General features: G+C 40.5%; 1 protein-coding gene across 1 annotated transcript; it reads left to right on the forward strand.

The window, feature by feature from the left end:
* Positions 1-17,724: 17,724 nt before the first annotated feature.
* Positions 17,725-93,661, forward strand: vstm2a (V-set and transmembrane domain containing 2A; the record flags this gene model as incomplete). Its single annotated transcript, XM_079181009.1, has 5 exons — positions 17,725-17,803; positions 18,904-19,070; positions 75,691-75,741; positions 78,204-78,540; positions 93,585-93,661. 5 exons carry the CDS (start codon positions 17,725-17,727, stop codon positions 93,659-93,661), a joined length of 711 nt encoding a protein of 236 aa, XP_079037135.1.
* Positions 93,662-144,179: the final 50,518 nt, after the last annotated feature.

Raw genomic sequence — 144,179 nt, forward strand, 5'->3', positions numbered from 1 at the left:
TTCAATTATAGTAGCTCGGTCAATGGTTCTTCTACGCTTTAAACTGTGACACTTTACATTGTTGTAGTTTGGCATGAGTAATAGAACAGGTGCAAAAATATATGACTATCACCCAGGAGACCACAGTTCGTGTCCAGCGGTAAACCAAAAGTCAACGTTTTTTCAAGTAAAGTTAGTTCAAGTAAAGTTAGTTCAAGTTACGTTAAGTATTGTAACATACTTAAGCGCAGAAAGTATTCTAGCATATAGGGCAACCTTTATGGCTCTGCAGCATCATGTTTTTTACATTTAAGGGCACCCAGCAACACAGCAAGTAGTTTTGTTGGCTAAACCAAACCAAGTTGTTTCCTGCGAAGAAGGAAGTTTGATTTCAAAAAGACAGTGTATGCATGGAACTAATAATATAACTTTGATACTACTTAAATAACTTTGTTGTCGTCTCCTGCTACATGTCACTCCATATTATTTGATTAAACACACAGAGGGTTTACAGCACTACATTGACAAAAACATAGTGGGCTTGCTGAAATCCACCATGGATAGACAGGTAATTAGCATTAACTAAGAAACTGTGTCATGATTATCATGCTGCTATTAATTACCTCATCACATGCACTGGCTGGGAGAAACATAATGCCTGAATGTGTCCCTCTAACTTTGCTGAAGAGATTATTTATCATCATGGGTTGTAATTATGCCTGAGGCTTGGCACATTCAAATGGCTTTGCTGCGGAGCTGATATCGTAAATGTTTGATGAGATGTTTTCATTGATGTGTGACTGGCTTTGCATTATAGCCACAGAGAGTCTCACAGGTTTCTCCGTCATCACTGATAGTGTTTGCCTCAATCATTGTTGATAAGATCGAGGACTGTGGGAGAGGGCTTTTCACTACATACTGATTCCACACAAATATCTCATTTGTCAAAGGTCAGCGCCGTGACACAAGTAGAGTGCAATTACCGTCTACAACCCTGAATTCAATAGAACAGGCCTCATGGGTCATTAAAATGCTGCTATGACAATGTGTCCGTCTATGTCCTCAGATTCATCTCAAGTCAAGTCAATTCAATTTATATAGGATGGATCACAAATTTGCAACATAAAACACCCTTCATGCTACGGCCCTTCATTTGGATAAGAAAGGGTCACACTTCAGAAAGAGCTCTCGTCCTTGACAGACAGAAGTACTGTGTATGTATATATATATATATATATATATATATATATATATATATATATATATATATATATATACACACACACACACACACACACACACACACACACACATATAGTAGACAGGGGCGGCAGCAGTCAAATTACAAAAAGGGGAACACAGGGACATTGGGTCTAATGCAGAAAGCACTCATATGAATAGATTTGTGGTGATTTATCACATTCATCAGAATTTTCCTTTGGAACAAACTGAATCCATGATTGGTCCAGACCTGTCGTAAGAGTCTTATACATATAGTCCCAACAGCATAAACACTTGACCAACAATGATAAAGTAAAATTAATTGATTAACATTGATTTTACTTTCTCGTTGTTTAGGGCCCAACTGGAACAATGTTTCTTTTATTTTTATCTCAACGGAAACCTAATATTTAGTAAAAATGTGACATTGTGAAGTATCAAGGTGATAAGAAAGGTTATGTCTATTGTTTTGAACCATTAAAGCGGACCCGCGGTATCCAGGGCCCCCAACAGAAGATGTGATTAAGGAATACAATGTCTTACTTTGAATACATTTGGATGATAACATTTTTCCAAAATAAACAAATGACGAATGATTGTCTTTCTTTTTTCTTAGATTTGGATTAATTTTTAGTTGACAGGTCATTCATAGTTGCTGGAAATTGTTTGCACAGCTTCAGATAGATCAGTCATTGTCCTGGGGAACATCCTCCATTAGAACGCTGAACAGTGTAACAGCACCTATAATGGAACATATTCTGTCACATCTCCTTAACCAGCTAAGTCAAGGACCAGCTCTAGTGCCATTTTCTCATTTTTGTGGGCCCCTTAACACCACTACTCTCCCTCCTCTTATTCCTTGGTGACTTTGGAAGAATGAAACTTGCTCACAAATGGAGCAGAACAGGAAGCCCTTTTCTAGCGAGGGCTATGAGGACGGTGATTCAGCGACTGATCAAACTCATGAATTCTAACTTACTTATGTACCAGTGGTCAGCTTAAGCAAGCAGTTTAAGAATCTGCTTTTAGACACTCATACGAGCATGTCTCAACCTAAAAAGTGAGAAAAAATAGTTTAGGATAACAATTTCTTTTTTTAAGTTCCGATGATTGGTAAATAAAATTAAGTCTTCCATGTGCCGCCAAGTTCTGGAAGGAACTGGACCAGAAACTCTGTACCGAGAAAACACATGCAAGACATACGAGCCACAGATATCCTTCACACAGAGGGAGAAGAGACGAGAGAGCACGTTGTAAGAACACCTATGAACAAGGACAGAATCTCTTGTTTCCAATAAGATCGTAAAAGGATCGCTGAGACATGGGCAAAGCTCTACAGCCATGTCGGACAGGGCAAGGAAAGAAAGGTCAGACGGTCCGACAGGATATAAACCACAGTAAACAACAGTCTAGCCAGATTATATAAACCATTGACCTTGAAGGTAAAACTGTTTGAATAATATCTTTTACTGTTTGTCTTGTGTGTATTGGCCAGAATTACTTATTTTTAGTCACATCTGTTCTCAGCAATAACCCTGGTGAGCACAGTGCTATTACCAATGGTTGCTGATAGTAAAGAAAACAAAAAAGGCAAAAGTAACAAGGCACAATTATCCTTTAATTCTTTGAAACAGTGTAGATAGCAGCAAAAGAAAAAGAGTCAGTAGTGATTAGAGGTGTGAATCTTTACTGGCCTCACGATGCCATTACAATTCACCGGTCATGATTTGAATGTACAGCGATTGTCAATGCCTCGCAATATAGCGCACCCTCATTTTTCAAAAGTCAGACAGCAACAGCCTATAATATGTAAAGCTCCCTCACATTTCTGCAAGAGCACCCCTTCACGCCTTGAGTTGAAAAAAAAAATCCAATCAAGAAAGTTGCCTTAATTTGCACTGTCTCTACATTGTCCAATAGATGAATTGTGAAGACTGATTATGATTTGGTGGTTGCCTAGAATAAACTCTTTAAAATGTAGACTTTGGTCCTGATCAGAAAGAGCAGCTTGGTGCAGCTTTTTGTAATTGTTTTTAATGAGAGTGAAGTGTTTTGCGCGCTGCTTTTGCGTTTATGAGCGCTTCGCGTTTTTACAGCAGCGCCTTTAAAAACAACTCTAAGCGTAAAAGCGTGCGACGGCATTTGTGTTTTAATGTCATTGCAGTGACTTTTGCTGGATGCCTGGAGCTATGTGACTTTATAAACCGTAGTTACCGTGATCCCAACAGAAATCAGCAGGAGGCAACTTAATCCAATTGATATTTTGGGTAAATTGTTTTTATTCATTTAAACTGTACTATTGACTGTTAGATAGCGTACAGTTCATGGTTTGTGTCAAGCTAACATTAGCAGTTGCCTAGCGACAATGACAAAAAGACCAGCAGTCTGATCGGGCAACAAAAAGGCAGTGTGGTACGCCACGCATTTTCCACCCGCAAAACACGCTCTGTCTGAACAGGGACTTCTATAAATAGACCGTGGGGCAGGGGGCGAAGAAGGCCCATGAGGTTTTCATGCAGTGCTCTGTGGTCCTTTATACCTAAACACATTGCTCAGAGCAGACATGCCTTGTTCCCTTGATAATGATGATGACCCACATGATAATTTCTCTGTGACTGCTTTGCAGCTGGGCCATAGATCTGAGGAAACATTCTACATGCAATAAAAACCTGTCATTGTAAAGGTCATCCTGCTTTGCTACCACACTGATTGCTTGCGTGATGTTAGTTGTTATGCCAAAGCTGAGGCAAACATGCTGAGAAGGTATTCACTTGAAAGAAATATGTACAAGCATTTTGTATTTAGTTAGAAAAAACAACGGTTAGTCAGTGTGGAGTTGCTCAGTTATATGTGGGTTAGTTCATAGCTAAGCATTCTATACATGAATATAGTAAAGGTGGCGAGGGGGTAACATTTTAAATCAACTCGCACCTGTTTGGATTCCAGTTCTTTCTCTTCCATTTAGTGCCATTTCAAGCCTGAATTGTTGTTTTCATTACAATAACTTTTATTTAGTCATACAAAAGGCTGTGTGCAAACATTCCATTGAATATTTGCCTTTGGAATCCCAAATGGAGCTTTGTAATCTCTGGGTTGGTTTTCAAGAGACATTGTTGCTGGACTAGCTGCTTTGTGACCACAATTACAGTTGCACTCATCCTTATTTTTTTAAATGGGTCAAAAGTCACTATGCAGCTCCCCTCAGCGGTAACAAGCATTCTAGTGTCTTTTAGCTCATGTTGGGGGGTTTTACTGTCCACAACTTGAATGTGTTCCAGTCTCATTAACCTGGTGTTTGCTTGTGAAATAGCTCTGATAAACACCTACACTATGCCCAGCAGCAAACAGCAGACAGATAGAGTTAGAGACTAAAACAGAGAGTGAAGACTTGCTAACACGTTGCTACGTAGCACATAACACATACCTGTTGTAACGGTAGTAGCGCAGAACAGACTCAAACCCAGATGCACGACCCACAGACAATCAAGAGTAGCGTAAGAGTTTGTGTTGGCTTCAATTGAAAAATAGGCAAAGGTCAAAACCAGGAGATCAGGCGAGGGTTCAGGCAGGTAGGATTCAGCAAACAGGAAAATAATGCTGGAAAGCAGCTGCAAACTAGACAATGTGCTGAGAACTGAATGGATGTGAGCTGGTGTATATTCAGCAGGACTAATTTGGTAATGAGGAGCAGGTGAGTATATCGGCAGGGAAAGGGTTACTGCATTACAGGATTGTTAGTATATGGCAGAGTAAACAACAGGCTGAACAACTAGAGCTAGATGGAGTTATGGCAGCTGCTAAGTTTGATTGCCATGATACCACCTCATGTGATGTAAGGCAGCAGCGTTGTGCAGTGGAGCAACTGAACTGATGAAGTATTTTGTTGCCTGCAAGCACTGACTATCAAAGTTACTTCTACCAATTTCCAGTTTGCTCCAGAGATAGACAGACAGGTTTTAAGCTCTTCTAAAAGGAATACTTACCTTTTGTGTCAGATAGTTTGTTACAAAAAAACATTGGAAACTCTTAAAAACATTTTGCACTTTAAAAACATATGTGAACCCTCTGAACCCCACCGTATCACCAAAGCCAGTCATTTGAAAAGCGGAAACAGCTTTTCCATCTTCAGTGTCGTTCTTTGCTCTTCTTTCAATGAAGAAATACCATCCATGTCCTGATAGCTGATGCTTTGGCAGCATCTACGCTAACCTCTTTAAGAGCCTCCATTGTTGATTAAAACAGTCGACTCTACGTGTTGCGTAACACACATGGCCATACTGTCCATTGAGTTCACCGCGATCGAGACCTCTGTGTTTTTTGAGTAAAAATAACTTGGCTTTGGTGCGACAAATATGTAGTATATCTTGTATAACTTGCTCATCTGATCTTGTGACTGGCTGTTCTCATCCAGCATTCGTGGTTATACTTAGAATAATCAATGCAGAGAAATCCCACAAAAATAATTTGGTACGTTATCCACAAAATCATGAATGAGGAAGTATAAAGTCTGCAAAAAGCCCACACAGGGCGGGCAGAAGGGAAGGTGGATGGGTCCAACAAACACCAAATTTCAGTCAGTCTGCTATTTGTTCCCCATGTGAAACAAGAAGTCAACGCTGATTTAATTGTCATGTAACGTGCAGACAGCATTATCTGCACTTTCGTAGTTATTTGAACCCAAACGACGATCTTTTCCTAAACCTAAGCAAGAGGTTAAGTTCCTGTGAGGATGATCTTGTCGCTACTTAAACATATTTACTCAACATGGTGGTTCTTTCATTATGTCAATAACTTGAGGAAACCAGACAGGCAGCAATATCTATGTGAAGCGTGATTCAAGTAGTGGACTGCTTGTATTTCAATGTCAAACATTAATGCAACGTTTAAAGATGCCAGTGCTGCCGGCTAATCAGTATCACTTTTGACCCTTTATAGCCTTCATGAGTCTACTTTCTACACTGAGACAGACACAAATGAAATGACTGTCATTCAAAGCTTAGCTTTGGGAAGAAAAGATTAACGGGACAAGATGAGAAGACTGAGAGAAAGAGAAGGTGATGGAGATGAGAGAGGAAGAACAGGAATGCCTATGGTGCCCAGGATAAGATCAGCATTATATCCCTGTGCTGATTCTATCCAAACTACATCATTACCACAGAGATATACTCTATATGTTCTTTGGTTTTTATAGTAGAACCTCTAATACACACCGGACATAAGTGTAGTATAATAATTTTGCATTATTTTGTAAACACCTTATTTAAAACACACATGTTGCTTACCTGTATGTTGTTTGAGACAATTATGCAAACTCAAACACAAAGATGAAATAAAGAAGGTGTATATCATTTTATAATTTGTTTTAATACAAGCTTGCAGGGAAGACAAGTGAGGAGTCAGAGAGAAAGGGACAGACAGTGAATACAGAGAGTGAGGGAAAACAGTCGTGGGAATTTACTTTTACAATTACATTAAACACTATCAAAAGAATTAGATTTGCAGATGTTTTGTGATCATTTTATCCTCTGTGTTTCTTTTTGTAGTGTGGGTTGCAACAACCTAATTCTCATGTATACACTAACATGGTTTAAAAGCTATTGACATTTTACTCTGAAAACATCTTAAAATGCACATATTTAGATCAGGGTAATCACACGTCTTTCACTAAGCCTGAGCTCAGTGTTGGACCTCTGTATTTCTAAAACCCAGCGTATGGCCATGGTCACGAACACCTAAACCACACACGTAGCAGCCAGTAGCTCCTCACAGGAGGCTGATTTCTTCGGACACAAACGCATTACTTGAAGCCTTACAAGATGAATGTTTGTGTGATCTTGTGATATTGCGAGAATCCAGCTGCTATGCAAGGTAACTGAAAACCTTTATTGAGTATCAAACACTCACTCCCTGGAGGCTAGAGATGTTTGGAGGACTGGATCCGTGTGGTGTTGCAGTTACATTTATTATTGTTAAAAATAGCAATCTATCTTTTTGGGCAAAATGCAGTTCTGCTTCTGAACCAGCCGTAAAGCTAACTCCTATGATGAAAACCAGAACTCACTCTGAGCATACTTTAGGTTATGAGAGTTGTTTTGGGAGGTAGTGAAGCAGATGATAAGAATACGTTTTGAAATACAGTCATAATGAAGATGCCCTAATGTATTCATTTGACCCATTAGTGTTCTTTGTTCCACTAACAGATGTCAACCCACAGTTTGGAAAAGTGAAGCCGATGTGAAACTGATTTAAACTTGCATTCTTTCTAATAACCAGCAGTAGGCGACTCCTCTGGTTGAATATAAAAAAACAACAGAAATTTAAAAAAAAACTCCTTGGAGGCTTTAGTCGAACCAGATGTTGACACCAGGCGGCAGCCTCTGGTTCTGATGGATGAAGCCGAAAATGCTTTAAACTTGCATTCTCTCTAATGTCCACCAGGGGGCGACTCCTCTGATTGTATAGAAGTCTATGAGAAAATGACTCTACTTCTCTCTTGATTTATTACCTCAGTAAACATTGTAAACATGAGTTTATGGTCTCAATCTCTAGTTTCAAGTCTTCTTCAATACAGCATGATGTTCATTTAGTACATGATGGTCCATTTAGAGTCAAACAGACCATAAAGCAGGGGATGCTTTAGGGCGTGGCCACCTTATGATTGACAGGTCGTCTATGAGTTAGCCATGGTTTCTTCTTAGAACTGTAGGTTTTCAGTTTATGGAAGTTTATTGTAACATTTCCGTTTCATAACAATGTCTTTTCAGTGGTATAACAGCTCCACCCTTGTCTCAGATTCGTATTCCAAAAAGCAAATATGGCACCGGCCATGATGCCGAACCATATGGGTGACATCAAAGTGAAAAAGGTCCACTTCTTATATACAGTCTATGTACACAACAGAGCCACGAAGTGTCAACGATAAGTCTAGTGATATTCTATATTCTTCTTATTGTCAACATTCCCATGTGTAGACCCAAACCAACAGTGAAGGTATCTGCTAGCAAGTATTGTGCGTGTATCAAAGCCTGATTCTTTTGTCTTCCTCTGTGTCATAGAGTTCCATTTTTATCCAGAAACTATTATTAAACACAAATCAATAAGCTACACTGTTGCACTGTTCCTTCATTACTATGAACAAACACACTCTAGATTATTGTGACTCGATTCCACATAGATTGTTGTCCTGCTGCCCCAAATACTCACTAGAGAACCAAATGTGGATTAATCCACTGCTTCATCCTTCATCCTTTTTGAGAAACTTTTGATAAAAAACTACAGCGCCCAGTTGAGACTACCAAGTCTTTTTAAAAAATGAAACTCGATGAAAGCCTGCTTTGTTGTTTGATTGACAGGTGTCAGCCTGTTGCTGTCAGCCCTGATGGTAGTTCATCCCACCTACTTCCTCTCTCCACAACACTGTGGCATCCTGTGGAACCAAATTCATAGTTTTTCACTGTCTAAGAGTTTACACACCGGGGGCGTGACGAATAAACAACACAAAAGTGAGAAATACTCGCCTGCAAACATTATGGGTCTGGGGCTTTTATTGTGAAATGTCCAATGCAAAGAGGGGATCTGGTACAAGCTGTATTTGTCAAGGTTGAAAAGATTAAAAAAGATTGCCATCTTTCACGGCATAATAAATGTGTTCTTTGTGAAAGTGTTCATGACAAAATTAGTGTGAAAAAATATGATGTACAAATTAATCGCAAAAAAGAAAAAGACAAACCTGGAGTGTGAAGGCTTATTTCTTGAATAAAGCCAACCACAGGTCGAATCGGTTGTGCCTCAGTGGTGGTGTTCTGTAGCTGACCCTGACCTACCTGTTAAAAAGCTCAAGAGTAGATCCCTACCAATAAAGTAAAACATTCCAGTAACAGTTCATTGGCTTTTATCTTGTATTACTCACAGAGTCAGCTCAACTAGTTCTTTCATGGATGACATTCTCCCGGCAAAGTTAAAAAGACACTACCGGCTCGTCTCACACACTGCTCACACACTGCTCAAACACCACAGATGCATCGCTCTGACATCAGGTTGCTTAAGGAAGGATGTGACGCTGAGCTCGGAGGTTGATGATTATAAGAAGAACTGAGAGCCACCAACTTAAAAAAAAAGAAAGAGCAGTGACGCTCAAATGAAGCAGTTCAGGTGAATTCAGAAGCACTACGTATGCACTTTTAAATGTTAAACGTATGTTAATACCCTCCTTGTGTACACCATACACACACTAATATTGTAGATATTGCTTGCTTTATTGGGAGCTTATTGATATGCCAGTTGTTCCCCACAACCAGATATTATAACCATGAAACCTTGGGAAGCAAGATAACGAGAGATGAGACAGTTCGGTAGAAAGCATTATTATTGTGGCAGTCACATTATGAACATTACTGAATGCACAGGCAATTAATTACTGCTTGCATCATCACCCTGGAAAAAGTGTTTAATTATTTTTTGATGCACTCTGTTGCACTCAGCGAGCATCGTGGAGTGTGCTCAGGCTGACAAAATGGATGCTGGCAGGGAACCAGCTAAACTGTGGTTTCACTGCCTAATGGCTATTGTACTGGCAGGGCAGATGGTATTTCTTGACAGTGGAGATGCACCGAGGACTGCTGCAGCAGAGGTGACACTGCTTCGTTTTAAAGGATTCTATTTTCCCACCTAATGATCAATGTCTGCAGCAGCTGAACAGGGCACATAACACTGCAGATACAGAGGTTCTGTCTCCAAACGATTAAAAGCTGCTCCAAAGCAAAAAAAACACCTCTAAACAAGACCGGAGCCAGGATTTTAGAACCACTGAAGACAAGTTCCCTCTACTTACAGGAAGGCACAAAAAGTGTGTCCTTTATTTATTTTGTGAATTCGTTTTACTGTCTGTACATTTTATTTTTGCAGAAACAACCAGCAAGGATGACAGGAAAACATCTGGTGGTAAAATGCTGAATCTTTTCAAATGTATTCCTGCGATCACAAAGTGTAATTTCTTTTATATGATTTGTTGTTGTCGGTATAACAGCTTTATTTTTATAGTGAAAGAGAAACAGTAGAGAGGAGACGTCATGCAACAAAGAGACCCGGGCCGGACTTGGATCCAGTCCATTGTGGCCAGGACTCAATGGTATGTGCTCTAGCCAGTGAGCTATAGGCCATTTCTTATTGCCTTTACAATTCATGTGATATCCTATCCTCCTCTTTTTTCATGCGTTTTCCTACAAAAACCTCCAACATGTGTCAGTTTTTCTCTCTCTCTTCAAAATAAACTTCTGTCTACACAGGAAACTCAGGTTTAGAAAATGAACATTGTTTGGGTCTGTTCGGATTAGGTATAAAGGCTACTTTGATAGGAAAGTATCAGTAAGATAATACTGTAGTCTGGGTCGGGAAAGATCATGGTTATGGATAACGGAAACCAACCATTGACTGTGGGTAAAATAAAATGATAGTCTTGTGTCACAATTACAACATTTTTTTAACCACAAGCCACCTTGACCTCCCTCCCAGTAGATAAAGGGGACCTCCACTTGTAACATCAAACTCTGGGTGTGTGGGAGTTCTATTGAAAATATTGCTCGAGACTCAAGGCTACATTAGCTGCTACTAGCATAACACCGCAGGATAATAATCATCTCTGCTTCTGTGGCATGAAATGTGATCCTTTTTATCAATACTGTCCAACATTGTTTCAGAGGTCAATGCTAATCTGTTATTATTATAACTCTCAGGGGCCCCAAATGCTCCAGGTACGCTGTGTGGAGATACCTGCATTATTAACTTGTATTTTTTTTTACATACCTGCATTATAACTTTTTCATTTACCGGTATTCCAGCATGTTTTTATCCCAACTCGTCACATACTGACGCTTAGTCAGGACCCTTGGTCACTTTGTAACACACCCTGGCCCTGCGCCTTCAACTTCATCACTCACAGTAAACCTGTGGTGAACGTTGTGAATTAAACCCAAAACACTTGCTTAGGTTTAGACAACAAAACCATTAGGTTTAGGAAAGAATATTGTGTTTACTAAGTGAAAACTTAACATTGCAAACACAAAGACACAAAGACATTGTCTCCTGGTTGAGAGTCATTGACCCGTCCACCTGTCCTCCCGTGCACCCTGTGTGTTGTTTTTTCTGTATTTATACCACTACATCAAGTTCCTGGAGCTCCTTCTCCAAGTGTCTAATAGCGACACACAACGGTTACTTGAAACACTGTTACATGTCATACAGACACTAAAGCGTGCCATGTGCATTGGTATCAGACACTGGACACACACACACACACACACACACACACACACACACACACACACACACACACACACACACACACACACACACACACACACACACACACACACAAAGTGCCTGTAATTGACATGGAAATGAAAACAGGCTGAGTCTAAAATCTAGTTTTCAGTTTTGTGCTTACACGGTGTATATGGGCTTTAATTACAACAGAAAATGACCTTACTTATCCTTATGTAACAGTGTTTCCTGTAGTGTTTAATTACAGAGGTGGGCTACCATGCCTGAAAAAAACAATAACACCTAAAGTTAAACATATTGAAATTATTTTTGTATGACTTCAGGTTTAATGAATTTCAAATATAAAGCAAAACAAACCCATATCATAGTAAAAACATCCCTTAAACAACATGCCAGAAAGAGGAAAGAACAAATATAACACAATTAAATTAAAAACAAGTGAGTATTGACGAATACTAATAGATAAAAAAAGAAAATAGACAATACCAAAATAAGCAATCATTCGTTAATATGTTAATTGTCCTCTTGACAATCATGACAGTGTCTACAGAGAGAGTATACACTACAGAAAAAATGTCTCTTTATGTTTACAAGAAGACATAAAGACATACTGTACAAACTAATATCAATATAAGCACACCCTGTGTTTTATGAGCCCGGCCATTTCATTGGATCGTGGTGGCTTCACGCCGTGAGAGCGAACTCTCTCTCCTCTGTCCTGATTCTCCTGGACCTATCTGCGGCGTTTGACACGGTGAACCACCAGATCCTCCTCTCCACCCTCGAGGGGATGGGCGTCTCAGGCTCTGCACTCTCCCTGTTTGCATCCTACCTGACAGGTCGATCCTACCAGGTGACATGGAGGGGGGCCATGTCGGAACCACGCTTGCTGACTACGGGGGTTCCGCAAGGTTCAGTTCTGGGCCCCCTTCTCTTCTCGCTCTACACAACATCTCTGGGTTCTGTTATTCGCTCACATGACTTCTCTTACCATTGTTATGCCGATGACACCCAGCTGGTCTTGTCATTTCCCCGTGACACTCAAGAGGAGGAACGCATCGCTGCGTGCTTGGCTGACATCTCAAAGTGGATGGCGACACACCACCTGAAGCTCAACCTGGACAAAACCGAGGTACTGTTCCTCCCGGGGAAGGGTTGCCTGCACTGAGACCTGTCCATCACCATGGACGATACCGTGGTGACGCCAACTCGGACTGCGAGGAACTTGGGTGTCTGCTAAATGACTGTAATGTAATGTAATGTAATATAATGTAATGTAATGTAATATAATGTTCTTTCCACTAATCTGAAAAATGACATGTTATGGAAAGAAAATCCATGTTTTTGCCTGTAATGCCTCGTCTTAATTCAGCTTTGGGTTTTGTTTTGGTACTAGAGTCATAGTTCACAGCAGCTGCTAGAGGTCCTTGTCAGCTAAACATCAATATCTGTCATATTAATGCATTTGAACAACCAACACACGCATTTGTTTTTCTTCTTGAGTTCGACAAACAAACAGTGAAGAAACAGAAGGATTGAAGCAGGGAAACAGAAACTAAAGCCAGTGTTTGAGCCGTAATCTGACACACAGTGGCTCTACTGTGGTGTAATGGTTTGTTTGCTCATAACCCAACACTGAGTCAACGCTTTAATCAAACAAGTACGACACGCTTTATCACAGCACTGGGATACAAATCAGATTAACATGTGATGGTCTAGAGGCTCTCTCTTGGTTTCACAGCGGGGCTCCCAAATCTGTCAAGGAGTTCTTTCATCTTTTCTAGATCATGAAATATTTTTGTTTGGAATGATATTTGATGGTTCCCAGAGAGGAGATTTACAACTACAGAAACATGCACAATTATAATTAATTTTTTATTGAAATGTATTCAGAATTTAGTATTATCAGACAAACCAGCATACTGTTCACATTCCATTTACTGATGATTACTGTGAGACATTGGTTTCCTCTCATTTTATACTGTCATGTTTTTTTCGGGACTTCAGTTTTCACTTCCTGTTTTATTTTGTAATCCAAGCCTGACATGTCCTGTATTTGTTTGACTTCCTGTCCTTAGTGTTTTCCCTCCTATTTTCTGTGTATCACCTGTGTTTAATTAGCTTCTTGAGCCTCGCTCTGCTCCCATTGTTTCAACCACCAATCAGCTTTCAGCCTGCCCTCGTCTCCTCCCAGCTGCGTCTTGTTGATTATTGTCCTGTGTATTTACAGTCTTTGGTCTGTTGGTGGACTGATTGTCTGCTATGTTCCTGGCTGTATCGCTCGTGTGAGAACCCGATCCGTGTTACTTGTCACATTGATCTTTTTTTCAGTTGCTCACTTTTGGATTCCAGCTGTTTACTGGGCTTTTTGTTTCATTGTTTCATTCGTGTATCTTCTGATTGCTTTTGAACTCACCAGACTTCACTTCCTGTGTAAGTTTTCTTTGGACGTTTTCTTAATTAAAACCACCTTTGCTTCCTGTGTGTCTGCGTTCGGGCCCCACTCCTTTTCCTATCTGCTGCTTTGTGCAGATGTGACGACATCTGGATGTTTAGATGGATTATAGATATTTATATATATGCTGAAACGAAGAAAACACATTGATGGAAGCATTTGAACTCAAACTGGATATTTCATTACACACGTAGAAAAACTTCATAATCAGTTTTGTGTTGAATTAGGAAACTACTGTAAATTGTTTTTATTAACAAGAACCGTGTATACAATAAATATGCATTTGCAATTATTTTCTCTAGAACTGATATTTCTCCTTTAAAAATGATAATCTGATGATTCTGTGTTTAACGATATCTGCTGGTTTGAAAATGTGAAACAAAATCCGCTACAGTATAGCAGAGTTTGAGCCCGCCCTCATGTCCTGCTGTCTGATAAGTTTCTTGTGTATTCACACTCCTGTCTTTACAGGTTTTACATGTGTTCTCTTCTGGAGTGTGATCCCCTGGCTGCTTCTCATTGGTCCAAACCACAAAGGAAACATTTACATTTCATTATGTTTAGGTTTGTAATTGAAGGTCAGGTTCACAAGCTTGTTCTGCATGGTAGCCAATCATATGTAGTCATACAACCAAATTAAATCGTTGTACAATCCAAATCCAAATTATCTTGAAAATGACCCTATCACTGTGCATTTCCTGCCTACATGTTGAAGGAGTCACCGGATTCCAAGGTGACTCTCTGAGTGCCCTCCCTGCACTGTGACATGCACCAGGAACCACTGGCTGTCACATGTCTGCTCACATGTCATGACAAGAGGCAGAATCTGACCCCAGCACGCTTCATGTATACACAGATCACAACTGGACAGAGATTTAAGGGGTCAGTGTATGGCGTGTAAATAGTATGAGGTTGTTTTAATTGTTTTAGGATTTTCTGTAGAGTTTATGCCAAAAACCCTTAAAACTGACCAAATATAGCCTTTGCCTTGCATCTATTGAAAAACAACAAACAGCATTATTGGCTCACATGTGACTATTGCTTAGCTGTGTAACACACACACACACACACACACACTCTGGGGCCAGTGTGTGTGTGTGTGTGTGTGTGTGTGTGTGTGTGTGTAGGTGTGTGTGTGTGTGTTTCGCCCAGCACATGTGGCCGTTCGGATTTATGCCTTTTTTTTCTTTTTCTTTTAGATGAAAATTCAGATGTTGCCATTTAATATTTGGCTTAATTCATTGATAACATTTTTATTGAATTCATAGTTAATTAACTAATATGACATTAATAAACTTCCAGGATTGTGGATTTTGTCCCCATCATTTACATTAAAATCACTTTCGAAAGGGATATTGTTGCAGCCAGTTTGGAAAAGAGGAACAATTCCATCAAACAATAAGGCTTTAAATGTACAGACGGAGACGTGAGTATTAGTGAAAAACTGTGAACCTAATCTTTAATATGCTGATCATGTGATCTAAACATCCTGGTTTGAGTCTATAAGGGAATCTTTCTTGCATGCCTTATCACTTTATCCTTATTTCCTGTCACTTCTCTAAAGTCTCCTTTCAAAATAAAGGCTGTAAATGTCCTCCCTAAGAAAACTTAAATATGATTCCCTATGATAGCAGAGGTTCCAATAAGAGTGGTGCAGGGATGACATATTTCTATAGAAAACCCAGGAGTTAGCATCCCACTGGTTCCCTTGCTAAAAAGCCAATGGGATCATTGGACTTAAAGCAAAAGCAGAAAATAAGCTCTGTGGCAAACAACCATGTTGATAATACTTACACGTTTTGTTCAGAAGACAGTCTTCACTAATGAACATCACTTTGATGCGTTTTGAAGCGTTAACACATTAAAAAGCTAACGTGATGCTATTAACGAACTACACTACGGTCACATGACTTCAGTCACCACCACAAAACTGAATGCGGCCCATAGTCTCAGTATTTACTGACATATTTGAGTACAAAACCGTCAAATCTTTTAAGCCTAACCCCAGACCGTTTTAATAACATGTTGGACTGGTGGTGCAACTATGGCAACAACTGAAAGTATAGAAAGTAAAGTATAAATGAAGTATTATACAAAATACATACAATATATAAATGAAGTCTATGGTCATGTTTTCCACTTTGAAATTGTCGATAGCACTTTGAAATCCTGGCTCGGTTCATACATTAGTGCATCATTAATACATTCTTGCATATTTACAAAAAAAACACGACATCAGGTTGAAGGCTTGTGGTTCATTTCGGCCGATGAAATTGCTTAATTTATTTAAGCGTTATAGGTGTAAAGAAAACATAGTTTCTTCTTTCAGACTAGTGGAAAGAAAACATCCAAAATACAAATGTAGATGTTTATTTTTCTACTTTGTGTATTTGCGTTTGTAGATTTCTCCCAAAAGTTACAGTTAGATAATGCCTCATGTCACAAGACATCACATTTCAGAAATCCTGGAATACAAAGAAAAGGAAGTTTCATGGTGTATCTATCTTTAAAATGTGTATACTTGTACAATACATATCTTTGGCGTTTTTAAAGAAGGGTTTGTGCATTATTAATTTCATGGTCTCATTTGTATAATATCTTATGACTAAAAACATGGTGAAAATGTTTTTTATGGTTGACAGTGTTTTCTCATTTATGGAGTGATCCAACAAGATGTCCAAAGTTCCCTCTGTAAACACCTTTGACTGCAATATGTGAACAAAATGAAATAAGAATATTGAACTGAATCCAATGTTCACATTTTGTTCTGGAAATGTATGCAAACCAGCCCATATTTAATACGATTTGCATCACTTTCAAATTTTAACAGAGTATTCCAGTAAAAAATGTGCCTCAGTGTAATTAAACAGTGTGCGATTCTTACCCTATTCACCTGAAGAGTCTCCTCTTAAGAGTAGATATTAGTGGCAACAAGGGGCACCGTGTACTCAGTCTGCCCAGAAGACTCGTGCATATATAATAATCCAGCAGCATCTCTTCTATCTTAAGGACATGCCATCCTGGCGGGCCGCTGCTCCACCCCTCCCTGTTTGCTCCCATCTAATGCTACAATATTGTTTTATAGCCCTAAGACGGGTTAGACTGCAAAAGCACTCAAGAGTTGGACACAACCTCAGTAAATACGCACACTTGTTATCATCTAGAATGTTAAGGCTTTGAGAGGGGACAATTCAGCTCGTCTCTGTTTAGTGGAGTTTTGCTGGGGGGGGGGGGGGGGGGGGGGGGCTTTAACGCATCAGTCATTGAGAAAGTACAGCACAGGAAACAAACTCCATATCTTGTTTTTTTTATTCATATCATTTTATAAATAAAGATCCCCTCATGAACGCAATCATTTACTTTTTCACGCTGCAATGCGCGGCGCATTATTTTTGTAATCAAGCGGTCAAGGTGACAGCGAGGAGCCGGATGAGCACTAGAATCGCAGAGGTGCGCGGAGCGTGAGGATGCCACAGTGATCCACTAGACTGACGTCTCTCCGGTAGCGCAGACGAACACCGCAGCCCGGTTATTTTTTACAGACTTAAGCACAGCCGAGCAGTCGACAGTCTCTCCTGCAGAGAGAGAGAGAGAGGGGCTGAAAAAAAGAACTTCATCAACGACAAGCTGTAGTTTTGCAGCATGTTCCACCTTCGGCAATCTCCGTTTAAACCCACTCGCCCAGCAACTGTTTGATTTTGCTGGTGTGTTGGCATTTTGTATTTTTGGGGAAACATTCGCCTTTTTCGTCCTTTCGGCTGATGTAAAAAAAGCAACCTCTCTAAATTGGAATGATGTGGACCTCTCACGATTCTGTTGGATTTGTTTTCTTAGCCGGATTCTGTGTGCAATTGGGATTCTCCTTCGAAGGTAAGAAAATGCATATTTTTCCTAACAAGACAGTGGCATCATGTCGAGCTTGCGGCTCGGGAGGTAGAAAGTGTTCAAAGTGCGCAGTGTTTCTAGAAAAGCAGAGGATGCTATTTGGAGGAAGATGTTTGAAGTGAGATGGATTGTAATAAAACCAGAGAGGGGGCGAAACAAAGCTCATAATGAAAGCTGAAGAAGGTTGCGGGTTTTTTTACCCGGTGATGACGAAAAAATGCAACTGGTGATTGTTTGAAATCAAGTCGTTTCACATCGAAGGAGGAGAGCGGGCGGCTGTGCTTTCTCTCGCATTATTTGGTTTTCATCCCAGACGATAGATTAAAGAAATCGAACTTATTTGAAGAGGCTCCGTGCATGAAAAGTGAGCGACCAGCCGGTGATTTCAGCACCGTGGACAGCTGCTGCATGCGGCGGTCCGCGCTGTTGAAAGCCTTCATCACCCTGAGATTACCACTTTTAAAACGCCTCTGTGCACTCCTTCCCCCCTAACAGCTGAAATCCCCCAAATGTCTGATAAGTGCGCACAAACCTGTAGATAATCTGGACCTGGAGTGATGGTTTGGAATGGAAGTTTGCATGCGCGAATATCCTCGCTCCTTTTTCTATCGTCGCCACGACTCTCCTTTGGGCCACATTCCCGCTTATTAGTATCCTCCAAACCAAACTCCTTTATTTTTTCTTATGTTTCCCCTTTTATGCTTTCTTTTGTTGACCCCCAATTCTCGAACAGTCAAGTTATTTTTCGTATTTAATCTCGGGCACAGAGAGCGCGACAACGGCCACAGAATGACTTTAAAAAACCCGATGAATTATCATCCTGCTCGGAATTAAGTGAATAATGTATCCATGGGGCGACTGTGCGTTATGCAAATTCCCAATGAAGAAGCTTTGGCAGGCTTCGGCAAGAACGCACCTTTATCAAGGCTTGGCTTCAGTAACACACAGTTAACCCGCCACATGTATGTCTACATTCACTAGCAGACCATTTAAGTAATTAATTCATGGGCATAAATCACACACAATTGTCCCCGTCATAAACCCCCCCCCCCCCCCCTTTTTTTTTCTCCGTCTCTCATCTGCAGGTCGCTTCACAGATCTGCCCTCCAACATGACGGTTAAAGAGGGGCAAAACATAGAAATGGCGTGCGCTTTCCAGAGCGGAACCACGTCCGTATATTTGGAGATCCAGTGGTGGTTCGTGAAAGCGCCGGAACCCACTGACAGCGAGGAGGAGGTCGATGCTGAAGAGGTACAAGGGACCTTTTCTCTCCCTCTCTCTCTCTCCCCCCTCTATCGCCCTCCCCCCTTCCTTTTCCATCATAAACTGTGAGAGTTCTGTTGAAAGCACATCCAAAGGGAATAAGGGCATCCAACAAGTATCTGCGCTATTACGCGCCTTATGTCATCATTGTCGTGCGTGTGCAGCAGCGCTGAAGACAATGTCGGGCACTCATGGTAGAACTTTTTACTGACGTGCTTTCTGACGAGGCACAATGTAATGACCTTTACATATCTTAAGGGGAAGACAGTTATGATTTGTATTACACGTTTTCTGAAATTTCATGTTTAAATATGCAAATTAGGCATTGTCGTATTAAATATGTGTTCATTTGAATAAATCTATTGAACAGAACTGTCAGCATTGGATAAAGCCAGGTTCAAAAGTCATTTGTTTCATTTTGTTAACAAATTAGAGTGAACAGTTTTTACTGAGGGAATTTTAGATATCTCTTTTTATCACCCCATCAATTAGAGAATACTGTCAACCATAAAAACATGTTTTTAGTAATAAATGTTGTTTAAATCAGGCTCTGAAAGATATATGAACAAAGCCTTTTGTAAAAACCTTCGGAATATAGAGAGGAATAAAACTGTTTGGAGTTTGAAGTGGAGATTTCTGGCTTAGAGATTTAGAGAAAACAGACATTAAATACATGTTTTGGAAAATGACATATTTTGAAGACACTACAGGTGAAAAAAAAAATAACTAATAGATAGCACCATGAAAACTTCCCCAGTTTATTACTCATTTGAGACAATTGCTTTTCCTTTTCCGATAACAAGTTTTCTAATGCTATGTTTAAATATACAAATGAGGTATTATCTAATGGTAACTGTATGTTGGATGTATTCTTTTCACTAGAAGCAAAACAGACCAACATCTTAATTGACGTGTGGATAAAAACAGGTTTTAGCCTGCAGTGTCTCGTCTTGAGCTGCTCCCTTTAGGTGATCACAAACTGCCTCGTATGTTTGGGAAGCACTGTTGGATTAGACATTATTATCCAGGCTTTCCTCCCTATAATCTGTTTTTTGTGATTTTTTTTCTCCCCCATATTTGATTTTGGCTTCTTTCCCTCTAACAGTTAAAATAATCCTTCTCCACACTGAGCAGGAAACAGTCCCATTAAGAAAAAAAATATCATTAATCAAGGACTACTGAGATAAAAAATGAGCTCGTTCTGGACATTAATTACATGATAAATGGAGTAAATGAGCCTGACTATTCATGAATGGATACAAAAAAATTGTCTGAATCAATACAGCTAAAGCATATTCTTGTATATTGCCTCATTAAACAGTACATTGGAAGTGCTTTGGCATTTTGTTATGTATTGCTCTTGCATTACTGCTGGCTATGACAGCTCCCTTTGCCCAGAATAATGATCTCCTGCTTAGTGGATGAGAGCGTCTAAATGTGTTTACAGCATTCACAATGGACGGAAATGACTTGCTTACATATTGTGTGGCAGGTATCTGCACTTCACGATTTGGATGGGTTGGTGTATTGTCACGGCAGACATCAAACGGTGCTTTTTTCTATTTCTATGACAACGAGGAAGAGAGATGTGTGTGTGACAGGGGGATAGTTCCATATCCATGTGGCTTTAATTATTGTCCCATTGTTACTGGGCTTTCATAGTGGCGCCGGCCCGGCTTTGATGTGGGTTTGATCCCACGTGACTCTTGGATGTTGGGCTGAAGTGGGGCTATTGATGCAGACATCTCATTGTTACCCACATTTCTTATCATGGAAGGCTGTTTGAAAATGAAAGCTGGCTGTGTGTGTGTGTGTGTGTGTGTGTGTGTGTGTGTGTGTGTGTGTGTGTGTGTGTGTGTGTGTGTGTGTTTGTCCTGCAGTGCTGCAGTTTGAATGGGAGGCTGTGTCAGCGATGCGGCTTGGGAATCAGCTGGTCTCCTGGAAACTTAGAGGAAATGAGCACAATTTCTTGGAATTTATTCAAATGTGTTTGCAAATATAAGCTGCATGCATGAAGAAGTAAAAGAGTTGTTGGATCTGTTGGATGAAAATAAGAATGCCAAGTGAACAGATCGCTGTTTTAATTTAAAAATAACGTTGCAGAAGCAGGCGGTAACCTCCGAGTCTGAACATGAAGCCAATGGGGAAGTGCCTTAAACTTGCATTCTTCCAAATGTCCGGCCTCTGGTTGATGTGTTCCCTCAGTAAACACTGTAAACATGAGTTTATGGTCTCAATCTCTAGTTTCAAGTCTTCAATACAGCATGATGTTCATTTAGTAAATGATGGTCCATTTAGAGTCAAACAGACCATAAAGCAGGGGATGCTTTAGGGCGGGGCTACACGATGATTGACAGGTCAACTACCACGGTGTTGTCCAGTCTGGGAGTCCATGTTTTCGTCTTCAAACTTTAACCCTTTCACAATGTTTTTTCAGTGAACGTAATTTAAATGTAACATTTTGTAATAATGGTTGCCCTAGCATTGTGTTAGTCGGCGCCTCGTGTTGTAAAATTCCGCAGAGCTATGGTAGTGTATCCTTTATTGTAAAATGTATTTTAAAATAAATGCTGATAATCCCCTTAATAATAATCTTTTGTAAATCCACCAACAATGTGATTGTCTTGTTTTGTTCTCTACGGAATAGTTACTAAGTTAATAGGTAAATTAAGTTAATAGTTATTTTAATTACACTATTCAATGTATTGTGTTAATCCCCCAATCTGATCATGTCTATTCTAATCTACTTAATTCAGCCACTATTCATATTGTGATATTCTGACATATTCTATTCCAAAGCATCATAAATCATTTCTCAGCTACAACCTTCATTTGGGGACCAACCCAGGGTTACACTTTCTGGATCTGGGTCGACAGATTGGGATTGAGTTTAGTTTATTTACACCAAAAATGAAGGTACAAAATACAAACAATAGGATCATTTTTGTATTATTCATCAAAGATGAAACAAAACAAGCAAAATGTCTGAATTAATTTGGTAAGATGTGATTGATGTGTAGCAGCCCTATCGATATTGCAGTAGTTATTACGGAGAAATGAGACTATAATAAAACAGTAATGTATAGTTAGCTAAAGAACTTAAGAGAATAGCCTGATCAATCTGATGTTTTCATCAAATCTAATTTGATTAGGAAGAAAATCATTTTCATCTTGTTACATGTGTGCTCATTGCAGCACAGGAGATGGATTAGAGAGAGAAACAAAAGAAGAAACACGGCAGTAGAGAGTCCACAACAAGTGGTAAATGATTCTCCTCTCAGATTATAAATGACGCGCTGCCAAGTCATAATTATGCACAAACACAGAGACGGAAACAAAATATGCACACCTCTCCGTGACAAAAAGAATGCGTGTTGCTGATGGGATTTGCTGCACTTGTGATGTTGTTGATTCGAGTCGTAGAGTGAAGATACACAGAGAGGAGGAGAGTGATGGTGGAGCATGAGCGTGAGCTAAACATTTGCTGTGGAAGCAACGGGTCATCGCTCTGTACGGCATTTTGGCTGCAGTTTTTTTAAATGCAAAATGAGTCAGCGTGGGACATAATAACACATGATTATCTAGTGATATTTAATATTCTTTTGCATATTCTTGGTCTGATTTCGGTATTTTGGATTGTGATCCACAAAGGCTCTGAAAAAAACCTGAAGAAAATAATTTTTCGGATGAGATTTTAAGATATGAGCAGCAGAAGTAATTTGTTGTATAGCCCTTCTGTCATTTAAAAAGCATCTTTGAGGTTTATTGCAATACAATGTCCCAGCAAAGCCATTCCTCTTTCATTTGAACGGCAGGGTACGTTTTTAGAATCACCTCTCCTGGGTTGGATGAGGACTGAGCTGAAGGGTTCCATGCTGATCCAGAGTCATGGCCGTACCGTTGAGGTATTTTCTACCTTTGCGCGGCAAAGATACTGCACTACGCCTTTAGCGACGTGCTCATCTGATCCCCGTCGCTGCTTGTGTTTGCGTGTGTGTGGGTGGTGATGTAGTGAAGACGGAGATCTTGTTGTTACCACAAATTGCCTCCTCAACACAGTGATTATGTCAACAACTTGAGTAAACCGGACAGGCAGCTGAATCCATGCGAAGCGAGATTCAGGTAACTAGATAGTTTAACTAGTGGACTGATTTTAGTTCAATGCCACTGATCCCCAGACAGATATCATCTGACCAATAGCTCTTGTGTACTCGTGTGTAGTTATTTTCACGTTCAACCCTGTGTGACCTACATGTGTTCACCTTCTTCACTGAGACAGGACTGTCCCCTCTGGATAACCCAAACTAACATCAAAATCAATCGAAGTTATGCAATATAATAATGGTTCCAATAGGTCAAGTATAGATATCTGAATATAGAATATGTACATATAGAATATTCCTTTGTATCATCTTGACTGTAAGGGAGCCGGGAGAACAACTGAGTGAGATTCAACTCTTCTTTGTTTGGGAGGGAGATGGAGACGCACCTGGTAGAGCAGAACTGCACTCCACTGAGTCTTCCGTGTTTCATTCTCTGTCAAGAGAATTAAATGGTAAGACCATTTAATAGCTGAGCCCGTAACTATAAACTGAATCGTTATGATGATGTAAATCAGCAATGCTTCACATCAAACATCCAGATCAGCACCACCTCCTGATCTGACCACCCATCAATCCAATCTGTAGATACTCACAGGAAAACCACACAAACAAGTCAGAGGTGAAAACATAATGTGCTTTCGCTGGTGGAAGTCATTTATGCAGCAACATTAAAAAAGCATACCCTGAGGCTGCTTTGAACTCCATAGAATCAGAAAGCATAGAAACGGAACACAGCCTCCTATTGTAGTAACTGAAGGCTATGTCACACATGGAGGACAAAGAGCCTCATTTCCATGTTTTTCAATTTTGAAATACATTAGTGATTTCCCCTTTTGGGTTCAAACCCCAAATCCCCATTGTTCTGGAGAGGTGGATTCACTTCTTCCCGGTGTTTGATCTCTTTTTTCATCCAGCTAATCCGACCACTATTGTTTGCCATAAGTCTTTACAGCCCTGTCCACTGGTAATTCTGTTTGGTGTGGGATTATGTTTGAATATACGGAAACAACGGAGAAAAGGTAACTGTTGTGATCCTCTCAGACAGTGCCCAGTGAGTTTGCAATCATGTATTTGAATCAATTTAATTCCGTCTGTGAGTGGAAAGAAATATTTGCAAATCTGGAATATCAGAAAGCAACACCTTGACAATATAAATGCTGGTGGATCGGGCAAAAAAATAAAAGGCACACAGAATCAGAGATGCAGTTGGCGACTCGACGCATGTGTGTGCTGTTTAAAAATTCATATCTGCATTTCATTCCTCAAATACCGCCCGGAGTGCATAAATGGCTAGGCTGCTGGATTTATATGACCTGGGATATATTACAAAGACGGCATGACGTGTCTGTAAAAGTGAGATGAATTAAGAACAGGTAAGCTGACATGATGCGAGGCTGCCCTCGACCAAGCCTGGCAGCAAAAACAGGGATCAGCTGAGGCCTGCGGTCAGAATACAAATGACCATTACATAAAACATCTAGCCGGCGCACTTTGACCAAAAATGCACTCAAGCCACTGTGAGCTTTACCTCTCTTAACAAGTGAGTTTATAAATCCAGCAGGTATAACAGTAAGGGAGCATAAAATCCATTGGCTGCCGTGCTCTCTGAGTGACCTTACTGTCTGCCTCTCCGCCCCTCCATCACTGCCTGGCCGCGGCCTCCTCCGACACTCTTGCTGAGATAACCGCATCTGGAGTCAATATGATGCACCAGGCGTAGTACCGGTAACTGCTCTCATCAGCCCCGCTGGCCCCGCGTGTGCACACACACACGCCGGCATGATTGTAATGGTTTCCAAATGGTTTGCGGTGAACACAAGTTCACAGCAGGAGGCTGCCATTTGTGTGCAAGCATGCGCCGACTCGTGAAAGAGTTTTCGACCAGTGGACTGTGGAGCGCTCGCTGTCGGACTCCACTACAGACATCAGTCATGTTAGGCAGGCTTCCTTTAATCACTAAAAGCTGCTGCATTACTGCATTGTGCTGCCGGAACACTGGCCTCGTGTTGCACCGCACCGGTGTCACATTCTCAACATTTCTCTTCTAAAAAAAGTCAAATACTGTGCGACTATACTAATGTGTGGCTTTATTTCCATCAGCTTTGTGATTGCTCAAAGTCCAACTTACACCTCCAGACCAGCCAATTAGCTGAAAGTATTTCTCAGTACTAATAATATTTTCTAATTGTCTAACAATCCTTATGGATGATAGGATGGAATTAGTCTTCCCTTCTTGCCGTCAAAAACGATTTTCAAATGATGTTGAATTATTCATTAATTTTAGGAAGGAAAAAAAAAAAGGTTGAAGATATAGGAAACTCATCAGAAAAGTTCCTTTATCCTTTTAACCTGGTGTCGGCAGGCTGGTGACAGCTGACAAAAGCATGACGAGCAAATGAAGACAAACAGCTGCTGCTGGGAAATATAGCTTACAACCCAAGGACAGACAGTGTTTTTATTAGCAGTGGCACTGAACAAGAAGAAGAAGTCAGTGTTTCCCATTAATTTCCTTGGCTGTGGCGGCCCGCCAAAGTCTATTTTGTATCACCACAGTCTTATAATGGACAGAAAATATTCCGACACTCAAATGGTGAGCAGGCTGGCTGGTGAAAGTGGCTTGTGGCTCCAGCAGTGACGGAGCCCCGTTCCCAGCACGACGGTTAACATTCCTCAGTGCGGAACCTGGGACGATGGCAACCCACCTGACCTGAAACCTGGAGCCCGTCTCGTTTGCCATTTTTTGTGAGTGTCATGAGTGAGTGAAATGGGTTTATGATTTAACTATAATATCTTTAATAAACTTAAAAGTATCAAAGTATAGTCATTAGGAGAATGGCCTATTTCATATAAAATATTTATGCTATGCCTATATCAATGGTTTATTATTATTGATGCATTCATGTGTTGATGGGTAAAGGTGGAGGAATAAGATGTACCAGGCTTTTGATAGACACACACACACACACACACACACACACATTTATTGTTGGTTTTCCTTGAAAACTAAAAGCGCTGAGATGACTCATTGGGTTATGATGATGACTCAACATGAAATACAGACATAATGCGTTTTGAAATGTGAAGGTCACATAGACGATTTTCACTCTTTCAAAGATGTGATTTGTGTTTGGATTTGCACAATTTTAATTTGGTTCGCCTTTTGTGCTATTATGACACTCCTCCAACTCTATCATTGCTGTGCTTTTTGGTCTGCACCATGGCCTGATTTCATATGTGTGAATTATACAATGTGGTGGCACTGATTCCCCAGTTTACAGATGATCAGGAAGAAGCCTGAGAACTGGTTCCAAACCACATAACAAACCAATGTTTACTTGGAGAAACAAATCAACAAAGTGCCCTAACAATGAAAAAAATGCCTTAAGTAAAGTCTACACTCTGCAATAATAGACAACTGCCTCTTTGATGAGGACATGTGTTATAATGAGGGTTTCAATGGAAATAAACCAATGAATAAGATAACAAAATAAAGCCTTTGTGGATTAGGTTATCATATAGCAAGCACAAACTGTTGCACAAATAGCACTAACTTCTTTAATATTCACTCCAGCTAGGTTTCAGGACACCTAAAATCACCCTCAATTAGAAAAGTTAAGACAGAGGAGAATTCTCAAAAGGGCCTAGAGAGACTTTATGTTTGACAATATCTGCTGAAATGAGGTCTGCATTAAGTGAAGGAAGGATCAGAACACCCAGGGTGTGCAATTCTCTTCCCGCTAAAGCCCGAAAGACAGGACGTCGTCACACCTTGATTGGCCAAGAGGGGAAATGCACCAAGCTGCTTTAATTGTTAATTAGGAGCCAGTCCTCGCACCCTGCACACCACAGGCACATCAGTGAAATTAACATTATGTAATGTAATGTCTGCAGTCTTTAGATGATGACAAATCAAATTCATTATACCAGCCACAGGTCAATTTCCGCTCGTTCCAAGCTTACGTTCTTTTCAAAATAAACTTCCGTCTTCACAGGAAACTGGTTTATGCTACGTTGACCGCGGAAGTGTTGTAACTAATTATGAAAGTTACATGACAAAAAATCAACGTTGACTTCTTGTTGTCTTCTAAGTTTGCTGTTTGTTGGACCCATCCACCTGGCCTCCAGCCCGCCCTGTTGAGCTTCAGCGGTCTTTATACTTCCTCGTTCATGATGACGTGGATAACGTACAAAACTATTTTTTGGGGATATCTACAAATCAAGGCGAGGTACTTCTTCGTAGGGATTGCTACGAATGCAAGATGTGACCAGCCTCACTTTTATAGTTAACCAGGCAGACGAGACGTTCTTAACGAAGGTTAACAACTGTTAACTGTAATATGGTTACAGGTAAGAAGTGAATGTAAAAGAGTGGACCCCACGAGCTGTTGTTTTTATCTCTTTTTAGGAGGTCCAATTCTTCTTTAAGAAGTCAGAACCCCCCGACCCCCTCTGTAATTTGAACTCTGCATGATCATGATTTCAAATAGGTTCAGTCAGTAAAACATATTTAGAAAAGCACATGTGCACATATTCAAACCAATATAAATCTGAACAGATGAAGCTGCTTTTTGTCTTTTCTCCATTTCTTCAAACCGTACCGCTCCTTTCCTCTGAATTCTCCTTTCTAACATGCCAGAAAAACCCTGATGCGGACCTTTTAAATGCCACTGTTTATCGGATCCAGCACATGTTCAGCCCATTCATGTGCCACAGAGGAATGAGATGACGGAGGGAGGGACGAAGGGACGAGCAGATGGAAAAAACATATGGGAGATGTGATGCAATAAGGATACGGGGAGGGGAGCCTTTGGGGAAATATCTGGAAGAAATTCATACATGCATGCAGAACAAATCCTCTCTTACTGTCCCATGTGGATCTCCACAGCTCCGTACTGTATGTTGGCCCGACTGTAGGACATGAACACAGGCGACTCACAAAGCTGGGAAGTGCTTGCATTCAAAAAAGGGGAAGGAGAGCTAACAGCTAAGAGTTAGCTTAGTGACTCATTTCAGTGATACTGAGAGCTCACATGAATATACACAAGTCAGATTATTGGCACCATACTCTAAAACGTCTTCTTGTGTTTCAGGAGTAAGTATTGTTTCCTTAGTTATTGTTTTTACACATTGAAATCTGCAATGAGAGACGATATGGTCCAACGTGCTGTGCTGCTCTTTACACTTCTGCTACGAGCATCCAGTTCCCTCTGATCAGCCTCCACACAGTGACTGGACTGTTCTCTCAACATACATCTACCCTCCAGTCCTAAAGGACGTCTTACATTGTCATGATATCATCTTATTTGTCTGGCTGCCAATATCTCCTGCTATCCAACATTTTAGACAAAATATTGTTCTTGTTGTGTTCAGAATTAAACATGTCAGAGAGAAAATGGAGCAACAGCCTGACAATGCCGAGCAACAAACCTCCACCCAACAAAAAAAAGCAGGCCTAGTACAAGCAGTTATGAAATTCATCCTGCTGATGCTCTGGTGCTGTAGGGCAATGCGTTGAATAGGCTTGTTTTGCTGAGGGAGGTTCCTAACTGAGTGAAATGACCTGGAAATATCTAAGTGGCAGCTGTGATAAAAGCTCTAAATGCTAAGGAAAGATGCTTCAATGCTTCCTTTCTTATCTCCTTTAGCATAGGCTACACTGGACCTTTGCCAAAGGAAAGGGGATCATTTTGTCCCACAATGCCTTGCAGCAGCAACATTTAAAGTGACGCACCATTTGGCCATCAATAACATCCGCCGTCGCTGTTTATTGATGAATTGAAAACAACCTTCTTAGGAGGTGTGATTCTGTTTTGGATCGGAATTCTTACTTGAACTGTGCAGCACTGTCACCTTCCTCTTTTTTATGTGTAAGAAATAAAGTAAATAAGTGAAGAAATATAGCAGATTTTGCCAAAAGTGCAATGGGGTCGCAGTTGTCTTTTCTCTTTCCTTGACATGATGTTTTCCTTTCTGGTCAAGAAAAAGTGGTTGGAAAAATACACGAGAAGTCATCTTTTGACTATTCAACTGCAGCCCATGAGTCAGGGCCCTATTCCTCATACGTGGTTGAACTAAGTCGATCAAATGTCCTATTATCCAGCTTAAATTAACCTGATGATTGACATCAGGCTATCTCGGTTCCTCAAAGGCTGATCCGCGCTCAAACAGTCTCGTTAATTTGAACCAGATGTCAGACAACAGAATCGTTGCGCGTGTCCGTCCTACTTCAAAAGGGGGAAGCGTCGATCACCGAAACCATGATTTTCTAACAGTACAACGGCAAATAAACGCAAAGAAAGAGCCTCTTTTTACTCCGCTGACGAGCAGGAGATGATCATGAACGCATATGAGGAATTCAAGACCATAATAATGACGAAATCTAACACTGCGAGGGCTAGACGAGAAGCATGGCAAAATATCGCAGACGTCATTAAATGCGCAAGTGTTGGGAAAATGTATCGGTTAATTTTAAGAGCCTCATCACCCCAATCAATCAGATGATATTACTTTAAATGTGCTGCTGGCAGTAGGCTTAATGGAACGCATCATCCAATGAGATCTATAGCGAAAATAATTATATCAACTCTTTCAGAATAAGTAGATAAAAACAAGCCCAAAGAATATCTAACTGATACCAATTAATAGATACTTATGAGGATATATGTAGGTGTATGCACTTATGTATCATGTACTATATATATATATGTGTATATACATGTATGTGTAGATTATCATATAGAATAGGAGTTTGAATATGTGTGTGTGAATCTGTGTATGGGCGGATCAGTGTGTGTGTATTATTCATAATAAGCAGTAAAAATAAATTGTGTGTAATTCTCTCTATTCTTATCATGAGTCCACCTTAATCATGTTCTACAACAATGATATCTATGGTGTACTAATAATACTGTCATATCATTATGAGTGCTTTCAACCATCATGTAGTTCAACCAGCCATCAAGAGGACACGGGAGCAAGTAAACACTAAGCACACAAACATTATTCAGAATGGTGAGTCGATACAACATGTGCCATGGTGATGTAATGAACACATCCATTAGTTTCTTAATCGCCAAATAAACTTTACGAACAACACGGCATGCAGCGGCTTTCCCGATGTTCTCCGCATCACCGACACTGTACAAACATGAACCACTCGCAAAAAAGCGCGAGGCTGTGATACAGTCTGTGAGACAGTAGATGGCGTGTGGTGTTCAATGTACGGCTCGAGAAGGTCTTTAAATAAATGATTCCTTGTCGGCAGAATCGATCGCTCGTACAGGAAGTCATCATGATGTGATAACGGATCTTGGCGATCTCGAAGAACTCTCTCCCTATAAAACGCTAATCTGACTAATATCGCTTCCTCATCGATGGATCTCTGAGGAAGGGAGCTGACACTTGTTTCCGGGGGAGTGGCAGCTTATCCAGCGGATCCAGCTCAAGCCTGCTCTGGAGCAGGTTCAGGCTTATGGATGTGTTGCTATGGTGATTTTTCCAAACTTGCTTCGAGGAACCGAAAAGCCTCACTTATGTAATCTCATCCTGAAAATTATCCGGCTAACTCAGTTAACCACGTACGAGGAACAGGGCCCAGGACGGAAAATGCTTGGTCACCATGAATCTTGAACGGTGAACTTGGCACAACCAGGGGCCATTGTTCAGATGACCTGAGAGGATTTTATACTTAATCCAAAATGTAACCAGTGTTAAAAAAAAGTCAGCACTAGGGAAACCCGTTGAACCCTGTCTCTATTTTTAATCATGCAGCAGAATTCAGAATGTGTAGATATGATATGGCTTCTTTAATACAATGCTTTGCAGTCTGAAGCCATGTTCCGACCGTTTCCAACTGGAAGACAAAGCTCAGACGTCCGCAGGAAGCCCAGAATAGAGCCGCTGCTCCTTCAGTTCAAGAGTGGTTATCTGAGGTGGTTCTGATCAGGATGCTTCTTAGACTCCTCCATGTAGAGGTTTTTCAGGTATGTCCAACTGGTAAGAGGCCCCGTGGTAGACCCAGAACACAGGTTTATATATCTCATCGAGCCTGGCAATACCTCGGGGTCCCCCACGAACAGCTGGAAAACGTGGTGGGAGAGAATGTAGTCTAGATACCCCACTTAGCCTGCTGCCCCTGTGACCCAGCCCTGGATAAGTGGAAGATAATGGATAGACAGTGCATTATAATAGACACAAAGAAACACAAATGAATGATCATTTGTTGGAAAGATAAGAAAGGACACAGTTTGGCAGGGTTTCTAAAGTGGAAAATAACAGGACTCAAAAACTAACTTGAAGATGTTTCTCAAAGTTCAACTGGAAGTCAAAAATGACCACCGGCTCTCTGGAAACCAACTTTGTGTTAGAAGCCAAAGAAACGTAGTGCTGTAGAACAATGCCAACGATCTGTTTTGGTGTAAAGACCAGAACAGCAGTTTAGTTCTGATTTAACTGCAAGAAGAGATGTGCTGTTTCTTCGAAGTCTTTTAATCTACATCAGCTGGAATTCACTTGGGCAACTTGGTACTACCTGCAGTTCCTGCCATTGGACTTGTAAAGTAGGAGAGGAGGCCTACTGATCAGTATGAAACCAAGGAGATGCATTCAAGAGAGAAATGTTGGCATTGTACATTTCTGCAAACCATGGATAATTGAATGTGGCTGTTTTTGCATCCGGTCAAAGCAGGTGATGTAGTATATAGAGCGACCGTCATTGAAAGTTACATTGTATTAAAGTCACAAGGTATAATAACGAGTACAACAAGCAAGAAAGTACGCTCAGGGCTGGTGAATGGGTCAAACAAACAGAAGTTTCACCCAGGAGACCACTGTTCACGTCCACGTTATGTACAATAGTCTATTAAGGACGCGTGTTATTTATTCACGCTTGTTCCATGTTACTGTGGTTACATTGTTAGGTTATTGTTTTAACGCAAATCATTCACTTTTTTCTGACCTTATTAACCAAGTAAACATAGCACAAAAAGTAAGGAAGTTTGTGTTTGGTAGATTATTTCTTTGTTGTAACAATGCTTCTTGGCAATACATCTTATACCGTTGGAAAGCCTGTTTATTTCCCTTTTAAGTGGTGCCACATTTGTAAGGAACATGCATTTGTGGGATGAGCAGCAGAGCTGAGTATGTGGGTTGCGCCCATGAAAAATTTGCCAAATCTTCTCTGTATAAGTTCTTCACAGTATAAGATTTATTGCCAAGAAGCATTGTTACAACAAAGAAATAATCTACCAAACACAAATATTCTTACTTTTTGTGCAATGTTTAGTTTGATGCCTAAACTTAACCAATCATTAGACATCATTAACTATGTGACAAATGTATTTATGAAACGCGTTTTTTGTTCAGAAACGTTAACATTCAATATATGCTATTACATATACAATGCCAACATTTTTTTCAGGCAACTGTGTTGATTCAAGCGGATTCAATAAAATAGCAATGTCCAAGAAAGAATGAACAACAAACTGAAGAAAACGAGCTTGATTACGGCCAGTCTGAGCTGAGAGCATCTGTAGAGCTGGTGATGATTCTCTGTGGGTTCATCACTACAAGTGACACTTTTCACATTCCACAGTCATTTGATCCATTGTTAATATGAAAGTATTAATTAGTGCAGCTTTAAATATCCTCAGACAAGACTGACAATTATAATGAACTCTTTGAATTTTATTCTGAGAGCCTCATTTCTCTTTTTGAATCATTGTTTTTTGTCTTTATATATAAGTACACACTTGACCCAGGTCCTCTCTTGTATTACAAACTATATTTTCTAAAGGTTTTATTTTTGTCTTTTTTTCCCCCACCCTGAAATAAACTGCTAGACACCAGTTTAAAACATCAAATATAAAATATTTCATGAGTACGGAAATAAAAAGTGCCAAAGTCAACCAACATGTAATTTAGGCGAAAATGTCAAGAACTCTAAATGCACAAAAGTTAAAACGCTCTCGACCCTACTTTACAGGAATCCTTTACCACACACATTATCGATTCAGCAAAATCATACAAAAGCCTATAGAATACACATCAATCAATGTGTCTCTCACAGGCCTATACATTCCCTGCAGCCTTTACATATTTACCAACATCTTTTCCATAATCCACCATACTCCTTTTGGTGCTTTCATCAGCAGCAGATAATTACCAGTGATGGCAGAAAAAGAGCTTATATACATCACAGTGGGACAGGAAAATAAGCATGGATTAGGGAGATGGTTTATCCTTACTGTTTGATCGCAGAGGCAGATTATAATACATGCGTAATGATGGAGGTGTTAAGGGTGACTGTGACTTTAACGCCATGGAAATCAGCTTATATACCCAATTTTCCTCATGTCGATCTGAATGCACAAGCTCTATTCCAAATATTTCATTTCTGATATGTCAGTGAGGATTATGTTGAAAAATAGGACCTGGTGCGCATGCCTGATGTGATGCTTGTATCCATTTAAAATAACAGCGCTTCACTTTTACAGTGAATGGTTTGTCACTGGTGTTTTCAACCTCCAACTTGGCTCAAAAGTAATCCATATTGTTCATTAATAGAACAAATAAAAGCTTTTTCTATCCTGCTAGTGGGGAATCTGACCATCCTGAGCTGCATGCTACTTCTTTTCTTCTTCTATCTGGCCCAGACTTGTTATTTTCTTGCCAAAGGGAGGCATTATATTTGTTCTCTGTGCACACAAGGGTGGAGAATCCACTGTCACAGATGTGTGGTCGTAAACAGCAAAGTCACTTTATTGCTTTTGATGTCAGCCCAAGTAACCGACGTGCAGCCGATCCACCGCCAGACAAGAGGGGGGCTGCGTCTTATTTCTGCCTTTTTCTAACAGCCACTGCAGATAATTCAATCAACGGATCCTTTGCTGTCACTGTTCTTCTTGACCCCTCTGTTACACAGTCAATGAAAGGAAACTGAATCCATTTGGTGTCACAACAGCAGTTGTCAGACTTGGAGAAGTACTTTTCAAATTGAATCAGATGCTTCTCCAAATGCCAACAGATGATGTCTTTGATGTCAGGTCTGTTGGAGTGCTCTTCCATTGTTGGAAACATTGACAAGTTGCAGCTTTTTGTTGGCTCTGTTACTGTGTACTGTCCTATCCAACCAAGGGATTGTTTTTTGTTTTTGTTTTGTTTATTGGATAATTCTTGTTGATTATGTTTTGCACATGCACGTAGATTTTTTTTCAAGTGTTATTTTTCTGGCCAAAAGTCGGGGTTGACACCATAGATGTATAAAGAGAACTGGATTCAGAGTTGGAGGTGGGGCCTTATTCATTCCTATTTAAGTGGCTAAGTGGTGCATGAAGCAAGAAAAGTTGAACTTCTGAATTTAAAATGTTCCACATCCACGGGCCCATAGAGCAAGCACCTCCCAACTGCTCTGTCTTGGGCTAGTCCACATGACAGGCAGCACCAAAATAACTCATTTAGGACAACATTTAGGACCTAATGATTATATGGGACTGTTTGCACTAGGAAGTTGATGTTCTTTAAAAAAAAAGGGAAAATTGCTTCGTTCTCCACCTCCCGGCTGCGCCTAGAAATCCTGTCCATGAAAGTCACGAACAGGACCGGTGACAAAGGGCAGCCCTGGTGGAGGCCAACACCCACCGGGAACGTGTCTGACTTATTGCCGAGAATGCGGACACAGCTCCTACTGCAGTCGTACAGAGACCGGATCGCCCGTTGTAACGGGTCCGGCACCCCATACTCCCGCAGCACCCCCCGCAAGAACCCCCGAGGGACCCGGTCGAAAGCCTTCTCCAAGTCCACAAAGCACATGTAGACTGGTTGGGCAAACTCCCAGAATCCCTCCAGTAGTCTTGCGAGGGTGAAGAGTTGGTCCACTGTTCCACGGCCGGGACGGAATCCGCACTGCTCCTCTTGAATCCGAGGTTCGACAAACGGTCGGAGCCTCCTTTCCAGCACCCTGGCATAAGCTTTCCCCGGGAGGCTGAGTAGTGTGATACCCCGATAATTCGAGCACACTCTCCGGTCCCCTTTTTGAAAATGGGAACCACCACCCCAGTCTGCCAGTCCATGGGCACTGATCCCGACCCCCATGCGACACTGAAGAGGCGTGTCAGCCAAGACAGCCCAACAGTGTCCAGCGCCTTCAGCATCTCAGGGCGGATCTCATCCACCCCCGGCGCCTTGCCACCAAGGAGCTTTTTGACTACCTTAGCGACCTCTGCCAGGGATATGGGTGAGCCCCCCAGGTCTTCAGGCGCTGCCTCCTCTGCAGAGGACATGTTGGTCGGGTTTAGGAGTTCCTCAAAGTGTTCTTTCCACCGCCCGACGATGTCCCCCGTCCGGGTCAACAGTTCCCCCCCCCTGCTGAGAACAGCCTGGGGTAGGCCCTGCTTTCCCTTCCTGAGCCGTCGGATGGTTTGCCAGAACCTCCTTGAGGCCAACCGAAAGTCCTTCTCCATGGCCTCCCCGAACTCCTCCCATGCCCGAGTTTTAGCACCCGCGACCACTGCAGCTGCAGTCCTTCTGGCCTGCCGGTACCTCTCAGCTGCTTCAGGAGACCCCTGGGCCAAACAGGCCCTGAAGGCCTCCTTCTTCAGCTTGACGGCTTCCCTCACCTCCGGTGTCCACCACCGGGTTCTCGGGTTGCCGCCACGACAGGCACCGATGACCTTCCGGCCACAGCTCCTAGCGGCCGCGTCCACAATAGAGGCTTTGAACATGGTCCATTCGGATTCCATGTTCCCAACCTCCCTCGGGATGTGTGAGAAGTTCTTCCGAAGGTGGGAGTTAAAGATCTCCCGGACAGGGTCCTCCGCCAGACGTTCCCACCTCTCTGCTATTTGCAGATGATGTGGTCCTGTTGGCCTCGGATCGTGACCTCCAGCATTCATTGGGGCGGTTTGCAGCCGAGTGTGAAGCGGCGGGGATGAGAGTTAGCACCTCCAAATCCGAGGCCATGGTGCTCTGCCGGAAACCAGTGGATTGCTCCCTCCAGGTGGGGACGGAGTGCCTACCTCAAGTGAAGGAGTTTAAGTATCTCGGGGTCTTGTTCACGAGTGAGGGTAAGATGGAGCGGGAGATCGACAGGCGGATTGGTGCGGCTGCAGCAGTAAAGCAGGCGCTGCACCGGACCATCTTGGTGAAGAGAGAGCTGAGCCGGAAGGCAAAGCTCTCAATTTACTGGTCGGTCTACGTTCCTACCCTCACCTATGGTCACGAAATCTGGGTCGTGACCGAAAGGACAAGGTCGCGGGTACAAGCGGCCGAAATGAGTTTCCTCCGTAGGGTGGCCGGGCTCAGCCTTAGAGATAGGGTAAGGAGCTCGGACATCAGGAGGGAACTTGGAGTCGAGCCGCTACTCCTTCGCATCGAAAGGAGTCAGCTGAGGTGGTTCGGGCATCTGATTAGGATGCCTCCTGGACGCCTCCCACTGGAGGTTTTCCGGGCACGTCCAACTGGGAAGAGACCCCGGGGAAGACCCAGAACACGCTGGAGGGATTATATCTCCCAGCTGGCCTGGGAACGCCTCGGGATCCCCCAGTATGAGCTGGAAAATGTTGCGGGTGAGAGGGAAGTCTGGGTCAGCCTGCTTGGCCTGCTGCCACCGCGACCCGACCCCGGATAAGCGGAGGAAAATGGATGGATGGATGGAAAATTGCTTTTTGGCCACTATGTCAAATTAAGTCCACCCACTGCATAATTTTGACAAAATGCAAAATGCATGGATCAATATACTGTTCATCAGATCACACAATCCCCTCCTGTCCTGGGAGACTACTTTGCGGTATAGCAACTTAAATTCAGCCAGTGCAAACCCTAGCATCTCCATCTCCGGAGCTGCCGTCTGCTCTCCTCCCGGCTGTATCTCCTAGCGGCGAGGAAGAGGGACCCACCAGCCACCCGCCCGCTGTTCTGCTCATTTTCTGTAAACAGCACGAACACATGGTGGAATTAGCTAACATTAGCTAGCGAAATGTGAATAATGCTAAATGCTTTATCTACACATTGTTCTCACAGCATGTAGTGAGTCCTGGGCTTTGAAAGTAGCGTTAGCTGTTAGCACTAGCATTATTATTGTAAAGTCTTCTTTTAGCTTGGAGGGAAGACAAAGCTGCACCCAGAGAGAGAGAATGACTTGCAAAGATGAGTTTTGACAGCTGTATCTTTTTTGTTTTTTTGGTCAAATTTTAAAAATATTTATCTGCAAATCTTTACCCCACTATCTGCATGCCAAACATATTTACATGAGACGGACTCCTCTGCTTTGTCTGCAGCAAACATGAATTCACATATACAACACTTGGTATTTTCAACAAGAAATGACATAGGGCAGGGGAATGCTGCTGTAATTGTCCCTGTATGTTAAAACCCTCAAGCAATTTGCATTTCCGTCTTCCCCACACTTTAACCAACCATCTCATTTTTTGGTTTGTTTACATGTTTTAGAAAACCTATTAAGGTCAACTCTGAGGCTTGTCAAATTGTAAGCCTGGTGAATCGTAGCGATGTAGAGTTACGTCATCAAATCCCGCCAACCATCTATGTCACTGTTTTAATTCAGGACAAAAAACAAGTCTCAAATGACACAGTATTTATTAAGGTCCTTTCGATGAATGTGTTTTGTCTATTATTCCAAGGATCCATTCATTTCTATTCTGTTCATTTCAAAGCTCAAAACGTCTTTCGGACATGCAGCTTTATCTTCATTGGTTCATTTCCAACAGATCTTGCAGAACTCTTTAAGAGCACGATTAATCTTAGCTGTATTCGTTATAGCAGGGATCTGATTGCTTGTCTTTTTATTGTCTTCATGATGTAACCTCAGCACAAACAATGTTGTCATTTCATTGTGTCTTTCATTCTGTACATATGTGACATCTATTGCACTTCTGTCCATCCTGGGAGAGGGTTTCTTCTTTCATTTTCCCTTTCAGATGCAAGGGTGATGCCCTTTGCTGTACAGATTGTAAAGCCCTCTGACGCAAATTTGTCAAATTTGGCATTACAAATAAAATGTAATTCACTTGATTTAGCAGACTCTACACTGGTAAACAATACTTTCCGAGACCAGAACATTCCTAGACCATGGAAACAACATATAGGAAATCTTCATTTAGGTAGTGTACTCCTTTGATGACACCTGAACAAAAATGTATGTATTTGCTTCAGATTTTCTCTTAAATAAATGAAGATGAGTTTTATCACATATTTGCTCAATGGGGCTTGACAATCTGTACAGCATATGACCCACTGTCCTTGGATCCTTGAAAATCAGAAGGAAAAACTTTAACAGAGAAATAAATGTAAGAAACGTGCTAGAGGTTGAGTATGGTTTCCTCAAAGTAACACAGGTAGTACTTCAACATGTATTGTAAATCTCTCCATATGTCATTTTACTGACAAGAACAACATGTAGGAGAACATATAGAGTTCTATGTTCCATTTGATGGCTCTCTTTTGTGTTTTAAGATGAATAATAAATAAACCAGTGTAAAGTTAAAATTATAATATGTGAGAATGAAAAGTATGACTTGATGAATCACTGATGTGTGAAACTACAAAGATTGTTTGTTATTGAGGTTATGAAACCTCAAGTGAAAGTTGGAGGGATGGACAACCTTACTATGTATAATACTACAAGAAAGACAGCATTGCTTTTAGTTTTACTTTAGATCATAATGGTAGCAGGAAGAAGAGCAGAGGATGATTTGTTTCAGCTCACAGGACTCATGGCCCATAATGCCTTCCCTGAGGAGCTCTGATCTAATGTAGAGGACTTTTATTGGCTACCATGATTCATTTCTCTAATTGCTTCCAGTCCCCTTTTCACCTATATCTTCACTGGCTTATAGATCATCACATGCCTAATGCAAGATTTTAAATCAGTGCTGTATTGTTTCCTACTTAGTAGAAATAATTACTTTTAACCATTTCCATTCATATTTTAAAGTCAAACCTAAAAATGAAAGGGTGCACTCAGTAGAGTGCAGGTCTCTGCCAGGTGTGTCTGCAACGACCACTGCTGTAACGTTTTATGTAATAAATACAAACCATGATTGTCAAACCTCCTGTCTAGACTCTACGTCTCACACCGCAGATACGCTCTCATTGTACTCTGTGCAGATGTCTGCCCTGGCCAGAAATGCCCAAATGTATACTGTCTACAAGAATTTCTGAGTATGATACTGCACATCAGCTACCCCAGAATGCATTGTGTCTGGGTGCCTTGAGACCAACCTTATGAGAGTTTGAGCCAGGCTAAAAGCTATTAACATGACACCTTATTAAGTTATAATATGTTTATGTGTGAGAAAGGCACCATTTAGATTCCCAATATGTCGTCAATTCATCCAAATAACGGCTGGTATGCAATATGTGGTACGTTAGTAAGCAATTTTAAACACAGACTGTGTTTCTCACAGCAGCAGAGCAGCGGCTGAATGGTGGCGATGCACTCAGCTGTGTTATGAGTGACCAGGGGACGGTTAGGAGTAGTAAGTGAGGAGTCAGCAGTCAGTCATTGGCCGTATCAAACAGGCAATAGAAGGTGTTTTGAGAAAGTGAGATCCACTTCAACCATGAGAGGTCCCTGAGCATGCAGCCATAACTGGCCACCCAACAAATTGAGCAGTTTGCAGCAGCAGAATGCGAGATTAGCCGTGGACAGACACATAGGTGCACACACGCACACACTCTTGCAAACTCTCATTCGGCCTAATTATCTCCTGGCAGAGACAATAAAATGGCTATGGCTGCTGAATAATAGTAAACAGATGCATCAGCATTGGCAGGAGGCTCACTGTTAAAAGGTTTCTTTAACCCAAACAAAAGTCAATGTCTACATACTTATCTTTGAATTGTCTGGACAGGTTGGAGACGCAGTGGAGCCACAGACTAAGTGTCCAACAATAGCTGACTCCGATTTTTTTTAAAGTAGCAATAAGTATGAGTTATGATTCTTTTTTTACATATATGTCTAGTTGACTGAATTGGACCTTTAGAGATTGAAAAATAAAAATGAAAATATCAGACCACAACCAAATGTGAAGATGAAGTGATTACCAATCATTACCAGTAGCAGGGCTGGATTAACCCACTCGGGGACAAGCCCCTATTGAAAGGGTAGGTTCTTATACTCTCTGTTCATTCAAGGCTGTAACTGAATACAAATATATCATCCAGATATGCAGAGATAATACACTCTGTACGTACTATTATTGGCATGAGACTCCTCATAATCATAATGTAATAACTTCACACCACTACAACCATCAGAACTCAATCTTTCCTGTAAATTGAACATGTACAATGTTCCCACAGGAACCAGTTCTTTCTCACCTCATGATCCATATTGGAGCCTGGTGGCCTGACAAGCTGAAGTTAGGGAGAATTATTAAAGCCAAATGGCAGAGAGAGCTGCTCACATTTTGTCTGTAGCTTTGACATTTCTCAAACTAAACTATTCCTTTTAAAAGCTCCCTTATATTTTATCACATACTCTCCTTCAACCACTAAATCATGCAGTCCAATGAGCTTTTCTGACTTATTTATCCACTGTTGAAACCACCCATTCAATTTCCATTATTATTTCAAAACCCACTTCCACCCCTAGAACGAGCACATATATTTTTAGGAAATGCTCAAGGAAATGTAATACAGAGTGCACCCCACTATAAAATGGGTCTCTAAGGACAAGTAATCATGCAGGTGTTGCTTTTAGGCAGCTATCATTTTGATTCATGATGTGCTTTAGTGCTGGGTGCAGTTTTATCAAACAAATTTGTAATTAATGAAATTACCACAAAATGATGGCCACATGATGAAGCTGCAGACTGCTGGCCCCCATGAGCTCCGGGTCTTTGGGGCAGTTGCCCATTGGTTTGCCTGGTTGCTATTCCAGCCATAACATTAGTCACTGGTAATCATGTGTAGTAAACTGCATCACTCCAAGCTCACACATAACACATTTTAGTTTTCAATTCCAATAGGAGGAGCACATTTCCTTTGTCATTTTGTTAACCTTGCTGATTATCTAACAAGTTGACCAATGAGTGCAGAATATCCAGCAACTCATTTCATGTGGTACACCTAACATGCCAGCAGTAGCCCAACACTGCTGAAGACTTGTTCATGTTTGTTTTGGTTTGAGTAGCAAGGTGAGCTGAAAGAAAAAAAGATGTATAACTGAATAAATTGACCCATTCAGCACGATGTCATTGTATTTTAATACCAGGGTTAGAAATACTAGAATTAGGCTAAATCCCAACTTTCACACTCAGTCTTGGGGGCGCTTCCTCGCAATATCCGTGAGAGATTAGAGCTATCCCACTGTCAAGAGACGTCTGAGGGCTCGCTGTGGATATTTTGAGTAAGGCACACTCTCCGTAACTCTGCATTTCTGAGGGAATTACCCACAATTCATAGCTTTGCGACGTTAAAACACGGGGTACCCAGGGGAAGCGCAGAGACGTTTGACAAAGAAAAAAAGTGAACAAAGAGAACAGCACATGGATGTTGAATTCACACATAAACATTAACATTAATTAAGGAATTAAGATGGAACATAAAAGCACATGAAATCAGAGTAATGAAAGCATCGACTATATTACATACCTTGTTTATTCATCAACCATTTTTCTTAAATTTTGCTTAATGATGCTTTTTTGACAAAAGACTGAAAGACATTAAAGTCAGCGAGGAATAAACATAACAGGTTTACGTGAAATGTCACCGTGAGGTGCTGTCTTAACAATATTTAAACCATTCCCCGCTCCTGCAGCCTCACACTCAACCAGGTGACGATGGTTTATGACCCCGAGGGTTCAGGGCTTAAGGCCTTAGGAGGGACATCGGGATTGGTTCATCATCAATGTGACTGTATGGAATGTTACCAGTGTCCAGCAGGACGTGACTTTGCAACAATTGAATTGTAACAATGCTGTGTGGTGACAGACGCTGCTACACTACATTAAGGCAATGCACTCACAGGGAAGTGACAAAAAACATGGGGACTCTGCAGGAGGTGTGACTTCCTCAGGCGGCGGCCTCATCAGTCAGCCCTGTCTGTCTGCTGGCGTTAAGCCGAATAACCACCACGATGCTGATGGACTGTTTAGACAAAGCGGCACAGAGTGAACAGGACCAGTGAGTCTGTTTTTCTTCTACACTGACATGTTTTATTTAATACATTTGAGGTAGCTAGTTCTTCATTGAGAAGCATGAATTTAAATGTAACTTTAAGAGGGATTAGTTTTTTGTTTTTTTACACCATTCATGTAAAATACCTCATTGAATCGACATAACAAAAAGCTTTCAAAGACTACAGTACAACTAGGACCAGTGCAAAGACTTAGCATGTCAAATCTGGACATTTTTACTCGATAACCAGGGACCATTGGGCCACCATTTGAGCATGTCTGGCTGATTGCTGCTTTCAGCTCCGGCAGTGTGTTTGGCATTGTCTGTTGGCTGTGGTCAGCTCTTATCAGTGGTTGTTTGGGCATCCCATCATGTTGAATCAGCAGCAAGGACAGCCTGTGAGAGACAGCTGTCTGGTTGGCTGCTCAGGCGGTGACACATTCAGGAAGAAATCTTAATGAATTGGAGGAGACACGTAAAGAATGCAGATGTTTGGTTTGATGTTATAAAAAATCAGGTTTTGCATTTACTGCAGCTATTTGCTGTGACTGCCTGCAGGCTATGTGTGCTTGAGCGCCAGCACCTGCACAGGCTCATGGACTTGTGTTATTTACGTGCTTTATAGTTTTTCATTTGAGTTTTAAATGACATGCAAATAAAAGGGAAAGGCCTTCCAGCTACGCAAACTGTACAGTGTCTATAATCTGCTGATAGCACGTAATAGTTATACATATACCTAAGAATTCATAATTCTTTATAACAATAATCTAATGTATGATGTATAATCATTTTATAAATACTAATGAGGTCAATTATCAAAATGCTTTGTAAGTGCTGGTCACTCACTGACTTTTGATTCGTTAAGATCACGCTGTGTCTAATTCCATGAGTTGAATATTGTAATGTATTATATTCAGAGTTAGAATTAATTGTAATGTGATTATAAACTGGTTTGCTTCAAAGTAAAAATTGATTTTACAACATTTAGAGTGTTGATTTAATGAACTTTTTTCACTTTACTTAACGCAGACAATAACCACTCATCATACTTACTAACTTACTTATAATCACATCAATATTTATTATTTGAATTATATTTCATCATCTTTTATTTTGACGGGGGCCCATACTGAGACCAAGGTCTTGGTCTACTTTTGCATTAAAAGACAATACAAATTGTACACAAGTTTTATTGTAGTTCAAAAGTGTTGAAGGTGGAATGACTGTGGATTCATTCTTTGTTCGTAAATTGCTCGACCCATGTTAAAGAAACAGAAGACTCTTTTTCATACTGTGTACTTGGGATAAAAGCCGCAATGTGTGTATATTTCAATTTGAACTTTCTTAAAATAATTAAAACAATATAGTTAAATGCACAACTAATAATGTGTTAACATTTAGCTATGATGGTTGTCTATGCTAGTTTATACTTCAGTCCTTAGATGCTAAATATGTTAGTAGACTGAGGGTTACGTTTTAAACAGAAGAATATAAACTCCATCCAGCTTCATCTCATTTCCTGGACTTCTTTCCTCGCCTCCTCGACGGGAGGGGGTGAGGAAAAGACACGAGGAGAGAGGAGTCAAGGCTACAGGCACTTAACAAATGAGACATCCTCGCCTTGGAGTAGTCATTTTAAAGAGACGTCTATTAAATTTGACGTGTGGCACAACTGCATTATCTGCCTATCGTTTTGTTATACCAATGTATTTTATGATCTCTGTTAGATGAGCAAAACAGGGTTCATTATTCCCAACGTGACATAATGTGATAAGAAGATAGGGATTTAATAGATTTGTATATACATATTACAGGCTCTATATATTTCACCACAAGTGTTTGCATGAAAAGTACTCTACAACCAAATGTGGCATCCATTATATATAATTGAGTTTTATACATGTATATATATTATATACACACTAATGTCTCTCTGTCTTTCTGACAACAAGAAATACAACAAATTAGCACTCAATGCAAGAGAATATTCTTATTAATATAATATTTTGCCATCAGCAGCTGTTTGCACTTACTGTCAGGACTATAGCAGTTGAATAAGTAGCCTACATAACATAAGTGATTCCATTGTTTTCAAGTTAAATCAATTATCAAAAAACTACTTTTAGCCATGATTGTGCTGCACAGAGATGATCTTATACACAATGTTTTGTGTGTTACACATAAATAACAGATCATTTGATCATTATAAATAACTATAAATTATTAATAAAAGAGGAACAGTGTAATTCGTAGAGTCCCGCCATTGTTTGAGAGTATTCCAGCTCTGGGTCACGCCTCTTTTATATGGCATGGGTGCCGAAAAAGACTTTCTCAAAGGATACTTCGGTGTTTCATCGCTTACAGCCTCTCCAGCAAGCATTAAAGGAATTGGCATGTCCTTCAAGATGAGATCGATTTCTGGGTCACAAGCCGGAGGATCGAGGAGATGAGGTGACAAGGAGGCACGAAATCAAGAAATGAGAAAGCCCCGTGTCATTTCTTTGGATGGTCGGCTTGGTGCGCTCTATAAGTGTTAAGCTGCATAAGAGTGGGGGGAGTGTAATTTTGAAAGATTTATTTGAGATAATGTTAAGCCGACTGTAGCTACAGTGGTCAATAGTGCAAAGTATTATGTGTCAAAATGAACAAATGCAGGCAAAAATCATTTTCACCTGCTGCACCTCGGAGGACTAGATGATCCCGAGCACATTAAAGAGTGGGATTGGATGAAAGCGCTGTCGGTGCTGATGTGAGGCTGACATTGATGGGGTGGATTTCAACGGTGAGAGACTGACGCTGACAGACGGGGGAGACAGAACGAGGAGAGGAAGGTAATGAAGGAAAAAGTAAGAAAATACCAGAAGAGATTATTTCAGACGAAAAGAAAAGAAATAAATAAAAAGAGACGGAACATGTGAAAGGTCCGTGTTATTACGTGTGTGATAGCTCTGCGGTGTATCTACTCCGCTGCAAATAGTTAAAGATGGATGAGAGAGAATGTGTGTGCATGTGCCCCAGACATCAGGAGGAGAGCAGTGGAGAAATGGGACTCCACTAGGCCTCTTATATCCAGGGATAATAGAGCTGTCACAGTGTTTTGACTCAGGGCATTGATTCTGCCTTTAATTGCTTCAGGCCTCCGCTCGCTGGATAGCAGTCCGAGGATATTAAATGTAATGTATTGTTGCACTAGAACAGTTATGACACTGATCACGCACTGATATGTACTCATGTGTTGTCAGTGCCAATAATCCTTTTTATCGATTGGGGCCGCCTCCAAACAATTACGGCGATTGTTTAGGGGCATAACTCAGACAGAGCAGTGCTCCGTTTCCATCCACCAATATTTTATTGAGTCAAACTAATGATTTCCTGCATCTCCGCCCTCCTCTATTTTCAATATGAGAACAATTGAAAACCATTGTGGACCAAAGATTGTCCACAATGATTTTCAAAGGGATTTGACTAACATATATCACAAGATAGGGCTGCATGGTTATGGCCAAAATGATGATCACCATGGTTTATCACCATTAGTCATTGATTTTAGGGACAAAATATTTGATTGCATTTTTAAATATAAATAAACCGAGCTTTGCTTTCACTTCAATGTTGTGCTACATTCCTGCTAATGTACAAATCACCTGCAAACACTGGGTTATCGCCATAAACTATCCGCTCCCTGCCCAGTCTGGTGTGGACATGAATTCAGTCACCATGAGATCAAAGCTGTCTCCAGCTCTTCTGGATGTGCTCGCGCCCCGCAGAGTGCTGACGGTGCTGTCAGTGATGCGTCTGCTAGGAACGACGTCCGCGCTCCATGTGGTGGTCCCCCTGGGACTCCTCCATGTGAGAAAAATCCAGATGTGGTTCGTTCCCCTCCACCTCTATCCAGTTTGGCAAAAGAAGCCAATGCTGATCATCCCTCTCCGACTGCAGACATGTATTAGTGTACAGGGACACATCCCTCTCTGGATAGGGTGGGATCTGTTAGTAGTAGTGGGTGGAAATGTGAGAAAATGTCTCATGGAGGTTCCGTCCACAACGAGTGAAATCTGAGGCCCACACTGGTTCAGATGTTGTGAGACATGTTGTATTCCTCAGTTTGCTTTTCTCCCCTCGGTTTTTCTCGTTAATCTGTCTTTGTATACTATCTTTTATTACAGTGGTCTCTGGGACTCTTTAGGACTTGTGGTTCAATAACTCATGCATGTTGTGTTTAATTTGCTACAATTCTAATTAGATAGTAAGTTGTCCTCCTAAGAAAAAAGAAATATATTATATTTCCATAAGATAATCAAGTAATGTCTGTGCCTTAAACTAACAAACCATAACTAAAGCAAGGTCAAATATGATTTTTAACAGTTTTGGAAAGCACTGATAAACAACATCCTCCTGCTCACAGTTCTATATCACTCCGTTTTAAAGGTAATGTAAAACAATGTGTTTCCTTGGTAAGTCTGAAGGACTTGTTGAGATAGGTGTACAGTACATCCAGCATCTGAGTTCTGACAGTGAGTAAACCTCTGTTACTAACAACTGCTAGACATACAAGCTATTGATTTTATATTTCCAAACATATCAATAAAGATGTAAGGTGCAAAGAGGACAGGTGTGGTTTGAGGGCATATTCTTTCCCCGTTTGATCCAGCTAAGCTAACGAACAGTTAGCATAGCTAGCCCCTGCTCCCAGGTCCTGTGCTAAGCTAAGTTAAACATCTGCGTAATGGCCAAAGATGAACATTATATTGATCCTCTTATCTGACTCTGGGTAAGATTGCAATCGATGTGTATTTCACAAAATGTCAGAGTGTTTATTTTGAAGCCGCTCTGGGTCATGCCTCACATTAGCAGCCCCGGATGACAGCAGGCGATAGCAGCTGGTGTTTTAACATTTTTGATTGATTTTATTACTCAGAACTGTGCGGTTATTAGCCTACATGTCCTCCTCTCACATTGTGTTCAGTGCCAATACCCAGAACATTACACTGCAAAGAGCTACTAAAGCTTTTAAAGCCACTGGTCCTTTTCTGGTGTTTGCTGTGGCGCCCTACTGTCTAAAGCAAATAGATACGTGTTATTCTTATGATTATTATTAATGCCTTTGTTTTTGTTGACACTTCTTATACACTATGGGTGAATAGGGTAAAGCATTTAACTAAGATATCACCATGAAAAGTCTCCAGTTGATTACTTACATTTAGACAATTATTTGTTGTATTAAACGTTTCCTTAAATGTTATGTTTAAATATGCATGAGCGCATGAAAAACAATGTTGCGCCATTATTATTGTAAAAAAAACAAAACTCTAAACCTCAATTAGCGATGACATTATCATCCTAAGTATCTGCATTGATTTCTTTCTGACAGGCCACCATATGGCTTTTTGCAGTATAGAAATAAATTACAAAATCCTTACCCCCGAATCACTGGCAACATTTTACAGTGTATAAAAAAGACTTTAATGATGTATTTATAATGGCTCGTTCCAACGCTAACCTGTTTAGTACTGTTTTCATCATGCTGTATTGGATATTGTGGTGCTCATAATTGCTCTACACTGTTATGGGCTAATTGTTGCCTGTAGTTAGCTCAGGTTAATGTAGCTTTCTAAATGAAACTTCATATTGGTTGTTGCACAATGTTTACAGTTGTGCCATTTAAAGAGACAAGCAAGTGATCGCAAAACTGAGCTATGTTCTAATTAAACACTTGAGTATGTATACAGTATAGTGGACACCTTACAAGACTGCTAAAAATAATATTTGTTCAAAAGATTTTTAAGGGTGGTGATAACAGCGACTCTATTTCCCCACAACATGATGAACTAGGGATGTCACAATACCAGAGATGTAGTTATCGACACCAGTACAGTGACATTTCACTATTCTAAATTGTAAATTCCATACCACCTTAAAACACAAAACAATATAGACTTAGAGCTAGCACCTGGGCTTGACATTAGTTATTCAAATTTCAATTGAGGGACCAAAATATTAAACTGAGGGTGCAATTAATGCTTTTTTCACTCTTGTCCAAAGGCAGTGTCATTTTCTTTACAAAACACTAAATGCATTAATGTTGCATCAGTAGATTTTTACTTTAAACACAACATGGACGAAACAAAACCTGAAGTAAAAAACATACTGCCTAAAAAAAGAATAACAGACCATAAAATATAAGCAAAGAGGTGGAGAAGGAGGACAAAGACCACCTGATCTGTCAGAGACTCTGGCTGTCACCCATAAGGGGGAGAAATGAGGGTGAAAGTGATGACATCCAACAAGCACTTTCACCCAGAAATCATATATTCATAACTGTGTTAGGGCGTACCGAAGAGTTCAAAGCTATTTAATCCACGTTCCACGTTTGAATGCCGCGCTGCTTCTTCTTTTTGCATGTCTATTCATTCTGTTGATTCTGTATTTCAGCACAGTTGCAGAGAAAGATTCCACTACACTAATATTATATATATTATTAGTATTATAATATATGCAGCTGATTTTAGTGGTGTCTGTGTTTTCAACTCGTGTGATCCAAAGAGTTCCCTTAACTCCAGAGAGTTGTAAAGTCCAAAAGTCAACATTCATTTAAAAAAATTCTAAAATTCACAACATATTTTCATCTAATGAAATGTTCTGCTTCAATCCATATTCGTTGGTATTTAAAAGCAAACCAGCAAGCTCCTATTTGAACTGGTCAGTCTAGCAGTAATCTAACAGCCCCATGAATTATATTTATACAAACAAAATGATTTCTTTCTTTTCTTTAGGGTGATGGTGTAATAAAATATCATGACAGACATTCAAAGCTACATTTGAAAACCTCAATAGAAGCTTTGAAATCTAAAATAGATTTTGATTATGACAGTAATTGATAAGAACATTTCATTTTAATGAAAGTGGTTTAAATATGTGATGCATTTAGTTCAGGCTGGCCGGGCCTTTTATAATTTGTGTGGATGTAGAGTAAGAACAAATTCAGGTCAATACATATTGATGAATCCTGGCCTTGTGCGTAAAACGCTGGGTTTAACCACAGACGTGAATGAGGCCCAATGTCTCAGTGTGACCCTTCATACAGTCTAAAGCACAGACAATAAGCCTACGTTGGCTAAAAGCTGCATAGAGTTGTAGAGATGGCTGCCTTTTCCCAATGGGTGTCCAGTCACACCACTTTTTATACTACAGTCATTTGATTTAACGTTAATATCAAAATTAATGGAGTGTTCACATGAACTGAAGGACCCTTGACCAATGGGTCGAGGTAACCTCAGACACAGCCTGTTATGTTCTTTTTGATATATTGCTACAGTCATTGTTTGCGTTTCCATTTCCCACGAGCTGGGATGTGCTCATTGAAATCTCTCCTCATCCTGTGGCACTGCCTCATCACCTGAGTCTCTTCACTTAGTCCACTGTAACCCCTCACACAGAATTTAAAGGGCCACTTAAATCTTGACTCATCCTGTGGGCTTTTGTTTGGATTACTTCCAGCGTGTTACTCTTCTATCTCTGTCTGGAACCATGAGCCATGAATGTTACCATGACAAATAACTGTCAAGGAAAACAGGGAGAGAACAAAACGAGGAGGATTGCTGTTGGTGTGGAGGGGTAGAGGAGTTGTCACAAGCTTGCAACACTTGGATTAACATTTAGGCAATTTTCCACAGCGTGTTTGAGAAAATGAAGCCGCAGCGCTTTTGCATACAGGGCTTGAAATTATGCTCCCAGCAATATTTTATTCCACTATTTACTGTGGTCTTCACTTGCATTACACAAGATGAGAGGTGTGTGTTGTCAAGGTGCTACTGCCACGGCGAATGGGGCAGTAAATTACACAAACCACATGGCAATGGTTTCTGCAGAGAATATAAAATGAATATAATACAACACAATGGATAAGATAATGCAGTCATGTCCTGCAGACCGTGTTTATTCAAATTCTACAATTACAAACTGAGGCTTATAGAAATTGAATACTCCCACTGCACACATTCTAATGCCAGGGTTCTATCAGTCTCAGGTCATGACAGCGAGAAGGCCAGCCTAAACTTTGAATGAAGTAAGGAATAACTTCTTTGTGTGTACATGTGTGCGTGTGTGTAGGTGTAGGGAGAGGGGAGCAGCAGGAATGACTGATTCAATATCCTCAGGTGGAAGCAAACACAAAGCACTTTTGGTGAGTAAAGAAAGTCATTTCGAGCTGTCAATCAAAGAGAATCGCTGACATCTGCTCGAAGGATGGAGGTATCAATCACCCAGAGTGCAGCAGGGTAACAAGTGACATCAGACCCAAACTGAGGACTAGTTAGTGGATCACTCTCTGCTCGTGCTGGAATGGAGAATCAGTCCAGCTGCAATCAGCCTCTTTAAGTTATTTTATTAGGTGGTTACAGCATTACAAGTCTAAAGCTTACCAAGTGATAACACCAATGCAACAATGCTCCTCATGGGCACAATAAGATAGAAATATTTAGTTCACTAAAACTGAAAAGTGTGTCAACCTGCTGGTAGCACTGGAGAAAAAGGACCAGCAAAGTCAAAGATTTGCCCTTGAACCATGAATGTCTGTACAAAATTCAATGATCGTCTTGCAGCTGTGTAAATATTTTTGTATGTGCAACATTACCATCCATAGGGCCACGTGTGTGTCCTAATCATGGCCGAGTTAACCTGTTTTAGGGCCCCGGGGCAAAAACAATTCCCCCCGTTGCCCCACTTCCAATCAACCACAGTGCACACATCACACTGTAGACGTTCAGAAACCAACCAGTACTTTCAGACAGCAACACCTCCGAGTACCAATCTCCTAGTTTATCAGTTTGTGATAATTTGATGACATTGAACTTTAGGGGATCCAACCAACAACTCTCATTACCAATTAATCTGCTGATTATTTTCTTGATTATAGCTTAATCGATTTTGGGCCCTTCTACAAGACAGGACCAAAATATTATGTGTAAATACAGAATCCTGTTGATATTGTACTTTGTGTAAATTCTCAATCAAATGTTCTATCCTTTATAATTCAGATGCTGACACTGCAGCACAAAGTAGACATGGCTCTGTATTAAAAGTCACCATCATCGTTTCTATTTGCAGACCATTGTATGATTCTGACTAAAAACTATTTTTAATGGACAAGTTCTATTTATGCCTTACAAACTCAGAAATACGATTTCTAAGAACAGCCAAAAGACAATACACCTTCAAAAATGTGACACAGCAAGAAAGGTAAATTCAAATCACAAAAATGTCAAAGTTTCAAACTTTTATTCTGCAAAAGTAAACAAGCAGGGTGAGCTGATGGATACAAAACTGCAGCAAAGTTTTTCTTCTTATTGAAGTGAGTGTTAGTTAATCAGGCGGCTTCCTGCTGATGGACAGGTGGGAGATTAAGGTTCAGTTTTGTTAAGATAAGAACAGAATATCTGATGGCTGCTGGCAAAATCACTGTGTTGTTTGGCAGGATAGTGTGAGGTAAGCTCAAGAACAACAGCGACAAAAGCCTTTGTCTAACACACAATCCCTTTGTTTGTCATGTTTTCCTTTGTTAATATGGAAAGAGTAAAAGTCATGGTGGCACTATAAGATAGATTGATGGATAGATTGTTTTGTCCCCAAAGGGGGAATTAGTTTGTTACAACCTGTGCAAGCAGCGCTCTGACGGTTTGATGCTTTCCTGACCTTGAAATTGGCCTTGGCCTTGGGAGGACGGGTTCCAACCAGTGGGAGTTTCATTCACACGAGGCAGAGCAAAGCAAGATGTTGGGATTTGGGGACAATTGGATCTTTTAACTTGCGCGAATGTCACAGTGTTATAGGGCTATGAGACACAAGATGTGACTTGCTGTCATCACTACCAATGACTTATATTGCATACTGCTGTGCCTTGATGAACCAAGCAGTTATGCTTGGATGCCCTCACAGTCCATGTACCAATGACCTACCTTGGCTTTGGGCCAATGAAATAGGGTCCTGACTTCATGCTTAGGCTTTTACTTGATTCTCATGAGCCATAAGCTTGAGTGTGTGTCTGTATCAAAAAACATTGAGGCGGAGTAGGTTGCTCCTTCTCGCGGATCAAAAAAAGGAAAATAAACGTGTATTATTCTAAGGGAAGCACCGCTGCACGACTGCAATTAATACATTTCTTACCATCAAGACAAACTTTTCCTGTTGTAGCCGCACATCTGCAATACAGTTCTTTTTTCACATTTTATTCCTCTCCATCCGCTTCCCGACACCCACACCTCCAACGTCTCCACTGACTGCTGTGAATGTTTACCTCATAAAATTGATTAAGACACTAATGCCTGCCTGTGGGAGAGTTGAAGAAGTTGTCCAAGGTTGCTCCTCAGATTGAAACGCTATTCATTACCCGCGAGCAACATGCAATTCAACTTCAGGATGGATTGCTGTCAGGTTGATGGGAACAGGATTTGTGTGTTTGGGCTGGGGAGGCTCATCCCTTGTGCTATCTGGAATGAAAGCTTTAATACAGGCAGTGTAAGAGTCCATGCTCTGATGTATGAACATGTTTTACAAACAATGTTGTAATGATGAAATATAAGCCTGATATACTTTATACATGGAGTTAATACTTGCATGATAAATCAAGCTCAGTTTTTTTGAAAGAACATGACTTCTTAGTGCCTCCCATGCTTTCATTTCTCCTTTTTAACTTTGGGAAATTTTGTGATAACTATTTTATTACCTTCTGAAGTCAGGCATCTGAACTTCAAAGCTGATATGGATCCTTGCCAAAGTATTCTGAAGAGTCTCTCTCTCTCTCTCTCTCTCTCTCTCTCTCCTTCTCTTTCACAAACTTTTTATCTGCTTAAAGAGGCCCACTGCTTATAGAATCAAAGCAGTGCTGGAGCACATTCCCTCAATAATGCAGCACACACACCTTCCCTGGCTGTGGTTCAATGCAGGGAAAGTGAAAAGGTTTGATTCCCAATCCCAGAGCAATTGTTAAATACAATGATTTCACAAGCACCTGCTGTATTATTGCATTAATTTCCGCTGCGACTGACAAAAACAGCTCTGTTTCTCCCCGCCTCTGAAACAGCATCTCTATCGCCGTGACTACAAGCTTGTCAATATATTACGACTCCCCGTGTCACCCCACGTTAATCTTATGATAAAATTCCCTCTGTTTTGAATCATGATTAAATCTGCGATTGAATATAGCATTAATTTATTCTCCTGAATGTGTGATTGATGTGCCAATTAATTTCCACTGGATTAAGATAATATCTTACTCCGTTATACACGCTGCATAAGTAATAACTTTCACATAATTATAGTAATCATTCAACATGGATATGACAAAACGTCTTAATGGCCACAAGATCACAAAATGTTGCAGAATTTGAACAGAAATATTAAGTAGGAATGACTCATGTTTTAGGATTTGCCTTTAGCTAGTAGTTCCTTTTTAGTTTTTAAAATCTGAGAATGATCTATTAGCAGTTCCTGTTTGCAGTGAACCAATGAATATACATCACACTATCACTTGACCACTTTGATGCTGAGGGAAACTTTAAAATGCCCGATAATTCACAGGAAAGTTCAGGAGTTATACAGAGCATACTTTCAGTGATTTCCAAGAATTCATGGATGTTTATTGGATGGATAACATAACATAAAATAACTATGAAAATCCAATATAATCCAAAAATATGTGTTCGATGTCTGTGTTCACAACTGACCCGATCTATGTCTCAGTGAATGAGTTCAAATGTTGATGCACAGTTTAAATATGTGTATGTATACATATATATATATACATATATATATATATATATATATATATTTCAATCAGGAGAGACTTGTTTTATAGTTTAACAATGATTTATTACACATGCAAATATGAAAAGTGCAAAGTCTTTGGCGATTGGACTCCATCATGAAGTACTATCACCGAGGGTAGGGATACTGCGGTCCAATAGGCCTAATCCCCCCTGGAGTCCAGACACTGGTGGTGGTGGTGGTGAAGGGAGTTGCTCCAATCTGATGATGAATCAGGAGCATGAATGTGATGCTGACTGGAGGTGACTGGGGTGGAGGAGGGTCGCGTCTGCTTAGCTGAAATGACAACTGACAGCAGCAGAGAGAACACTTTTAAAGTTGACCGCACAGATATGATTGGCTTAAGGAAACTGTGCCGCATCTGGTTGGATAGTTAAAAGTGCACGCCCCCAATCAGCTGATAGAGTAATTCCAAGGAGAGGAGAGACAGAGATTACCCGTTAGTGTCTTCCTGACTGAACGTGCGCTTGAGCTCCATATATATATATATATATATATATATATATATACACAGTGGAAGGTGACCTGGAAAGCCCATACAGGTGTGACTTTATTCAAACCAAATGAAAGCTATGAAACACAGTCAAGGAGATTACGTGGGGATTAGTGGTGACAGTGGTTGCCCCATGAGATTGGATAATTCATGGCAGATCCAGGATCAGGTTTTTGTCAGAAGTGCCTGAAATATTTGTGTAAAACTGGACAGAGAACCTTTGTCTCCTAATGTGCACCTTTGTTTCATTAGAAACTAAAAGAAACAAATTGTGCCAAAATGGAATTCTGCATTTGTTCATGTGTTTTCATGTAATAACATATTGTGCATGAGCAGTACATTACTAAAGATGGACATTGCCTGTCGACACGAGTCTACACAGCCCACCAGTACTTTTACTCTTGATCCACGGCTGCCTGTAGTTATATTTTGGAACAGTCTAACACTTACTGCAGCATGGCTTATCTGTAATGAAGGGTTGATTCCCCCACAACACTTTCCATATCTGATTGGATGCATGCATCTCTCACTGAGCTGTCACTGGTGTTTGCTTCTGATATAAAAATTGGAAAAACGCAGCAGATGTGCTAAAAATGTAAATTCTTCTGAAGTATCCATCAAAATCTGTGTCAAAATTAATTTGAGGCTAGAAATAGGCCATGCAGTTGCCTAATCAGGAGTTTTGAGATGCATGTGAGTGATTCAACACAATATGCTGGACTGGATCTGTTCTTGAAAGGATGGCTTCCATCATCAAATTTCAAATGTGCATTCAAACATCATGCTCAATTTTGATGTATATCCAGAAGCACTGATTTCAATTTAACAAGGTGCTGCCATGCCACGATGAGCAAATACCTGAGAAGTACATTTAAAAGTAATAAAGCCAAAAATAAACTTGTAAATCGAATTAGTTTAAAGATAAGCACATCATTTATCAGCACTGTTGAGACCTGCAAAGATTACAATGCACACAAAACTCATAGAGCAACATATTCTACTTCAATCAAAACGGAGCCTCTGGATTATTAAATCATTTGAAATACTCAGATTGTCATCCAACTGTGTGAATTAAATAAGTGGTGTATTAAAAAATTATACAAAATTGCATTGAAGTCCTGTCCATACTTCAGGGGATAAGCCATCCATCATCTGTTATCTAATTTTTTGCAATTGAAATCCCAAGTGAGAAAAGATGAACATAAGCAAAGCAATATATATACAACATCAAATCTATAAGAATCATCCTGCTGGCTCAGATCCTGTAAATACTAAACAGCCATCACTGGTGCATATCTCCCCCCATATGAGAAATGGGCCAAAATATAACGCCAGGCTTCATTTTGTCTTTACAAACTCACTTTTTTGCAAATAACAACTGCCAGGAAACCTCCTCAGAGAACAGGGAGTATTGAAAGAACACATTTCATGAGCAGAACAGAAAAATATGACTTCTGAAGCTACCTCAGAGGCAGATATTTCCATTTGGTATTTGGTATCTTTTTGCTATCAAGCGCCAGAAATCAGCCTGCTTGGTAAACATGAGCATGCTGTGAGCGGTCTACTGCAGTTTGAGGTGATCAATAGTGACATTTTTAGTCTTTTTCGTGTGTTGAAATCTTACAGTTTGAGTTGTCAAGCTGTAAGCTGATGTACCATGTTTGCTTGTGGTGAAAGATATAAAATATTATTTAAAAAATGTGCAAAGCGTTTCATCCTCTCTTCCCTCCAGTGACCGTCAGACGGCATGTATGAGGACCGTAGCTAAAGGTAAAGCTACCGGACCCTGGGGGAACCAGACCTTATCAATAGCAGCTTTGCTGTTGGAGGGGTTGGATTTCTGAAACAAAATAGTTTGGTTATACATTTTAAAAGTAACACAGGAAATAGTAAATAACAGAAAAGCCTCAGTGAACTTTGATTATCCTATCCTATTATCATTATGCTTTAAATCAGATTTTATTGAAGTCAAAAGCAACACCAGTTTAGATATTGAACCCAATTATATTTTTTCACATTTTTCCACAGACAGCGAAGCCCAAAGAGGATCATATTCTGTTCTGTGAGACGCAAAAGTTTTCTGACTGAACTGATTCAGTATATTCACCACTTAGTGCTATATAGGAAAAATAAATGGACACGTCTGACAGATTCTACATAGCCATGGTGATTACTTTGGTAGAAGTGTGTTGGTGTTGGCTTTCTGATAAATTATGCAATTTGTGCAACAACATTATAAAAAGATCTGGAAATTACCCAACACAGCCTCCGGGCAGTTCGTGAAATAGTCAGGAAATCTATTGGTTCGTACTAAGACACAGGAACTGTCCATCTTTTATCTGAATGCTGGATGTAATGTTCTCCATAACAGCAAGACATCCAAAAAGTGCCAGTGGGGAATTTGGGAACCCCGAGGTACAAAAAGTATCGTCAAAGTTCAGCTAACCTCACCATCCAGGTTAACCCTGTGCAATTTGACCCTTCATATTTTGGTGTGGTGTATGATACAACTGTATGAGACATACAACGGTTCGTATGATATCTTACGAGAAGTTATTTATCATTTTCAGTTTGCTGTGTAAGCCTCTGCATTGCAAAACCATGTTGATTAGTGAAGAAAACGACTTGGTTAGGTTGCAGACTCGTCTCACCCACCCTCCGGTTCCCCCTCAGCTAACTACTGTCAGCTCTGTCCGCACTTTCGCCGTAGTTTGCACTGTTGGCACCATTAGCTATGAACCGTTTGAGAGGGATAATAAATGCTCTCTGTCTCACATCTTGCACCTTTAAGTCCGAAAGTTACGTTTTAAAAGCCAAATAAAATAAGTTTTGCTTTCACACAGGGCATGAACAGCAGTGTCTTGGGTAACAGTCCTGTGCTTTTTCCTACGTGGACATTGTCCCTCTTTATACTACGTCACCTGACTTCCTAACAAAAGCTCTTTCTCGCCATGGCTCACACTTATGACGGTTACATACAAATTAAAGTCCACCATTGCTTTTTGTAGGTATAAGCACCGTTGGGCTGTAGGACAGTGAATGAGAACAGCCTGCAAACAGCCTGTCTGAACTGTCTGGATGGTGAAAGAAAATCATAGATGGGAACATTGCTTTTCTTCCCATTAATGATGATGACCATGCTCTTTACAGTAAGTCAAGAAGCTTTTGCTGAGTCTGTTGCACAAGGTGTTTATCCATTTCCATTCCTCTTGCTGAGGTCACAGGTTCCTGACTGTGAGCTTCTGTTCATCCGTGTCAGTGTCATTGTTTGGCTTATTGTTTTTCTTCAGCAAAAATAAAACCTCATGTATCTCCCATGGTAGTGTTAGAAATGAGTCAAACAAGTATGCATATACATCATGAACTTTGCATTTTGGTGAAGTCGATACAACTTGCTTTTTCCCGAGAGAGACATTTCTCTAAATTCAAACCTAATCTTAATTTATCCATACAAGTTACAGCCAATGGGTGAAGAAAATGTGCCGGTTTTGTGACCAGTAGTCTTGCAAGTCAGTACAATTTGCAATCCAGGCAACTATTAGGTTACTCTTGTGGCTGTAAAAAGACATTCTTCAGTGACTCCCAAACTTCCTCTACACTTCCTCCCTGCTGACACATATACTGCTAATTGTCATTCAACTTGATTGGACTCGCTTGTGTGGCTGCATTTGTAATTGTGATTGAGTTAATTCAAAGACCTTTTTCATGTGCTGCTCCTATTATTGTACCACCCCTGTGGCTCTTTTTTAACAGTCCCACACCATTACTGTAAGCAGACTACAGCCATCTGCAGCGCTTTGAACAGAGACTCTCTCCCAGAGTCCTGTGGGGTATGCGTTAAATCTTTTAACGTTTTTGTGAGCTCATTAGGAATCTATCCTGTACACCTCAATGAGTTTGGACGTTATTGTGCTAAGATCATCGGTACGTGGGTCTGATATTACAAATCAGTTCATGGTCCAAATCGAGATACCTGACAGTCTTATGCAGGGGTATTTATTGTCCGATTTCAAATTGAACTGGATGAATGAATACTACATAATTTAAGAATGAATACATTTTCTTCTCTCGCTTCAAGTAAAATAAGGGCTGCATTAAAGAATAAACTACATTACAGAAAGCTTTTGAAAAATGTGCATCTTAAAATAAAGCTTAAATAAAAATGTATTTAAAAAAAATAATTTCACTGATTTGTCCTGCAGCTTTAAATTCAGTTCATTCAGGTGTGAAGTGATGTCAACCAAGAAAGCCACAATATCATATTATTCTCATCTTCTAATAAGAGAACGTTGTGTTCAGGGACTTTATCTGTGGTTATTAAACCACTTGTTTCAGCTCTATTCTCTCTGTTAACATCATTGTTGGACAGTGAATTCATGTGTTAGGATTCTGATCATATTGAGCTCTTAGGTTGTTTATTATCTGTGACTTCATTTCAGATGTGAGTGGGTACGTTTGCTCAAAAGAGTTATGCTTTGTCTCGTAGTGGCGCTTCACGTTACCGCTTTTAATTATCGTCACAGTCTCAGAACACATGAGACTCACTGGTTTTAAACTGCCTGTGTGAAGAATTAACATACAAGAGTCTGTTCTTGGTTAGAGACTCTGGTCTCTCTGGTGTCTCTGAGCACTTTTCTCTCTTTGGTGAATGCCATGTGAAATAACGGGTCTGGGTCTGGGTCCGGATCCGGACCGCGGTCCGCCTATTAGTGACCCCTGGTCTAATGTATCTAAAGAGAAGGGAAGGGAAGAGCCAATTGTATTCCTCACATGAAGAGCAGAGAACTCATTTGGAAGTTGGTAGGCTTGACTTAAAGCTGTAATAGGCCGCACATTGATGGAAGCGACCAATATAAACCACAAAGTAGAGCTGGAAGAGAAAAGGGCTTCCCGTTAATTGAACTGTAGTTTCAATCCTTCGCCCAAATGAAATGCTGTTCCCTTTGCTTGTGGAAAGGTTTCTCCTACGTGAGCAAAGTACGGCAGATAAAACTGGACAGACCACTGGCTGATGACACCTCTGGGGATTTCTGGGCATTTCAGTTCCGTTTTTTTTCAAGCAGTTGTCAGTCGGAGCCGTCAATGTACCAAATAGCCTAGTTGAGCTTTAAAAACTGGACTAAAGCTGTCACAATTCAGCGTTCTCCTCAAATGTCACCTCTCGGCTCTCATTAGGCATTCCCGTTGCGAGTGGTAAGTACTTTGTCATTCTGCTAGCTGCCGTCGACTCGAATTGACATTTCACTCAGTGTCTCTCATTTCATTCAGTATTCTTTTGGGACTGCCGTTGCCTCCGTCCCCTCATTTCCAGCCAGGCCATTTCACCTTTTTGTCTCCCTGGAAATGGATTCGCCAGCCAGGAGAGAAATTAAACTGCCAAATCAATTAGGCTTTCTCAAAAGGTGAAGATTTATTTTCATGCTTGTTCATCACGTCCTTTCCTATGCTTGTCTGTTACCGTCCTCGGATTATTGGTTGCACTTTTGCTGTGTGCCAACCTACAAAGGAAGACATTTAAAAGGAGAGATGCGAGATGAGTCGATTTTGTGAGTCGAAAGTAGTGATGTTCAGTTAAGACGACTTGTCAGCATAGATGCCTTGTTGTTTTTTAATGACATTTGTGGTGGAAATACTTGGTGCACCTCTTCATGACCAGATAACTGCTGTCAGTAGTCGAATGCTATGCTGGCAAAATGTCTTTAGGATAAGATTGAAAAACCTTAAAGAGGTACTGCACACTTGAAGTTGTTTAAGTTTAAGCCGTAAACTAAATGATACATTTAAAACCAGGCAAAGACACTTACACAATGTTACAATATCTCAAATGTTTGAGGACTCTTTTTACATTTAACTATGCATCACTAACAAAAAACACACCTGCCGTTACTCCCAGTAAAGACAGGCCCTCAAAGGGTATGACTTCAGGAAACGACTGGTGATAGGGCTCTCCTTCATTTCTTTCTCATTTTTCTGTGTTCCTGTCGGATTTGTCTTTTTTCCAATCATAACACTTTCATGACTAATATGGGCTGTCAACCTTTTGGTAACCAAACCTTTTTTGCTCCTCTGTATCACTGAATATCATTTTTGACAGTGAATCGGGGGTGGATGATAACAAAGCTCCACATCTGGATCATGGGGAAATGTACAACAAGCACGGCGACAGCTTGTTAGCTTGAGCCACCTAGCTTCTACGATAGTTAGCTGCCACAACTATCCATAATATCTCTATCAATACATGTCTGATCAAATTGACACATGTTCTATTATAGCGACCAGTGAAGGTTATAGAAAGTTAGAGTAACATCTTCTCTCTTGTGTAATTCCCTCCAGCTCCACCACTTCTTCACTCAGAGCAGCTGTCTTTCATGACATCACACCCCCTTTGTATTGCATCAAATAACTAATTAAAAAAACACACTTGAACCTTTAGCAGCGTGATAAGAACTACCTGAAATGGCAGAAACCATCTTTGAAAAAAATATATTTGACGCAGTCATTTTTTTTGGTTTGGTCCAAGTCCCATACGTTAACATGGAGAGGCTTTACTGCTGCCAGCCACCAGGCGCTCATATCTACCATCTTCTATGATATTCTGGATCCATAAGTTTCAAATTACAAGCAATACAAAACGACTTATTGGACAGTGAACTACTTATTTTCATTGCAGATGGACGTGTGTCCTGTTGGCTGAGGGATGTTGTATCCAGTGGACATATTTATTTGCTTATCTCAAAGCAGGACTCACTATAGTTGATTTTCTCACTCACATGCTTGGAGGCTAATTTCACCATCGGTTAAACACGAGACACGTCCACAGGATCTGATTACTGTCACTCGTGGATGATGAAAGATGCAATTCAAGTTTAAGAAAATTACAACTCTGATCACATCATACTGATTCAAATTTCAAACTGAAGACAAAAGACACATGCACAAAAGCTGCTGCCTGATTACAGTAACAAGTAATTACAGCTGCAGGCAACAATAGAGTGACCAGGCTGGTCCGTGCATGAAGTATCATTTATCTGCCATTGTTTATGTTGTATAATTATGTTGTGTAATGCCCTAGGGGGTCCGCGGAGGTACTGCAGGGGGTCGTGACATTTCTGATTGATTACACAATATTTCATTTTTTCCCCCCAATTTTTTTACAAGGTATGTTTATGAATGGCAGTGGCACGGCCACCCTACTCACTGTACCTTCACATGTTTCAAATAAAAACATGAATATATGAACATGTGTATTATTTGAATAGCTTAGTATTGAATGCACAATAACAAGGTATGTTTATCCATGGCACTAGGCCCAGTTTAATATAAAACACCATGTTATAGAATATCTTTAGCAGGTCTACTGAGGTCGTTCTTTAATAGCCGACGCTGCCTCTGTTATTGTCACATTGAATGAACACGTGCAATGCAACTCCACTCATCAACGGTCAGCTTGTTCCATTATCCAACTTTAATAATGAAAATTGAGTCAAGGAAGTAGAGAGCAGGAAACAGAGACAGCTCGCCTTCAAAATAAAAGTTGCGCATTTTCAAACATGTTTACTCCAGCGAGCAAATTAAAGAAAACTAACACGAATAAACAAATAGCGTAAACGATGAACATAATAAATAACTGTTATAAAGTCATATTTCTGCCACTTTCCCACAACTGATCCTGAATGAATTTGCCAATGGGCGTGAACAGTGGAATTATCTGTATATAATGATTCATTCAATTATTTCATTTTCAAAATGTTTTAAATGCATTTATTTAATTAAGGCTTCCTAAACTATTTGAGTGAATGATACCGGCTTTAGTGCTGAGACGTGTGAATAGTCTGGCTGTAGAAAGAGTTAATGTCTCTTTCTACTTATCAAGGATGGGTCAATAATAATAATGATGATCAGTACTGCGTCTGAAATAAAGTGTGAGGATGGGAAGGAGCTTTTTGTCTGGCCTGAAATCCATGTTACCATGCCAACGAGCAGCAGGCACAGGCAGAAAACGTACATTCTTAAAAGTAAATTGGAAAGTGAAAAAATGTTTTATATCATATTGCTATTATTAATATGTATTGTAATACAGACCAGTGTTGTGAACAGATTACACATGCGCACCCTGTTAGAGACTGTCGTGTTCATTTAAAGGCTAGTATAATTAGAGTTTTATTTCTAGTGTTATAGGGTGGTTACTAGGATTATCCAGCACAAATATTGTAAATTATTTAATTCATTTTATTTTATGCAGAAGGAGTTAAAAGTGCGAACAGTAAATAAACATCAAAGATTTTACATCGAATAGCTTAGCAGCGTTATTGTCATGACAACAGAGTTCCAGATTAAATCAACTCTTTCTACACTCAGACTCATCACAAGTCTACACTCCAGCCTGTCACAGTCACCCAGAGAAGCCTTGATTTAAATAAATACATTGATCATTCAAAGAATCATTTTATACAGATAATTCGAGCCCATTGGTGAATTTATTCATGATCAGTTGTGGAAAGTGGCAGAAATATGACTTCATAAGTTATATATTATGTTCATTATTCATTATTCATGTGTTTATTTATTTAATTTTCATTAATAATAAAGTTGGATAATGGAACAAGCTGACGTTTTGATGTGTGGAGTTGCATTGCTCGTGTTCATTCAATGTGACAATAACACAGGCAAAGCGTTAGCTGCTCTTAGGCAGCATCGGCTATCGAACAACAAACGCACAAATAGATTTGCATGAGAACAAGTAGACCAATGAGATTAGGTAATACCCCGGAACTGACATTGTTCATTATACAACGTGAACAGTGGCACGGACCCAGGCTACAGTGAAGCTATTTCAGAAGAAAGAAACTAAAGTCTGTTTCAATGAGTGGATTCTCAGTAAGTTTGTTCCCACTATTATTATTAAAGGAAAAATGCGTGGAGATAAACGTTATATGCTGCATCTTTTTTTGGCTTTCTCGTAAGTACCATGATGTATGCAACGTTTACAACACTGTAATGTGTAAGGGTGTTTTTTTGATGTGTCAAAATGAAATGGCTGACAAAGGGCAACCATTTTGTGCATTTTATAGCATAGAAAGGCAGTTTTAAACTTGCCAGCAAATGGTTGAAATGGATGAAAATATATTTGGGCAACTGTGGGTAGCAGGGCCGTCCTTCAATCAGAGGATCGGTGGTTCGATCCCCGGCTCCGGCTCCACTAGTCTATGTTGATGTGTCCTTGAGCTAGACACTCCTGTAGCTGTGCCTACGGTGTAGAAATGTGATAGAATCTGAATTGTAAGTCGCTTTGGATAAAAGCATCTGCTAAATGACTGTAATGTCATATTTCAACAAAATTGCCTAAACAAATATACATGTTTTAGAGAATCAGACATTTTTTGCAGGTTATGACCTTGGATTCTGATACATGTCTGAAGCAAAATAATTCTTTGAATAACTGAAGCAATTTTGATGAAACTTGAAAAGATGATGGAGGAGCTGAAAGCACTCTAGCAGCCCTCTGGGCCCGGGGGGAATTATTGTAATTTGTCGAAGCTAACGCCCTGGGATTCTGATGCTGCGACACAAAGAGAGTCAAGTGCGTGTCTGAGGATGTCTGCATGGATATCTGCAAGAGCAGGAGCTGAAAAGAGGGCAAACCTCCATTTTGACCTCTGCGTTGCACCCGGTGACTGATGCGTCCTCATTCCGACACTACTGTGGCTGCCATACACAGCATGTACAATGAAACTCTATTCTGAATAACATTTTGAGGTACACATGTTTTGTTGAGGATTGGTTGGAAATGAGTCCCCAGGTGTCAGTGAAAGGAGGAGGTCATTGTTGTGATGGGTCAAAAAGCACAAGGCTTTACCTAGGGCTGCACGATTATGGCCAAAATCATAATCACGATTATTTTGATCAATATTGAGATCATGATTATTCATTCATTTTAGGGACAACATCTTTTTATTGCACTTTCACGTTTAAATGAACAAGAACACTGCTTCCACTTCCATTGATGTGCTACATTCTGGGCTGGCTAATGTACACATCTGTGCATCAGACTGGTCCTTATCACAGTGCATCTCATAGAAGGAAAATATAAATAAAACACTTTTTACCCAAAAATAAATCAACAGAGCACTGCTTTCACTTCCATGTTGTGCTACATTCCAGCTAATGTACACGTCTTTGCATCAAAATAAAACGTATATGGTTCTTATTCACCTGAAGAACCGTGTCTTGCTCCTGACATTTGATTTACTTTCACACGACACCCGTGACCGTCTGCTCTCTGTTCTGTTGTCTGTCTACTCTTCTACTGATACCGGAGTCGACTGCAGACAGAACTTGTATTGAGGCTGCCGCTGCAGGGTGCGCGCATGACACCTCCCATCTCGTTCGTCCCCTGGTGGTTGGTTGACTGTTAGTTGAGGAAGCGCTTGACTTGATATGTAGCAGAGCATTTTAAACGTCCATATCGCAGACGATCATGCTCATTTAATTGTGGCAGCCAAAATCGTGATCGCGATTAAAATTCGATTAATTGTGCAGCCCTAGCTTTACCCCAGGAGAAGGCTGGTGATTCATGTGTGAACCAAGTACTTTTGTTGCCCAAACATAATTGTTTTGTTTTTGTTTTGTTTTGTTTCAATTTTGAATTCATTTGAAGCCATATCATGATGTTTTATACTAAACCTAACCTTGTACTGTTGTAGCATTTTGCGTTTGTTATAATTTACAATGTTAACCATGTGTTTCAAGCTGCGAAATACGTTTCCCTCAAAATGTTGAGAGTGCAGTTTAGTTGTACAGTACCATGCTTGTTGAGTTGTGCTTTGAGACCATCTCACAGTTAAATAACAGCGCTCTTTTGGTCTTTAATTCCCGCAACATTGGCTTGTCAAAGGATCATTTCCCCTTCACTGGATAAAGTAATGGAGTAATTGTACACAATTTGAGCACTTTCATGTTTTCTACATGCACAATTGCAGGCTTTACATGTAATTAACATAGCTCTTGTCATAAACCAATGGGCTGTGAAGGGGATTAGTGTTTGCATGTGAATGGGACCCCTGTCAGCTGTGGGATGTAATTAGGGTTAACAACTAAGCTTAGACCCAAAACATCTTCAAGCGGGAGTCAGTGAGTATTGTAATTAGGAAGCACTTTACAGGGTAGACTACTGTGCTTTATGTACTCGAACTTTCCACCCACTATGGCCTCACTTTGTTCTTAAAGATGGAGGCACACTGCCACGGGAGGAGAGATCTGATTTAAAATGCATGCAGCATTCATAGCTCATTATCGGATATGATTAAGTTGTCCTGGCTGTAATGGATCGCGATGGAGCCAAACACATCCATCATAATTGGAGATGTGTCACAGAGCATCAATATGCTGTCAATTTGTAGGTGCCTTACACATGCAGCATTTACTCCTCTATTGCATTGCCCTGGAGGTTTGTTGAAATGTATTCATAAGATGATTGATCTTGCATTGAAACAAGTAAACACACTGATGAGTGTTGTGCTTGTGCTGGATCGTAGGAGTCGTATGAGTTTGAATAGAGCTACACTGGTTTGAATTGAGGACAGAGCACACGGAATCAAACGTCACACAGTTTGCATGACCTTACATGAAGGATGTACCACTTATTTATAGAAAGGAAGAGAAGTTCAGTCTCACAATGGCAGAACAAGTGAAGTAAACGTAAACTTTGACAGATTTTGGAGCAGAACTGGTTTCTTTGGTATATTGGTGCATGGACAGGTTTGGATTTTTTCTTAATTGTCTTAATTATTGGTCACAATCTTCCACAAGATCATAACAGGTTTTCTAAACTCAAGCAGAATCTTTTATGAAGCTTTAGCAGTCCAAAACATCTTGAACATCATTTTGCATAATTATACCATAGGGACGTTCTTGCCGAAGGGTCCATTCACCAAAGATGAGTGTGTATTTGTTCTTTTATAGCCACGTTACAAAGGAATTGCCTTATGGCCAGTATAGACAGGATTTCATCAACCAATACAGTATGCCATTATAAATGGTCGCTGTCGGTTAGGAACTTTCAAAAACGTTTTTTAAAATGATTGAAATGAACACTGCATTGTCAAAGTATGATTCATGATTTATTCATGAATTGTGAGAAAAAAAGACGAAATATGGCGATACGATGTTTCCGCCCGACAGCGATGTGTTGTATTTAAGCTGACTGCTTCTTCTAACCCAGTTTTCTTCAAGGCAGTTGGCAGACAAAGCTGGAGATTGAATGTTTTAAAGGATAATGTATCCGTGTCAATGCTATTATTTCTCTGTATTGTTGTCTGTGGTTGGTTTAGCAAGTCAGACTGAGGTCAGCCTGTTTGTGTTCTGTCAGTCACCGTGTCTTTAGAAGATTGCTGTGGTTTTATGATGGCAGCTGTCTTTTTATGATATTCATCAAATCGATTCAATCCAACTATTTTTTTTCTTACTCAAACCTTCATGCTGCCTTTTGCAGATGTATTCTTTCAGTTGAAGTAAGATCTTTAAAAAATCCCAACAGATACTCTTTCATTGTTAAACATCATCAATTTGTGACGGTTGATGTGTCGGAGGTTGCCTCATCTTCTTTGACTTCAGCTCATAATTTCCTACATTCCATATCAACAGTCCATGAACTCATTGCTTTCAATCAAAGTGGGTGTACGGGCATATAATTAGCTCACAAGTGAGAATATTCAGTCATGGGTTACATTTGTCTTACGCAAAACGTATCATCATACTGCAACATCGGATGCTGGTCTATTCTCTGCTGCTGTGGGTGGAGACAGTGTTATCTTGATCTCTTCTTCTATGGATTTCTCCTTTTTATCATTACTGAGCATCAGTGCAAATAGCGGCTCTACAAAGAAGCCTTGCTCTATGATTCTGAGAGACTGACACTGGGACATGGTGTTTTAGATCTTTGAGACATTTTGATGCTGCACAGGAAATATCCTGACATTGCGTCACAGAGTGCACATTTGGCCAGTTATTGGACAAAAGAAACACCAGCTAATAATAAAGTGGATACAGGTGTGCACAGTGGAGAGCTGTTAAAGAATTTCGGTACTTAAGGCACAGGGTTTTACTTTCCTTTTGAATATAAAATGTATTATCCTTCCTAACTCGTCAAATAATGAGGCTTATAGTGGCCCTCAGCTTCAAACTATGACACTCTAGGTTCCCATCTAGCAGCATTTGTGGACGTGTCAGGGAGAGTGTGTCAATATTTGTTTCATGCATTGTGTCTTTTCAAAATATACTTCCATCTCACAGGAAGTCAGGTTTAGACAACAAAACTACTTATTTAGGGTTAGGAAAAGATGGTGGTTGACATTAACTCTACCAATGAATGACATGACTAGCAATACTAACGACTCATCTGACTAACAACTGGTGTTATAAAATAACTCAAACAGCGGTTTCCAAGGTGAAAGTTCTGAGTTTGTTTGGGTCGTCCTTCATTCGGAAGATCAGCAGTTGTATCCCAGGCTCCGCCAGTCCGCACGTTCATTATGAAGAAGATGACGCCAACCTCTAGTGGCCATTGAAATGAGTACGGGAGCAAAGGTGGAAGTCCTGTGACGTAGTATAAAGAGTGTAGTCCATGTTGAGAGGAGGTCAAGGTGAATGGATGAGTCAATCAGGACTTTCACCGATGACCCCGCTGTCCCATGTGAAACTCACTGTTGACTTACTTACTGTACCAATAAGATCATGGTTTAGATTACGTAACTTGTATATGTGGCATTAGTAAGGTATGTAAGTTACGTAACTGATGTACCTTTTTCAACCTAAATTGCAACGTTGTACTAAACCTAACCAAGTAGTTTTGTTGCCTAAAACTAAAGTGGGTTTAGTGTAAGTTTCACTTACACTTTCACAGTGTGGTGGATGCAGTTTGTTAAAGTATTTGAATGCTAGTGAAAACAACTGACAACTCCCATTGAATAGGCTGAGAACATTCAAAATGGATGCTTGGACTCAACTTAAACTCGAGATATGAAAGAAAATAAAAAAGAACTAGCAACTCCACTTTGGCTTCAAACATAATTATTTTGGTTTCGGGTTTTTTTGGTAACATGAGTTTTTCCCACCTCTTCAATCATAGTACTCAGCGTACAGTACAGGCTACAGAGTAATCACTCTGCCATAAACTACATATTTCAGCCAGATGGGCCCCGAACAACCTGAAATAAAAAAAAATACAGATCAGTTTCACCACGTTTGACCTAATGCTTTGTTTTTGCTCAAGGCTGATAGAAAATCAATAGGCTACATCTGAGGGCTGAGACCAGGTTTACAGTATAGGTTGTGTAACGCAAAACTCCAACAACCCGGTGAATGACAATGAATGCATTTGTGTGTGTTTGAGGCAGTTAGAGAGAGGGATGTATGAATGAAACCAGATCAAAGAGCAGATCATGTCTGGTGTAACCGTACATTATGCTACTGAGCCACCACGCTAACTCCTGAACTAAACTGTTACCCAGTTCAGCCCAGTTTTCTTTGTCACTTGTATTAAGCTTCAGGTTTTATGGTGACTCATCTGCCAAATGTGGATGTTTCACCCTATAGTTGTCCATTCTTCTGTCAATCACTCATACTGTAAAGCTTACACCAAGGTTAGAGCAATGTTCTTTATTTGAACCTTATTTTGGTTGATGATTTAGGTTAAAAAATATCATGTACATCAATTGGTGGTATTTGTTAGAGCTGATGGTAAGACAATCAACACTATTATTAACAACTGTTTGGTTCCTGATTGGTTCAGTTAAAACAAACTCAGGTCCATTTGACCAGTTAGTACGGTTTGTTTTGATTGGTGTGAAAGCTGTCAATCAAATCCTGGTGTGGACCAAACAACCAAACCAAGACCACTTAACGTGGGCCTCGGTCCACATCCCAGCGGACTGGTGTGGTTTGTTCGTGGTGTGAAAGCAAACGAATCAACCCCAGGATTTTACGATAGCAGATATGTGATTTTAGCATGATTTCAATAGCTACTATTAATAAATCCATCTGCTGTAGTGAAATCTGCTCATGAAGCGATCTTATAATTGATACGTATAAGGCCATGTATGTATCATTTGGTATCCACGGTAACACGTCAGCATGGGTATTTTCCCTGATTAGCTAAATGGACCCAACACTTGATTTTAACATTAGCTGTTGTGGCTAGCCCCATTCCATGACCAAAATATAATGTTAGCATGTGCATATCAGCAACATAAGCATCTCCATCGTATCCTACCTGCTGGGTGATGTCGAGCCACACAATGTCCTGATTTGGTTGTTGAGGAAGTTGTGATGTTTGTTGTACATTATTGGGTTTTAGGAAGGCGACTGCCCATTGTTCCGAAACACACAATAGTCCCAATAATTTCACATTGACCATTTGTCAGACAGCCTGTTATGCCAAAAACAAACAACCATTGTTCTGAGGGCCCACTGCTCTAAATTCTTTGCAGAATGCAAGCAGTATTTTTAATGACATCAGTTGGAACAAAGGATTTTATTGAACAAACTTATATTTCTACAGGAGGACATCAGCTGAAATCGAGGTCCGTCCAAATATTTTTTCCCAAGCACTCGTGTTCCTTACACATCATACGCATTGAAGTGCTTCATAAACTTCTTCACTGGAATGTGATTTCCCCACGGGGGTCCTGATGATGCAGGATGCTAATTGTTACCGGTCAGTCTGTATAACTTCATGTTTTCTCCCTTGGTCCAGATCAAATGAACTACAGCTGTAAAAGCACCCTTAAATCCATACGTCCTGATTTTGTTATGTATTGCATCACAGAAGCATTTAAGTAATATACTATTGCTTCTTATCATGTTGAAAGGACAATTTAGGGGTCTTTTTTATGTGTGTTTCAATACCATACTAGGTTGGCATCACATTATGGAAAGAGGTGGTGATGAGCTATTCACTGCAGTATTTAATGACACATTTCCTCTGCCACCATAGCTTTAGATCACTGGGTTTAATGTGTCATATGAAGTCCATGACCTGAGTTTAACCTCCTCTCACTGTTTGTGTTGCCGATGATTGCTGGATAAACTCATTTAAATATTTGGTACTTTTTAATGTGTTTTCATTGGTCGTGCATGTCTATCATCGGGGGTCAGGGCCATTCCAGTCACAGTAAGAGCTGTAATACAATCACAGCAGCACAGGGTGGTCTAGTTTATATTTCAGTTTAAATGCAATTTCTCTTCATGTGACGTTAATTTAGTCCCAGCAACTCAATGGAGCTTTTTTGATGCACAATAATTGCGGAGCACATTTTACAAGGAGTCAATTTGAGATTTGCATGAAGAATGGCAGCATGTCATGGTGGAAGGGTTTTGCAATAAAGAGACAAGCGATTGAAATTGAGATACTTGCGAGCGGTCGCGGTTTTGGCTCAGAAGGCACTTATGCGATAGGAATAAAATATAAATGAGAAAATAATGGAGGTTTATTCCGACAGTGTCATTGAAAATGTTGCTTTGCGGTCGCAGCCCCAAAAGTTACTTGTGGGAACATTTGTCAGGTACCAATTTAGAAAAGTTGTACTGGACAAGTTGAAACAGTAAATGAAAGTGATTGTTCTCTATAAAAGGTTTAAGGTCTAACTCGTTTTCATCTGTTCTCTTTAACGACACAGAGCAGCAACATCTCAGTGGCAGATAAATGCCTTTTACAGCGGATGATAAATGCTGTGATTCTGAATTGATATTGGACATTCATTAAGTCAAAATTACCTTAATTGCATTTGCACAGTGCTGGGTGACTAATGGGTTGACACTCGTAAAGTACTCCCTAATTTTGGGGTTTTAGTGCCTGCCAATCCAAACAGTCAATTTGGATAAAACATTATTTTAAATATAAGTGGATTTATTCTCAATATGTGAACAAAGCTGACCTGCAGACCAAGCAGAGACAAACCCAAAATGATTGATACTGTCATTCCTTCATTGTGTGATGAGTCTGCAGCTGGAAGGTATGCAGTGTGTGTAATTTCAACTGTGCAGTTTTGTAACCCTGATGAACCTTGAGTTAAGCGTAGTGCTTTTTTTGAGTTAGGTTGACTCATTTGCTTGAAGTCTATGAGCTCAGCAGCAGCTCCAAAAGTAAAGAAATGCATCGCTAAATATGAATAAAAAGCAAACTTAGCTAAAAAAAAATATTTGATCAACTTCTCATTTACATATGTCAATCAAAGCCAACATGGTGGAAATGTTATTCCTAATGATGATAGAACTGACTCTCCCTAAGCAATGTCCTCCTGAACGAGGGAACACACATAATGACTGAGCGGATTCTGAGTATGCTTTGGGATGTGACGACCGGGTCTGTTCTAGTCTGGGTCAGTTGGTGATGACAGTCTGCAGATCATTATTTTAAACTTAAAAGTAGAAGAGGAATGGCCATAGTTGCAGCACATTTTCACTACCAACTGGCTAAATACTGACATTTGATCAGTGACCCTACTCTGCAAACGATGACGCTCTCGGTTCCCCTCTTACATCAGTTTTGGACGCGTCAGCGACAATGTGTCAGTTTCTGCTAATTACATGCATAATGTCTTTTGAAAATAAACTTCCAACGTAGGAATACTTTGTTTTTCAGTCTACTTGGATACGTTTAGGAAAAGATCCTGGTTTCACACAAACAGCTGTCTCCTGCTCTTCACACTTGCTCTCTGTTTAGACACAACTGACAAATATGTGCAACAAGTATGTGATTTAGAAACCACAATCAACAGTGACACTAGGTTCATTCTAAGAAATATAGTGCTTAGAAATCTGAGAATTGAAACACGAGAACTGCAGGAAGAGACGGGAGGAAAGTTAGAAGCGTGGGAAGCATATTTGATCATTTATCTGAATTGTTAATATAATATATCATTCATATAGTTCACGGTAGATCATCAGTGTGTTTTTTTGCCAGGCAAAACTATTGCTGGAGGTTGCAAGCAGGCGTCCTGTGTGAACAGCCCAATTGGTTTACATGGGCGCCAAAAGGAAGCGGGCTGCACTTCTCTAAACATTGCAAGCATCGGTATTTGACGAGTGGACAATTCCCTCTAGGCTATACAGTCTGCCTTCACCATATACATCCATATTGTTTTGCCTTTCTAATGCAAATCTCACACTGCATATGAACAGGCAAAACGGCTGGTTGCTGTTGTGATTGTTCTGCTACAACAACCAGAACTCCAGTAGTTACTGACCAGACGTTCCGTGTGTTGTCTCGTGTATTTAGTCCCAAAGGTTTGTGCTCCATCCTGATTGTCAAAGACTAAAAAAAAGAAACATTCTTCATGTACGATTCATCCAGTCTCTGTAAGTTTCAACTCTTCAGCTTGGTCCCGAGCTAGTGTTTAACCTTTGCTATGAAAGACAACGATATCGCTCCTACAACAGCTGTGAATGGCAACAATAGAATGGTTTCATTTAGGCTCAAATCTAACATCTATATATATATATTACTAAAATCACTTAATTACCCTCAGGAAAATATTTTTTCATTAAATGATAAAAAAGGTCAACTCTTACTAGTCTGAGACAGGATATGTGTCGGAAGCGACTGATATTGAAGGCACGTTTTATTTACCCGTCCATCATGCAGACTCTCCCACTGTAGCACCAACATATGGATGGAGACACAGTTAGTAGTTGTTAGCCCAGTTTCCAACATGGCCGTTGATTTGCTGTAGAACCTGAAGAATAATTCATTAAAATAACAAGTTTAGTATTTTGCAACAGTCCGGTGCTGGTTGCACAAAATGTAGCCAGTAGACCTGCAGTGCATGATTGCACCATGACTTGGTGCATTATCATCCCAGCTAGAAACTGCAGATGGAACAGATACCTTTTGCCTTCAGATGGCTGTGGAAGGAAAGACATTCAGGACATGACTAAAGGACCTTTATGATTATGATTTTAGGGAGGTTTAAATGGATGTGCATTCACCAAATAAAAGTGACTGAACTAATATGGAACAAATGTGAGTTGTCGTCCTGCTCTGAGCAGGAGACACATGCATCTTGTCACCAAGATTGCAGAGTGAAATAAAACCTCAATGCGCTGCAGCAAAATCACAGTTCACTGTTGGCGCACTGCTTTGTGCACCGACACCAGAATAGAGCCCAAAAAGTTGGTACGCAACACCCAAAGCAACGTGTAGCTACTCGACCGTAGGCCATGCTAATTAAGCACTGATATCAACGGGTTTGGTTTTGCAGTCAACAATAGGACCTACATGTACATACTGTACACTGACACTAAGAAGGGACTAGGGCAGAAGATTGCAATATGTGCACAGATAATGTCATGGAGAATGTCATGGAGAAACACAAACTACTTGCATTATAGCACTTCAAGCTTGCCGCTCCTTCTTAGTTAGCATTAAAAGGGTTCGCAATGATAAAGAGAATGAAGACACCAAAGTGACAAGAACACTGTGGAGTAGGAGGATGTTCCCAGACACGACTTCATTATCAGTAGTAAAAGAATGTATTACAGTAGGTCAGGACAGAATGTTGCAATAATCAGTGGAGCAATGACAACATGTTGCTTGTGTTACTGCTTTGACTGAAGTCAGTAAAGGATTTTAATTATACATCACATTAATTAAACACTGGACACTGAAAAATAATAGAGTTCAGCTGTGTTGTGATGAAAAGCTATTTCATTAGTCCCAGAGGATTTTACATGATGAAATGTTGAGAGGCCATCACCTCCTCCTTCATTGGACCATGTTTTCCTGAACGCAGCAGCCACTATGTGTAGACCAGAGAGCATCTGTCCTCGAGTGGAGCTCAAACTTAATCCTCCTCAGGTGACATATATAGACTGCACACCCAGCCCATATAACCGCTGTGAAGTTTGTAAAAAAGGAGGCTGAAATTGATGACTTGAAACAGTCCAGCGCCAAGACTCGAGGACAATTAATCCTGCCTCACCGTTAAAGATGTCTCCTCGATACAATGGAGGGTGCCGGGTCCATCTGTGGAGTCAAGACATAAGAGTCATGCATACATGCAGACAGAGAAAGCTATGGCTCCTAATTCTGCTCATTAATCACCTGTCTGCCAAAAAATCCTCCAGAGAAAAGAGCCCGGTTCCTCCGAGGTAATTACAGCACTTGAAGGAACGCTCTCTGCTGCGAACGCTCATAAGTAGCCATCTTATCTCTCTCTTACTCTGCCTGGTTTTCCGTCTCGACCATGGAGCTTCCTGTATCCTCTGGAGAAACCTCCTCCTCCTCTTCCTCTCAAGTGTTTTCTGCTGCACCGCTCTTGCTCCTCTTCAGCTCTTTTTTTTCCGGGCACACATCCATTTGGCATCCGATGTGAGATAAATAAATTATAGCCTCTAAAATCAATGCCCAGTCCGTGATGTAGGCTGGAGGCTTAGTGCTTGCCACCGTGCTAGAATGATGCCGCCGGGCCTCAGACAGGGGCATTTCTTGAGCCCCAGAGCTACGCTGTTTAGTACTTTGATTTTCTTTCTTTTTTCCGAAATGCTATTCCATTCCTTCTGACATTTTATTATTTGTCATCAGTTTTCATGGACTGATGGAGTTTTTGATGCATCATTTGTCTCAGGAAGCTGTTAGTTTGTCACACAGTGTCCTGGTCCAGACTGCTTTTCCCCGTGATTCACTGCAGTGTCTGGAAACTGTCTAATTTCTCCACAGAGCCACTCAAAGAATCTAAAAATAAATCAAAAACAGTGGCTAGAGCAACATCTTTGTGCATTCATTTTTAAAGGCAGAACAGTAGCAATGCAATCCCTCAGTCTGTAAACTGCATGTTGATGTTGGAATGAAAGATTTATAACCGTCAGCGGACAGCTGATGCCTTTTTTTTAAGTTGTCATAGCAATCTTGTAGCTGGTTTAAAGGAGTCTGACAAGAGACTTGCATAACATACATACTAGAATGTGTCCTCAGTGCGGCTCTCTGCCAGCAGACTCTACAGCAGGCTGCCATCCCTCTGCTAATGCTTCTTCTCTTTCTTCTTTTGCTTTCTGTTTCCAGATGGAGATGATACCAGAGCCTGATCCCTATGACGAGGGCACAAAAATAAGTGTAAGTTCAGAGTTACCCCACGTGTCCCTGGTTGCAACCTAGTGCTTCTCAGTTGTGGGAAGTCATGGCGCAAGTTGGATGGCGTTTCATTCCGAGCAAACACAACAGCAGTTGATTTTCCCCGAATAATACACCTTCAACCAGAGAAAGGAGCTAATCAGCGAAATCAGCGGCAGTGTATTATTACTGTCAGAGCGGTTCCCTTCCTGCGCTCATGGCCCACCACCCGCTCTGCCTCTTTTTTCTTGTCACTCTGTATGCGCATTCTGTGCCCAGAGCAACCCACACTTCCTGCCACTGACCTCGCTGGAGTCCTTAGAAAGTCAGAGAGCTCTGTGCAATGTAAAAGGTCAGGGATGGGATCAAGATATAGATGTTGTTTAAGGTCTTTACATGTATTTCACATCATTCATTTTATCAACTGTTGATTTTGTCATAAATACTTTCACTTAGAACGCAAATATTATGCTAAAATGTGATGTCATTTTCGCCCCGAGCATAAAGGCATCAACTAATTATGGTGTGTGGAACTGATTGAGTGGAGCTTATATTTATGAAACAACAACATGGAGGCTCCGTTTTTTCAAACCAAGATGGCAAACTTTATTCCTACTTTTAACCTTGACAAAAACAGCTCATACCAGACCCACTCCTTCCATTCTTACATTTCACAATAAAAGCCCTTGACATAATATTCTCAGGCGAGTATTTCACAATTTGGTGTACTCTTTCTTAATCTGTCAAGCCAGCAGTGTGTAAAGGCTTTTCAACTTAAATGACAGCTTATTACAAATTAGGTTGATTTCTATGAGTTTCGATAACATTGTAAAATAATGGCATAGAACTAGAAACATGTTTTTCTTGTCTAAATTATTTTTAACTGTGAAGCTGCATTCCTAGATATCAAGTTGGTGCAATGTTTGGGTAAATCGAAAACAGTGACTTGAAGCATAAAACTTGGACGTGTTCAGCATTTCAGGTACTGAAAGAAAAACAGAAGCTTTCCCTAACCCTACTTTTATTTGTTGTCTAAATGTAACCACAGGCAGGACTCTGGATTTCAACCCGTCTGCAGTGTCAGAGTGCTGTTGTTAGCCCGCTGTTTACCCCAATCACCTTTCTGTGCAACCCCTTCTCCTATGAAATGACTTTCCCCTGCAACTAAACTGCATTCAAAATTACGTTTCAAGGGAAAAATATTTTCTCGGGTGCCGTATTAATCGCAGAATTAACAATAAATGAAATACATTTTTGGTTTCACATAGGACACAATAACAGTACTCCTGGATGAAAGTCCTGTGTTTGTTTGACCTGCCCACCCACTTGCCCTCCTCCTATGATTAGACACGGAATTGCGATACATCAGAAACATAATCTTTGACATATGTCAGCTTGACCACGCTGTCCTGATTTACATGCATGGGCAAGTGAATTTTCTGCGCTGCTCTCAGAGCGAGACAGGCCACCATGGATCACTTCTCCATCTCTTAATAATAAATACACACATTCAGACTCGCTCACAGATCCAGATTTAGTGATCAGGGGTTAAATGCGTATGCGTTTTTGACTGCTCAACATCTAATTCAATACCTATGAAATTTAACTTTGATAATTACATTTTAGTCATAAATATTTAGTGAAATGGAGCAGTGCTGAAATAAAGGAAGGAAAGGTTTTCACCAAATGTATTCAAACCAACTTACTACTTTGCAATTGCAGGCAACATTGCAAATCAATGAGCAGAGTTGCAGCAAGATTGCTACATCTCTGTGATTAAGTACCTTAATGTCTGCCAAAACCACCACACATTACCATTTAGCTATTTAATCGATAACCAGTTTCTAAGAGGACTCCAGAAAATTCACTCTATAATGTAACACATATATTTCAATAAAACTACATTGCTAGGCAACAGCTTGGGTCCATGTTAACTTCCTTTCAGCTGAAAAAACCCCAAAACACTGCAACAGGAAATAAACTGGGACACATTTTGAATGTTAGCGTTTACAACTGTGAAATGGTCTAAATCCAACTACGTACATGCACTGTGAGAGTGGATTTTATTTGAATTGCACATCTCAACACAACATTTTGTGATCAAGCCAGTAAGCAAAAGAATGTTGGCTCCAGTCCCACCGGCTATAAAAAAGTGTCTTGGAGCCCTCAAGGTCCACAATGAGATGGAAGGAAAACCTGTATACGCTAATGGGACACAGATAAAAACCCACAATTTAAACACTGACCTGTGCACCTGGCAATATGTTTTACCTGTATTTATCATTGCCACTTTTATACATGTTTATATGCACAAGATGCACTTAGTATTAATGGTTTAACCTCCAAATGTCACAGTAGAACCATCATGTAGCATGTTGTAGAATGAAGTGGCGTGATGTGTCATGATACCTTGCAGTGTTCCATCACTGTTATGACTCTGTGGTCTCTTCTAATCACTCTAACAGACAGTGAAAGTCCAGGGCAACGACATCTCACACAAGCTACAGATCTCCAGAGTCGTAAAGGGGGACGAAGGACTGTACGAGTGCCGGGTGACACGAGCTAACTACGGAGAGATTGTGGAGTACAAAGCCCAAGCCTGGATGAAGGTCAACGCCACGGCCAGGCCACGACGGCCACTGGTGCCTCCTAAGAAAAGCTCCCCGCTGCACCTGACGGACAAGAAGCCGAGAAAGTCTAGCTCACCTCTGGGCCAGGACAGCATGAGCTCAGACCAGAGGGAGGCCTCCACCTCCACCTCTCACACGTCCTCCAACACAGCTGAACACAACACCGGCTCAGGTAAGGTCCTGGAGGAGGATTGTGGGAGGGCGCAGTGAAACACAAAAACTACTTTTTAAGTTTTGAACTACCAGCATATAGTCTGGTCAGCAACCTTCCTGGTTGTGAGTCACCTACCTAAAAAAGTTGTTTGGTTGATCTACAGAACAACCGACAACACACTTCAGCATGCTCTTATACAGCAGTCAACTGTAAAATGGGCTGAAAACAGACCTGCCTCACAATAAGGTAACCATGTTTCAAGGCAGACTGATAAAGTCTGCTGCACCTGTGTCACTCACTCTCATGATGGACCCTGTAGATCCAATAATACTGGAATCTTCAGTATCTGGTGGTTCTGAACAGATAAGCAGACTTCGTGGAGAGTAACCCTGATCTCAACTTGCACCAGAATGCAGGAATGCACCTTTTCCTTTTACTATCTGCTTTTTCACAAAGCTGGTAGCCCCTTGTGACTATTGATATGTTGCCATCCCAAGAATTTCTGCCAAGACTAGATGAGCTTTTTTGTTTTTATGGTGGTGATATACTAAACGTTTCCTCTGTCACACATAGCTTTGAAATAACGTCACAGTGAGCCATCATCTGGCTGGTTATACATTTGAAAAGGTCATGACAAACATCAGAGGTCAAAGGTGAATTGGATTGAACTTTAAGTTCAACAGCAGTCTACATGGTGTGAACTGTGTGTGGAATTCCAGAGAGTTAGTTTGGGGTACAGCTGGAAATTAACCACAAGATTCCATCATGTTACAATGTGAAATGTAGCATATTTTTATACAGTCATACAGAATATACATAGATTGAATAATTTGGATTAAATATATTCTGGAGAGCAAACCAGGCAACGGTTGTTTTTTGTTCATCTATGGTGTGAGGATCCTCAGGTTTAATGTGAATATAATTAGAAGGAGATTTGCGTTTCCTTCCTCTCCGTCTTCTAGTAGCAGAAGGCAGAGGGGTTGTTTGATTGAATATGTTCAACGTATCCTCATGTAGCGGTTTGTGAGATATAATCCCTGCAGCATCTAAGGGTAGCAGGACACATGTTGATAAATCCACAGCATCAGAAGGGCCTGTCGAGTGCAGAGCCGTTCACCTTCATTAGATTCTAGATTCCAGACAATGCTTGTGATTCCACCAGACAAGCCACAGCGTGTTTCACAAGCGGCTCTCGCTGTGGTGTGTATAGATAGTGTGCTGAAGTGGCAGACTGATTTGTAATTGCAAGTCCCAATTCATCTCCATGGAAACAATTGAGGTGTCAAGTCCTGTGTCATAGTCGCAATTGTGTAATTGCAGAGGTTATAATGGGTATTTGTGTTTGCGGAGCCCAGTTGGGGAACGATGGCACACACAATCTCACTGTGTCACCAACTAATCAAAATCTAAGACCCCTCTATGGAGCGCTCCGTGTTCCTCGTACTTACTGAGAAGTAAAATGCTTCACAATAATAATAATGTAAAAACATTGATAATCAAGTGACTAGGGTCTGGTTTTCCTCAGATGAGGATTGTAGCCAACATTAGGCATTTTTTCAGTCACTACAGATATTGAATACATTTCGTTTGGAGTGTTGCAATTCTCTTTATTTAAAGATCAGTTGCAAGTCAATGTCTGCCTCCAGCAAACCCCAAACTCTGCTGCTGGGCTCCTCACTAATCCTAGGAGATGAGAGCACATTCCAGCCTTTCATGCGTCTCTTTGCAGGCTGCATGTGAGTTCTAAAATTGATTTTAAGATTTTACTGTTAATATTAAGGCACCACACGGTCAAGCTGCCAGCTATAATTTAGAAATGTTCATCCCCATGAGCAGCTTCTTAGATCCTCAGGCAGGCCTCCTATAACTCACCTTATTACCGAGGGTATGCTTGCTGCAGGCTGCTCAGCTCTGGGCCTCCCTGCCTCAGCAGGCTAGCCAATCAGTAGCAACTGTCTACATCATTTTCCACATTTATTTGCTTTAAATTTTGCTGTTCCCTAATCATCATCCTCATTTGCTTAAAACTTTGCCATGGGTAGAATTTGAACATGTCCTCATTGGTAGACTTGGTAGAAAGACACAAGGGATACTCAAAAGAAGGGGCTGAAAGCAACACATGCTAAGATTTTCTTCAGGGCTGTCTCATTTTTCTGCATACAAAAACTAATGCCATTAGAATTATTTGACATTTGCTATGATCACATGAAAGTGCTCCACATACTGACTTTTAAGTTATCATTGTTTTCATTGAACTTGAACAAATGGAATTCATGTGATCAACTTCAGTACGTCTCCATCATGGGAATCTAATACCCAGTCTGTAATTACATGAAGCGGATTGCAAAGAATAGCAAAGTTACCTTTGTCTTTCATCCAGCTCAGTAAGGCTGAACTCCTCTCAGTGACGTGTGCAGTGTCATACCTTTGAGTTGTCTTGGTGAGTGAAAAGCGTGATAGTGGAGGATGATTTAACCCTTTCATTATTCTTGATGTCAGCTATGTTCCCAGGGAATTTCTTTGACAGTAAATGACAGTAATATTTGTCTGGTAAAGCTATCTGACAACATTACAAATTATTTGTGTAATCTGAAGAAACTTTATTTTTTATTTGTATAATGTAATTAACGCAGAAACAAAATGCTCCATGGGTTACTAATAATCCTGTAACAACAGAAAATGAGTCTGCTGATGAGTCACTTAGTTTGTTATGACTAAGATAATATGGAAGCAATATAAAAGATGTCTAATTTTAATTAAACCAGCAGAAACCAAAATGGAGTCAATGTTTGTTGTTGCTTGATCCAATGATTCAGACAAAATGATGGAAGACAGCGAAATCTTATTCATAAATAAGTATAATTTGAAAGATACAACAAATCTGGCCAACAAACAGAAACACGTGGTGGAACATAACATGGTCCGGTTTGCTCTGGCTGGTGGGTGGTGCTGAGTTTTTGCTTGACTGTTTATGGCTGCTGGGTGACAAACTTTCTCATTTTATAGATGAACAAAACACAAAACTATGTTTCTGAAAACATTTGAGGCAGGGAATAGGCAGAAACAGAACCGTGAGTCATATTTAATCAGCATTGTCTAGTTTGACTGTTTGATCTGAAAATAGTCATTTAACTCAACATCATGCAATGCTCTGCCTCATCTCCTACTCTCCATAGAAAACGAACAGGATCAGTCAACGTCACATAAGGCAATGGATTTGGGATATGCCGACCATAAGAAGCATAATATAGCAACAACTAATGAAAATATATTGATATATTTGACATATGTAAATATGTCAAATAGATCGATATTGACCTGTAAGGAATGACCATTGAAGTCTTACTTTAGTTTCCTTTGTCAACCATTTCCAAAGAGCCTTTCTCACTTCTGCTCTGCATGCTCAGGCATGTCATGTTCTCCTTGTTACATTGTCTCTTTCCTAAATATACGCCTGTGTTCAAACGCACAGTTTCTGCTCCTTACATGCAAACACTCTCCCTACACAATAAACGCTCAATGTAGGCTTACTTACTTCTTAGGTTTACTTGGTAAGGTTTAGGCAACAAAAGTAGGTGGTTGGGTTTAGGAAAAGATTGAGGTTTGGGTTAAAATATGTATGTTTGTTATGTAAAATAAGTATTTGTATTACGGAACTCGGTTAGTAAAGTAGAGAAGTCATGTAACAAAACTATGTTGGGGGGGGTTTTCTGGAGAGGAAGGTCTCAAACCATCAGTGGAAACCATAACCGGATCTCAAGAAAAATAGTTTGGACAAAATGACTGACCTAAGATGTGGCTGCCTTCTCATAGTAAAAATGAGAATATGTAAAAATACATATTTGTAGCAATGAGCCATCACTTACCCATTCCTTCTAATATCTCATTTACATAAATGTGATGTGTTCTTGTGTTTTTTGTCTCGCACATTGCATCTTTCTCACATCAGCATCCTCACACTGAAATCATTGTGTATCTTCATGATGTTCACCTTTTAGCAGTTTAGGTCTCAGCCTAATCTTCCCGTAGCTGGCTCAGTGTCATTTTTTCTTTCATTAACTACTCTTTGCATTATTTTCATGACAACAGTATCGCTTCTCCTCATCCATGAATGTCTTTTCTACCTGGTCAACGTCGGCCCTGCTCCGGGCTCAGATAGCTTTCTGAACCCTGAGGCGAAACATAGAAAGATATTACTCGCCACTGAATAGACGTAAAAAAAGTAGAATAATCCCCAGGGCTGCAGAGTCAGAGAGTATGAGGCAGCCAAATTATGCTGACAACTGTGTTGCAGTGAGTCCTCTGTGCGGTGTGTTTGACACTGATAAATGCCTCTCCGTGGCTGCTCAGGCAGCTTCAGCCACCTTCTCTGAGCGTCACAGAGGTGTTACGGCTGAGGGCGACAGAGCTCTATTACTGCCGCGCTCGGGGTTTGAGGCAGATGAGCAACAATTGGTAAACGCGCCCGGATGAAATTAAACCTGGGCAGATATTTTCCTTTTCCGCATTGCTGCATCTGTAAACAATGAGGCCCTTTTCCAGATGGGCGGACTGTGACTGCGGCTGGTGGAGCGGCCGCAGCAGCAGAGTGCTTTGTTCACAGCTACTCCCCACCAGTGTGTCACATGTTGTTAGATCACAGCTCGGCCTCCATCGTTCTTGGCAGTGTTGTTTTTCCAAAGCTCAGAGGTGACCAGAGCTGAATGTGGGGGGAGGGGGGTAAGGAGGGAAAAACGTCCCCTGAGCCGAACTTTTCCCTCCACCCCTGAGGCCAGCCTGGTTCCTGCATGACAGGAAAACAAATATGGACTCATCTTATTGCGTAAGCCTCCATCCAAACAAAAAGGAATAAAAAGAAAACGCTGACCTTGTTTTTAAGAACCACCATATTTTTTCAAACTGCCTTGGCTGCATATGTCTAAGAAAAGAACACCAATGAGGCATCACTCCAGTAGGTGGTTAAGAAACCGCCGGACTGCTGTTCATGGCTGCATTCATATTGCTCAAGCAGTCGCACGCAATGTCAATGTGTCATTTCCAGTTCATGTGGATGCTTCAATGGGTCCTTCCTTACTCACACTTTTGTCTTTTGGGATCCACTGTAGATCCACTGAAACCTCACAACAGATGTGGCTAAATGTGTCCAACAGGCATTACTGCACCATCTACTGTGGTACAGGGAGACCTTCAGAGTTCTCATTAGATCATTTGTGTAGATTTTTGTTTTACCTTTCTGTTTTAAACATACTTTCATGTATTGTATTTCATCGTTGCATAGGGGGAAGGACAGGGGGTGGTGAGCAGGATCGCACAGATAGAACACGTTTTTTTTTTTTTTAAAGTAAATGCATATTTATGTTAAACTGTATATATGGAGAGCTGTATTTTGCAGTGTATTTTTTTTTCTACAGTTTAGAGGAGTAGTAAAAATCGAAATACTCAAAAACAAGTTCAGTGCTTGAATGAGGGCACTTTCACAAGCTAAGTGCGTTTGGCTGACCCGAATCAGATACTTATGGTTTGTTTTCTACAAAGTCAGACAGTTTGGTTTTACAGTTTGCAAATTGTGGCGAGACGCTACAGAAAAAATTATAATTTTTCATGCACTGCTCAATTTTGAGGCATTTTTGCTTCTATAATATGTCGTCTTTCCATCCATAATACACATTTCAATCAGGAGAGACTTGTTCTATAGTTTAACAATGATTTATTACACAAGCAAATATGAAAAGTGCAAAGTCTTTGGCGATTGGACTCCATCATGAAGTACTATCACCGAGGGTAGGGATACCGAGGTCCAATAGGCCTAATCCCCCCTGGAGTCCAGACACTGGTGGTGGTGGTGAAGGGAGTTGCTCCAATCTGATGATGAATCAGGAGCATGAATGTGATGCTGACTGGAGGTGACTGGGGTGGAGGAGGGTCGCGTCTGCTTAGCTGAAATGACAACTGACAGCAGCAGAGAGAACACTTTTAAAGTTGACCGCACAGATATGATTGGCTTAAGGAAACTGTGCCGCATCTGGTTGGATAGTTAAAAGTGCACGCCCCCAATCAGCTGACAGAGTAACACGGAGAGGAGAGACAGAGATTACCCGTTAGTGTCTTCCTGACTGAACTTGCGCTTGAGCTCCATTTAGCTGTTTATTTTACTACTTTGTCTATTTGCGTCTGTAGATTTCTCCTAAATTCGCCAGAACTTAGCATTAGATAATGGCTCACTTGCATATTTTATTTTTACCCTATTCACCTGCAGTGTATTCAAAATGTATGTTATTTTACAAAACATATCCCAAAAGGCCGCTTTCTCTAGATTAGTTTTTTCTCAGTCTTTGGCTTAATCCAATGTTCACATTTCTCTTCTGGAAATGTATTTAAATGAACACACATGTAATAAGATAAAGCCTCATTTGCATATTCAAACATAAAATTTCAGAAAACTTGCAATCCCCAAACATTTTATCAATTCAAAAAATCAACAGGCAAAGTTATATGCTGATATATATTAATTCAAATGTTTGACCCTTTTTACCATATAGTTCTACGTTTACTGACGGGGATGTAAGCAGCAAAGGGAATGTTGCAGTTGAAGTTCTTTCACTTTGACTTGGCACTGATCCATTGTGCCCATGAATTCCTTCTCCTCCAGTTCGTTTTAAATCACTTCTTAAATGTCACTATTTCTGTGGACTTCTTAGGATGTTCTGTATGTTCTCTTCAGCCAAGATGTCAAGCAAACATCGGACTTTTGTGGAAGTCCAAGTCAGTCCTCTCCTAATCATGTTAACCTGTTGTTTATCTGTGTCCATCTCAACAAATACCCACACAGGCAGCCCTAAATACACTTAGTTACATTTGACCACAGTGATGTAATTGAGTCCATGGCAACAGGTACAAACTGAATGTTGACAAAAATGCTGAAACATTCATAGAATCAGTATTTTTGTTAAAGGAATTAAACGGTGATACTGACACAGACTCAGATCAGTAAAACTACTCCTTTGAGGGCATTAAGCTCTAATCAGCTGCTTGTTACTCCTGTCATTCATGGCTAGATGGTTTGGAAAATGGCTGCAGTAATGTCAGCTAAAACACACAACTGCTGGTGGGATCCTTTCAAACGGCGTGGATGGTCATTTTGGAGCTTTTGCATTACCCGCCAGACTGTGTTATCACATTTTCCCTCACTTATAGTTGAACAGTCAAGCTGCAACGTAATGACATCCAGTTGTATTTAATCAGTCGGTCAGCCAAAAATCCAGTCAGATAGAGAGTGTATCAGTCAACAAGACAGCCGTTTGTTGAACAGAGCCACCAGGCAAGTAAGCAAGCAAGTCAAAGAGACAGTCAGCTCGCCAGTCAGCTGGCCAGGGATCAGCAGGAGGAGATGGAACTGGCATGAAGCCAGTTTGAGCTCCCTGTGGAGGTGCTGTGGTGATTCACCTCTGTGCCTCACTGAACCTCACTGCCTCGCTGGCCCAGAATTGATATTCCACATCGCCATTTCACATCGCCAAAAACATTTTGGCAAAATGCAGTGTGTTGTGATAGGTTAAGTAGGACAAAATGAGGAGTATTCAGTGTGGGTCTATTCTATCCCAGCATGCACCGAGACAGCCTGACAAGGTTTCTATTAGCTCGGACAGATATTCTCACTCATTATGCCGACAGAGAAGTCGGATTTCAAGTCCCTCTGTGGACTAGGCTGTGGAAGAAATCACAGGCGTCCTGCGTAGTTCTAAACTCTGAGACATAAAAGTCAGATGTCCGTTTGGCATGGAAACCTTTTTCCCTATTCACATTTCTTCAAGCGTCCCTTCTTCAGCTGAATAACCACACAAGAACTCAGCTGTAAATTAATCCAAAATGACTTGTAAAGGCACAGTGACCTTGTCAACCAAACCATGACAGGAAGTGGGTGGAGATGCTTTTAGCCACATTGATGGATGAGTGAAATAATACAACTACTGCCAAAATCAAAGGTAGTTGTTTTTTGTGTATTCAGCTGTATTGCTAGACTCTTTGTACTTTTTCTTCACTCAGCAATTCAAATGCATTGTAGTGTACAACAAGGATTCACAAATGTTCCTTCTTTGTTGTTTTCTAAAAATAGCACAGAAACAGCAGGTACCTTTACCTTTAGTATGCTCACTGGCAACATTAGTTTTGAAGTGAAAAACAGCATAATGTGTGATTTATATGAGAATAACGGCTTTAGACATAGTGTTACTTTTCAGTTGTTTATGTAAAGCTTACATCAGGGGTCTCAAACTCATCTTCACTCTGGGCCACATCAGCATCACGGTCGCCCTCAAAGGGCCGGTTGTAAATGTAAGACTGTGTAAATTAACTTCTCCTAACATATTGGTAAATAACTGATTATTGTTTATTCAAGTGTAACAATATTGTACATGCAGTTATATAAATGTAAAAATATATTTAAGCACATTTCTGTTATTATAACTTAAATCCTTTTAATTTAGGGTTAAGAAACCCACATTACTCTATCAAAGATCAAACTTTTAAAGAAAATAGCAAAGACAAATATCAAACACAAGTTATTACAATAACTTTGTTCAATGCTTAAAATCCTTTCAAGGGTGCGTTTGCACAATCCCAGGTGAAGTATTTCATGTGTTGTAAAGCCACGTTTAAAGTCTTCAATGTACTCACAATACATTTCCATGTCAAATGTAGAGTAACCAGCCAAAGAGCTGCTTCTATGACTGTGTTTGAGTATCTCATCATTATGACTTTCTATCTCATCATTTCGACCTTGGGGATATTTTTATTATCAAGTCTAACTTTTAATTTTCTTTTTTTTTTTGCTGGAGGATTCGCGGGCCACATAACATGACGTGGCGGGCCGAATCCCTGGCTTACATGCATTTTCTGTGCCAAGGATAGAACAAAATGACACCAGATGCATGCTTATAGGTAGAGAAAGCTGAAAGAGTATCATATGTGTGATATGAGTCTCATAAATTCTGACTGTATTTCAATGTGGCTGGCACTGAAGGAAAGACTCCAAATGACTTGTGTACATGGACCGCTGTGGTGAGGAGAGAGCTGAGGCGGAAGGCAAAGCTCTCGATTCACCAGTCCATCACATTCTGACCCTCACCTATGATCATGAGCGTTGTCGTGAACGTATGAATATAATTGCATTTTTTCTGTGCAATTATTACTGGCTTTTCAAGTGAGTTGATATACCTCCAAATTGTGTCACAAGATAAACTTGAAGTCCGGAAAATGATTGTGAAATTAGGGATAAATAATTCTGTCCTTGTTTTTCTGTCTTTTGTCATATCTTTGCTCTTTCTCGTGAAACACTTAGGAGTTAAACCTCTTCAGGTCTTTAAAGACACATTTTGTAAAATGAGTCAATCTGAAGAAAGCATCTTTCTTTGGTTACACTGATCACAACTGATATGCAACATGCAATGAGGGGTCCTGTGTAGGCCATTCTTGGCTAAAATGGGTACAACCCCAAAAGGTTGGGAACCAGTGGTGACAAGATTTGGGTGTAGAGACAGCAGCACATCCTGCTGTTTGTCTGTCTGCATGTCGACACATCCTTCTGACACTGAAGATCAAGAGAAGACAGAAACACGCTGAAAAGAGTTGGGGGGTCTGACTGGATTTTGGAACATTACACTATACTATACTATATGGGGCAGCCGTGGCTCATGCGGTAGAGAGGTTGGCAGTTCGATCCCTGGCTATGTGTCCTGTGCCGAAGTGTCCTTGAGCAAGACACAGAACCCCAAATCGCTGCGCGGGTGCTTCACACAGCAGCCCACTGCTCCCAATATGCTGGAGATGGGTTAAATGTAGTAGAGGTTAAATGTCATATATATGTACCTAATGTAAATGACGATTATAATAGACTTTGAAATAAATAAATAAATATGAAATTGTATATTAATGGTGACAGTGTGTTGGTGCTATATGTTCATTTTGAGTGGATTTCTGAGCTACAGCTATCTTCAGTTGTCCAGCTGCTCATAACCTCATGCACCTTCCTTTACACTCTGTGGTTTCTCAGAGAAACTGGAAAATGACTTCACAAATACCAACTAAAGCAATAGAAATCCCTACAACAGCAAATCAATAATGTATGAATAACAATCCCCCTGCTGCTCTGTACAGGAGTGGCTTCATCACCAGATTCTAGAGGGACTGTAGCACTGCTAAGAGTTGCTTCAATGGATTTTTAATAATACATCTGGACGATGTAAGGACTGACGCCAAAGAAATGACCCAGCCCAGCTGTGCAGCGTGGGGTGACCCATCATTTTATACCCAGAAGGATATAATTATGACCCAGCACTGGCTTAATATATTGCAACTGTATGTTGTTGTTCCTTAAGAAAGAAGACAGGATGAGATTCTTTTGTTTTTGTTTCAGGAAATGATGATGAATGGTTTTATATCCAGGAGGACGCAGCCTAGAATGTTCAAAGCTGGTCGTCCTGCCTGAATGTCAAAGTGTCCTTCGGCAAGACAGTGGAACACAAAGTGGTTCCCAATAAGCCAGTTCTTGTGAACCAATACCAATAGATGGAATTGTTTCTTGTTTTTTAAACTTGATCCCAAAGTGAGATCATCCAGCAACAATTGTTCACTTTATTTAGTTTGGTATGAAATAAGAACATTTGAATTATTATTCAATCCAATATGTTTTGCTTTGTTTCACTTGGTTAGTCATCAGGTTAGCACTATTTTATGTCAACCACATATATTCCATCAATTTAACCTGACATTAGTAAAAGCCATTCTCACACCTAGTTGACAGACTAGTCCCCATCGCTGTCGGTGTACATTCACAGCCTGCCTCCTAAAAATCACATTCAAATTACAAAAACCTGTACTGTCAATTCCGTTTGTTTTGTTGTATCACAAACATGTTTCTATGTGGAAGTCGGCGTATAGAGGAGGTCAGAGGGGATGGATGGCTTGAACAACACAGGACTTACTCTTAGACCACTCTTAGGGTCCAATGTGAAACCAAGTCAACGTTGACTTATGTTAATATATTTCCATCAGTTAAATGACGTAACAAACATACTTATTTCAAGCCAAACCAAGATTATTTTCTAAAGCCGAGTAAAGTTGTGTTTTTGTTTAATTACATGAAGAAATATGCTCACAGCACGGAGCTGTAGACACGAAGTTCAACACTCAGACATTCAACAAGATTCACCCTCAACAACTCCTCATCATTTCCACCAGATTAGTCGTGCAGTGCAGGATAAAGCTCAACTGTTATTTTTACCTCATAATCCGACATTGAAGCCTGACGCTTTGAAAACCTTGTGGAACTTGTCAGTTCATTGTAATGATTTGATTCATGTAGGTGCTGTACATGGTTGTGAATTAAACCTGTACATGTGCAGTATGGTAGGAGTAACAGAAAAATGAAGCAGTCGGGATGATTTCTTTAAACCCTGCTACAGTGAGATATGTGACCTCATGCCTAGACCTAAAATGTTAAGACAGATGGAAGAAGGGCTGTGGAGGGTGTGCTGCAGCATCCACTGGCAGATGGTGGAGGACCTGCATGTTCACAACTATACATTACAAAATCATATTCCAATGATATTTTGATTTCAGTAATAGTTTAATAGTGAATCTTTAGTTGAATGGTGTTCTTTATTATTGAATTGAAAGGTTGCACACATACACATACAAACAGTAATGCATCCTTGACATTTTAACAGTGAACTTTCACAAAATACAACCTCTATTTGTAGGTCTATTCTTTTTTATTTTTGCCTAGAATTTGGCTGCACTGTGTAGAAAAAGGCCACAGTTCCAGGATTCACTGTGTAGCCTTTATCTTGTGTATGTTTTCATATCCATCCTTTGTCAAACAAACATTTACGTTCATCATGAAGTGTACAACTTATTCTTTTAAGGGCCATAATGAAAACATGCGCAGCCTCAGTGCAGCATAGGCTGTATGCTGTGTTGGATGATGCCGTATTGCGTCATCTCCACAGCACCCCCACACTCGACACATGTTCTTACTGCTGTGTGAAATGGTGCAAGATGTTCAGAATGGCATGGCTTGGCAACTGCTTCGAGTCTCACACTTACTTCATCGCCACCAGGAAAACCTGCTCGGTGTAACCACAAAAACAAAAAAGCTTTTCTGTTTTTCAAGTAAACTTGTACATCCCCAACATTGCTAATGGGTAGATGATTGAAGAACCCCTGGTATTGGTGAATTAGTGCATGGTTTTCCGTGTGCTGTCGCTCTGCGTCTGTGTCTTGCTCTGACTCGTAGCTGGAGGCTGATTAATTATTCTCTGTGTGAAGGATGTTTTGGCCCAGAGTGATTGCTGCCCCTCTGTGGCACTCCTGTTCCCTAGATCACCTCAAGCCAAATGAGATGTGGTGGGGAGGCATAAAGGGTCAAAGCCCTCCATCTCTGCTCCCCCCTACCGCTCCTCCCTTCATCCCCCCAATCCCCGGCAGCCCAGACAATCCAGAGCTGGGCCGCAAGGTACAAAGTATCCCCCTGGATGGTTTCCTTCTTAGAACCATCGGGAATCCGGTCAATGTCAATGTGATTTACTGAATATTTCATTTTGTATTTCATACAACTTCTCTTGTTTCTCACCTCTCTCTCCATTCAAGCTTCTCAACTCCTTTCTTTCTCTATTTCCGCTTCCCTCTATTTCACTATTTTTGGTCCACAGAATTTCGCTGCATAGGATCGCATTGTTGTCATCGGTTCACTTTGTTCTCATCAGTTCAGGTTCGATGTCCCCGAGACGCAGGCGGATCAAAGAGGAGGCTGAGGAGGCTGTGTTCTAGTTTGCAGTTGTTAGTCATGTCAGATGCTCAGTAAACAGTCAGAGCTGCCTGCAGTGGTGATAGCAGTTTGTCAGGGCTAAGGCAACAGCAGCTGCCCATGTAAATCCTTTTCATAACACTTCAAAGGCTGTTTATCAGAAACTACATCTGTAGTTTCCTGTGCTTGTCTGGTGAAGGTAGTAGCATTTATGTAAGAAGGTAAAGCCTAAGTCCACTCTTCACAAGCCCATTTTAGATTTGACAGTTTTTTAATGATTTATGTGCCATGTTCTATCAATTAGCCTCAACATGACATGTTTGAGGAGATGACTCTGTAAATCAAGGCCAACCTTATTTGTTACAAATAAGAATGTTGTGTTGTGACAGTAGAAAACAATAAAGTCAATAAAGTAACTGGATGAATGTTCAATGGCGTAATCATACTTGGTGTGTTAAAAACCATTGGATGACTCGTACAAAGAAAGAATTTAGATGTAATTTGCTACGTTTGTGTATGAATCCATGCTCTGCAGCCAAGTCGTGTTCACAGGCTTTACAGGTGACTGCAGCCTTATGGATCAAACTTAATGAAACCATATGGTGCAACATTTGGAACGCAGAAGAGGGTGAAACACAAACAGGCAACCACATGTTAGATAACACAAAAAATCAGCAACAACAACAACAAAAGCTTTTGTACGACTGCATGAAGTAATGTGCACTTGCATTCTGGTCTCCTCAAAATTAGGGTCCCATACAACAAAACTGCACAGTCATTTATGTTTCAAGGGAACATTTGTTTTTGACGTGTCACATTTGGGTTTAATCACAGTAGGAAGGAGGTCGGGGTGGATGGGTGATGGGTGAACACCAGGACACCGCTGTTCCTGTTCCGTGTGAAACCAAAAGAATTGTTCTTATTTGAACCCAAACCATGATCTTTCACTCAGTCAAGTAGTTTTGTTGCCTAAACCTAAATGTAATTGAGAAACACTATAATGTTGATATACACATATGTAGAAATGTTAGATGAATCAATGTATCCTTGATTTGCAGAAACGTGCAATGCCAACCTTTTATTCTAGCGACTGGGTTGGGTGGAAAGTACACTAGGGTGTGAAGGTTGAAAGAAGAGTTCTTCAGAGGACAGTCAGACAGAGGGTTGGGTGGTGGATGGTGGTGCAGCATCTAAATGGAAAATGGACCACATTTTTATAGCACTTTTCTTTTTCTTTTTTTTGTGATTCAAAGGGCTTTACAACACAAGCCAGCATTCACCCATTCATACATGGCAGAGGCTGCCACCTGCTCAGCAGCGATAAACATTCACACTCACACGGCAACTGCTCTACCTCCGGAGCCACAGCCGCCCCGATGTGGAGGGTGAAAGGTCGCATCTCATCACAGCCCAAAAAAAAACATTCATACAAAAGAAATTCTATACATGTTATATTTGATGTAACCAGGATATTTTGCCATTATTATATTTGTCACATACTTTTTCTTGGTGTTCTCACCGGGCTGCCCAGCGGATCAACATATGACGCTCCACTGCGGTCACTGTAAACACGTGGTTAAAAATGTGAATTGAAACAAAAACACATAGTTTCAGGAAAAGATTGTGAATTGATTTAAACTTACTACGTTTATAAAAATACATTTATACATACAATGACAACAACATATTGTTGGGATATGAACACAGGTCTCCTGGGTTACAGTCCGGTGTTGGTTTATCCATCCAACCTACTGTACCTTGCTCCTCTTCTTCTTCTTTGGTCGGCTCTTCATCCTTACACACCCAGAGCACTTGCTCTGACAGTCACTAATATTGCTCCAGATGGGGTTTCCATTGTAGTTCGTTGAAAGCCTGGTGCGTCTCACAGAGACACTAACGGGGCCTCAAAGCCTGGTGCGTCTCACAGAGACACTAACGGGGCCTCGTGCGTCGGTATCAGAAGCAGACGGGTGTGAGTAAGCGTCCATATTTAGGCGTGAGATGGTATATTGTAGCTGCCATGCAATTGCTGGTTCTCTGGCTTGAAGGTGTATGCAGTGTTTCGTGCATGTTAGTAATGCTATTGACTGACAGTCTCATGTCTCTTGTCAATTAATTACTAGCGTGGCAAAATCTCTGACGGTTGACAAATCTGCCTTACCCTATTTATAATTGAATATTTCTCTCTTACTGAGTTGCATTGGTCTATCTATTCATCAAGCTAGATACATGTAACGTCCTTTGTTTCTTCTTTTCTCAGGTACAAGAATATCATCCAACTGTGGACTGGCCGTCCTCCTCCTGGCGTGTGGTTTGGTGAGGGGTGCCTTGTTATAATTTGAAGAACTGACATGGTTCCCTGATCTCGCTCTCGTTCTGTTTGCTCTCAAAGTGAACAAGAATATCCCGTCATTTCCCTGCCACTACCGCTCTAGCTCCCAGCACATTGCTATTAGCCACTGTAAACACCAGTCACCTCTAAACCACTTGGAATACCTTTTGTACAGACGGCGACTCGACACCATCTGAGGTGCAGCCCTCCAGTGTGAAAAACGGACTCTGTAGCTTGTCGGATAACTCTCATGGAAGAATGACGTTCCTCATGGTTTCCCTGTTCCAGTTTCATGTGTTTATTGCTCAAAAGTGAACAAGAAAAAAGAGGAGAATCTATATTTGTGTAATATATATGATTCTAGATATATATATGTTTTCTTCAAAACACCTAGAATTACTGTATGTGCTGTATACATAGCTCAAACTCACCATATTGGCCATGGAACTCCATTGTGAATAGGCCCTGAAAGAAACAAAATAAATTAAAGTACACTTCAATTTAGACTGTTAACATTAACCATGTGGTTAAAAAAGCGTTTAAATTCTCACTTTTCTTCAGCTGTATTGGCCATCGAAATGATCTAATGTGCATACTTTTACATCTTGTTAGTGATACGTATACAGGTGTGCATGCTTATTGACCTGACGGCTTAAAAGAGGAGAACATAAGTTATTTGAGCTACATAAGTCAACACTTGGGAGTTCAGTGTTACAGTTTGTTGAATTTAGCTTTATTTTAATGTGCTAGCTTTGGTGTGATAAATAAATTGTCCCCTGTCATCTTACTTTGTATCGCATCCTCAGTAGGAATAAAAAGGATGTCACAATTTATGCGTCATTGGAAAATCCTGATAAATGACCGTTGGATGATTAATTTTAATTGACCTGCACCATTTTCACACGGCAGGCTTCAGTTGCTGTGCACCTCCCCAGTATGTCTCATCACTACAGAGGATGAATGAGAGTTTACCCACTTTGGATCACGGGTATTGCTCGTTTGTATTGTTTTTTGACACCAGCACACAAACACACACATTTTGCAGGTAGACCTTTGAGTGGCTGGATGAGTTGAGATGCAGTGCAACACAGAAAGTCGACTTGTCATCAACACTGTATATGACCCATGTTTGGAAGAAATTAGTTAGTTTTGTTAATCTTCTCTCTTATATCTTACAGTAATATATTTTTAGCTTTATTTTCAGATGATATTTCATAGAGATTTTTATCCACGCAGAGCATTTATAAGCAAAACGCTTTGACAATCTGACACAAACACAGACAAAGGTGGGTTTTTTTCATAGTGCAACAACAGATACAGTATAACCTGAAATAAATAAAATGGAAATATTTTGTTAACTTTTGAGCTGAAAAGACACTTGAGCAGCATCAGAAACACACATGCTCAAATTCAAACTGAAATATATATGAATAACAGAGTAGTTGATTTATATCTCAAGAATCATAATGTAAGTGAATGTTATCCACTGTGAGTGTCATGCTGCCTGAGAGCAGCAGTTGTCCTGCAATAAGATCAATATTTTATTTTGGTAGACCCCGAAGCACATGCTATTTTCCTGCTCAGTCAACGGCCAAAATGTGCGTTGAATTAAAGTAACATGAAGCATGATTATGTAGTTCCTCATATGGTATAATTGAACATTCATACATAACATACAGATGTAATTGCCAATGATTACTGTGTGCTGTGTGTTCTCAAAAAACAACATTCACCTCCCTGCAAGCTTTTATTCCGCTTTGCAGACAAAGCATAAATCCCCCCCCCCCCCCCCGTATAGTTGCACTGCACTCCCAAAGAACTGTGGAGGGGAACTTGTTGATTCAGCACCGGCATTCAAAGGCTGGGAGTGCTTAGTCATGCTCTGGGATGAGACCCGAGACATCTAGTGATCAGCAGCTTCCAGGCTGGGTACAAGATGTGAGGGCGACCCCGTCTAATCCCTCGAGGTCCAAATAGCTTCAGGGTGAATTTGGACAGTTATTCTAGCATCACTGTCACATAGTATATGCCAATCGATTGCTGTGTTTTGAAATGACATGTTATGTACAATGATTCAGAACATTTAGTTTGCAGAAAGAAAACAATCCACTTCATTTTACGGTAGAACGGGATTTGGATGTTGATTCTATTGGAAATGTGCCCGAGTACTTTGGAGAGTGTGCACTGTTTGAGTGGACAGTTTGTCCAACCCTCATGTAAAAAGTTACAGATATGTACAACTTGTAAATGAAATAATCAGCATGTTAACATTTTCTTTCTTTTTTTCAAACATCCATTTAAAAAGGCAGACGCCAGTGATGTTCTGTACTTGTAACAATGGTGTCATGTACTCATATTCAAGTGTTAACAAGTCCAAAGTGGGTTTTCATCTCCTCAAAATGAACTTGGGTAAAATGTATGACTAAAAAAAAAAAAAAAAGTTCTATATATAGCTATGATTATTAGAAACATCTCCTTTATAAGGCTTTCATCCTAATCTAGGGGACTCACTTGACTGTGGGTCCTTGCAACATACTGCAACATATTGAATAACAAAGAAGGAGATTGGAGCGATGATTGATTTGATATTGTGATTGGATTAATTAAAAAATGTAGTTGTTCCGATACCATTTTTCCTTCCTGATACCAATTCCAATATCTGAACTTGCAATTCGATAACAGTGCTAAAAAGTATAAATGATTATTATTGTTATTATTATTACTATCATTATTAAACAGCTGTATACTACTAACCCTGTATGGATGTGATATGATTGCGATCATTGTTGGAGAGACTAAACACATAGAACTTTGTTTTATCATCTAGTTTGACAGATTGACACATTGCTGACATTTAGCTGGCTGTGTCTAACGATACGCTGGAGCACCAGCCCGATCGGGAGGCATCGGATGTTCGTCTCTCAACAGAGATGAGAAAGAAGCAAGGTGTCTCACTCATCCTCATTCAGCGGTTCGTTCGTATGATATCCTACAAAAAGTCACTCATTTTTTGTGCGTTTTCCTGGGAAAGTCAGCAACTCGTGTCAATTGGCACTTGCTACATGCATACGGTCTTTTCAAAATAAACGTCTGTCTTCACAGGCAACTCGGTTAGGTTTAGGCAAAAAGACTACTGAGTTAGGTTTATGCCATTGAGGTTAGAATAACTACGGATGTGTTGTTACTGAAGTACGGAAGTTAAGTGCCAAAAACATCAATGGTGACTTCTCGTTTCACATGGGGAACTAACGGCTGTCTCCTGGCTGAAAGATCTGTTTATTAGTCCCACCCACCTCTACCGCTGCCTTCCAGCCCTCCCTGTGTGCTGTAACGTTCTTTATACTTCCTCATTCAGGATTATGTGGATAACATACTAAATCATTTTCTGAGATTTCTGCAAATTATGCTGCATTGTTTTTCGTAGCTTTCGCTACAAATGCTGGATGAGACCAGCCTGCGTTATTTCTGGAACTGATGATGAAAGTAGCCATTTCTCTTCTTCCTCATCTCTTGTTGAAGGCAGGATGTACGGATGTACGGATCAAGTACCGAGTCACACGTGAAGTTGTTCCCGAGTAGCCTAAATGAGCTGGTAAATAACATGATGTGATATTGGATCGGTGCATAGACCAGCGTACTCACGTAGCCAGCATTTTAGGCTGTATCAATTCTGGTATTGGTATCGGAACAACTCTAAATAAATAATGCTTATTGACGAACTGAGTCATGAGTTTGGGTTGTAATGGAGGCTGAATTGCTTTCAAGCAACAAGCTTAATGTTGTTACTGAAGAGGAGAACAGTTCACAATGATGGCTAGAGCTGCAGGTCCTTCATCCAGGATGCTATTTCAGAAACATTCTTCTGTTCTGTTTTATATGCCACGCTACTCTATCATCCACTCTAGATGTATTTGTTTCTTCTAATGTATTTCATTTCAATGCGGTCCTGTCTGTTCGTTGAGCTGTCAAAAAAATTCTGATGAATTCTAGTTCTTTTCTTTGGTATTGTGTGAGGCTTCTGTACTGAAACATTGCAACAGTTTGTATTATAATGACGAAATCTGAATAATATTTAAATAAACCATTTTCACAGATGAAATTCAAACACTGAGGGATTCCATCTGTTTGCTTGGTGACAGACTGAGCTTTATACTGAGTGAACTGAAGAGATGCTGACTACGCCGAAAACTAGACCCGTCTCTTTTGTTTGAGCCAAAGTCACTTTTCACTTGATAGTACTGCTAAATGTTATTTAAAATCAGTCCTTCATAATGCAGCTACCCAGAGGTAAAGAAATGGGAAAAAATAGGGAATGGGCCGACAGCAATATGAAACTAGAAAAGAACTTCCTGAAGTGTGTGTGATTGCTTTTTGAAAAGCTGCTGATTGGACGACTTTATAATCACATAAACACTAATGCATTGGCTGAAGTACAATATAGAAGATTTGGAAAGGAATGGAAGCTTTGCAACACGTTAGCATTATGCTTTGATGCAGTAAATGACTTTACTTTAGTTTCTAGTACTAATATAATGGGACTGAATGTGCCGCGTTAGAGTTTCATGAAGTTTAACGTATAATGAATCAGGTACAGGTAATAGTAATGACATTCTGTACACCTGATCAGTGTGCAACACAACAGAGCTTGTAGTGTACACAAGTGCTGAGTTATGAATACAATGGGATGGAGCAGGGCTTAATAAACATTAATGATTACGCAACTCTACCTAACTCATAATCAAGATCAGAGTCGAAGGAATTTGTGACAGTTACCTCTTTAGTTACCGATTCAAAATTGGAATGCATTCTGTTGAGATGTTGAGTAATAACACAGAGGGGCTCAATGGGCCTCCATAGCCTTTGATACATTGCGTACCATAATAACTCAAACTGTAGATGTCATCATAATGAAATCATGTCGAGATAATCAGTGTGTCAACAGAGTTATCACAATATACAGGTGGTGTGTTATAAACATGTTCAGACTGAAGTGGCCTGAAGTGTAGGAGGAGGTAAGGCACAGTTGGGTTTTTTTTGGGGGGGGGGGGGTTTAAACTGTATATCAGGAATTGCTCATTAAATCTGAAAATGTATCGTCGCTGTGGAAACCTTGTTTCTCCATATTTCGTCTTTTTTTCACAAATCAATGCTATTATTAACCCTTTACTGTCTGTGAGTTTTACAAATATTTAACCCAAAAGAGCTTGGGACAGAATCTCGTAACTCCGTCAGATCCTTAAAACTGTCGTCATAACCCCATATCTGCACCCCGCCTCCTTCTGGAATGAAGCGCCACGACGCAGAGCTGAAGGTAAGCAGTGAGGAGGGGATTTCCCAATCGTTTCATAATGGACCAAAAACAGTTTTACTCTTCTCAACAGCAGTCTGCCCGACTCACTTTGAAACTGCATTCAAGCTTGATTTTCAACTTTAATGACACTGTGTTATTATTTAACATCTATTGATCAATGAACAATCTATGTAGAATAAACTTTTTTGATGTGATCAAAAATAATTAAATGTATAAAAATAGTTACAGAATTACACAAAACAAAATAACATCCAAAACACAAACCAGTCCAGACCCCTCCTGTGATGTTTAGAGGGAAAGAGAAGCATTTTGCAGGTGATATTGCAAATTGGTCTTATTGCAGGTCTCTTGGTTTTATAAGTCAGCCTTCATCAGTGAAAACCTTGGAAACAGGAAACTACCTCTCTGTTGGTAAAAATGGGTCTGTCAAATCTCATCACCCATTCATCTGTTTGAAAGACAAGATAGAGGAATGGAAATAAAGAGAGGGGGAAAAAATATCCTCTTTGCAATTGAGTGAATTTGGCAGCAGCGGCTGAGCTAATCAGGTTTACTTATCAGTGAATTCAGGACGCAAAGCAGGCACAGAAGCAGGAGAGAGCGAAGGCAAGAGAGAGAGACGAGAAACAATGCAAAATTAAACCTCTGCCTGTGTTTGTAAATTCAGCAAGCAGTGACACAATTATCCATGTGGAGGCAAAGAGAGGGCACACCACCGGCCTGCCTCTGGCTCCCTAATCAGGCCACTGGTCCTATTGCAGAACAAAAAAGAGGAAAGGTGGAGATTACTGAATGACTTAGTGTGTCTAAATGTTGCATATTCAAATGTGTCGTGGCAATGTTGAAGGATCACAGATGGGAAAGATTGTCTTTCTGTACGCTTCTGTCGCGGATTAAAATAACACAGTGAGATAAGTGAAGTTTACATTTTCAGATGAAAGGAAATATCATGAAATATACATGCATACATTGCAGAGATGGAATCCATGCTGAGCAAGAGACACGCTGTGATTCCAGCCTTAATGTAAAGCACCCCACTGGTAGCAGCTCATGCTGAAGGCAATGTGTTCTCAACTGCTTCCCCGCACCTCGAGGATGACATCGTACATCAGTTAAAAGTAGGGAAGATCTCACCATAATGACACAGTCGGGATTTGTTTTGAAGTAACTTGGCAAGAAAAATAGGAAATCTGCCTGAAAGTCTGAAGCCTCACAAGTAGCCCCTATAGGGGTTTATTGTGACATTTGGACTTTCTAACAAGCACTCTCAAGTTTGTTAACATGTACATTTTGAGTTCAAAAAGACATTATATAACAGGTAATGGAATTCCTAAATTCATACGGGTTTGTTTTATTTGTGATCACCAAATGCCAAGGCAGTCAGTCTAATGTATAATGTCTTCATTGCAAGTGGTTATTTGGTCCAGGGACTATTGGATACTAAAATCCACCAACAAGTCTTCAAGCCTCAAGGACAAACATTGCCTTCCAAAGAAGACATACAACATTTTTGACAAAGAAAAAAGACAATCCCCCCAAAAAGTGTTGTTTCCAAAGCATTCAAGCACATTTCATGTCCTTCCTCACTGGATGGATTAGCTCGATTGCTATGGAGATGGTTATCAAAAAAAAACCTTCAAGCTTAAGCCATACAAAAATGTTCTGATTTGAAGATAGTTTTTCAGTGCCCTCCAAAAATATTGCAAACATTATTCATACGGCCATTTTCAAATCAAGCACATTGTCAAGGTTTTCCTTAGGGAATGATCATGCTCATGGTTCAGTGCTGGTGGAAAACAGGATGCAAACAGGGTCCTCTTGTGTCAAAGTCATACACTTTGTTCACCCATCCATCCACCCAGACTTAACCTATCTGTACATTCACTTTTGAGTGACAACAGTCATTCATTTGGCCACAGAAAGTCCTTATTAGGTCGGACAAGGAGCGCGGGTGATTGCTGGGAGATCTAATGCTCACCTAACACATACATGATCATGTGAAGGTATCAGCAGAGTACTGTGTCATGTAGAAACAGTCACATTCGTCATTATTCAGCTGGTGGCGATGAAGGAGCTGGTGATTGTGAAGCATGATTGATCAACTAATGCCAGCATGACTTCAGTGCTCTGCCTGAACTCATGGGAATTCATGGATAATCAGCCGTTAACTTTTGTATAGATACTGATTGTGACGCTGAATGAAAGGTCATGGCATGAAAACCAAAATGATCTTCTGGGGACCATTACTCCACCAATAGAAATCACAGCAGTCAGAGTTAACTTGCTCTTGTGTCCTAAACGTGGTACAGATGAGTGGACATCAAAGGTCCTTGCTATTTGTAGGGCCCTTTAAGGTATCAAATGTGACAGTCTGGTCTCATTCCCAAGTTGTCAAGTGCCATTGTTTCGTTGCGGCCTTTGGCATCTAAAACCGATGCACAAGGCATCCTTTGGCATCTGTATATCAAATACACCCATGACTTTCCCCCAGGAGGCCACTGTTAGAGTTTCGTGTGAAACCAAAAGTCAATGTTAACTTATTTTAATTCACTTAAAATACTTAACTTACACCACCGTACCTGAAATGATATAACAAACACGTAGTTATTTTATGCCAAACCTAATGACAAGGGGTAGCCAGTGCATTAAAAACTGACGCGTGTGAGTCTTTCTTTATGATTATGTAGCACTTTTCCTGAATAGACAGGCGCAAGATCAAACCTATTCTGCAAACACCCTGAACAAATGGGTTGAACAATATCTATGATCTTCCCTTAGCATTGCCTAAAAGATGTTCCTCCTCTGGCTAATTTTGATTTCCCAGAAATTAATACAAATCTCCCACATGCTTTAACAAATGCTGACCGGTGCCTCTGCCTTAACAGGATGAAGGGTCCTCTGACACCGTCTTATTAGTGCGATTGGGATCTGGTGGCTGGCAAAGTGCTAACAAGCAATTCTGCTCAAAGACATTTTAACAAAGGCAAAGCAATTGAAGGGCATTCAACTTTACTAAAGTTTCTGTTGCTTGTCAGTGTATGTGTGTGTGTGTGAGAACGGTCCTGCATTATTTATTTGCACTCATTAAAAGTAATCAATTGAAACTGGCATTGATGTAAGGGTCTTTATTGGGCTTTCAGGAATCCGTCACTGTAATGTACCGTGTGACTTTCTAACCCTGCTTGATTGTTTTGTTCCACCAAACCCCCAGAGGAATGGAAATGTGTTTGTGCGGAGCCATCAATGCTAAGCATCTCTCACTGCTGTAGGATTTACGAACCCAAAAGGCTTTGGAAGAAAATCATATTGGCATGTTAGCCAAAAGAATACTGCGGCAGGCTCAGGATGTCTGTAAATGACTTATTACAATGGAAAAACGGCCATGTCACCTTAAAGTGTGCGAAAACAAAGCGCTGAGTTTAACCCAACACCAGAGACGGATGAAGCGGTATGAAGGCAGTTATGGAAATGTGCTGCACTGCCTTAAGTGAGTGGGCGCGTTGATTAAAAAAGAGCCCAAGAGAATTGAGCGTTGAATGTGTGTTGACAGAATGCGAAGTCTGCCTCATTAAACTATAGAACCGGGGACAGGCATGTACTGTTCTCCTGAGCACTTTCCTTACATGTAAACAAACAAATTAGTTCCCATCACTATTAATCATAGATGTTGAAAGATTGTGTGTGTGTTGGGGTCCACGGTACATTATTGTGTCTCTGTATGCAGCATGCAAAAGCGATGCCATGCTGCAGTTCCAAATCTAAGTGCCATCCAATATGGAAGACCCCTCCAGCTAAATCCTCTTTTCTCCTTGAAAACATTACAGATTGCCATAGGGGGCATGTGCGAAGGAAGGGAAGTGCATACACAGGAAGACGGTGAGAGTGACACCCTGCTGTCAAATCAATTCAAGGTTGTTTCGGGGGCATCTCAGGTACTTATAACAACTCGGTGACAGACGAGTCCCTTTGCTTTGCTCCGTCTACACCTAATGAGCCCTAATACATTTTTAAGTTACACTTAAATGACTATAATGACTGAGCTTTTATAATAAATGCTAACGTACATCTTTGTCACACAAGATATACCAATAAGGTATACTCTGACACTTTGGAAAATGTGTTATTTGTTGCCTGCTATATCAGGACCTGAAAATATGACCGATATATCAGTGTCATCTGTATGCAGCAGATTGATTTAGCCTAGCTTAGCACAAAGAGTGGAAGCAGGGGGAAACTATATGTCTACAAACAAAAATGTTCAGTTGAATACATTTTTGAAGATAATACTATGATAGAGATATTTTACATTTGAAAAAATATTTTAACCATTGACACCACTTGCCCATTCGTCAGCCAGTAAACCCGTAAACCAATCAATTGATGAGGACTTCACAGCTGGATTACAATGTAAAATATTTGTCTGTAAATATTGTTCCTGATGTTTATGTTTGTAAGTCTAGTTCACATGCTCGCATAGAGTTAGAGGTGCAATATTTCAAAACATATCTATGATTGAGAGCCACACAGCTCTCAATATGGCCACGGCTAGCTGCTAACGGTGCTAACATCACAAATAGTGCAAACACCGGTAGTGCAGAGCGGTTACGATAAGCTAGCAAGTGGGGCATGCTCACATGCACTAACATGCACACATGGCCAGAACGCCTACGTAAACAAAGCTCAGAAGCTCAGCTTACAACACATGAGGGGGGAGAGTGACTTCATTCTCTGCTCAGGTAGACATTACTCCACTGTATCTTTACGGAGAAAATAGTTTGCTGCAATATTGATGCTCTGAATTTTGAAGTTAGCACCTTTAATTTAAGATGAAGAATTTGCAATAACCTTGGTTGCATTTATATATCTAGCTTGTAATATCTTTATAATTTCCAATTGAACGTATGATGTCCTGAAGTGTGGAAATAATTGAATGACCATTTTCAGAGAGGAAATTATAGACAACGTATCTGTTACCACAGCGCCACAAACTGTAATGAATTCTTTCACATCTCACTGTAAAAGTCTGTTTATTGCTAAAGTACCAGCCATGCCTGAGCAAGGAGAGCAGATAATATTCTAAATATAGTCTGCAGGCTAATTAGTTTTTTATACAGGTGAGCTTCTATTAAGATAAACAGTCAAAACAAAAATAGCCTGAAATAAAAATTGAACTTCAGCCATGGGCTAAAAGTAGTTCATCACAGATTCTCCTTCTGCACTTGACTGCTAGCCAAGATGCACGATGAAGGTGAAATAGTAGATAAGGGAATGAAAAGAAGCCTTTTACTGACATTAGAAGAATGTAACAGTGGGGTTCATAGTTACAAAACTCAGACCAGCATTTAGCACAGATCCAATCATTTCAATTAGTTGAAGAAGACATATAACATGTAAAAAAACAGGAATGATTACACCTAAGTTAGTGCTGTTGTCTGTCTATCCAGGATGGTAGTCTGACTTCATTTAACAAATCTACTTATTTTGTAAAACAAATGCACATTTACATTCTGGAATGATAATGCAGTCAAAATAAAGTCTCTATTTTAGGCCATAGGTTACTAATGGTTGACCAAAATATGTAATATATCTCAAGGAACAAATTCAACAAGAAATACAGGTGCAGTGGAATTTTGTAAATGCTGTTGGCACTATATACAAGGAGGCAGAGGAACCTGATTATTGTCATAGATTATCTGTCTCATGTACTACTGTCAGGATATATAACAGTTTGAGAAAATATGACAAAAAGTAATTTTTTTTGAAGACCAAATGCTTTTAATGTGGGCAGTCAGAACAGGTAGAAATACTTTGAAGCCTACATTTAAAAAAAAAACTGTTCAAATTGCTTCATTTAATGCATACTGAGGACTTAACATTCACAAACTACAATACTGCCTTTTTAAGCTTTTACAAGTGGATAAGATAAGATTTTTAAGTGGAAATGAGGGCTGTGTCATTACTATAAAGTGATCACAGATGTGAAGCAGCCATTGCAGATGGGTCTAGTAATGCATGTGAGAGCTATTTAAGATGTCTGACTTTGTTTGTAATACTTAATTACAACAGTGTGAGAAGGGTTCATTTTGTTCAGCTGCCTCTGCACACACACTGCTATGAAATAATTGGGGCCGTCATTTTGTGGCCACGCAGCAAATGGCTACTTGAAGAACTCCCTCTCTCTTTCTGGCTGTCTGTCACCTGGAATACGACCTATTGCTCCGCGTCTTTACTCCTTTTTAATCACTGACTTCATTTCAAAGATAGGAGAGCTGACATTGGGAGAACCTTCCATCGCCATTCTGTGAATCTCATTGACTGGTATTGTAATAGATGTCATATGGCAGGATGGAGAGCAGGCTGAATGGCTCTGGCTGAAAAGGACCGTAATATGTTTCTGTGCCTGTGCAGAGGCTGCGATATCGTGTGTATTATGAAGCCATTTAGTCTGACGCCTGTCACAGTTAACTCTTTGGAATACTGCAGATGACATTATCTGCGACTAAAGGTCCGGGTATCGGTACAGGTATCCACCGAAATAACCCAGTACAAAGTATTGACTTAGTCCAGTTTTTGTACCTAGATTTATAAACAAATGTAAAACATTTGTGCAAAGCTTTTGGCATTTGTACAAAATATGGAACTGCTTCATTTTGTTTACATTATTTACTAAGTCAAATATAAAAGACAAAGAGAGAGAAAAAAAAACCCGTTGCACCACTCATTCACCTGGCCGCCCAGTAATTTTTGTGATATGACATGTTGTGAGTTGTTCAAGAAAATAAATAAAGGCTGACTACAATTTGAAAAATGGTTTCAGTGTATTATTAAAGATGAATGTAATTCTCTCTAGGTGTAATATGTGTTAGATCTGTTATCGAGAGCTTCATTGAAGGAACTTTAGAAGTTTTCCATGAGTTTGTCTGCTACTTTTAGCCAAGTGTTGTTGAGAATCAGTCAAGCATGAATTATTAATGCATATTTATGAGTCTATGAATGTTAAAAGCTTTATTGATATTTATAATTTTTCTGAGATAATCTCTATAAACCTAACCTGCTTTAACAAGATCCTTACAGAATGGTACCATGTATTATGGGCTTGTGGTCGTATGTTGACTTATTCATAGGTATGGGGGAGAAGACAATTGCGCCCATGGAGAAAGGTAAGCAATTGGCTTGTTTGTGAGAGACACCTACGCGGCTCCGCCACTTTGGGTTGGGGGACGGCGTTATCAGCAGTAACCGCTGTATGATTGCTGTGCAGTGCTGCAGTGATTAGCTAGCCAGTGAGACACATGCAGCTTTCATTCACATAATGGTTATCTAACAAATTATTCTTTGGTATATGGCATTGGCCTTTTTTTGCTCCTATCTGCAACACATAATCATCCTGCACATGATTGCAATGGAATGGTTTCAATGATAAAAGTAACTGTTGCATCAAATCAGCTAAATGAAGGAATAAATGAGAAAGTGTGAGTGGGTGTGTGTCAACTATGATTGACTGTGTTGATAAAGCATGTTGATATTGCCAGGGACATAAGGCAGGCTGATAATTTAGTGAAACAGAAGGTTGATACCATGGGAACATAATTGAGGATAATTCCAGGGTGATTTGAGTTGTTGCTCATATTTTTCAATTTCACATCCATTCAGTTTCCTGCATGTGTCATAATTAAACTCACCGTGTTTGGCGTTTGTTCTCTTATGTTTTCACTCCCATTCAACAGTACAATAGATAATAACAAATGCTGATGGTAGATCAGATCTCAGGCTGTAAATGTGTACAAACTTGACCTTCATATACTCTATATTTTAAATAGTGAGTGTCTTCCTTTCACATCCTTTTAGTTAGCAATTTCAAGAGCATATTTGAATGGCCTTATCGAATAGGTTCACAATGTCTTCTGTCTTAACACAGCAGTCTGGTGCCATTATGTACAATCATTAGAATCAAAATCACTGGATTTTTTTTCACATGATGGGTAGATATTTTAGGCACCAATATGAAGGGGATGAATGACTACAGCAAGCAAATTTGGTTTCATATGGGAACCTAACGTGTTGTAAGACAGATTTGAAAAATTATGAACCTATCCTTTAATGATGAGGAAACAGGTAAGGCCGAGGTATGCTTGAAATAGACTAGTTGGTACAAAATGTCATCTGAAAACCATCCTAAAAGTTACATTTGGAAAAATCCAGTTCATGGTTTTCAAACTCTGTCAGTTTGTCCTACTTGAAGATGGCTTTATCTTTTTGATGTGGAGCTCAGGATGAAGAAGCTTGATTAATCGACCAACAGATGGTGCGCATGAGTGCAACAATGGCAGTCTTGGTACTGGTGCAGTAGGTGCTAGTCCATGGGCACAGCGGCCCACATGACTCAAGGACCCGCTGACAACGCCATCATCTTCGGAGCTCCTGGTGCTTTGGGGGACATACTCTAAAACTTGGATTTTGCACTATTCACTGTGGATGCTATTTGAAATCACATCATCGGACTGGATGAGCGGTTTATGGCAGGGTATATCTGCTCCATCAGGATTGAGCAGGGGTCAATGTGTAGACAGCAGATGATCTTGGAGATGCTTCCAGCGGAGCTGCTAGAAGTTCAGATACTACCGCAGCTACAAGCAACACACAAGCTTGTAGGGTTGGGAATCGCCAGAGATCCCGCGATACGATATTATCACGATACTGCGATATGCTGAGTATTGCGATAACATATATTGCGATTTATTACAGTTTTTCAACTGCAAATGATGTCCCCAAAGGAAAGCTGTGTCAACATGTTTTATCTAATAAGATAGTTTTCAGTCTCACTTTAATCATTTTTATTGCAGCGAAATAGGATTGTCAAGCAGACAGACTGACCAACACTGTCATAAATGTTGCATGCACCTGACAAACTTAACTGAATGCAAAGGTGTCTATAACTTCTATAAGTACGCTATAAGAGTTATATAACTGGTATAACTTGCGATGCGTGGACGTCAAGGGCAGAGAGCCAGTTATGCGCTGCACTCTCCCCATGAGCCGGGCTGCTGTTGGCAGATTTAAGGTCTCCGTTCGGTTCCGAATGTCGCAGAATGGACTTTTCAGAAATAAATAAATAACAGAAATAATAACTTTTTTTAAAAAAAATTTCGGAAAAAGCCTCCTTAATTTAATCATGTTAACCATTTTACACACTGTAAACACCATTATAAACTATTCTACTAACTAACTAAGAAGATTCGCCACAATATCATGCATTTGACGCCACAGCCGGCGAGCCAACAACTCAGAGAATGCTTCAAAAACAGGGGCCATTGCTTCCCCCTTAGCATATCACACAGCTAGCTGGACGAACATTTCACACAGAGTTCAACGGTATCGTCCAAATTACTCTCCGTCAAAGCGTTCAGGAGTTACAGCCAACAAACCACAGAAAGCACAACTCCCACACTGCGAAATATTAGAACTGTATCATACCTTGAGTCGGTTTTCAGGACGAAAACGGTGAAATCTCAAATTATTCCGTATGAGTAATGTGTTCGTCTGCTAACTGACTACGTCTGGAACTTAAAATGGCGTTTATCCGTTCATCTGAGCCAAAATGGTGGTCAGAATGCCGGCGGCGAATCATACAAGGGGCTTGGGGCTTGGGGCTGACCGCGGCACGGTTTTGGAGTTTTATTGGCTGAAAATTCTGTCCATCACTTCATGGAACACATGGGTGTCTTCCAAATGAGCACCCGGTTGTAACGAGTGGTCACATGACAAGATCTGCCCGGCAGAGCCTGAGCAAGCGCTCCAGACAAACAGACAGAGACATCCAGGAGAGATATGAGAGGTCAAAATGATGCCAAAATGATGCTAAACAGCTCTGTTATGATAGATTGTACAATATGAGTGATAGACAAAGTGAAATATATAGTTATAAAGTATATAAAAGTACAATGGAACAGCTGCAAATTCTGGTTCGAAAATGAGAATTTGGCATGTTTATTTTTAGATAAACACCTATAACTGGGGTTTGCTTCACTTTATTTACACCAAATCTTTCTGTGAGGCACCTGCACCCTTTGTGCTATGAATTGGGAATGTTTTTAGGCTAGCCAGGGCCTCATTTAATAAATTACAGTGCTTTTTCTTCAGACGAACCTGTGAATTTTCCCTGTTTGCTGTGTTCAGTTTTCAGCTACTATTAACCAGTAACATATACACAATATTTACTCATCTCATCAAATCTCACAATCCCTAGTGTTATTCAAGCATCAACATTTTAAAAATAGACCTTGTAGTTATAGAAGGCTTAGGGTCCAAAAGGTTAACGCCCGTTGTGAGGCCAGATTGAGCGTGTGAGCGAAACACTTCACATGCAGCCAGGCACATGCACCATATGGTGCAAACAATGAAAGAGACGCTGCAGTATTTACGTCTAGATGACATTATGTTGAGTGTTGATGGAGCTGCTACAATGTTAGCATAGAATAGCACCGATCGATCCGGACTCCATTGAGAAAATAAGTACAAATCGGCATCATTACGTAGTTGTTTCGGAGTCCCTTTTTGTTGGTTTATTGCCGTTAAATCACAGCCAAATCTGTTTATTTTGTGTTCATACAGCTGTAGTAAACAGCCGACGTGTGACTTGCTAGACACAGTGAGCTCGATGAAATCCACGGAGCTCCTCTGGACTATGTTATGAACCAGACATGACGGCGTTTAGTTTCCCGTGATATCTGGGACTTCCACAACACGTACTAAGCAGAAATAGAGGTTAGGTTATTTTTTCTACGGTTGATGGCGGACAGTTGAATGGCTTTCAGGGCGATATGCTGCGCGATATGCTGTGCCCCCCCCTCTCCGGCACGTCCAGCGCGATGCACGCGAATGAACACAAATAGTCCCCGTTGAGACCGGCGGCGCGAATGACGCGATTAACACGATTCGCGCCGCGTTCATCGTGTTTGGTGTGAACGCAGCATTACGTGTACTGCTCTAGTTTGGAGAACGAGAGACATCAGTCGCCAATCCTCTGTGAGATATTGTGCTGTTATAGACACATAGGAATCCACTGCGCTTGACGTCAACGCATCGCAAGTTAATGCAACTCTTACTGCTGTACTCAAATATTCCTCCACTAAGCTTCACTTCACTTCTCTGTAGAGTTTGGGCACAGCTGTGTCGGTGAAAAAACGCGGCGACGGCCTTCCTTGTTAAATAAAAATCCAAATAAGTTCAGACGTCTGATTCAAACGCGGACGGCGCATTTCTGATTTAAGTTCCTACCAATCTCACTGACCGATGACCTCACCAGAAAACAACTCAGCACCATCTAGTGGACTGAAAAAGCAATTGATTTTATTTTTCTAGTACCAAAACGTTTATAGTTTATAGAATAAAAGATCGATACTTGGCTTCCGTGTATCGATACAATATCGCCACGCAAAATATCGCGATGCTATGCTGTATCGATTTTTTCCCCCACCCCTACAAGCTTGAGGCACTTCTTTGTGACCAAGCAAGTATGGGTCATCAGTTTTGATTTATGGACAAGATTCGAGTCCACCAGGTTGACAACCTCCCTACCTGATGCTGGGTAGATAATGGCTGGGTTGTTGGGCTCACCTTGGCCCTGATGATGGAGGTGCTCATCTCATTGATCAAGCAATTCTTGAGGCCACCCGAACTAGTGCTCTTTACCCAGTTCTGATGATCCTGATTGCTTTTGCATTGAAAGAGGAGATCTAGTGAATGAAACAGACTCGCAGAGCATCAGATCTTGTGCCCATCATGCCTTAGCTTGCTGAACAACTGCAGGCATCTAACATTGCCCTGAACTAGTGAAACTTTGGACAACTAGTCGACAGGAATGTCATTGCAGTCTTCAGGTGATGGTTGGAATTCAGTCCATCACCGGCTTTCCAACTGCGAGTTTTGCCCAGGCTTCTGGATCTGAACAGACTTCGTTGGTCACTATAGTGCGGGCCATTCATGAGCACCCTATGTTCTCATGGCCTGAGAATTCCAGCCGAGCTGGCAATGGTTAACTGGACAAACAGACCCCCATTGGAGCCTGTCGGGGGGGGGACCTCTTCAGGGGAGAGACAGGCCGCTGGACTTCTGCTGCTGCTAACTTTCTGCAGTGAAGTCACACCAAAAATGAACTGGATCCGGTTTACAATCAAAAAGTATTTAATTAACATGAGAAGCTAGAACAGTTGCAAACAGAATTACTCTATCGATATCAATATGTCCCTTGGGGCTGAGTCCTCACTTGCCCCACCTAATAGGCCAGCCCAGCTGATCAACTACAGAGTGGTAACGGCGCAAACTGAAGCAAAATCCCTCTGGAACTCTCCTATATTTAAAAGTCTCTGTCCGAAAGTTCAAATGTCCAGTATCAGCCTCTGTGATTGGTCGAATTCAATAGCACCATCCCGCCTTGTGACACTTTTATTCACCACTAGGGGTGTTATTAATTCTACTAAATATTGCTTTTAATACTTAAATTCTTCACAAGCCGCAACAGGGGACAGACATCTGGTGTGAAGAAAACATGCCCAGCCAGTAAGTACTGAGAAGATCCATTAGTTCATTGGACTGTTAACAGATGGACGTTAACGCACTGTAAACTCAGAGCAGTACTGCTTCATGTCCTTGAACCAAATTGAATTTCCCTGAATGAGACACATTTTTCCGGTAATTGATTAAATCTTGATGGATTTACTTGGTTTGGTAATAACCGTGTTTCTCATAATCACTTGCTGTTTATCCCCAGAAATGTAAACATGGAGTCGGAACGCAGATTTTCTCTTTAGCCATTTATATACTTCACTGATTTAGTTGTTACAGTGCAGGCTGACTCAAGGGGTTGGCATATTTTAAAAGGGATTCATTCTGAAAGAATAAAAAGAATGATAAGTACAGTGGCTGGTTTTCGGTGGCAAATTTACTGGTAACCTTCATTAATGAGATGTCAACAGTCAACTGAACAACACAGCGCAAGCCCATAGTTTATATACCTACGGATGATCTTGTGCCTTTATCCTTAAATAGAACATTTTGAAATTGAATGGTGGGTTTTCTGTAAACATGTAAAATGAACTGCATACACATAGAATAAATATGATAAGTAAGTGGTCAATTATAATTAAATATCTGTGCCACGTAGACTATTTATATTTGTGGTGACTTCTATAGATGTATTGTGGATTTAAAAGATTATATTGTTGATGACATAGATGATATTTGTCCTAGAATTGTATTCGACACAGGGGTATACAAACATTGTTAGATCCTTGTTGATTCTAAATGCTGTGTGCTTAGCAGGAGGTTAAACTCAGAAAATTATAATAATGATAATTTCTTGATGGGGTAATGCTGTAGATTTTGACATCAGATGTCTGTCTAAAGGTGTCCCTTGAATTTAACGTTCATACACCCTTGGGTCTTGTTGACAGAGTTGGAAATTAATGTTAATTTGACTTCCTGACCACTCAGTGCTGTTTATGATTTCAAACAGGAGACATCTTTATTTATCAAAACAGTGCAGGTTTTGTGTTTTTCACGATACATTTAATTCAATTCAATTTATTTTGTATTGCCCAAAATCACAATTCACAAATTTGCCTCAGAGGGCTTTACATTCTGTACACGTGCGACATCCTCTAGACCAGGGGTATTCAATTAAAATTCCGAAAGATCCAGATTGAGAAAATCTCCTCGTGCAAAGGTCCGGAACATTACAATAATGTCTAACTTGTGCTATTTAGTGTATATATATATATATATATATATATATATATATATATATATATATATTCAAGAAGCCTAGTAGTAGTAACAAAGTATCTGTGTAGTCAACAACTGTCAAATCAAATAAAGAAAGTACACATCCATTATATTTTAAAATATAATATATATTTACATTTGCAAATTGAACTGGATGGATTATAAATAATACATAGAAATAAAAAAATAAATGTTCTTCTCTCATTTCAAGTAAAATAAGGGTTCCAACTAAAAATAAAATACACAGAAATTAATTTTTGAAAAACTTGCATCTTAAAAGAAATTCCTTGATTTTTGAAAAATTAATGAAAAGGAAAAAAGGAAAGTGTGGCTGGAGTGAACTTTTTTCTTCTCTTTGTTAAATCCATTTCACATCATAACAGTGAACTTTATAATAAACAATCTCTACACATTTCAACATCTTGCCCTCAGTTCAGACTGGAGTGTTTGGCCTAAAGATGTGTGTTTGGTCTCATAGTGGCGTTTCACATCGGCGCATTTAATAATGGCCACGGTGTAAGAGCCATTTTGTTGTTTTTGTACAACCTCCCACCACATGGGGGCGTAGTGCCGGTGGGAATTGGGGCACAGGTACATAATCAGTCGGGTCATTGCATACAGGTGTTGCTGAACTGAAGGGAGCAAAGTTTTTGACCGTGCGACATCGACCGTTCCATATTGAACAGTGGCGGGCCGTCAGGGCCTGCAAAGCCTTCTCTGCTGGCCTAAACAGACTGGCGTCGATGAATGGAGAAGGACTTCTTACTGGAACTGATGTACTGGGATTAAACTCTTTGTCAACAAAGAGAGGAGGATAGACAGCATTTGGTAAGTGAAGTTCTTTGTTGACCTCTACTGTTCATTTGTCTATCGTGGCGTTTTTATGAATAATATTTGAATGGCTCGTGCTCGTGTGGTGGAATGCGTGGATCCGCTGCAGGTCTGCTGGATTGATTTGTTGCTTTGTTGTCATACGAATATATGCGACTGCTCTTGTGAGTTTGTCATTGTGTTACATTGATTTGGACTATATTGTCCGTTAATGACGCAGCGTCCCGTCATGCTCGTATTCATGTATCTGCACATTTTATTTCATTTGTCAAATGTTGCAGTGTTATGTGAATATGCGGCTTTTACACGAAACAAATAATAACCCGTAGCTGTGACGTCATAATAAGGTTATTAGAAGTGTAGAACAGCACTGAAGGCCCAGGTATAAAATCCACGGCCCGCCACTGATATTGAATGAATATAAATGTTTGGTTTATGTAAAGGAAAATGGATTACAGCAGAGAAAGGCATGAACTCTGTTTATATAGAAAATAAATTGTTTATATTGGAAGTGGAATTTGTTCTTGGGCACGCGTCTAAACAAACATTTTCAGCAACCGTGGTGACCTTTTTTTGGGAAGCAACGGGGTCACTACACACGGTATCTGAACATACGAGTCATTTAGTAGCGCCAGCAGGAAGAATGAACAAATAAGAGTTCGTCCATTCTTTGTTAAAAGCTCTGTTTTCGTGGTCCACTTCTCTTTTTAGAGCACGCCATGTAAAATTCTCCAACTTACTTCACCCACTGCTCTCTCTCCGTGTCTGTGTGCAAATCTCACTTGGCTCACGAACGATGCGTTTCAGAATACAGATTCGATTGGCTGAGTAGCGACACGTGAGATTATTTACAACGTATGTGATTGGTCGGTGTATTTCCTGGACTGCCGAACGAGTGCAGTAAAGGCTGGAAAAGCTGTGCAGGTTAAAATAGAAGCGCTCCGCCAAAATGTATAATTCTCAATTATCCATCGTCCGGATAGGACAGCGTCTGGGTCCGGATCCGGACTACGGTCCGCCTATTGGTGACCCCTGCTCTAGACCCTCACGTCGGAACAGGAAAAACTATAAAACTTTTAACGGGGAGAAAAAAGGAAGAAACCTTAGGGAGAGCAACAGAGGAGGGATCCCTCTATCAGGATGGACAGAAGTGTGATAGATATCATGTGTACAGAATGAACAACAGAAAAGAGTTACAACACATTCAATGCATATTCATATAATGAGAGTAGTAAGCAGAATAATGATGGAAAAATTATGATTACTAATAATAACAGCAGCAGTAGATATAGTTGAATAATAATAATAATACCAAAAGCAGTAATGGTATCGGAGATGGTAATAAACCTGTGAGTAGAGAAAGCATAAAGACACCGGGGAAGAAGCAAAGTCAGTAATGTGCATTAATGGTATTGGTAATAGAAATATTAATGTTAAGAATAAAATATAGTAGTAGCAGTAGGTGTCAGCAGGGCCACGGTGGGAGGCAGGACCAGGGTCCTGATAAAACCACGATCCATGGAAACCTGTGAGGCGAGAAAGCACAAAGACTCTGAGGAAGAAGCAAAGCTAGTAATGTGCCTTAATGGGACATGAATTCATACAGAAGGAGAGAGAGAATAGGAGAGAGGAGCTCAGTGTATCCTAGGAAGTCCCCCGGCAGTCTAGGCCTATAGCAGCATATCTAGAGGCTGGTCCAAGGCAAACTTGAGCCAGCCCTGACTATAAACCTGAGCCAACCCTAACTATACACTTGAGCCAGTTCTAACTATAGGCACTATCAAAGAATAAAGTCTTAAGCCTACTCTTAAATGTGGTGAGTGTGTCTGCCCCCGGACTGAAACTGGAAGCTGGTTCCACAAAAGAGGAGCTTGATAACTGAAGGCTATGGCTCCCATCCTACTTTTTAAGAGTCTATGGTACGATAAGCTCCTTAAGATATGATGGTGCCAGACCAATTAGGGCTTTGTAGATGAGGAGAAAGATTTTAAATTCTATTCTTGATTATACAGGGAGCCAGTGCAGAGAAGTTAATATGATTTCTTTTCTTAGTTTTTATTAGTACACGTGCTGCAGCATTCTGAATCTGAATTTAAAGTGAGGACAAACTCTGTAGTTAGAACAATTACAAACTAGTTATCCACAGCAATTTTAATGGGAAAAACAACAATTGGGTTCACAAAAGAGCCAGCTGATTCCAGTGGAAATTTTAATGTAAAATGGTGACTCTTCATACCTCTTGGACCCGACGACGCCCAAAAGGTCTCCGTTTGGTTCTGAGGCTCGGGTCCGAATGTCGTAGAATGGACTTTTCATAAAGAAATAAATAAAAGAAATAATTTTTTTTTTATTCTTTCGAAAAGTCTCCTTAACTTCATCATGTAAACCATTTTACACACTGCAAACACCATTATAAACTATTCTACTAACTAACTAAGAAGATCTGCCACAATATCATGTATTTGACGAGCTGTTTGCGAGCTAACAACTCACAAAATGCTTCGAAACCGGGGCCTTTGCATCTACCCCGGCACAGCACACAGCTAACAGCATTAGCACTTCACAGATTTCAGCCATACCATCCGAACTTCTCTCCGTCAAAGCGTTCAGGAGTTACAGCCAACAAGCCACAGAAAGCACAACTTCCAATATTAGAACCGTATCATACCTTGAGTCGGTTTTCAGGGCGAAAACGTTGAAATCCTGAATTATTCTGTATGAGAAATGTGTTCGTCTGCTCACTGAGTACATCTGGAACTTAAAATGGCGTTTCTCCGTTCATCTGAGCCAAGATGGAGGTCAACATGCCGGCGGCGAATCATACAGGGGCTTGGGGCCTGATCGCGGCACGGTTTTGGAGTTTTATTGGCTGAAACCTCTGTCAATCACTTCATGGAACATACTGGGGTGTTCGATTTAATCACCCGGTTCTAACGAGATGTCACATGACAAGATCCGCCAACCACAGGCTGAGCAAGGGCTCCATACACACAGACAGAGACGAGGAAAATGCATGGAGGAGAGATATGAGAGGTCAAAATGGCTCAAAATTATGCCAACATTATGCCAAAGAGCTCTGTTATGATAGATTGTACAATATGAGTGATAAACAAAGTGAAATATAGTGGAATATATAGTTATGTAGTATATAAAAGTACAATGGAACAGCTGCAAATCCTGGTTCGAAAATGAGAGTTTGGCTTGTTTTCTTTTGCATAAACATCTATAACTGGGGTTTGCTTCACTTTATTTACACCAAATCTTTTGTGAGGCACCTGCACCGTTTGTGCTATGAATTGGGAATGTTTCTAGGCTAGCCAGGGCCTCATTTAATAAATTACAGTGCTTTTTCTTCAGGCGAACCTGGGAATTTTCCCCTGTTTGCTGTGTTCAGTCTTCAGCTACTATTAACCAGTAACATATACACAATATTTACTCATCTCATCAAATCTCACAATCCCTAGTGTTATTCAAGCATCAATATTTTTAAAATAGACCTTGTAGTTATAGAATTGTAGTCTCTTTTGTATGGGTTACAATTTTTGAGAAGAGGCCTAAAAAAAGGCTTAGGGGTCAAGAGGATTTAAGATAGACCAGATACTGAAGAGGTGGGCAATGGATTATTTGTATGGGTTCCGTAGTCCTACTTTATTTAATGCTATTTTTTTTAAATATAACCTGTACATATACCTTAAATGGAATCTTGAAAATGAGATGAGTATACAGTGTATTTCTCAAAACATATGTTGAATAGCAAGATCAGGCTTGAGGAGGTGCACAGGTAGATAAACTAAATTAAATTAAGCTGTTGGTGTAGAGGACATCCCTAATGAGGTCCTCAAAACCCGTAATATGTTAAATATTTTACATCGTCTATGTCAAACATGCCTTCTGACTGGTATGACTCCATCTGTGTGGAACAAATCCATAATCAAACCCATCTCTAAATCTACAAAGCCGACCCTAGAATTCCATTAAATTTCAAAGGTATCACCTTGATAAGCACAGTACGTTTGCTTTTTTCTTAAGACAGCTTTAGATTGGATCAATAGAGATCTGATGGAGTATTAAGCTAATTTTCTCTGGTATTGATGTCGAATTTTTTAATCTCATCAAAGCCCTGTACAAAGCTCATGTTGCATGTTAACAGCAAGATCATCTCAGGACTGGTTGGTTTCCTGCTCCATTTGAGGTAAAGCAGGGAGAAGAAGCAGGGAGATGTTCTCTAGGTATACAAATTGATGATATTTACCTTAGTATTCTGTTATTGTCAGGATCCCTGTTGGACCGTGTGTGTTAACCTCTGGTTTTCCCCAATCTCCTCTCCTCATCTGGCTGCCATTTCCCTGTTTGTTGTGTTGTGCCATGTGCTTGGGGATTTTTCCAGTCACTCCCATAGCCACACCCCTGACTGGTGCACGGCTGCAGCCACTCAGCCAATTACCTCTCGCAGGCTGACACACCAGACTCTAATTACACTAATCCTTTCCCCTGCCACTATAATAATCCTGGTCCTGCAGTCTGGGGTTGTCAGTTCGTCCCGTCTTTCACCCGCTTCAACCCTGTATCGCCTGCTGTCTCGAGCGTCTGCTCTCCGGTGTCCTACGGTCCGGGAATCCCCCGTTCCACTGTTGTGTCCCAACAGATCTTCTCGCGGACGCTCTGCCTGCCTACGGTGTCTGCCTCTGGTGTCCTACGGTCCGGGAACCCCCCGAGCCTCTGTTGTGTCCCCACTGGATTGTTCGCCGACGCTCTGCCTGCCTCCGGTGTCTGCTGATCCGGGAATCCCCCCGTGTCCTCCGGTGTCGTGCCACGGGACTCACACCGTCAATCTGCCTGCCCTCCGGTGTCGGACCACGGGTACCACACCGTCGATCCGGCCTGCACGCTGTGTCGGACCACGGGCTCCACACAGCCTTTCCTGTCTGTGATCAGCTGTGTTAAATAAAGACTGTTTTCCTGACTATCTCCTGTGGTCTTGCAATTAAGTCCTAGTCCTTGCATTCCCGTGACAGTTGTGTTGATTGCAAAGAAAGACTTCATGTTGTAGTAAATGGAAAATAAATGCATTTTAGAAAGCCATGTGAGCAGTAGAGCATGGACATATACAGTATATATATCAGTTGCGGGCACCTGGGCCTTCAGTGCTGTCCTACTACAGTTGAACCACCTCCTAATAACCTCATTATGACGCCACAGCTACGATTATTATTTGTTATTAGGGGTGTAACAATACACGTATTCGTATTAAACCGTTCGGTACGAGGCTTACGAATCGAACAATATGTTTGAATAATACCAGTGCATTTGGAAAATGTAGAAGCTTAAATGGTGGGAAATATAATGTTTTGGGTGGACTGCGCTCAATCGGGCAACATGCCGTCTGACACGCCCACCCCGGAACAACTACTGTGAGGCGCGTGTGTTCTGGGAGCCTCGCTAAACTAGCTTAGCAGGAAAACCACAGCAGCACGCAAGCTACAAACTCTCCCCACAGCGTTTAGCTGTTCCCTACTGATTCAAACCGCCACACAATCCCCATTTCTCCAGACCATAATTCTTTCTTTGTAAAAGAACAAACAGAATCAAATGTCCGACCCTAACCACGCGCATGACGGGATGCTTCGTCATTAACGGACAATGCATATAGTCAAAATCAATGTAATTAACACAATGACAATAACAAACTCACAAGAACCAGTCACATATATTTATAGAACAAAGCATGACAAATCAATCCAGCAAACCTGCAGCGCTAAAACACGTATTCCACCGCACACTGAAGAGCACGAGCCATTCAAATATTATTCACATCAGAGGGAACAATATTAACCATATCATAAAAACGACACCATAGACAAATTAACACAGTAGTGATACAGTAGTGATACTGCAGATGTAAAAACACAAAAGCACTTCACTTACCAAAGCTGCTGTTCACTTAAAGACAAAGTCCATCCTCCTTTCTTTGATTACAAAGAGTTTAATATCACAGTTGTACAGAACATCGGTGCAGTTCAGTTCCAGCCAGAGGTCCTCCTGCGAACGTATTTGTTGAGTTGTAGATCCACTCGGGTCTCAGCAAAAGTTTTCAAAAGCACCGTAGCTTTTAAGTGTCCTTTCATGCTATGGTTGTCACGATTAGGCTTTGCCTCTGTGTTCTGTGTTTCTCTACCCTCCTCACTCTACCTGTCAGTCACTCCCTCAGCTTATTCCCTTCACCTGCCTCTGATCACTAATCAAGCACTTCCCCCTCATCAGCACAACTCCTCTCACCTGTTCTTCCCCCTACATAAACTCCTGCCCCTCAGTCACTCCTTGCCAGATTCTTTTATTGTCTACCCGCCTGTTCGGCTTGTCCTGTTCCCGGTTTTCCCGTCTGTCTTCCCTGTCCTGCTGGAATTTCCTCCCTCGTCTCTTTTCTGTTCCGTGGATCCCCTGCCGATTCCTGTATGGTCTGCTATTTGGATTGTTTTTGCTCATTAAATATACCCTTTCACACTACTCTGCCTGGTCTGCGCTTGAGTCCTCCACCATGCCCCGTGACAATGGTGTCGTGTTGTTGCCTTGGTTAGCCACCTCAGGTTAGCGTAGCATAGCTCCAAACAGCTCCAAACACCAAGATGCTCAGTTGCAAATAAAACGCATTCTTAGCCATAAAATATGCAGCGCTTCTCCGACGCTGTCAGCCAGGAATACCGTTCGTACAAATCCTTTTCCTGGCTGAGTCAGGGCTGCTAGCTGTGGGGTTGGCAGACCCTTTCTTATGATGTCCAGTTTTTCTGGAAATGTCCTTCTTGAGAAATCCGTTTCTCCTCCTCCTTCGGCCATTGAGTGTTAAAAAAACAAAGCTAGGTGAAAAAAAAAGAATCTACACCAAGCAAAACACTAAAAATGTCATGTCAATGTCATAACTTCTTACATATCTTTCAACTTGAACTGTTACTACTACTACTAACTTCTGCTAGCTGCTTCAGCGTCACAACAGTCACGCTAGCCCACTGACCAATCACGGTATACGTTAATGCTGAGCCAGCCGCACGTTAATGCTGACATATTGTAGACTACCTCGGTAGCTCTGACATGTCAAAGAATACGCCCAACATGTCAAACTAAAGATCTGATTGGTTGAAGACTGTGACGATCAACAATATTGTCCCCATTTATTTTAATCTGCAAAGTCTACCTAGATAGCCTTGGGCCTCTCTTCTTACCTAGAGACATAGGGGTGAAATCTGATTGGATAAAAGCTCTCAACTTGTTATTCACGCCACCCCCAAATTCGGGGGCTCTCGGTACCAGAGGGGTAGCATATACCGTCGAAAAAAAGGCACTATTGAGAGCGAATATAATGCATGTATACATGTTATATACCAGATTAAACAGCAACATCTGGGCAACACTGCCATGTAAGTCATTTTTTACACACTCCAAACACAATTATACACAACTAATATAAGCAACTAGAAGATGTACCACAATATCGCGTATATATCACGCCATGACTCTGCAAACTACCACACCTGAGAAAGCTACGAACAAAATGCTAACAGCCAACACGGACCACCAATACATCGCAGAGCATGAAAATTCGACACAGAATCCAGAGATATCTTCAGAATTTCTCTCCGTGAAACCAGTACAAAGCTGTGAGCAAACAACCGCCAGAACAACAAACCGCTTCACCGAAATAAAATCTTAGTAGCACCTCACCTTTACGCTGAATCATGAAAAGACCGGCATAATTCCCTGTTTTGCCGGCTAAACACTGTTGCTACGTATATCCTGTGTTTCTCATCTGTTTCCTGGAGAAGGGGGGAAGGGGTTAGACTTTTGGCGAATGGAATTTTACGCTCGGGGATGTGTGGCGCTTTTTAGATTTTTACTGGCTAACGATTCTGTCAATCAACACCAGGCTACGCCTACTGCATTCCTGAGACTCTGACGCGTCTAAAGAGGTGTCATTTTTAAAAATTGACCAATCATAGGCTGAGAAAGCTTCTCACATGAAGACTGGAGCTCAGACAAGAATCATCCATGGTTTACAGGTTTAGAGAGGATTCTGGCTCTCAACATGTTGCCAAACTGCTGTATTTGGATGTATTGAACACTATTAGTGATAAAACAAGTGAAATATATAGTTATATACTATATAAAAGTACAATGGAACAGCTGGAACATGTGACAATTTTGCTTGACCCCGCCTGACCTAAACCGCCTGTACTAAAACCTCTCTAACCTTGCCCTGCTTCACTTTATCAAAGCCAAACATTGTTTAGAGAGTCCTGACATGTGCTATGATTTGGGAGAGTTTTTAGGCTTTCAGATGCATTATTTTAAAGAAATAATATCAATAAACGTGCTTTTTTTTCAAGTGAACCTGAAACTTTTGACTTTATACTGTGTTCCATCTTCATTTACTCTTAACCAGTAACATATACACTGATATTTACACATGTGAACAAATCTCACAAGTGTTACCATTATTATAACATCAAAATGATTCAAATAGACCTTGTAGTTAGAGATTTACAATTTTTGAGCAGAGGCCTAAAAATAGGGGTTTTAAAACAAGCTGCACTTGAAGCAGCGCTGCAGGCTGGAAGCAGAGCAACTGAGGAAGACAGTACCTGTGCAATGAGAAAATAAGCTAATGGGAAAATAATTGGCATACGTGTAGTGTATTAGTGAAAAATTATTAAATTATAAAATAGCTATAACTTTGTGATTCTGTTTAGGGCAGCAGAGAAGGCTTTGCTGGCCCTGACGACCCACCTCTGATAAATAAAAAAATCAATGCCTTTCAAGTGCACCACTTCTTAAAAATATCTTGGTTTTATCTTTAATGAAAATATGCGCTCTTCCCGCTGACAACTTGTCCTTTCAGGTGAAAGCTACTCCCTCAAAATGATTATTTTGAACGTAAACAATGAACATTATTAGTACTCACAGCTGTTCGAGCCAAATGAAAATGATTGGACGGGCTTGTTCAAGTCCTGCAATAGCTACAGATACCAGATTTGTCTCCTAATTTTTGTCTGAGCATTTGATTGATTGATAGCAGTCATGAGAATTTCATGCTTTTGATCAGGATTACCAAACCGACATTTCACACAATGTCTTGGTAATTACACATACTGGGCACTAGGTCATAGTCCATTACAATATATTTTGTGTAATCCAAGAAATTTAGAATGAACTTTTTTTTTTTTATGTGTATGTGTGTCAGTTGTTGTAATACTCATTTCAGCTACAAAAGTCTGAAGGACACCACAATCCCATCATCATGTTTTTTTCAAGGTAAGGTCAAATTGTTAACACAGAAGAGTGCAGTTTTTTTAGAGTGCATGGAAAACTCAAAGCACACCTGGAAGAAAACATGAATGCTTTTAGTCGTATTCAAAACATTCCAACACTTGATGAAAAAAATAAAGGAATTTACAAAGATTATCCTGTTAAATCCTATTTTCTCACCTGTGTCATAAACACAGGAAAGAAAACAATTTAGGTAAGACTTTGTAATGGATCTCCAGAATTTAATTTCTCACTTCTTCACTGATAACTCACTTTTCATTTATGCCAAAATATCCAATCTTGTGATTCAAATCTGCTTGTTGAGCCCACAATAATATTGAAGTGTTTTTATTGTTTTAAATTAGGGAAAGACCATGTTCTGGTTTACTACCCAAAAAGTCGACAGTGAAGTGAGACACAACGTGTTTAATACCAGAAACCACAGTCTTCCCCTAATCTTCAGTGCATGGCATCCATATTGCTGCTGTGGACGGCTCTTATGCTCTTCAGGGATTTCTTGTTGTTATAGGCATTTTGTTACTTTCTTAGATAGCTAATACTACAGAGATGACAGAAAATAAAAGGGGGGAGAGATGGGGAATGGTGACCCAGTGGGAACCGGGGACAAAGCGGTTCATGGTAGGTGCCTTAATCCCTACCTTAATCCCATCAGGGCGTCCCATCATCAAGGAAAATTAAATAAATTAGGTATTATTTTGATACTTTGGTCACCATTAGTTATGGTAGCATTTAGCTCACTGCCTATGGGGATGTGGTGACATCACTTCAGTCCTTTAAATCCTCTAACCCGAAACAAACTCATTTGGGAGTGAAATCGAATATATATTACGTGCATATGCAACTATTGTGCATTCAGTAATTATTATATTCAAGGAAATGTTATTTATATTTATAAGCATTCAGCATGTTGACATTTGTTTCTCCAGCAATATGTGCTTGTGGCAACTCCCTCTACACGTTTAGTCATTGTAGTTGAACAGAATATTACTCTCTGAATTTTTAAATCTCAGTTATATTGTAGACCCACTTCTGGTACAAACATGACCTACCACAGGCTTAAAGCCAACACTGTGTGGGCAGCAGTTTCACAATGCAATGGACAAAGTGTAGATCTCGTTCCATGAAACCCCACCCTGCCAACAAATTATGTGGAGGGGTGGTACGTTTCCTGTTTCTGTTACACCGCTGCGACATCAAAGCTACTGTCCTGCGGTTTCATGACATTTGTACTATCCAAGGGAGGTTAGATGGAGTGACCTGAAAAAAAAGGGCACTTCGACTCTGGGTCTGGCTACAGGGATAGTCTAATTAACATTTTAATTAACACCAAATATTGTTAACTGGAGGCTATCCTCAGAGCCATGTCTGGGACAGACTCATTACACTTGCTGTAAGCCTCTCTACTGCTCCCCTTTGACGTGCTACCTGAGAAAATGTCATCCTCTAGAAGAATGAACAGATTGCGATGGATTAAAATCTTTGGGTGCAATGCTGCTTCAAACTGAAATATGTTGGGTAGTTACAGTCAAGAGCAGTTTTGTGATTTTACATAATCATAGATATTGGATTTACATAAAAAAATAAGATTGATGTTTATTTAAGTCACATACAGTAAACAGGCTACATGAGATTTAAAATAATTTAACAGTCTCACATGTAGATTGATGTTAGATTACAGCAGGCCGGGAGGGTGACTGGCTCTACAAACAGCTAAGGTATTTCTGTTCTCAGAAAGGGAATAAAAAATAAATCTGCATTCTATAGCTGAAGCCCTGTGATTATTTGCTTTGAGATTGCAGCAGAGTGCACCGAAGAAATGTAGAATGTAGCAGAGAGTCTGTGCAGTGCTTTCTGCTTTCGTATCCCTGTTTGATATATGGTGCTTAATCCTTCAATCCTTAACATGTGCTGTAATTATCAGTAAAGGAACAGTGCACACATGGACATAATACAACAATATCCATCCTTTGAGATAGTGATGCTGTGGATTACAAAGGCTTTGAGATATTAGCTTAGTCTGATACAGTGAAATCAGAACATGAACATTTGGTCTAAGAAAGTACACTTGAACGGGTAGTGTTTTACAAAAAGACACTAATGACTATCAGTAACAGTGCAGGGTTAAAGATAGATAATCCATCTATCTACACCTCCTTATCCTGTGGTTGACCCTGAAAAGTACACCAGTCTTTCAGTGGGCTAACACCTTTAGACAGACAGCCATCCACACTCACATGTACGCCTACGGCAGTTTCCACTACACCTGACCAGCATGTCTTTAGACTGAGGGAGGAGACCCACACAGACAAGTAGGACGCTGTGGAGGTTCCAAGAGGTGGCACCCCAGTTTTGGACAATCTAATAAAAACATATGGCCAAATGGAACCCCTCAAAGTGACGTATCTGACAAGGGGACATTTATTTATATATATATATATATTAGTGCTGGGCAACGATTACAATTTTTAATCGCGATTAATCGTATGATTTTCTGCGATTAATTGCGAGTAATCGCATTGTTATGTGCAAAATTCAATAATGAATTAAAAAGTAGTGTATTGCGCACTTTTATTTTAAAAGTACTGCTATATGAACAAATTTGCAATAACATTTGGTTTGCAAACACTTTAAAAAAATAAGGTGCTTTTTAACAGCAACAAAAAAAAACTCTTAAAACAATAATTTACAGTTTTTTTCAATTGCTAACAAGCAGTGTTCAATACTGAAACCACGTGTTCAAAACTCTTCACACATTCTGCATTACCAAGATTTATTTTGGCCAAACGGTTAATCTAACCTCCAAAACTCACTCAGACCAACAAAACACTTCATACACGTCTCAAAATAAGCTTGTTCCACCGATCACTGGCAACAAATTCTCATTCAGAAAACATGCATGTCACTCAGAACACACTGACCTGAAAAACACTAGCAACAGGGAGCATTACATAAATTATGAACTTTTATTTAGTTAGAATGAATTTTCATATAAACAGTATTTCAATATAGAATAACAGATTTTTAATTTATTGAATGTACTAAAGCATACGTATTTAACAAGAATGAATCAGGAATATATATATATTTTTTTAATAGAGTACTTCATTTGTGAAAATACTGTAAATAGGTGACAAAAGAAAAAAAAAATCCTGAAATTCCAGGGCAAAAAAAAGAAAAAGTCAACAACACGTGTAGTCTAATCACTCATTGTAAAGTTCTGTGATGGTTCTAGTCCTCCCTCTCTCTTGGATTAGGCCACATGTTCTCATCAACATCACATCTGATGTCTTCTCTGGAAATGTATCTTGGAAAGTATCTTTAGGAATGTCTAAACCAACCCTGGCAGTCTCCACACTCCGCATTCATTACCTCCAGTAAAGTCATCTGGTCATGTGGATGGTGGTCATAAACCTTCCACCTCCATGCAGAGAAAACTCCTCCTATTGTACTGTACTGTAATATGTATCATCTCACCTGTTGTTTTGCCGGAAAATTTGTATTACAGTATTGACACAACTGTTGAGCGGGGCAGATTAGGTTGCACCCTTAGACCGGCCTCTCTCAAAGTGAGACCGTGGTTTACAACATGGTCAGTAATTGTGGCCCTTATTTCATCCGATATCACCGCTCTTGGTCTTCCTCTCCTTTGTCCTCCACGCACTCTCCCTCGTACCACTCCTCTTTCCCCACCAACCTGTCTTCTGTGATCCATATTTCCAAACAAAATCAGTTCCAAGCTACCGGTAATTAGACTAAAACAAGACACCTGGGTTGGCTTTGAGCTGAAATTGCAATTAGCTTGGAATGATTATTATTTCATTTTCATTCATTTTCTATATTTCAAAATAATTACTGCAGAAATGTTTGAAATTTGCCATCATTCTGATTTGAATGTGCTTTTATCAGTTTTGAAAGCAGTGTGTTAGCATATGAAAAATGCAAATACATCGTTTTTAACGCTGATTACCGTAATATGTGTGGTATTTGTTATAAATGTACGTTGGTACATAGAGGGTGATAAGAGGCTGTACTGGAGGGACTTAGGACCCAGGGGAATGTAGGTGAACAACCTGGGAGAGGGTCTGTGCTGTGGCAGCAACATGCATGTGGAAGTTATGCTCATAAAGAGTTGAAGTTAAGAGCAGGTTGTTCTCACGTGCTTATATGTTTATTTAAAAACACGACAATATGTATTTTGATATTGTCACATTTGATCATGTAACGAGACGATTGCGCGCGTGCGTGTGTGAGAGAGGAGGGACCGACGGTGACGGAGTGAAGGGGGGGGGGGGGGGGCCGCAGCAGCAAGAGACGTCACACAAACACAGCTGTGCGCTTAATAATTCAATAAAACTACGTCAATGCGCGATAAAATAATTGTGGGCATAAATTAATTACGCCCTAATATATATAGATATTTGTTAGAAATGTACTTTTTTTTTACAATTAACACTTGAAATGATGAAGGCACTTGCGAATGACAAGGTAGTATAAAATGTAAAGCATACTTTGGTGTTGCGATTTTACCTCTTTACTTAAGATTTCATTAAATATCATCTATAAATGTATAACATGTATAATATATATGTCACCTCGTCAGATACGTCGCTTTGAGGGGTTCCATTTGGCAGGTTTTCTCCAGTCCATGCACATCTGCCTTTTTCTAACTACGCGGATGGGTGGAGAAAAATAGAGAACTTCGATGAAAAATCACAGAAACAGCCAGATGGCAAAAAAAATCCCGAGCGGCAAATGTCACATTCATTCGGAAAAGAAGAGGACATGTGCCAGAAGGTCGTGGAAAAACCAAAGAGATTGGTATGTGAAGGCTAAATAGAAGTGGCGACCAGAGACCAAGAAACATGTCCCCTTTTATTCTAAAGGAGATGTCATCCTTCATCAAACACAGAGAAACCCAGTCAAATTAGATAACGCGTCAGCTTATATCCGTGTGACTGTCCTAGAAGTAAATAAGTTAGCTAGTTAGTAAAAGACCGATTTCACTCAGCTGCTGCTAGCCGTCCCAGGCAGCAGCTCTGTTTTTCGGCCTGACAGCTTTCTCTCCTGGTCGCACACAACAAATGCTGATGGCTTTTTTCCTGCCAAATGTGTTTTTTGAGTTACCAACTTCCACTCCTAGAAATGCACAACGATCGCAGTTGGATATCAGCGGATTTGCTGAAGCATGTTTAGTTAGTAGGCCTATCAGTAACTGGTGTTTGATGGTTTGAGGGCGGGATTAAGAGCAAACCCAAAATAGTCACTTAAATTTACGAGCAGCTACAGACCAACATCTCTGAAACCGCTCATTCTGCAGACCAACATCCACATTTTAGATCAGTGCAACATACAAAAGCACCAAGTTTAAAAGGCTCAATAATCACACACTCCGAGCCCCAAACAGAATGCCACACAAGTCATCAATGCAGTGACAGTTCCTTTTAAAGTTTAGCTGAGGGTGTCAATAATCTTGAAAAACCATGTTAAAAAACACAACTGAACACATGTAGCCTAATTTAATGGATTGGACACATTTTAGACTAAGTAAGAAGTGTATTTTTTCCCATTACCCATTTGGGAATATAACAAAATACATATTTAAAATGTCATCTTCTGGTATTTCTACTCAATGCTTTACTCATGTGACACAACAATGTATTGTTTTGTGTTAAAATATCTTCATTTGGGGGCTTTTCCAAGCAAATATTGATATATGTGATTGTTTAAGATTGCATCATCATATATTTTTCATCAAATATTTTTGAGCCACCCCTCAAAGTCCCCATGTCACCCTGTCCCATGAATATTTCTCTGGAACAGCCACTAGAACAATACAAGATATGACCAGAGGGGAAATGTAGTTCAGTCAGGAACACTCTCGTTATAGATTTTAACCATTTATTGCAACAAATGGAATACAGTTAAACTTGGCGATAATGGCTCCGCTCTTTGAATGCTCCCCGGATTAGCCAGCAGCTACTGAGCTAAGACTGGGAGCACCGAGCAATAACCCCCCCGGGTTTACAGGACAGAGGTACATTTTTTAAATACATTTCAAACATTTGCCAGAAGATAAACTAACAAAGAGGTGGAGGCTGGGGTGAGGGGGGGGAGCTTCGCCAGCAGTGTGGTCTGTAGCAGCGTAGATGTAGAATGAATCAGTGAGGAGGAAGCCATATTTAAATAAACCTCCGTGAAGTGAGAGTGGGCTGTGATTGGTGCGTGGCCGATCGGAAGCTATGATTCAATCGGCTGGCTGTCAGCTGGTTACAGCTGGGGCGTATGACTTCCGTGTCCTGCATGAACTTACGCTAGCTTCATGACATAGTAGCACAAGAACAGCAATAGTATGTTATCATGTATTTTGCATCACATATCAAGCATGAAGGCTCCACAAGTTGTTGAGGTGGATGGGTAAGTTCAAATACATCGGACTTTCACCCAGGAGACCTCTGTTTGTGTCCCATGTGAAACCAGAAGTCAGCGTTCACTGTGAACTGCCCTTTGTTATTCCGAAATGCCAATAGTCCAAAAAATGTCCCGTTAGGCCCATTGAAGAGTGTGTATTTTGGGTGAGATTTAGGCATCAGAAATGAGATTGATTAGGTTTATGGTAAGAATTTGAGGGTAAGCCAACCAGAGGCAGTGTAGGGTGTGTCATGTCGTCATCATTGTAGGTAAATAAAATATATCACAACTGTTGTTTTGTTGCCTGAACCTAATGAAATTATGAATCAATCACCATGTAGACTAACTTTCGCTAACTATCGAAGCAGCCTCAGAAAGGCTGAACAACAGCAAAATCAGCTGCATGGGGCTTGCATTTCTCTCTATGACTGTCGTTTTTCTTCTATCTATGAATTGCTACAATGGTGGAATGGAAAGGGAAGAAAGTCCTATATAGAAGCACAAAAAGCAAGCAGGATAAGAAACTGTGTTCTGTCTGTCTGTCTCCTCCACTCTGTTTCAGTACTACGGACAATAAGCAAGGAGTTGATCACCTGCTATAGGCAAGACTTGGCCAATCCTGTTTGACTATATCAACTCTTAGTCGGGACACCTATAGACTATATTGTCCATCTCCCAGCCTGTGAATGTAAACTACACACTCGTCCTCATTCCCCTTTGTCTGCTAGCAGGGATTGATTGCATAATTTATGCAGGGGCCACATTTTGGGCATTCTGTGCTGGTTGATCCATTGTCACGGGATACTCTGTTATCCAAAGAGAAACAGACCTGAACAATGCACACTATTGTGAGAGGACGTTCTTGTTTGTTAGAAAACAATCTGAAGTGAGTCTGTTCTTTGAGTTGATAGTGAATCAACTGAGCAAAACCCTAGTATACATTAATATACATAATCAGTGTCCAAACAGAGGAAAAGTACAATAAAGCGATGAGAAGAAATGTTATCACTGTGGGTCACTGCTGGTAACAAACGTCTGTGTTTAGATAGAGCGCTGCTGTGTGGAAACGTCGTCACCAATGGTGGAAATGTCATTTCTAGGATATAATCTGGTAGAAATGTCACTGCCATGTTCAGAAACGTTCTCACTGCCATCACCAGCTCAGTTTATTCAGGTCAGTCCAGACACTTGAATTTTAGTTGAAAAGATTAGCCCTCATGTGTCCCACCAGCAGCAGCAGCTGCTGCAGCAGTCAGGCAGAACAGTGATGGTCTGAGGGAGCATGGAGGGCGGCTAGAGGATGAATAATTCCTGATCTTGGCTTTGGTTCAATCGATGGTCAGTCATACCTTCTCATCCGAGAGCACCAAAAGATAACACAGAACAAAGGATAAAAATACAGTAAGAGGCCCGGATGACAAGTCAAGGGAGTAAATAAGCTAAGGAGTTCCTTAGAGGTAAATACTTTGGCAACCAATGCAGAACTTAGAGAGCAAGACACTTGTTTTTCTGCTGTACTGTAATGTGAAAACCCCTTAGTGAATTACATTTTATCGCCGTCTTATAAAAACATTAACGTTTCATTAGCTGAGAGAAGCAGCCCTGTTTTCAACAAAAATAAGTAAAATATTTAATTCAATTTCAAGTGGCTTTTACGTAACCCAAGGACACTTTAAATACAGATAATGAGCAAAAAAGTATGTTTATGAAAAAGTTAGGCTTGAAAGATGGGTCATACGTCTAGATTTAAAAACCGAAAGGGACTCAGCAATGAGAATGCAGGCAGTGAGATCACTCCAGAGGACAAGAGCAGCAGCACTGACGGCTCGGTCCCTGACAGAATGCTGCCTGGTCTTAGGCATGGCAAGGAGTCCATAGCCATGCAAACAATGGGGCACACACACTCATGGGAGAGGTTCAGAGAGTTTATGTTTAGATTGGCCTGAAGTATAAAGGCAAGACTAATGAGACAAGAATTAGCTAGCTAGCGTTCCCCTGCTGTCCTTTCGCCTCGCTGCCGCTAGGAGACTACTTTGCTGAGATGAGAGTAGTTTGCTGCTCTGGAGACCGGCCTTCAGTTTGCTGCTGTAGCAACTCAAATTCAGTCAGTGCAAACCCAGCTGACTGCAGCCCGCTGCAATCCTCAGTGCTGGGTCTTAACTGTGTAATGGCAGCAACCGACTCACGCCGACTCAGAAAACGTTATGTTGCTGTCGTTCTGAGTTGCTACAGCCGTTAACTGAAGTTCTGTTTTGGAGAAAATTGGCTTAGTTTGATTTCTTCTTTTTCCCCCTTTGGTTTTGACTGGAAGTTACATTTTTTATACATTTCTTGGGAGAAAGCATACAATGTGTTGGAGAACACTTACGTTTCTCCATCTTTTTTTTCTTTTTCTTTCCATCCTCTCCTTCAATTTACTTGTTTGATTCTTCAAACACCAGTCATGTGTTTGTGTTTCTTACAAATATCTCCAGATTCTATTATGAAGCATTTCCAATGCCACTGGAAACATGAAATGAATTGCATGCCCACACGGTGGTCTCTCAAAAGAAAGCTGACATGAAAAGCAACATGGAGCAAACGACTGCACAGTTTGAAGTCACAGCTTTCCTTTTGTGGTGTGAAAAAAAAAATGTTTACCAAAATCACTGCATCCTTCTGGTGGGGTAATTATTTCAAAAACAAACTGTTGTGTGCAAGATTTATTTCTCCACTCTCATGCTATTCGAGATGTCACTTTCAGATACTCACATGTAGGGACACAAGGGTGATGATACGGCTCCTGAACAAACTCTTATTCCAGCCGCCTCCTGACACGCACGATGAGCAGATCACCTCCCTGCACCGAGAAAAAGAAGGTAATCCACCCGATAAAGATGTGTTTACAGTGGCAGAGTGAGCCAACAGGCTATTTCCTCTTCTCCATATGCCTCTTATTCATTCTGTCCTACATACTTAAACGGGAAGTGAGAAGAAATGAGAAGTGTTTAAAACAAGTCGGTGTCGTTTCCCCGTACCGCTCGCCTGAGGCTCTGACGCTTTGCAGCTGTTATGTGCAAAATGTGGTGCACGTTCAACACGCATTGTTACTGCTCGTATTCTCTTCAGTTCTTTTTGTTGTTTTTTAGGGTTGAGCACTAACTTATTTTCTGTAGTTAAAAGACAAAACCTGAAAACCGATCTATTCAACAAAAATTAGAGCAGCATTTGATGCTTTTTATATTTTATTTTATGATTTGGTTCTGCCAGTTTTCTGTCTACACCAAATATATTTAGGTATATAAAAGAAGGAGGCTGAAGTCTCAGAGGAAATAAAGAAGAGGGTCATGAACCAACCCAGGACCACATTAAAAATCCTCAGCAAGGTCTTCATCCGTATGTGCCGGGATCCCAGGGGGCCGGTGGCAGCCACGCCACTGGGGAAGTGTTCTGTACTTTGCTCCGGTTAAGAAAGGATGAAAGCACTCAGAGCCATGGAGACTCAGTGGATTTTTTTTTTACTCTCAGAATATGTAAAAGGTATTCAAACAGCAAAGACCCCAACATATCATCTTGACTGGAAAAGGAATGGCTGGCTAAAAGCTGCTGAAGCATTTTGCTGTTCATTTACAACCATTGAGTTTGTTCCCATTTCAGATGTATTGAGGCTTTTAAATATGAATTATGGCTACTGCCCGCCAAGCATGTGTGTTAATGTCTATACATACACAAACATATTCTGTTGTTTAGTCATTTTAAATTAACTCGTGCAGTTCCTTTCATTTGTGTCATTGTCGTCTTTGCTGTGATATATGTAATGTATTTAATGAAAAGAAAACATGCTTTTCGTAAAACCCGCCGGCGGGACTGAAAAGCATGTTTTCTTTAAACGATCGCCAAAGCTACACCGTTGAGATTTTCATCCTTCTGACAGTCCTTGAACACATCATGTGTAATGGACACTTCCATCAGAAAAAACATCCAAAATGATGCTTAAAATTGTGATATTTCACCTAAGACACTCACTCTACATGTCTCATTTCAAATTTCACCACAAATAAACCGTTTGCTTTAACCGGATTCTGTGAAAAACATTCTGAGATCCTGAAGCCAAGATTATGACTCGCCTTAGACCAACAGTCACATGAAAAAAGTAGATACATTTTGAACACCTTTTGGATAGTGTAATATATAGATTCCATTGTTTTCCAATTTTTGTAAAATAAATTATGAAGCAATTTAACTTGAGTGTTTCTCCTTTTTATGATTAATGGCTTTCTAATTGTGTTATACTGCTCAGAAGAAATGTTTGTGTTCTCTTTACTTCTAGCCAGGATTGTGCTGTTTTCATAGAGGTGCAGGACTTTTAAATTGCAGTGAAAATGCACAGAGAGAAACATGTGACAGGAGCCCAAAAGGCCCTGAGACTGCTTGGGGTTTAGAGGGTTAACATCTGTGGAGTTTAATGCAGAAAACCTTTTGAAGCTACAAGAACTGCATACACTGCTTGTATAATGTTCCATCCTGTGTGTTTTCTTCAGCAAATAACCCATTCCATCAGTCGGCACAATCCATATTTACTGCTACATATTCAAACTGGAACTGCTAGGCACTCGAGTCATGGCTTCAATTCAGTCATCCTCACAGATTTGATAGGTGACTCTGGCAGGTTCTCTGGAGAGCAAACTTCAAAATTGCTTTCTGCTTCTGACATCCTTCATCTAGAACTTTGATCATTACCTGTGAAGACGAATCAGAGAGATGGATGAGCTTAATTATAGGAGGAACTTTTGTGGTTGTTACTGATCTTTAGTGTATATCTGGTGTCGAAAGCCTTCAGAAGAGATGTATCTACCCGTTGGGTCTTTAACAGTTTTCTCTCTGAGCGTAGGATTTCCTAACAATCTAACGCTGTGTGCAGATGACTGAGAGGACGCAGCAGCTTCTCTGCAGATATTTGATCATCATTCATGCAGTGATGTTTACCACTCTCCACAGAATGACGAAATAATGAAATGTGGCAGAGCTCCACTAGAAACGACAGAAAATCAAAGATGGGAAAGAAATCAAGACATGCCCTCACTTCTACTGCTGTCAAAAACAACAAGGGTAATTACTGTTGCAGAGAATAACCTAATTATCTGCCTATTCAGGGCTCACTCATTCTACAGTTCCTGAGAAAACAAGCTCTCATGTCTTAAAATAACCTGAACCTGAGAACTGAGCTCTCTCCTAACTTGGACTCCAGCTGTGCAGCTGAAAGGATTAGCATAGTGAGTTAATATAATGCTCAGTCACTGGCTGTGTGCGTTGGTGCTCCACCTCCTGCCTTCGCTTCGTTTCAAATCAAAGCTTTGTTTAGCATTTATGCTGAGATGTTAGAATCGCCTACGCTTCTGTGCCGTATCAAACACCAACTTTATCTCTGAAGTGAATATCAGGTTATTGATCTTAATGAGAATTAAAATGAGGGGTAGTAAGGGATGTGTTTGCTGCGTATACCGTCATCATAAAATGGGATTAGATGGGTAGAAACTGAAGAGACAGCACGTATCTGCACTGCTTGTGGATATAAAGCTTCCAAAGAGAGCAATCAGTCTGAAATAATGTATCAAAAGGGACACATTCACATACAGTAGGCCATTTGTTAATGTGATAATGGTAAGCAAGTTATGCAGAATGAACAAAATGACAATGACACCGTAAATACCTACGTCTACAAAAAGCTATGCACTGTGATTTGTACGTAACCCAGGATGTTGAGGGCTGCCGCTTAGGATGTCAGGCGATGTAGCATAAAGAGAGAAAACGTCTTGGGAGGTCTTCTTATTTGAACCCAAACCATGATCTTTTCCTAAACCTAAAGAAGTAGTTTTGTTGCCTAAGAGAACGTAGAAACGATTTGAAACTACTTTTCTTAAGATATCATCCTAACCGTTGTGTGACACGTTGAAATGGAACATACAGTATCTTTACTGTGTACATTTTCTTTTTCAAATCTAACATCTTTCAAAGTAGCAATAAGCAGAATTAAAAAATGTAGCCTCAGTGATTGTATTGAAAAAGACTGCACTGTGATCTCGTCTAGTCGTTTTTTTACTTGACAATATGGTCCATTTAAAAGATGTTGGATATAGTTTATCTGCTTACATTAATTTAAAAATGTCTTTATCAAAAAAAGTCCTTAAAGCACCTTCTAATTTGCCCACTTATTGATGGCAGCAGAGCTATCGGCCTAACTATCGGGAGCAGATGGGGCTCTCCGTCGAGGACACTACAACATCTTCACCAACTGCACTGGCACTGAATGTCAGAGATTAGGCATTTTCTGTAATTCTTAATGGGCTAGAGTGATTAAGCAATCCTGTTGCAAATACATTTATATATTACTAATTTGTTAATTAATTTTGAAGGAGAAGTAATTGGAAAAAACAACAACATACATCACTTGACAGAAATTAAAACTAACAAAACACACATCAACAAAACACAAAGCACAGACATTAAACTATAGAGACAGGGGTTCACATCAGACAGTTGAAGTGCCTTAAACTTGCATTCTTCTATTGGCCATCAGGGGGCGACTCCTCTGGTTGTATAGAAGTCTATGAGAAAATGACTCTCTCTTCTCTCTTGATTTATTACCTCAGTAAACATTGTAAACATGAGTTTATGGTCTCAATCTCTAGTTTCAAGTCTTCTTCAATACAGCATGATGTTCATTTAGTAAAAAAAGAGTATGCTTTAGGGCGGGGCTACTGTGATTGACAGGTCAATACCGCCATTGTCTGGTTTGAAAGTTGTCTGTGTTTTTGTCTTAGAACTTAGAACTTTAACACAGTGTGTTCTGCCTGGTCATCACCTTGGTTGACGTCCAGAGAGATTCTGCCTGTCTGCCCTCCCACCAGGCCATCCGTCTGAGGTTCCCTGCTCTGCCCCTTTCCAGCCCCCCATTTTTCACTTCCTTGGCCACGCTGTCCCAGAAATCCCTCCTCCAGATGTCCCCCACCCTACCTGATGGACTTCTTGGACTGTTTTGGAACGTATGGGATCCGTCCCTTGGGGGGGGGGGGGATGATGCTGTCATGGTCCTCGGGTTTTTTTTAAAGTTTGTTTCCTGTTTTATTTTGAAGTGGAGTTTCCCCGCCTTTTCGATTGTCCTCCCTGCCCTGATGAGTTTCACCCTCATCAGTCCTGCACTCACCTCACCTCCTGCTCACCTGTCTTCACTTAGTAGTTAGTCCCTCTTCACCTCAGTTCCTGTGTTCTTTGTCCATTTGTCATGGTTGTTGTGGAGAATTTTAGTTACCAGTTACCTGTTTGCCTGGCACCTGTTTCCTTATTACCCACCTGCAGGACTACCTGTACTCCTGTCTGTAAGATACATTTCATTAAAGTATTGAAGTTATCCAACCTGCTCCTTGACTTTCTGTATTCACTTTACCCTGACAGCATGACAGCTTAATTTCCAATTGACAAACAGGAGAGAAAAGGCTTCTGCTGGGCTGTGATCGTGGTAACGGAAAAAGTAAAAATGACACAATACTGAAGGGAGAGCAGAGGAGGCAGGTCTGATTAGAGGGCTTTAAAAACATTATTTTTACTTGATGATGTAGATTAGTCCCAAACGGTCAACTCAGTCCTAATCTTACAAGACAAGTTCTGAAATTCTGATTTAAAACAGTAGATGGGGTTTGAGCCATTTTCAACCATGAAATGCCAATTTGAACAAATTCGGTAGGAATTGTCAATGTTAACATCAGCATCGATGCGTTTCATCAGTCATATAAAATAGTTTATAACTTAAAAAAAGTGTTGATTGAGAAGTTACTGAACCTCTTGAACCCTGCCCCTATTGTTAGGCCTCTGCTCGAAGATTGCATACCCATACTGAAGAGAGTGCATCTTTGCAACCACAAGGTCTATGTGAATAATTTTGACAATATAATAAAAGGGAACACTTGTGAGATTTGATCAGATGTGTAAATATCAGTATATATGTTACTGGTTAAGAGTAAATAAAGATGGCACACAGCTCAAATTGAAAAGTTTCAGGTTCGCCTGAAAATAAAAGCACTTTTATTGATATTATTTCTTTGAAATGATGCAGGTCCAAGCCTAAAAACACTCCCAAATCATAGCACAATATGTGAACAGTCTCTCTGCAAAGTTTGACTTTGATAAAGTGAAGCACAACAACATGAGAAAGGTTTTAGTACAGGGAGTTTAGGCGAGATTTCCAAAATGTGCATTTGGCCACATTTGGGTACATTTTGGCACCATGTGTGCCATTTGAATTTTCTCATGTACCAAACTACATATTTCACTTGTATATTACTAATGGTGTTCAATACAATTGAGTTACCTACATGAGAATGACGGACAGCACTGTTAGCCAGTCTCCGTAAATTGTGACGCATATGCTCCGGCAGCAGGGAGTTGATTCCTCCCATCTCCCTCGCTCAAAATACCCCTCTAATATCTCAGTCATAGTCTGACTGAGAGAGATGTTATGGATATGTATGTAATCGGTGTCTGGTTGGCGTGCTTTGTGCTATCTCGGTTTCTTTGTTAGCATCTAGCTTTGATTGCTGAAATGTGCCGAGTGTGCACACTCCTAGCTAAATATGAATATGGTATTGTAGTAGTTCTAATAGTTGGTGAGTGAGTTGTGTTGGGAGTATGAACAAATGGCATTCATATTACTTTAACCAAGGTTCTGAAGTTTCACGTGGAATGCGACATCATCATATTCGTCTCGTAATGAGTATTTGTTCGATGGTCTAAGACAGGGGAGTCAAACACCCGGCCCGCGGGCCGAATCCGGCCCGCCACGTAATTTTATGTGGCCCGCGAATCCGCCAGCAAAAGAAAAAAAGTTACAATAAAAAATGTTGAAGTCAGACTTGATAAAATTTACAATTATTCTCCCCTCTCTGTACCGCACAAGGCAAAGTTCCTCCCTGATCCGCGCGCGCGCACACCACCACCAGCGGATGTGGTGGAGATGCAACAGTCGCCCTCCCGCAAGCAGCAGCTGACAGTCAATGTTTTTTTAAGCATTATCGCAATAGTTCCATAATCTTAACCACACTCCACAACATGACAATGAAGGTCCTCTGACCTTAACAAAGTAATAATTTCAAAGCAAAACACAATGCTTCTTGAACCTTAACTAAGTTGTTTTTGGGCCTACAGTGTTTTCAAAAAGTTTTGTAATGCACAGAGAAATGATGTCGTCCTGGCGTCAGATCAGAAACTCCTCATGTGTCGTTCAGGCGGGCACGGACAAACAATGAATCTGTTGTTTGAGTTGGATGACTTGCTGTGCAGTGGGGTGTTTCTCAGTTCCTCTGGGCATGCAGTCAGCATATATAGATGAATTTCAGCATATTAAAAGAAATGAAATGGCAGATATTTTTAGAACCTTGGGGTAGAGTGATGTAGCCCAACTAGTTTACCGGTGAAAAGACGGTGAGGGGTTTGGGTTAAAACAAGGTTGCCATTTTTTTTTGATGCAGTTGAAATAGCAGACACATCATTTTCACTTTTCAAACAAATACAGCTTAAAAGTTTAAATTGAGAGTTCAGAGAAGACCAGGACTGTGCTCTCTTCGTCATTACATTCGAACATTCTGAGTTGCGTCATTGACGACGCAACAGTGTCATTAATTTACTGTTGACACTCAGAGTATCCCCAGCTGTGTAACAGAGACTCACAACGCCCCAGCCTGACTCTTCTCACCTGCAACCTCCAACAACCACAACATCACTGTTCAGCTTGTGTTGAAACAAGGTGACAGAACGGCTGCATCTCAGCGGATACAATGAGCCCATTCATTTTGAGAGCCATATTCACAAGGTCTGAGTTTCAGGTCGTTTGTCTCTTTTTATCTCTCTCTTTCGGGCGGAGGAGGAAAAAAGGGGGAGCAGAGTGGATGGGGAGGAATTGGTGAAAACAACCATGACCCTGCCGACAATTTGGACTGTGTTGTGTAACTGCCACTTCCGAACAAAAGTTGGTAATTGCAAATGAAGACTTCATGTAGCCAACAGTTATTCACAGGAAATGAATGGAGTTTGATGAATCTGAGCACAAAGCAAAGTCAGAAGGCATGCACGCCCTCTCACTCCCATTTCACACACACACACACACACACACACACACACACACACACACACACACACACACACTGTGCTCATGGGTGGGCACTGTTATTGCAGATGCCTGTCAAGCTCGGGGACTGTGGAATATTCATCCTGCTCTTTGTTTCGCCGAGATTCGTGTGAGGGAATAGTAGCATGTGTTCCGTCTTTTCCGCCGCACACATCTGTCTGAGGAGGTGCGTCGCTATGATGAATGTAGCTGTTTGCCGAGGCTGAGCTAAGAAGAATGGAGCCCTGCATCACTTAGCATCCCATTGCCAGACACAGCCCCGCCATTACAACCTCCCAGAAGTATCAGGCAACACCCTCGCTTGAGTAATTTTGCCATCTGCTGACAATGTTTACACAGTGGGCGATTTGTCATCACAAACAGCAGGGCAAAAATTAACAAGCTTATTTATGATCCGAGTTGCATTTGCACAATGAAATTGCCATTGGTCATGTTAAGCAGTCAGAATACCATTGCAGGTCTGAGGAGGCAGTGGAGATGCATTATATCGCTCAACATGTAATGTCGTGTTGGTGAGAATCTAATACCTGTAAATAATAGATGTGTTTCCAAGTCATCAAAAGAAATAGTACACTATTGAAAGGATACATTAGTTTGAAGAATTGAGATGGACTTTTCCTTCAGCGAGGCTCGGCGACCAGAATTAAAGTCCTAGGAGTACAATGCTATTTGCACTTTCCCAGAGAATGTAGCTGAGGAAAGGTCAAACAACAAATTGAAATCTTGGCCCAATATTACATGTAGAGTGAGAGCTGAAGTGTGGAATGACTGTGAAAAAAAAGCGAGGCAGAAGAATGAGGGGGGGGGAAGAAATCATTCACAGTACGTCTCAATGGGCATTTTGAAAATCCTTGCAGCACTGGAAAGTGTCTTCTAAGTTATAAGATGGCTCTCAAATGGTACATTCCTGAAGGGGAAGAATCTCATTCAGTATGTATAACTTTGAAAAGGTCACAAGAAGAGCAGATAGGCATGAGAGAACTTGTGAACCATCAAGAGACAAGAGGTCTGAAGAGAAGTTCAGAAAAAGAAGAAGCGGGGAGAGCTGTTCTGAGGCCCCGGTATTCTCTTAACACTTAAAGAGCCTGGAGACACCGTTGTATTGTGTGTGTCAGCATGTGCATATGGATTTGCACACACATACAGTATTCATCTGTCAAGCAGGAGGAACAAAAGTACAATGGGATCTAAATGAACACAGCAAAAAAAGGAATCTGCTTCTCTGCCTTACAGGTGCAGTTTTCTCTCTGATTTCACTTGTTGGGATGAATACAGTGAGCTAATGCCAACGCCCAAAATGTCTATACTGTACTTCATCTGCATATAATTGTTGAAATGTTAAACCCTTTTCAAAATAAGACAATTAAAAACTATACTATTTCCAGAATTTTATTGCTTTTGGCACCGTGTAATATTGAAACGACAATAAAAATGTCGTCTCTAATTTTCCCCTCAGCTAGTTGCAAAAAAAGTCTGGTTGTATAGAAGCCTATGAGAAAATGACCAAAGATGACCAAAAAACCAAGATGGCCGCGGCCAAAAAGTTTAACTCAAGGCTTCAAATTGGCAGTCCACTAATCGTCTATGCTTTTTGGTTTTACAACCCAAAATGATACCAATAGAAACACTGTCATTGCTCCTTGTTCCTTATAACAACTTTATAAGGTGATTATATATTGATGTTGTATTTACAGCGTGGACAGCTGCCCCAAGTGGCTGCAGACATAAATACTGTAATGTAGTGTAATTTATAAATCACACATTCATTCCTGACTGTGAAGTGCTGTAAATTGATTTGCCACAAATAGCTCTGGGGAAGAGGAGGCAACTGCAGGTGTGTTTTAAGAGGTCCATAATAGTGAAGGCAAGAAGGTCGTAGCAGAATAGGCCGATGGTTTGACTCCCGGAAGACTCTGCTTGCAGTGTTCGAGAACCACTCGTGCATAGACTCCAAGTGATGAAGATTTGTGGTTGTAACGTTATTTTATCCAGCATCCAGCAGAAAGAAAGAATTGCAGTCTCAGCCTGTAACGGCCAGCTGCGGATGACATGCATGACTCAGTCAGCAAAGCCCTTAAGCCCCGCCTATGCTTCTGTCAAGAGTGCTATTGGTTATTTTTTTAAAGTCTATGAATATTGAATATTTGACACTACACATCCCTGGGTCCCCCACAATACACCTGCCAAATGTGAAGTAGATCATATGGACGGTTCTAGAGGTATGCAAAGGACACACACACTTACAGCCAGAAAGAGGCCATAGTTACACTTGTGATCAGATGCACTGATGAATCTGATATGGAACTCAGCTGTATCTGTATGCGTGTGTCCACACTTGACACTTCAATGCAATCTCCATTCAATTTCTGGTTAATTTTTCACATTAAAAATCCCCCGTTATTTTAGCTGCTTACTCTTCCTCCCTCAGCTAATTCGGTGATGAACATATTTTCCTATAAATTTATCACAATAAAAGTTTCCTTTTGAGGAAATGTGTTTTCATCAGCAGCAACTTAACAGGAGTCAGACAGCAGGTCTCAGCTCCTCTCTTCCCTTTGCTGTCCTCTGGAGAGTGACTCCTGTGTGGGGGGAAGATAATGGAGTTCTACGTTTGATAAATCTGGATTGTGTCTACATTCTGTAAAACCTCACTGATATCGCAACTCAACGTGAGCCAGGCCACCTCAGAATGAGGTCTGGCTGATTGGATCCCATTGCGAGCGAAATCCTATCTCTGAGTGTACAGACTTGACAGTCCATGTATCCTGGAACAATCAGATGGCAAACGTTCTATTGGGAAGACAATTGTGATTAGGACAGAGACACAAACACACAGATTCCTTGCTTTATCCGTAGATGAAGAATTGCCATAAATGTTGGAAACCACTAAATTGTATATGTAAGTAAACATAAGTATTTCTATTTTAGAAAAGAAAAACAAAGATGAAACAAACAACTGTTATCATTTGCACAAAGTAACAACATGAGCTAAAAAATATCTCTGACCTCTGCAACTTTAAATAAAAACCAATCCATATGCTAAACCAAAGTCCATATAAATCCCATGAAAAAAACAATCACAGCACATATTGGATATTTGTGTAGATTGTTTGACTGATCACAATGTAAGTCTTGACCGTCATTGGGTATTTAAGGTCTGGATAAATATATATATATATCCAGCATTAACACGAATGAGTCAAGCATGCAGTAGAATACGCTATAGTGCAGCAGTAGCCATGGTTGTCTGATTGCACAGACATTGATTTTGTACGGCTTGGCATGCAGAATTATTTTGTAGCACAGTAAGCTTAGAGACATTAGTTACAGTTTGGGTGTCATCTGGTCTCTGATGCAAGATGAACCACATTCTTGTCTTGAATATTCATCACAGGTACAAACTGAACAACTAAAAAGGTTGATGGGTCAGCCGCCTGAGGAGAGCATGATTTCTAAATTCCCATGCCTTCTGTGAGCACTAACAGCAGCACTGTGCTTGTTTTCAGTTCATAATAAAGTGAGGCTCAGTGTTATCTCACTCTGACTAATATGCAACTTTGCAGTCTGCACACCATCTACAAAGGACTGCTGAATGTTACTCCGTCACAGGATTTGGTCTGCTTGTCATTACTGTTGTGAAATGTATTTCTGTCACATCGTGGATATCTGCTGGCAGATAAACCCGAGCAAATAGGAGTCAGCTTAATGAAAGAAAAGCACATCTGCCAGCGAGGTTCTGCCTTTCATAATTTGGAATCTTAGTGAAAAGATAAGTCTGCTTTTTTGTAGTTGGGATAAGCTGTGAAGTGGGCTTTTCATAATTCTTAAAAGAAAAAAATCCAGAAGAGAGCAGGAACCAGGCCTCGGCATTGCAAAAGCCAACGTTTGTCAAAAGGACTGCAGCACATGTCACAGTTTCTGTGTGGCACTTCTCAGGAGAGATACTGGTTAAAAATGAATGCTATTACAAGAAGTGAAAGACTTCTGGAAACAGAACAATATTAACTTCAGACAGCTGGTGAGTTTTAATAGCGGCAAACATTGGTGATTGTAATCCTGAATAAATCTGTAATCTGTCATTTAAAAATGTCAGTTTGTTTCAGACAGAGGTACCTGGTAATGCTAATTAAACACCTTTTCTTCTCCAAGGTGCTGATTTAACTCTTCTTCTAGTCATCTGGGGCACTGGTGACTTCACTCATTTTCACCGTCCTATCTGACACACTTGCCTCTCCTCAAGCAGCATCTTTTAATTGCTTTTGCAGCTAATTTTTAATTGTGTTTTCTCCAAGTGAAGGTGTGATGGCTTAGACCAGTGGTTCTTAATTCAGTGATGTGCCCCCTGTGAAATATCTTTTCAGTCAAGTACCCCCTAACTAGTGCAAAGCATTTTTGGTTGAAAAAAAGATCATCAGTGTCCGATTTATTAAACTGTCAACACTGAAGATTGCATTGTTTAGACAGGGGTCGGCAACCTTTACTATCCAAAGAGCTATTTTGTTCTATTTTGCACCAAATGAAATTCGTCTGGAGCCGCAAAAGCTATTTGATGTCACAGTTTATAAAGTTTTATATATAGTTACATTATATATACAAAAACTATAGTTTGTTGTATTTATGAAATTATAGAACAAGAATAAAGACACTTGTTGACATTTTATTGCTATTTTACCTGTTACAACAATATCAAACTCTTATGAAGAGGAGAGCAGTGAAAGCA

The sequence above is a fragment of the Pholis gunnellus genome, assembly GCF_910591455.1.
Source record: "Pholis gunnellus genome assembly, chromosome: 20".
NCBI lineage: Eukaryota > Metazoa > Chordata > Actinopteri > Perciformes > Pholidae > Pholis > Pholis gunnellus.